Consider the following 144,179-nt stretch of genomic DNA (forward strand, 5'->3'; position numbering starts at 1 on the left):
GTTCATGACTGAAATTTGTGCTCTACACTGGAAATTGACACAACATTGTAAACTGACTATAACTCAATAAAAAAATGTTTAAAAAAACCAACAATAAGCAATGATGAGTAATCAAAAAATTTTGCTAAGTACGTGAGAGTGAGGTCAGTTAAATAATACCAACCTCTTCAAAACGTATAGGGACAGTCACAAATTGGTTTGTTTTTTACTATAATAATTTGAGAGCTACAGATTAAAATATGAATTTTATAAATTTATTATTGGTAGAATTAAAAAATACTTCTATCTTTCAACATGTTATAAAAGCTTAAAGAAAACAAATTATGGTCTATAGCTCTGCTAACCCTAAAAGAGTAGCTACTAGCCACATGTGGCTACTGAACACTTGAAATGTGGCTAGACAAAATAGACTACTGAGGGTGTAAAATATATACTGGATTTCAAAGACTTTGTACAAAAAATAATGTAAAATATCTTACATGCAAGTTGTATATAGATTATTTGTTGAAGTGAATTTTTTATATATTGTGTTAAATAAAATATATTAGTAAGACTTATTTCTCCAGTTTCACAGTCTTACTATATAATCCAACAATCATGCTCCTAAGGCTTTCTCAAAATGAATGGAAAATTTAATTCCACACAAGAACCTGAACACAGATGTTCATAGCAGTGTATTCATAATTGCAAAAAAACTAGAAGCAATCAAGATTATCTTCAGTAGGCACATGGATAAACTGGTATATCCATACAGTAACATAATGTTCAATGATACAAAAAAAAAAAAACCAAACCTATTAATTCATGGGATAATATGGATGAACCTTAAATGAACATTGCTAAGTGAATTAAGACAGTCAGAAAAGGCCTTATACTGTATGATTCCAATTATATGATATTTTGGAAAAGACAAACTATGGAAACAATAAAAAATGTCAATGATAGCTGGGGTATTTATTAAACAAGGGAAGTTTCCTCCCCACCCACCAGAGGTGAAACTATTCTGAATGTTATTATAATGGTCTGTATATGATATTATACATATGTCAAAATCCATAGAACTTTACTGCACAAAGAGTAAGATTTAATGTAAGTAATAAAAGAAACAAACAGAAAACTTCTGGTCAGGGAATCCTAGCATGGACTGCAGACTGACAAAAGTAACTGTATTACAAATACAGGAAACAAGCCAACAAGCTCACTGAAGGGGCTGGGAGAAAGAGGTATGGCCTAAGTAACTTTGGAAATAACTGGGATCTGTCAACTCAAGGAAAAAACGACGACAACAAAAACAACAACAAAAACCCACTGCCAATAAGCATTGTATTCCTGTTTATAAAGCTGTTTTCCTTGGGTTTACAACTTTCTCATTAAACTCTCAACTCAGTGGGAGTTTACAGATAAAGCAAGAGGAGGAAGCTGGATGCAGTAATTGATTAAGTTGGAGACATCAGTATGAACTAATAAATACAGATGATTACATATAGAGATACTTATGGTTATGTGTATATAAGTGTTAATATAGCCATATGTATTTCCTTGATCTATTAGCTGAGAGGGTTCAGAAGGAATAACACCCCGGTAGCAATGAGCACAACTTGTGCTCAGATCTTGGTTTCTAATGTCATTCTCCAATGAAGGGAACCTGAGCTCCTTGGAGAAATGGCTGATTCTAGGACTGGGGCAAGTAATATACAAGATGATTCTAGAGCATATTGTTGTGCCAAAAAATAAGGAAGTCCTCAACAACATAAATAAATCTCTTACAAATTTTGGTGTATTTCAGAAGGACACAGAAGCCGACTGAACGACCACTGAATGGCCAAACCAAGGGTCATGTGAGCAAGAGTACAAGTAAAACAGTATCAGACTATAACCCAATATGTCAAATAAATATTGATGAGTTTACACTAATATAAATGATTGAATAAATAAATAGAAGAGAAAAGACAAACCTCCCCAAAATAATTTATATGAATATTCCACTCTCAAGGAAATGGAGAGTATCTCTCCTTTCTAAGTGTGGGCAGTACATAATGTCTTCCTTTTAAAAAGAACAGTATGAAAGGGGGGGGGGGGGACGAGTGAATTTATAGCGAGAGATCCACCTCAGCCAGGTGAATAAGGTCAGCATAAATAGTAACAAGTAATGTTGATAGTATATATCCTTGATATGATGCTTTTAAAATGGCACTTTACCTCTGTGGTCTTCCTCCCCAAAATATATCAATATAGCCTAATCATGAGAAAATCATGAGAAAAATCCCAATAGAGGGACTTTCTATAAAATATCTGTGTAGTACTTTTCAAAACAATCAAGGTTATCACAAACAAGGACAATATGAGAAACTATCACAGCCAAGAGGGTTCTAAAGAAAAATGACCACTAAGTGTAATGTGGTATCCTGGATGGGATTCTAGAACAGTAAAAGAATATTAGATTAAAACTAAGGAAATATGAATAAAGTAGAGATTTCCATTAATAATATCAGTATTGGTTCATTCATGGTAAAAATTTACCATATTAACTCAAGACATCAATAATAAAGGAAGGTGAGTGCAGGTTTATTGGCACTCTCTGTACAACCTTTGCAATTTTTCTGCAAATGTAAAACTGTCCTTAACAATAAAATTCTTTTTTTTAAAAAGAGTAAGAAATAGCTATATGTTGTATGGAGTCATGTTCAGGAAATATTAATTAAGAAAGCAAGGTATAGAAAAGTGTGCATAATATACTATGTTTGATAAAGAAGATCAGAGAAAATACATGCACATGCATGTGTGTATGTGTTTGTGAATATATAGAATTTTTCATAAAGAAACAATGGGATGTGAAATCAAGAACTAGTAAAAATGGTAACATTCAGAGAAAGGACAGAATGGGAGAGGGTTTGGGGGGCAGTTATTGAAGTTAGACTTCTCTTCATCTCTGTTGTTTTGTACATTTAGCCTTGCAGGTATGCAAATATTTTACATAATTTTAAAATAGCAAAGTAATCCCTAAATTCAAAAACAAGCTGGAACAAAGAAGCCTAACTGTATGTCAAATTGTTGGCATAGCCATACAGAATACTATTTCCAGGGATGAGAAGTATGCAAGAGAAGGAATTTGAAACACACAGTATTTGGGCTGCACCTCCCTCAAGAGGAACTATTCTAAAAACAAAATAAGCACAAAGATACGTAAACTGCATTCATTTATCTAATTATTGATAACAATATTTGTGTTGTTATTTTGAAACAGAGAGAGAGAAAGATGATGTTTTATAAGATTTAAAGATCTTTTCGTTTGTTGGTGGTACACACAAAAACAAAATAGATAAAAGGCAGACCTCTGTTATTTACAGCTCCAAACAAAAGAAGGCCAACACACAGGTCCACACAGGGGTTTGCACTAGGGTCAAGGAAACAGCGAGCTGGAGCTGGAGAAAGCAGCTTATGTATGGCAAGCGGGATGAGGTTAGCTAGGTTTCACAGGATTCCAGTGGATTAGCTAATGTGAACAAATTCCTAGGTTCCTGGGCATAGGGATTCCCTTGTTTGATAGACAGCCCCAGGATGATTAAGGGCGGGTGCACAGCAACCTCAGAAAAGGGAATTGGTTGTGGTATGAACTCTATTAGCTACTCAAGAGGGGCAAATTACTGGCCTCCAAACAGGACCTCAATATTACAGATAGATATAGATAGAAAGAAAGATGATCGATAGATGAGGAGTGAACAAACACTATTAATATTATGAGGATCCAAGATTTTCAGAATAAGAGGAAAGATATACAAATATTATAGAAATTTAAATAGGGTTGAGTAACAATGTTTTCATTTGAATTAGTAAGATGAGCAGAAACTCAATTTATTTATTTTCCCTTTGTAGAAATTACATATTTTCTAGTTTTGTCCACTCAAAATGGGCTAAAAGCAATAGCAACTCAGTAGCAGTTAGTACCCTGAGTATTCATATTATTATCCCTAAATCCCATTTATAATTAAGAGGATCCAGGATTTCTAGGAAAAATAGCTGAATCCATGTTTGGATGCAGGAAATATAAATGTATGACTTGCTTATGATTTGCTTAAAAGCAAAGCATTATCAAAGACTAGGAGGATCATTGTAAAGAGACACAGGAGTCAAATTTAAAGGACCTCAAATAACCAAAGATAAAATAATTTGATTTCCTAATTATGCTAAAAAATTTTATTGCTAACCACTGAAAGTAATCATTTTGAAAATTGATAAAGAAAAAATTCAAGCATCTATCCTGCCTTTCCCATATGGACAAAATTTCAGTGTAAACAAATAGTTGATCAAATATACCTCCTCTGTAGAAGAATCTCAGCTAATACATGCAGAAGAAATACGAAACTAAGAAATCACCATTTTATAAACCTTAATGAAATAATAGATTTAGATATTTACCAACAATAACTGCTTAAACCATCAGTAGAAACATTGTTGGAGAAATTTAAAGGAGGGAATAGACGAATAGGCCTGATCCTATAGGCCAATCTTAGCATAACTAAAAGTGCAACCACAAAATACCATGGGCCTCCATGTAATGCAATAGGAATAGCATTGTCATCATCAAGAACAACCAATTAACCTGAACATCACCAAGCTTCTAGCTCTATTAGCTTACCGGAAATCTGATTATAGGATACAAAGTTATGTGAGAGTATGAGAAAATAACCAATCAAATTCAAAATGGGGGAAATTCTACAAAGTGACTCTATTTTTTAACAGCATAAAGGAGGTGGAATAAAAGTAAGCTGAATTATTATTGATTAAAAGAAACATAACAGATATGCCAATCAAACATAAACTTGTGAACCATTTGATACTAATTCACACAAACCAATTATTTAGGCATTTCTGAAATAATTTGGAAAAAGTCAACATAATTGACAGCTAGATAAGATTAAATAAATTTAAAATGTTAGTGTAATATTAGTATCACAGTTATAACAGTTACGATTTTTAAGTTCATATCTGTTAGAAATACTGAAGAATTTATCTGTTAAACTCAAAAGAGTTTCACATTTTATTTATATATAAAGACTGGTCCATTGTATTAAAACAAAAAGCAAACAAAAAATATCAAAAAACAACCAAAGAAAAACTCTAAAGAAAGAGTGGGAGATGATATAGACAAATAGAAGATGGTAGATAGATGATAAAGAGATAGAGAAATAGAGAGATAGATAGATAGATAGAGTTTAATACCATATAGTGATCTACAGCAAGAATATTCAGATAGTCACTCAGAGCAAAAATGGTAGAATGTTAACTATTCAAGCTGTGTGAAGTTTATATCGAAATTCTTTATGTTGTATTCTCAAGTTTCATAAATGTCCACATACAAACTTCTGAAGAGTTTTTAAGGTTATTTCACTGTCTGCATGAGTGGTTAAAAAAGGAACAATATGGATACACTTACCTTGGAATACCATTTTAGTAAAAAAAATTTCTTAAAATAACAACTTTTCTTATCCAACACTAATCTTATATATGCAAAACAAATAAATGGAATAAACAATAAATATATTTAAAAAAAAAAATCTTCCCATTGCTTGCACATGTCCCAAAAATCTACTCCGTATTCTTCCATATTGCCACAGAGACAAAACTTCCATGTAACAAACTTCTGTGTTAGTCAGTATTGCTAGGTTAGGCTGTGTAAAAAATACCCTCCCCCCTCCCCATTTCAGTGAATTACAACTGAGTTTTACTTCTTTCTCACATTACATTTAGGTTGCTGATCAGCTGCAGTTATGTTCTATGCTAGCATTCAGTTCAGATATGTTTCACAAGTCTTCATTCTAGGGTGTGGCAGAAGCTGCATCTCCTATTTGAACCACATTATTCTCATAGCTGAAGGAGAAACCACAAGGGGCTTAACTGAATCATACAACTTTCTTTAAAACAGCTGCTTGATAATTAGATAGCATATCATCTCAATTCCACTAGTTAAAATAAGTAATGAGGGTGGCACAGCCTGAGAATAGGGTAAGGAAATATATTTCATCCACATTTGAGGATGAGATACAATAGTACAATCTATCACAGAGAATTTTCCACAGAAAACATCCTTTCCTCTATGCTATGATCCACCAAAGTGTTCTTAGCCAACAAAAATCTAGGCTCTTGGATGTTAAAGCAATTTAGATTCACCTGCAGGCTTGGTTCCTCTGGGCAAAAGCTTAATCTGAAGATGGCAGGGCTGGGAAAGTTCTTTTTCCACTGTCTCAGGAATTTAGAAGCACATTTCACCTTTAACAACCAACTTAGTGCTCAAATAAGCCCACTGATCCAGCGTATTTAAGCCTTCATGGTAATGTTATTTCAGGAAGATTAGCTATTCCTGGTCACTAGAATCTGGACAGGTCACTCTTGACCACATTGATACCTTTAAGTAACTTAAATCTTGAGGAAGGAAAGCATTTCTCAATACCAGGGAGTCCCTGGTTTTGTTTTGTTTTATTTTTTAACATAAAATGTTTCACACACTCCTCCCTTCCCCCCACCAACAAGCACCCTTCATGCTGAATACATCTTCTTAAGTCCAAAAATAATTTAACTTTCTCCTTACTAAATTCATTAACCTAATAAAAACAAAGCAAAAACTTCAACATTAACAGTATGAGATATTAAATTCAAATAAAAATTTAAAAAGAACAAATGGGGTTATTTTATATTAATAAAACATAACCTTCAGAATAAAAGAATTACAGAATTTTAGGTGTTGAATGACAGAATAAAATATATAAAGCAAAAATGTTAGAGATACAATAACATTGTGGGATATCTTAATGGAACTACATATTTTTGCTAGATCAATGGAAAAAATGTACTGAAAAAGGTTGACAAGTTGAAAATATTATTATGAAAGTTATTATGACATACATTTGGATTTTTAATCCTATAAACAGATTGTAGACTTTCTTTCCAAGAATCCATGGAACATTTACAATAATTGACAAGGGCCTAAGCCCTCTCATTGAAAACAAGAAGAAAACAAACATTTCTTTCTTTAACTGCTACACAATTGTTAGAAATAATAAATATGTTTAAAATTCAAATTAATGGTATTCTAAAACTCTTCAAAATTACTATTGAATCAAAGAGGAAAACAAAATCATAAACTATTTACGGAATAGTAAAAATGAGAACATCACTTATTACAATAAGGGTATGGCTCCAAAACTGATTTTGCCTATCTTCCTATTGATACAGAATGTCACAGAGTTGGAGACATTTTCCAACCTGTTTTGTAGTACAACTGGTTCCAACCTTCTTTGTAACTACAGTTGGCCATGTAGCAACGGTCTGGCCAATGGGATCTAGAGAAATAACTGGTGCAGCTTCCAGGTCAGCATCTTATAAACAAAGTCACTTATTCTGGACTTTTTCTCTCTTTCTATTATGTAGACTAGATTTGAGAGTTGTGTTGTCTTGGTTCTGAAGATGCAGATGAAGACAGTACGGCAGGAATGACGGAATGAGAAAATGAAAGAAACTTAAGTCCCATGAATGATAGCACTTAACGGCTTACTTATCTGGACTATTGTATTGAAGAGAAACACATTATCACCTGTTTGAGCCACTGTATTTTGGGATCTGTTTGTTACAGCAGCTTGGCCTGCCTCCTCACTGAGAAGGCGTGTGGCTGAAACTATTGTTGCAATTGCATAGCATGAAATTTCTTAACAATTAAGGAATAAGGAAAATGTCATGTATCAAATACAAGTAAGGATTTAATATTTTCAAAAGAATAGCTGAAAGAAGGAAAGATGAAGTCAGAGACTAATGAATTAAAAACAGAGAAGTAACAGAAATGTTAACAAATATAGTAAAAAAAGATAAACATCAAAAGTCAAATTAATATAGAACCTGTTAGGGGAGTTGCATGAGAAAAAAACTGTATTTTTTCAATGAGGAAATGATGAGAAAGATTAGAAGACCTGATGGAGTCAATAAGATGCAAACTAAACCCAAATCAAATGTCATGCCCCTCAAAAAAAAGTGATACCTTCCTTTTTGAAGACTACACAGAACCACAAATTCTGCAATGGATGTTCAAAAAGCTCTACTCGATGCAGCAGCTTGAAGGGCATCATAGTATCTTGATGAAGGCACATTAAACCTGAGATAGCTCTGGAGCTGTGAGCAGTAAACCCATACACACTAAACTCTGATCATTTCAGTGGCCTAATGAGTCACTGTTCAGAGAAGCGAAAACATGCCAGTTCATAGACGGGGCCTCATGGACAACTCATTGCAATGCCAGGCCAAGTTAATCCTTAGGGAGACTGTCTGTTAATGCATAACAAGATCAGCATCAGAAGAATGTTGTTGTTTTCCGACACCATAACCATCTTTTACCATACGTTTAGCCTTAAGGGCCCTTTGCCCCTTCTGAATGACTCACGTTCATGACATACAAAGTAGTGCTTAGAAGAGAGTCACAAGGACACAGTGGGCACTCAAAGAATAAACACCATGTCTTTGCTATCTCCTCCTCCAGCACATTTGAGAATGACCATCACACAACAGAAACAAAGCCTACACTACAATCTTGTAGACCACAACAGAGCTCTATCCTATCACAGGTAGAAAGGAATTTATCAGTCAAATTAAGACTGCAGAAGCTTTGCTAGGCATTCCGCTTGATTATGGAGAAATACCAGCAAAATTCCGATAAAGAATGATCCTGGTAAGCTTCTGAAATTCCATCTCTGTCTGAATTCAAATATGTTGTAAGAAGAATTATTCCAGCCACAAGAAGGCCATAATGAGGATATCAACTACTTGGTGATGAAGCCATAAAGCTTGTGTCAGCATTTTATGAAATTACGAGATTAATCTTCTATGAAGAAATGACAGGATAGGTAGATGAAAGAGAGACAATGGAGCCCCTTTTGACTTTAGCAAAGCTTTACATTCTTTCCTTCATTACACCATTATCAATTTGATGAGAAATTATGGCCCAGACTGCCTAATTGCTAGTTGGAGGGTCATTCAGAATAAATTTCCTCCATAAGAGTAATGTTACCCAGAGGGGACATAGGAAGCAGTGTTCTGCCAGGGTGAATACTGGGACCAATTTTTTTTTTTTTTTTTAAAGTTCATCAGTGTCCTCGGTAATGGGATAAAAACGTAGGTTGGTAGAGATATTTAGCAACATTCCGGTTAAGATGAGAATTCAAAATGACACTGGCAATAAACACAATGGATTTCCACATGTATGAGGCAAGGCTATTCTTTTAAAAGGAAAAATTGCATGGATCTCAAATAGGGAATCAGTGGTTATGGATAAGAGGACTAGAAAATGTTCCCTGACCACAGCAGAGCATGAGCAGAGCAGAAATTAACAAGCTGTGCAGAGGAGGTGAGCTTTAGCACCGTGCCCACCAGCCAGGCAATGGGCTGTGCATGAAAGAACACAGGAGAATCAGGTGTGCCTTTAAAATATATGGCAAAAGGGAAACATAGAAGTGACCATAAAACTAAAAGAGTCCCAAAGAATGTTTCTGTCTAAGAAGTAGTATATTTCACTCACATACAAAATAGTCTGCTCTGCAAATGATTCAGGAACCACCAGTCATCGGAGCCCCCCAGGTGAGCCTCAAGTTGATCTGCTCTGGTATTAATATGTATTACATGATAATAGCTGTTCTTTTGATGTTGACGGAAACAGTAATTTAAAGCTGCACCAGCCTTCCCAGTAATTCAGGTGGGTCAAGAGGGAGAAACTTGGAGTGTTAGCCCACTGAGTTTTGTATTGATATGCTTTCCTGACATCCAGACACAACAAAAGTATGCAAAACAACAGAATATCAAACAAACTATAATTTTGCTTAGAAATATTATAAGGTTCACTTTTCCAAGAAGATTGTTTTAGGGGAAGGTGAGCAATATAATACTATTTGTGTTGTAAAATCACTATGCTGCTACAAATCCTTAGGAGGTTTGAAAAATTCCTCTCAAAATTTATAATTAATAATCCCATGATTATTTTCATTTACCCACTATATCCTCGAGAATCACATAAGCCAAACTTTGCCCCTGGTGCGTGTAGGATCATGGAGTAGACAAAGGAGAGGTTAAGACAGTTCCTGTTTTTAAGGCACATGCAGTTTAGAGACACAAATGCATAAAAAAATTAACAATACTTGTTTATGATAGGATACAAATAAGTAGTTTTCAAAATGAGAACCATAGAAATGTGATATTTGGGCTTGAAATACACTGAGGAATTACAGAAATAATGGGAGTAAAATGGAATAAAGATGACCAAAGGGACAGAAGTCGAGTTACTGCCAGGGTTACCATCCATGGAACAACTGTTCTCGACAAAACACTCATGTAGGCAGCAGTAGAAGTCTTCACAAAGAAGGTGGAACTCAACTGGGAAAGAAGGTGAATGACAAATAAGGCAGTCTGACCTCAATTCTGTAACTAATGTGGAGATAATGAACACTCCTGCCCTCAATATAATCAAAGACATGTTTTAAGAAGATCAATACATTAGTGATGAGAAGGCAGGAGCACCAGGAGAGAAATACTGGGTAAGTCATTGCAGCGTTAGAGGCATGAGATGTTGTAGATCAAAGGGGAAGAAGGCCAGAGTGGAAAAGATGAAAATAGAAGAAATTTTTATGAGAAGGAATCTAAAGTAAACATGGAGAGAGACAGAGGACTACTAAGATCATAGCTCCAAAGTTTGCATTCTAGTTTCAAGGAACAATGTTGACTCTATGAACAAGAATGGAAGAGCAAGAAGAAACTGGTTACAGGAAGATTAATTAATGGCTTTGAGCAAATAAAGTTTTAAAAGGCAGAAAGATATTCATGTGAAATGCCTCCTACTGGATCTTTCTTCCTGCCTTCCTCCTCAGCAATGATTCCAACTTTCTCACCAATGTGATATCCTTGCCTCTCCTCTCATTCTTTATTCTTTCTCTGAGTAACTTCTCCACTCTCAAAGTTTCACTATCACATTCGTGCTGATGTCTCCCAAAGGTCTATCTCCAGCCCGTCTCTCTCCTAAACTCCAGACTAACTGTGCTGGTCTCTACTTAATACTTCCACCTGCATGAACAAGAGCCAACACATACAAAATGGAATCTATCCTTCCATCCAATCCTACCCTTTTTCTTAGTTAACAGCATCACTCTCTGTGATGCCCAAGCTAAAAATTTAAGTAGTTCTTGACATCTTCCATTTCTCAACCACCATCATTTGTCCCTGAATATGTAAAATTCTCCTTGCTTTTCAAAATCATGTGGATACTATTGAAAGGCTCTTAAAACTATTTCCTTTGTTCCAGCCCCCACATTTCACTTGCCTATCTGTTCTATCCTTATTATTTTCCTGGCATTATTGCAACAGATCTAATTTCTAAAATCTACCTTCATTCCAAACTTTTCCCCAAACTGTATTTTTACAATACTACTATCAATGACTTTCTCAGACACTATATGACAGCCCCTAAACCTAGCACTGACTTCTTCAAGCCTGACTCCAGGCTACTTTGTGACCCATTTCCAGCAATGGGTCTGGCCACACTGGATTCTTCACTGACCCTCAAACACACTACAGAATTCAGTGCACAGATGCTCTGTCTATACTGTTCTTCTAGACTATTAAGCTCTTCTTCCACTCCTGTTTACCACTTAAGTCCTATTCATCCCTCAAGACCTGGCAAAAGTCACATTTTTCAAAGCCTCTCTTTGCCCCAGTTGAAAGAACTGAAATTCTCACCATTTTGTAGAAATAATTTTGCCACTCATGGTAGTACACTGTGGCTATTTATGTAGGTATCCGGTTTTGCTACTAAAATTCTTATGAAGAGGATCTAGGTTTTATTCATTTTGTAATCCCCAGCAGCCAGCACAATATGAAACGCGGATGAGGATTTATGTTCCCAGAAGTCAGTTTGAATGGCGCTGACTTGAAGACATCTGTGAGTAGTGAGAAATATTGTAATGAAGTTTATAGAAAGGGTCTGGAATGAAGATACTAGCTAAAGTCATTAGAATATCCATGTTTTCCAAGTTTCTTGTAAAGAGAGTGTTAACTCATAGTGGATGATAACATGGAGGTGAGAGGAAGGGAAGTATGTAAAGGGAACCCAGTGAAGATTACAGAACAGAAGCAGTTAGGGAAGTAAAATGAGCACCAGAAATTTAAAAATGTCACTGAATGCAGTTCACTGGAAAGCAGACTCAGAAAGAAGGTTTAGAATCATTTCTTTTTTGCCAAGTCCTGAAACCCAGATCATCCTGTTCTAAAGGATAATTTTCTCCTCCCTCTCAAATGAAGATATGTAAATGGCACTCAGATGTTTTAGAATTATCATCCTTTTAATTATTTCCTTAATGTAATCTTTAGTAGACTGTAAATAACATAAATTGACTTTCCATTTGCTCACTTGTATACTAAGTTGGCTGTTATCTCAAGTACCTCGTGATGGGTAGCATTGTATTTGTACCATGTTTGCTTGTTGATGGTTGATAAACTTACTCATTTGTTAATAAATGGGTCTTTCACCTAATTGATAATATCTTTATCCCATTAAAATTTGGATCAGAAGACAAATTCCTTTTGAGTTTAAATTTTACTTTCATTGTTTTTGTTATCTACACAATGATATGTGCAGTAAACAGAATACAGGTTGAAAAAATGTTCTAATAATTTTTCTGCAATTTGCCTTCTCTACATCATACTCTCAAATTTTTGTGGGTCCTGTTTAACATTAACAGTTCTTTTATTTTTCAGGTTGGCACTCAAAAATTTTGGTTCTGCTTTTTTTTTTTTTTAATTGAAGTATAGTCAACTATAATGTATCAATTTCTGGCATACAGCACAATGTTCCAGTCATGCAGATACATATATTCGTTTTCATATTCTTTTTCATTATTTCTGATTCCAGTTAATATGTAAAAGTGTCAGAAATTATATTCTAGGACAAACTTAGTGTATTGCCTGACTTTGGCCCTGACATATATTCCAGTCATTCTTCATAAAGTCAACTTTAAAATCCCATGCTCCTTATTTTCTTTAATAACCAAGTAAAGTTTGTAAGCTGAGATGGCTTCTAGAGATTGTTCTGAGGAGATCTTAGTCAGGAAGTGATTTACTTCAGAAGGAGCTCATGGGTTCTTCAGTCTTCAGATCACTTCCCTCTAGTCCCCAAATTGAGAAATAGTGGCCTCTGTTATGACTCACCTGATTGTCCCACAACAGTGATCCATCTGGAAGATAAGATGCCCATTCTAAACCTCTGGGTGAAACCTGCCAGCCAATCTGTCAATGAACCATTCTTGAGAAATTTCTGAACACAGCCCATCCCCAGTCTTATCCCTGCAGAAATTTCTCCTCTTCAAATGTCAGTAATAAGATGTGTGTTGTAGAGTTATGACTGTGCCAGGTTCTTCTGATTTTCCTTCTCTCTAGTTCTCTCTGTTTGAAATACCCTTTCCCCTTTGTTTAACTATTCATCTTTAAAAGCTCTGTTGTAAATCCCCTGTACGTCTTTAAGAGAGAAAGAAAAGATAGAAGAACAAATAGACAAAACAATTGAATGAACTGAAAATAATATCATACATGAGCTGATACCAAACACTCTGGGGTAGAAAATTTCACATTTTTTATAAATATATTTTTAACCATTCTTTACTTACTTCTTACAGACTCCTAAATGATTTTAATATTCAATGAAAAAACTGTTCTGATACAGATATTCATGGTAATGAGCATTACATTTTATATAACTACTTTGGAAGAGCACTCTGTTAAACCAAAGGAACTAAAAATTCAGCAGTTCTCAAATAGTAATAATAACCATATTCTTCTCTCATATTAAATAAAATCTTTCCCACTTATCTTTCATTGAATACCATCAATCCAAATTCTAAATGTCTTAGAGATACTGTCAACTGATTCCAATTCACCCATGCACATATTTTACTCAGATGTCAAGTCATGCTAATGTTTTTCGATTTCATTATTTTTTTAATTGCAATAAATTATGAGTTTGTAGGATGATTTGGTAACAGTGCCTTTTGGCCTCTCACCACTCCTTTTCCACCTCCCTCCTTAAAGAGAAACTTCATTAAAAGCTAACCTGAAATGTTTTCTTCTAGATTAGTTTCAATGAATTTACAAATGTACCTATCTGCATGTACATAGTTCAATAACAGGATCCTATTTATAATTCTGTGACTTTTTCCCATATAGTGTACAACGTGAACAATGCCGGTGTCTCCATGGTAGTGTGAATACATCCATCACCTTTGCAATAGCCACATAGTATTAAATTACCTACATACACCATAAGTAAATTTTACCTTCATGAATGAACATTGTGTGCATGTGTTTTTGTTTTGTTTCGTTTTTTTGCTATTTACAACGACAAACTCAATATCCTTGTATATAAGTTTGTGCCCATATGTGAGTATTTCTCTGGCATAGAGTCAAAACATGAAATTTCTAGGTCAGAGGTTATGTGTGTTTTACATCTGATAAAATCTAGAAAATTGCTTTTCAAAAAAACTTGTGCCAATTTACATTTCCACCAACATTGGAAGATAATCCCTATTTCCTCATAAACACATCAAAACCAAAAATTTTCAATCTTTCACAACATTCTTTCCCATCTGATGTACAAACATTCATGCTGTTTTGCTTTAATTTGCATTTCTGTGATTTTTAGTACAGCTTGTTTTTCCACAAAGTACACTGGTCCTCTGTATTCTTCTATAAATGTATCCATTTAAAAAATTATTTACTTGTCTTTCTTCCTTGCACTATATAAGCGATCCTTATGTATTAAGAATGCATTTTGTCACATATATTGCAAGTATATTGAAAAGTCGGCAAAATACTCTAATACTATCAATAAAAAATAATAATGATGATGATATATAATAATCCAACTCTGTAAAAGGCAGGATTTTTGAGTCCATACACCTAACCTGCCATAGTTTGGGGTCTGCCAGTGCAAATCAGTATGTCCAGATCTGGGCTGCACTTTGTTGCCACTTGGTGCCTGTTTGCTGGTCTGACTCAGATGCTGTGGGGAGTATTCTGGGACCTGTGTGTGATGGTGAATTTTATCTGTCTGTTTGACTGTAGGACAAGGTACCCAAATATTTGACTAAACATTATTTCTGAATGTTGGTGAGAGTGTTTCCTGATGAGATTAGCATTTAAATCAGTAGGCTAACTAAATCAGATTACCCTCCCCAGTCTGTGTGGACATAATCAATCAATCTATTGAGGGCCTGAAGAGAACAAAAACCCGAAGCAGGGAAGAACTAACTGTCTGCCTAAGTGCTTGAGCGAGGACACCTGTCTTCCCCTGAACTCACACTAGGGCCACGGGCTCCTTTGGTTCTTGGGGACTCAGACTAGGGCTCCCCTGGTTTTCAGGTCTTTGGGCTTGGACTGTAATCACACTATGGCTTTCCTGGGCCACTAGCCTGCAGATGGAAGACTATGAGATTTCTCAGCCTTTATAATCACATGTTCTAATTCCTTACAATGAAACTCTCTCTATACATGTATATATCTTATTGGGTCTGTTTTTCTGGAAATCCCTGGCTGATACATTGTGGCTCTCTAAGACTGGCAGGACAAAGACAGCAATTCCAGGGTTCCCCTAGCTGGCTGGCACTAATCACACCATCCTGCTCAGGGGAGATTAAACTGAAAGAATATAAGGGAAACTGAATACTTGGGTACCCATTCCCTGCATTCATTTCCTATAATACAAATTTCTTCTTCCCTGCCTAACTTTACTGTACCCTAATATATAACTCTTTCTTCTTGCAGAAAATAATAAGGATTTTCTTCTGAAACCATTCAAAACTGGATGGAATAGAAGACAGAAGCCAATGTCCAAATGTGTCATACCCCAAATCATGTCATCACAGATATTATAATTATATGATGTTGCTATATTTTTCCCATTTATCCATTCATCTGTTGGACATTTGAGTTGTTCCCAGTTTTTAGCTATTACAAATAAAACTGCAGTAAATATTTGTGTATAATTCTTTATGCTGACATATGTTTTAATGTCTGGGAAAATATCTGTGACAGGAATAGCTGGATCATGTGGTTGAAGTGCATATACCTTATTCAGAGACTGCCAGACTGCTTTTCAAAGTTGTAGCATTTTACATTCCCAACGGCAGTGTATGAGAGTTCCTGTTTGTCCATATGTTTGCAAGCACTTGGTATTTTATTTTTTGGTTTTGTTGGTTTGTTTTAAATGTTAAGCATTCTACTGGTTCTGAAAGGTTATCTCATTGCAGTTTTAGCTGGCATTTCCCTGATGACTAATGATAAGCCTCTTTTCATGTGCTTACTTGACATCTATATCTTCTTTTATTTAAGAGAAATATTTAAAATATTTTAAAAAAATTTTATTTAACAAGATCTTTAATTTTAATAAATTAGGTTGTTGGTTTTCTTATTAAGGTTTAAGATTTCTTTATATATTCTAGAAATAAATTCTATATTGGATATAGGTTTGCAAGTATTTTCTTCTAATTTGTGGAATGTCTTTTCATTCTCTTAGCATTGTCTTTTTTTTTTTTTAATTACTTAAGACCTTTATTAACAGGTGCTTGCAGTTTGTTGACTTTTTTTTTGGAAAAAATCAAGCTGTAAACTTTTATTACAAATTAAAAGTGAGATTCTTAAAAATCTCAACTTGACCAGATATGAAATAATTTAAAAACCTTTAAAGGTGTATTGAGAAAAACCAGGCTTTTTTTTTTTTTTTAAACACGTTTGTCGTTACCAAAAAGAGACGTCTTTAGGTGAAAATAATAAAACCCCATTCTGCATAGGTAATGCAGATAGTTCTAGTTATCTGGTCAACAGGCAAAAAGCAAGCACTTAAGGTCTTCAGCTTCAATCTTTTGTTCATTTCTTATTGCTGGAATTTCATATTCATTTATTCTTGTTGGATGACTAAACCGGATGATGGTAGAGATGGTAAGCCGGCATTTATTCAGCCCCGCCCTGCTCAGCCTCCGGAGCGGACGAATTCTCAGCGGGTGGATCGGCTGCTTTTGCCTCTTTGCCATCTCGTGGTTTAGGGTTTTCTGGGCGTCTGCATCAGTAATTGAAGTTGCAGCGGTACCGACGTTGAGGTGGCTGCTGACCCTGGGTCTCATCTTGATTTTCCTTATCTTCTTCATTGCCATCCTCTCTGGGCTGTCTTTAGCGAGGAGGGCCCCTGTGTAATCGTGGTCTATAACCCCGATACATATTCTGCCTCACTGGTCTACCTTGTTCTCCCGCACCTTGGTTGTCAGCACCCTCATCACTTCTCCCTGCACAGGAGGGTTGGAATATTGTGGTCGACGCCCATAGGGCCTCCGCGTGTAGTAAGGTGGGAACCTCCGCCTGCGGTAGGGCCGGTGCTGCTGGGCCTGGCCTTCAGGAGCGCTCTCTGATCCCTCATTCTTTTTTCCACTCTCACTATTCTGGTAGTTCTGCTGGTAATTGCGTGGAGGACACCTGCGACGTGGAGAGCGTCTATAACGGTTACAGTCCGCTGCGTGTTTACTGCCTTGCACTGGAACTCCACCAGGGCCTGCAACATTTGCTGCCTCCGCACCCTTTTCTCCTTCAACAACATCAAACTCCACAGTCTCTCCCTCTCCTACACTGAGAAGGTACTTCCTGGGGTTATTCTTCTTTATGGCAGTCTGGTGTACAAATACATCTTCCTTGGTGTCATTCCTGTTGATGAAGCCATATCCGTTTCTTACATTGAACCATTTTACTGTTCCCAAAACCTTCATTGCGATGACCTTCTTGCCCCCACTGGCAGGCGCCGCAGATGTAAGGCCGCCCGGGCCGCCGCTCCCTGCGCCGCTGCCCATTGTACAGGGCTTGGTGTCTGCAGCGCTGAGGGCGGGGGCGGGGGCGGCGTGTGGCTGCTGAGTCTCGGCCTCGCTGCTCTTGGTTGCGGTGATGGTGACTGGGGCCGGCCGCAGCAGCTGTGGCTCCTCTTGGGGTGAGATGGTAACTAGGCCAGAAGCGGCGGTGGAGCTGCTCAGGGCTCTCTGGGGTCCGCTCTCCGCTCCTGCTACTGATCGAACTGAGCATTGTCTTTTTAAGAGCAATAATTAATTTTGATAGAATCCAATTTGTCAAGTATTTCTTCTTTTATGGATAGTGATTTTGGTGTCAAATCTAAGATGTCTGCCTAATTTAAAATCACAAAGATTTTCTCCTGTTTTCTTCTACAAGTTTTGTACTTCTAGGTTTTGCACTGTGATTCATTTTGAGTTAACTTTGTCTATGCTATAGGGTATTGATAAAGGCTCATCATTTTATATTTGGATAGCTAACTGTTCCAGAGCCATTTGTTAGGGGGAAAAAAAAACAACCTTTTTTTTCTCTATTGAAGCTCCCTTGTACCTTTATTGATAGTATAAAAATGGATTTTTTTCTTCTGGAGTCTGTATTCTGCCATGTTGTTCTGTCTCTATCTTTGTGTCAATATAACACACTCTTATTTACTGTAGCTTTATAACAAGCTGTTGAAGTCCTCCAATTTCTGTTTTTCAAAGTTTTTGTTTATTTGCTGTATAATTCTAGGTTTTTGCATTTCCATATTCATTTTAAAAGCACCTTGACTGCTAGAATCTTACTGGAATTGCATTGAATGAAAAGGTCAATAGAAAAAAACTATAATAAATACACACAAAAAAGAGAAAGGAATCCAAACAACACAAAAGATAATCACCAAATCACAAAGGAAGAGAACAAAAGAAGAAGGAAGGAACAAAAAGGAACTACAAAAAACCACCTCCAAACAATTAACATAGTGGCAATAAGTACACTCCTATCAATATTACTTTAAGTGTAAATGGACTAAATACTTCAATCAAAAGACATAAGGAGGCTGACTGGATTAAAAAAATAATTCACTTCTATATGCTGCCTACAAGAGACTCACTTCAGAGCTAGATAGACACAAAGACTGAAAGTAGGATATGGAAAAAGATATTTCATGCAAACAGGGACAATCAGAAAGCAGGGGTAACAATACACATATCAGACAAAACAGACTTTCAAACAAAGGCTATAACAAAAGACAAAGAAGGGCATTATATAATGATAAAGGGATCAACACAAGGAGAGGATAGTACACTTGTTAACATATATGCATCTAATACAGCAGCATCTAGCTATATAAAGCAAATACTATCAGTCATAAAGGGAGAAATAGAAAATAATAAAATAATAGTAGGGAACAGTTACACCCCAATGACATCAATGGACAAATCATCCATACAGAAAAGAATAAAGTAACAGTGGTCTTAAATGACATAATAGGCCAGTTGGACTCAATATATATCTACAGGACATTATATCCAAAAACAGCAGAATACACGTTTCTTTCTTGTGCACATAGAATGTTCTCCAGGATAGATCACAGGCTATACCACTAGTTTCAACAAAGTCAAGATGACAGAAATTATATCGTGTATTTTTTTCTGATCAAAATGACATGAAACTGGAAATCAATTACAAGAAAAATGAGAAAAAAAATACAGACACATGGAGACTAAACAATATGCTCCTAAAAACAGTGGGTCAATTAAAAAATAAAAAAGGAAATCAGAAAATACCTTGAGACAAATAAAAATGGAAGCACAACACTCCAAAATCTATGGTCTGCAGCAAAAACCTTTCTAAGAGGAAAGTTTATAATGATACACGCCTTCCTCTAAAAATAAGAAAAATTTTAAATAAACAACCTGCCCTACCACCTAAAGGAATTAGAAAAAGAACAAACAAAACACAAAGTCAGTATAAGAAAGAAATAATAAAGATAAGAGAGGAAATACATAAACTAGAGATTAAATAAGACCAGAAAAGGTCAATAAACCAAATCTGATTTTTTGAAAAGATAAACAAAATTGATAAATCTTCAGCTAGGCTCATCAAGAAGGAAAGAGAGTGGACCCAAATAAATAAAATAAGAAATTAAAGAGGAGAAATAACAATTACTACCACAGAAATAAAAAAAAATCATAAGAGAATACTATGAGCAGTTATATGACAAAAAATTGGACAACCTAGAAGAAATGGATAGTTTTTTAGAAACATACGACCTGCCAAGATTGAATCAGGAAGAAACAGACAATTTGATCAGACCAATCACTAGTACTGAAATTGAATCTGTAATTTAAAAAAATAGTCAGAAAACAAAAGTCCAGGGTCAGAATTCACACAGGAGTTCTATCAAACATAAAGAAGAATTAAAGCCTATTCTCCTCAAATTATTCCAAAATATGGAAGAGGATGGAACACTCCTAAATGTATTCTCTGAGGCCATCATTACCCTGGTACCAAAACCAGAGAAGCAAACCACAAAAAAAGAAAATTACAGGCCAATATCATTGATGAACATAAATGCAAAAATCCTCAACGAAATATTAGCAAACTGAACCCAACAGTACATAAAAAAGATCACACGCCATCATCAAGCTGGATTTTATTCCAGGGATGCAATGATGGTTCAATATTCACAAGTCAATCAACATGATATGTCACATAACAAAAGAAAGAATAAAAATCACATGATCATCTCAATATAGGAAGAAAAAATATTTGACAAAATTCATCATCCATTCATGATAAACATTCTCTTCAACATGGGTACAAAAGGCATATATTTCAACATAATAAAGACCATTTATGACAAACCCACAGCTAATACCATACTCAACAGTGAAAAGCTGAAAGCCTTTCCCCTAAATTCAGGAACAAGACAAGGATGCCCACTCTTGCCACTTCTATTTAACATAATATTGGAAGTTCTAGCCATAGCAATGAGACAAGAGAAATAAATAAAATGCATCTAAATTGGAAGGGAAGAAGTAAAACTACCACTGCAGATGGCATGATACTGTATATAGAAAACTGTAAAGTCTCCACCAAAAAAAGCATTAGAACTAATAAGTGAATTCAGTAAAGTTGCAATATACAAGATTAATATACAGAAATCTGTTGCTTTTCTATAGAGTAATAATGAACTATCAAAAAGAGAAGGTAAGAAAACAATCCTGCTTAGAATTGTATTAAAAAGAACAAAACACTTAGGAATAAACCTAACCAAGGATGTGAAAGACTTATACTTGGAAAACTACAAAACACTGGCGAAGGAATTTGAAAATTACACAAAGAAATAGAAAAATATCCCATGTTCTTGGAATGAAATAGTTAATATTGTTAAAATGGCCATACTACCCAAAGCAATGTACAGATCTAATGCATTCTCTGTCAAAATACCCATGACATTTTTCACAGAACTAGAACAAATAATCCTAAAATTTATATGGAACCATGGAAGACCCCAAATTGCCAAAACAATCTGGAGAAAAAAGAACAAAGCTGGAGGTATCATAACCCTGACTCCAGACTATATTACAAAGCCACCATCATCAAAACAGCATGATACTAGCACAAAAAACATACACATAGATCAATGGAACAGAACAGAGGGTCCAAAAATAAACCCACACACTATGGTTAATTAATCTATGATAAAGGAGGCAAGAATATTCAATGGAGAAAAGAGAGTCTCTTCAATAAATGGTCCTCAGAAAGCTAGACAGCTACATGTAAAAGACTGAGATTAGAACATTTCCTCAAACCATATAAAAAATAAACTCAAAATGGTTAAAACACCTAAATTTAAGACTTGAAACCATAAGACTTCTAGAAGAGGACATAGGCAGAACACTCTTTGACATAAATCATAGCAATATTTCTTTATATGTCTCCTAAGATAAAAGAAATAAAATAAAAAAATAAATAAATGGACCTAATTAATCATTAAAGGTTTTGCACAGCAAAGAAAACCAACAACAAAACGAAAAGACAACCTACAAAGTAAGAGAAAATATTTGCAAATGGTATGATCAAAAGGGGATTAACACCCAAACTATATGAATAGCTAACAGAACCCAGTATCAAAAAAAGCAAACAATCCAGTTAAAAAAAAAAAAACAGGCAGAAGATCTATAATAGACATTTTTCCAAAGAAGACATACAGATGGCTAATAGGCATGAGAAAAGGTACTCAACATTGCTAATTATTACAGAAGTGCAATTCAAAACAACGAGCTATCATCTCACATCTGTCAGAATTGCTATCATCAGAAAGTTTACAAATAACAAAAGTCAGCAAGGATGCAGAGAAAAGGGCACACTTATACACCATTAGTGGGAATGTACATTGGTACAGCCACTATGAAAAACAGTATGGAAGTTCCTCAAAAACTAAAAGTAGAACTACCATATGATCCAGCAATTCCACTCCTGAGTATATATCCAGAAAAAATGAAAATATTAATTCCAAAAGAAACAGGTACCCTAATGTTCACAGAAGCACTATTTACAATAGCTACTTATCTGTAAAAATATTGAATCACACAGCTGTACATCTGAAGCTAATATAACATTGTAAATCAACTATACTTCAATAAAAAATCAATATAGTTGTCTTTGACATTCAGTAATTAAATCAATATAAACTGATTCAAGTTATTTGGCCTCTCTACTGTAATTTCAGTGTTTTTAATAAGACTGTCAAGTCCCCCTCTACACACACAAACATATTGTGGTTTGGGGGGGAAATTTCACTGAATCTTTATTTCAATTTGAAGAGAACTGATATTTTTACAATATTGGATCTTCCAAGCCATGAGTACCATACGGCTTTTCATGTTTTCTGTAATGTGTTTAAGCAATCTTTTGTGATTATCTCAAAGATGCATTTTTTGTTACTATTATAAGTGGGCATTTTTAATTTATAAACTATCTATTTGTTCTTTTATGGAAATGAAGACTGGACTGTGTCAATCTTGTATCAGGCAACCTAGTTATATCAGTCAGAGACTTACAGATAACAGATACCACTCCTGCCCCTACAAAAAAGGATTTAATACAGGGAATTAAGTGCTTACAAAGTTGTAGAAAGGGCCAGATGAGCAAGCTCTAGGCTGAGCTTCCAAGAGTGACACCTGGAATAGCATCTTAGAACTGGCCTGCCAAGGAAATAAATATCTCTGCCAGAGGCTGAATGTTGCGGAATGAAAAAATCACTGTCTACATGCTGACTCCATGACCACAGCTCAGTCACAACCCAGCCATCAAGAAGCATACATAGCTATGGATTACAGAGCCACACTTCCCACCTCCAAGGTGAAAACCTCTTAGCAGCTACAAACTAGGGAGAATGCAAACACTGGGGACACTGTTACTGCCACCCTAGAACACCAAATGATTTTCCAGCTCTCACTGCCGGCAAGAACAACAGAAGCATGTTCTCTGCCTCATTTTTAGTTGTATGTATCTCCTGTGAGTGTCTGCTGTTGGAAGCCAGATCACATGTGGAAAGTGAGCTGAAAGGGAGATTGGTAAATATAATCTTAGGATTTCTAGCTTTTAGTATCCAATAAAGTCATGCTACAAAAGTTTGGAGTAGCATTTAGAAAGCTGCAATTTGCCATCCTGTATAAGTTATTTTTTAATTCATAGTATGTCTAAATATTTGGGAGATTTTCTATATAGAAGACGATACCACCCACAAATAAATATACGTTTGTTTCCTAGCCCTTCTTCCTTTTCCTCCTTTTCTTCTCTTATTCACAGACTAAGACCTCCAATAAGTCCTGACTATAATAAAAATGGCGCTAAGGTAAAACCATAAAATAGCCTATTTGCTACCGGCTTCTTGTAAATTCTTTTAATCAAGTTAAGAATGTTTACTGCTATTCCATTTTTACTAAGAGATTGTTTTTTCTTTGTTTTGAAAATAGGAATATGTATTGAATTTTACATAATAATTGCTAATGTCAATATGATTGCAGATTTTTCCCCTTAATCTATTAATGCAGTGAATTTCATTAATAGTTTTTCTAAGGGTGACCAATCTTTACATTTCTATCTATTCCATTTTTATGATGCCTCCTGTCTGTCCTTCCTGTGTTCTACTTGCCCTTGTGTTAGTGCATTTCCCCATTATCTTTCACCTGCACCACTGTAATGGCCTCCTAATTGGTTTTGCTGTCAAAAATATTTGGCTCCTGCAACACATTGTTCACATTTAAACCAGAATTATCTTCCTCACTGGATAATCTCACTCTGATCCTCAAAACCCTTTAATACCTCTTCATAACCTAGGAAGGAAGATTAAAGTTAGGCCTTTCCCTATGTTCCATCCTATAATTGCATCAATACATTTTTTTTTTTATTACCACCACCATGGACGTTTACCATAAATCGGTTGTAACAAGGTATTGGCGAGTCCAAGAAACATGCCACACATGTTCATGTCTCTGAGTCTTTCATTTAGCTCAGAATTTTCCAAAATGTGTTCTAGGGAACACTAATCCTGGGGGATACTTTTGGAATTAATGGTTTCAAAATCAAATAAATTATAAAAATACTTTTTCTATGCTGGTCGTAAAGATTCATATTACTTGTCAATGTAAGAAATACTATGAAATCTTACAATAAATACAGTAAGACTCTTTCAGCTCAGTATTCTCTCCGTATTTATACATCAAAACCTTTAAGTGACTAATAATATTCATTAAAACTAAATTTCTACTGAAAACACTTTGTAGGAAAAAAAAGCCTAATAAGTATTTCCTCAACATAGAAAGCACCTCCTCCCTTTCCCACCCATCAAATTCTACTCATCTTCCAAGGCCTCCTCTTTCTGGATAACACCCATCCCCAAACTGGTACTCATTCTCTAAATCGCCATAGCATGTTGCTATACCTTTAAATTGTGTGCTGATTCTTTTCCCCAAATAAATTTAAGCTCCTTAAGAGCAGAGTTTTCACTGCATTCCAGAAAAATACTCAGCATATAACAGGTGCTTAATAAACCTGTATTTCAACCTATTTAAGTCCTTTTCCACTTTATAGATTTGAGCAATTCATATTTGCATCTAAAATTATATTAGATACTGTTAAAGGTACAGAATATATTCGGAATATCACTCTAACCATAAAGGATGTGTTATTTTGGGGAATACACTAGCTGAAGGGTCTAGGGAAATAGATAGGAATACACTATCTAGCTGAAGAGTCTAGGGAAACAGATATCAAAAAGACTTCAAAAATATAAACTGTAACTTAAGTTGCATAGTTTTTAGTCCTTTAGAAGGTCAGAAAAGAGACTTCAAACTAGAATAAACAGAACAGACTGCATGAAAAGGTGGGACTTGGGACAGCCCTGACCAGAGGACCGGGGCCCATGACAAACACGTCCTCAATGCCAGGAAACAAACCCAGACACACTGGTGCTCCCAGACATCCTCATTCTGCTCAGTCCTCATTAGCCTCCTCTGAGCTTCACCAAGCACTGTAGCCAACTCACAACCTGCCCTTTGCTCCATCTTCCCTAGGGACTCTTCATCAAGTTAGAAGAAATATGGTTTAACAAGGGAACTAAGCATGCTGGAGAACAACTGGAGATACAAGAACCTGATCTTATTATGGAAACCTCGGTAAGGAGAACTAAATTACAGCTGTGGAAATAGTTAACATGCATCCTATGCCTTTGGTACTCACGGCAAACAAAGAAAGCCCAGAAATAAGGCAAAATCTTTCTGAAGATCAAGGGACCTTCCTGAAAGAAGACTGGAGATGACCTGATAAAAACAAGGTTACCTGGGATAGTAAACCAGATGTCCCGAGACTGCTTAGCCATGCTCAAATCCAGGCAGCAGTGCACTGCAGTGGGGGGTGGGGGAAGAAGTGTTCTTCAGAAATGGGCATGACAAATTAGTGCTTAGGGTAGCGTTGTCCAAAGGATTTATGTTCTTCCAGGACATGAACAGAAGGTGAAAGCAAAATCTACCAAGAAAAATACCAGACATGTTGGTACACAGCTATACGGTGAAAACTGAAAGAACATTAGGATGATTGCAAGGTTTTGTCAAGTCCTGCCTCATATGACATCTTCCAGGTATTTTGATCTCTTCCTCTCATTCCTTATCCATTGCTGCAAAACTTTCAGTCCCTCACTGTGTCTCCCCACAATCCTCTCTTCATTATCTTTTATAGCCCTGGTATCTGCTACTCAAGGGGCAAGGCCAGAAGGATAGAGCAGAGTGTGAGTTTAAACACTAGTTTCCTTCATCATCTCTGCCATTCCTTTTGTATATAGGAAAAAGCATGTGTTTAGTTGCTTTAAAATGTCTGAGATAGAAACTAGGACCCCATAGGAGTAGAGATTTAATTTACAAAGATTTTTCAGCCAGCAAAAATCTTTCCATTTTTTTGTTATTATAGTTAAAGATATTTCAAGGAAGACAGAAACAAATGCAATGTTTACTTTTTAGCATCTCTTATATATCTAAAGCAATTTTGTTAATTTAGAAGCATAAAAATGTATTAGACCTAATTGGTTTGTTCATAAAATGTTCATGTTTTATATATTAAAATTTAAAGCATAGTTTATTCAATTACAAATGTACTAGGAGAGTGCCTTAAAATGTAGTAGATTAAACTATAAGCTGCTAAACTATAAAAAAAATATTCTCCATCCTGCCAGTTTATAAGAAATAGGCAAAATTTTGAGGACAGAAGGAACGTCGATACTACAGTTAGATAAAGAAAAGTATTCCATTTTCTTGAATCAGTATCTTCAGTACATCAAGAACTTACAGAGAGCACTTGTTCTCAGAAGAACTTCGGAATAAAAGAAAAATGTTCACTGAATATTTTTGCCATATGAGAATTTGTCTAATTATTATCAGTCTCTGAGCCATCTCTCAGCAGTTCTTGTACCATCTGATGCTTTGTGTTGTAAGCTGAAGACTTTTTTTTTTTTTTTTTTTTTGTAGAAAAATAACTGGTTTAGGGCTAGGTTTCTGGGCTCTAGAACAGTGTGACCTGGAGCAAGTCACTTCATTTCTATGGGAATACAAGATCTTGGAGGTTCTTTCCAGCATTATGAGGTAATTACGGAGTAGAACCATAAACAGACTTGACCCTGTTTACCTCCCATGAAGCTGTAATACACCCCGTGCTCATGATAAATGAGCTTAGAGCAATAGGAAGAGTAAAAGGTGGTAATCACAGGAGAAAAGAACAAAAGTTCTGCTCAGAAACCTGTAGGCATTGTTTGTTACCTGTATACTTCAGCATTAGAGGGGCTCTGAATACTGTAGAGTGTCCCCATGGGGTCAGAACTGGAGAGTTAGAATAGTGTGATGTGAGAATGATAATGCCCCAGTTAAAAAAATGAAGAAACCAGTGGTATAAAAGTGGGATTTGACATCTTCATAGATCAACTCTTAAATCAATGTTGATATAATTTCAACATATTTAAAAAATATTAATATTATTCTTCAAAGTGCTTGAATAAAACATAGTCAGAAACACCGCCACTTGTTTTGGTGCAATGGTAGCTATTTCCAAAGATAATATAAATCAAATAAACCTGGACAATCACAGGAGTCTTGACCTGACCTCTCTATAAGCAGCTATGAGCAGCACCAGGATTACACACCACTACATCCCCCACTTTATCCTTATTTAATGAGTGCATCTCTACAAAGGAAGTGGTTTCATCCACTGAGCGTAGAAGGGTAAGGAATCTGAGGCAGATGAGGGAGTACAGTTGAGCCTCCAAGGGATTTAAATCTTGCCAAGTTGATACAAAGGCGATGCCCCTGTGTGTGCCCCAAAAGAGGCCTGGCATTTGTCCTCTGCTTCTGGAAGGTAACCTCTAAAATGTCATGTCTGATGGGAATTTGTCTGGAGGTCTTGGGCCAGGATAGTTTAATAATGTGACTAGGATAGAGGCTTTAGGTTATTCCCAGAAGGGCTGGTCAATTAATCAGTCGTTGATTATAATATGGACTAGAGGTTCAATCAAATTCCCCATTTCAGACAAACTTCCATGGTGGGCAATACTCCACGTTTGTAAACCAGCACTGAAGTGCTTCTCCCAACTCCACCCTGTGTGCTTTTCCACATACCTAATTTTAACCTGCATCCTTTTTCTATAGTAAATTGTAACCACAGGTGTAACAGTTTTCAGTGAATTCTGTAAATCCTTCCTTCTAGTGAATTACTGAACCTGAACTTAGAGTTAGTGTTAGAAGTGAGAGTGGTCTTGTGTGGATTGTGTTCTGCCTAACTTCACAGTTGGCAAAACTCCTCATCATCACCAAGGCAAAAATCAGACCTTTTTTCTTTCCTCCTTTCTTTTAGCATCTTTATTCACATGCCATAAAATTCACCCATTTAAAGTATATAATTCAATGAATATTCAGAGTTGTTCAACCCTCATCACAACGTAAGATTACAACACTTTCATCACCCCTCCAAAAACTCCCATTCACATTATCCATCTCAGACCCAGGCAACCACTAATTTACTTTCTGTGTCTACAGATTTGCCTGTTTCAGTTATTTCATAGAAACTGAATTATTGGACTGGCTCCTTCCACTTGGAATAATGTTTTCAAGGTTCATCTATGTTGTGCCATGTATCAGTACTGCATTCCTTTTTATCGCTAAGTAACCTTCCATTGAACAATCATACCACATTCTGTGTATCCATTCATCAGCTGACATACATTTGGGGTGTTTCGAATCCATGGCTATTGTAAGTAATGGTGCTGTGAACACCTGGGTACATGTTTCTACACGAGCATGTTTTCATTCCTCTTGGTTGTATACTTCGGAATAGAATTGCTAGGAGATGTGGTAACTCTATGTTTAACATTTTGAGGATATTCCAAGTGGCTACACAATTTCACATTTCTACCAGCAATGCATAAAGTTCCAATTTCTCTCCATTCTCACCACTTGTTACTGATTGCATTTTTGAGACTAGCCAGCCTAGTGAGTGTGAAGTGGTATCTCATTGTGGCTTAGATTTGCACTTCTCTAAAGATTAATGCTGTGTTTCTTTTCATGTAATTGTCTATCTTTTTTAAAGAAAAATCTTTTCAAAACCACTGCTCATTTTTAAATCAAGTCATTTGTCTTTTTATTATTCTTTTCTAACAGTGCTTTACATATTCTGGGCATAAGACTTTTATCAGAAATATGATTTGCCAAGTTTTCTTTTCACTTTCTTGATGGTACCATTTGCATCACAAACATTTTTAATTTTGACATACTTCAATTTAGCTATTTCTTTCGTCACTTGTAAATGTGATGTCCCATCAAAGACACCACTGCTCAACCAAATGTCACAATGGTTTTCTCCTATTTCCTTGTAAATGTTTTATAGTTTTAGTTCTTACATTTCCAAAAGGTATATAATTCATTTTGAGTTGATTTTTGTGTAAGGTGCATGACAGACATCCAAATTCATTTCTTGTTTGTATATGTGTATATCCAGTTGTCCCAGCATCATTTTTGAAAACTATTCATTTCCCATTCTATTCTTCTCACCTTAGTCAAAAATTAAATGGCTAAATATATGGATTTCTAGAACCTAAATTTGATTCCATTGATTTATATCTCTCATTGTCATACTATAGCACTGTAGTAAGTTTTGAATTTGGAAAGTTATCCAACTTTGTTCTTCTTTTTCAAAACTGTTTTGATTATTCTGTTTCCCTCACATTTCAATATGAATTTTAGGATCAACTCATCAATTTCTGGAAAAAAAAGTCAGTAAGAGCTGTGATATAGACTGCATCAAATCTATAGACCAATTTGGGTAGTATTGCCATCTTAACATTAAATCTTAAGATCCATGAACAAGGGATGTATATCCATTTACTTAGACTTCTTTAATTTCATTCAACAATGCTTTGTAGTTTTCAGTGTACAAGTCTCACACTAGTTTGTTAAATTCACTCTTAAGTATTATAATTTTTGGTGCTATTGTAAATGAAATTGTTTTAATTTCATACTCACATTTTTTCATTACTAATATACAGAAATATAATCAATTTTTGAACATCCATCTTAAATCCTGCAATCTTGCTGAATGTATCTACTAGCTCTGATACTTTAAGCGTATTTCTTAGGATTCTCTATATGTAAGATGATGTTACCAGCAAGTACAGACAATTTACTTCTTCCTTTTCACTTTTGATGCTTTTCATTTCTTTCTCTTGCCTAACTGCCCCAGCTAGAACCAGATGCGATATTCAATGGAGATGGCAAGAGTGGATATCCTTGTTCTGTTCCTAATCCTAAGAAAGGAGGCATTTAATATTTAGCCATTTGGTATGATCTTAGCTGTGTTTTTGTATATATGTTACATCAAGTTGAGGAATTGTCCTTCTATTCCAATGTTGTAAAGTGCTTTTATCATGAAAAGCTGTTGGATTTTGTCAAATGCTTTTTTCTGTGTCTATTGATATGATCATGTATTTTTTGTCCTTTATTCTATTACTATGATATGCTAGTGGGTTAATTTTTAGCAGTTAAAATGATTTTGTATTACTGAGATAAATCCTACTTGGTCAGTGTATACAATTCTTTTTATATGTATCTGGATGTGACTTTTTAAGGATTTTTGTGAGAATATTTGATTCTAATTTTCTTTCCTTGTGGTATCTTTGTCAGATTTTGTTATCTGGCTAATACTGTCCTCATAGAATGAATTTTCTTTTTACTTATTAAAAAAACTTCCTTTTATTTATTTAAAAATTTGTGAAGAACTGGAATTCGTCTTGTATATTTGGTAAAATTCACTAGTGAAGGCTGCATATAGGCTTTTATTAGTGGGAAGTTATTTAAATACTAACTCAGTCTCTGCACTAGTTATAAATCTTTTAGATTCTCTATTTCTTTTTGAGTCAGTTAGCTGCATTTCCTGAGTTTGGGAATGTCATTTCTTTTTTTCAACCATTCAGTAGGGGTATGTTGTTTAATTGCAACATTTTTATGAATTTACAAAAATTCCTTTTGTTGGTTTCTCATTTAATTCCACATTGATTAAAGAACATACTCTGAATGATTTTGATTCTTTTAAATTTATTGTTCCTTTTTTCATGATCTAGCATATAATTTATCCTGTAAATTTTCATAGGTACCTGGAAAAAATGTTTATTTGCTGTTAAGTGGAGTGTTCTTGAGATGTCTGTTAGTCTAGTTGGTTTATACTTTTGTTCAAGTCTTTTATTTCCTGTTAATCATCTACCTAGTTGTTCTATCCATATTGAAAGCAGAGTATTGCAGGCTTCCAATTTTATTGTTGAAATGCCTGTTTCTCCCTTCACTTCTGTCAGTTTTTGCTTCATATATTTTGGAGTTTTATTGTTGGGTGTATGTATATTTTTAATCACTCTATCTTCTTCATGGATTGACCCTGTATCATTTGTAAATGCTCTTCTTTTTCTCTAGTAATTTTGTGGTAAAGCCTATTTTTCTGGTATTAGTATAGACACTCCAACTTTTTTATAATTACCCTTTGTACGATCTGTATTTTTCCCTTCTTTTACTACCAAACTGTTTGCATATTTGAATCTAAAATGTGTTTCCTCTCATCAGGACACAGTTGGAGCTTATTTTTACTTATTATTATTTTCAATCACATGTTCTTTGACTTTTAATTATATCGCTTTATCTATTCACACTTATTACTATTACTGATATGATTAGATTTACTTCTAAGTATTTCCCTTATTGTTTTCTGTATGTCTTATTTATTTTTATTCCTCTGTTCTTTCTTACTGCCTTCTTGGTTCTTTTTAGGGATTTCCTGGTGTAGTATTTTAATTCCGTGAATAATATTTAATCATATTTTCTTAAAATGTTTCATGGTTGCCCTAGAATTTACAATGTACATTCTTAAATTACCAAAATATACTTTAGATTTTCAATAACTTAATTACAGTGAAATACCGAAAGTTTACTTATGTGTGGCACCATTTCCTCTTGCCTTACTTGTGCTACTATTGCTGTATGTTTCCTCAATACATGTTACAAACCCAACAATGCATTATTAAAATCGTCCTATGTAGTTTTATGTTGTTTAAGGCAGCTTAGAGAAGAAAGGAAAGCAGGAATTAACTTATAGAGCTTGTTATGTTAAGTATTTATCATTTCTGATTCCCTTCATTTATTCTTATGGACTTGAGTTACCATCTCATATCATTTCCTTACTCCACTTCTGTTTTGTTTCCATCGTTATTTTTTGTGCTATTATTGTCAAATATATTACATTTACATGTTCCGAGTTCAGCAATACATTATACACATAGTTTTATGCAACTACTTTTTCAATCCATCAAGGGAAAAAAGGAAAACAGTTCAGTCATATCATCTTTTAAAATCACCTGCATAAGTACCCTATTAACATTCTTTATTTACTCATGTGGATTTAAATTACTGTCTGATGCTACTTGTTTCTAGTTTGAAGAACAACTGTTAAGTACTGTAAGGAAGATCTGACAACAACGGATTTTCTTATCGTTTATCTATCTGGGAGTCTGTATTTTAATCTTCATTTTTAAAAGGTAGTTTTGCTGGATATAGGATACTTGGTCAATAGTTTTTTACCCTTAGCACTTTGAGTGTGTGATTCCTTCTGGCTCTGTTGCTTCTGGTCACAAGTCTGCTGTCAATTTACTGAGGTTCTCTTGTACATGAGAAGTCATTTATCTCTTGGTGCTTTTGAGATTGTCCCTCTATCTTTGACTTCAAAAATGCTGATTATAGCCTTTAATGAAGAAAGGATATAAATGTGAATATATGTATGTATATGCATGACTGGGACACTGTGCTCTACACCAGAAACTGACACATCATAACTGACAGTACTTCAATAAAAAATGTTGATTATGATGTATGCAGGTACAGATCTGTTTGTGGGTACAGATCCATTTGTGGGTACAGACCCCTTGTGTCACTGGGGCTTAAACCCTTTACTGATGAATCTATGTCCAGCTTGGTAATGCTTTCAAGTCTGCCCCACATTCTGTTCTGATCATTCCTGAGTGTTCATAGACTAATGAATTTGCCCAGACATCTCAATCCTCAGGGTTGACTCCAATCCTAGGAAGCTCTTTTTGACTGTCTTTTTCCCTTGTCCCCTCCATTAAATTTCTAGCTGCTCTGCCATTCTGCTTGTTTCTACAAGTAGCATGGGGCTATGAGAATCTCCCTAAGATTGCCTTGTTCGCCGTAACACTCGCAGTCATGGAATTCTCCATGCCCTGATCTGAATGAGTCAGCCTCCTCAGACAGAGCTGTGGCGCTCTTCATCCTATACGCTGCCTCTCTCTCAGGTGGGACGTCTTTGCCACTATGTAAGGACTGGAGGCAGGAACAGTGATCCCCTTATCTCAGAGTGACGTCGCTGCTCTACAGATAGACACTGGGAGATGGAGGTACCTCTTGGCCTTTTCAGATTGCCCCTTTGATATGGAAATTCTGCCCTATAAGTGAGCTAGGTCAGGGGCAGTCAGGTTCCCAGTATTCTCACCCTGCTGTTCCTGGAGTGAAGTTGTCCTTCCTACACAAAAGAGGTGGGTATTTTAAGGGACAGTCTTTTAACAACACAATAGAGCTTCTGCAACATACGACTGGGGAAGATGAGAACCCTGATGGCTTGCTCTAAGTAGAATGACAGCCCTGGACTGGGTCTGGGGAGGAAAGAGAACCCTGTATTCTTGGCTGCATCCACTCAGAGTAAAGCACCCCAAGAAGAGTTCCTATAAAGCAAGGCTAGGATGAAGGATAAGGAAGAAGTTGATGGCTCAAATGCCATTGTCTCTCATGCTTACCCAGGTATAGCAGATATCCTTTAATGTTTCTTCACTTGCTGTATGCCCCTAGAACAACTTCAGGAGACTTAAAACATTTAAAAAACATGTATCTACTTAATTGACTATCTTTGAGGGGGAAAGAGCTTACTGCACTCTGCATGTCATCATTTCTGAATCCTCAGGAATGATTTCTCCTGGACCTTATGTCTGGTCCAAACACCCTGTGATGTTCTGAAACCCCAAGATTTGAAAATGTGTTTTCAATTTCAAATCCTGATTGTGCTGCCTGTTGTTTTTCACTTGTTTATTTTTTAAACCTAGTCATATGTAGCACAATGATATTAGAATTTATAGAGCTGCATTTGAATATAAATTCAAGATATTTTATCAGCATGGGTCAGCTTGGAGCACTTTTCTTGCATTTATTAATAAAATCTTTTTTGTGCCCTTGTTAGAAAAGATACACTTTGCTTCTGCAGAACAGTTGGGGTTTTTTTTAGACCATTTGGTATAAAATGTTTGACAAAAGTGTACTGTTGGATGACTGCTGAGAAAACTGACTTTAGAACCTTGGAGAAGTTCTGTGTTTGAATTCAGAAAGGATCCTCAACTAAAATGGTCTTCACATTTCCATTTACTTTAAGATCCTCAACTATTATTTACTGATGAGGCTCTGTGAAATTTAATGTCATAGATGACATTACGATTCTTCATCAGCTTTTACTACAGAACTTCAGTGTTTTTATTGCTCGCATACCTTTCTTCTTAAAAGATCGTGCTTATAAGTTACATTCTATAGCCTATATACTCTAATTTCCTGTATTTTGAGAAATATTCTGATAGCTGTAGTAGAAAAAATATTTATTACTGACATCAAAGGTAGACTATGAGTCTAAACATGCATTAGTTTTCTGAGCGCTGTGGGAATTTTCTGGGTTGGAAAGTGGAGAAAGTAGCCCCTGGAGAAAAGAATAATGCAATAATGCAAAGAGGGAATGTTGCTATGTGAGAAATATGGGAAGAAAATGAGGCCAGAGAAGTAGAGCAGAAGCAGAGCAATGAAGGGACTTGACTTTAATTTTATATATTCAAATTCATTCATCTTTTATTTTATAGCCAATGCTTGTTTCCTTTTAGAAAATAAGAAATATTTTCTATTTGTTTTTTAAATTATGTTTTATATTTAAGTCTCTAATCCAATTGGAGTTGATTACTGAAGTGAGTATTCAGTTTTCTCTTTTCATGTATAACCCTTATTCTACTTCCAGTCGAAGAATATCCCTTTTTCACACTTATCTCACATGCTACCTCTGTCTTATGCCAAACACCATACATCTGTGATTTTGTTTTTTTGCACTTTGTTCCATTGATCAACTGACATATCCTTGCACTAACACCACACGCTGCTAATTACAACAGCTTGATTAGTATTAGATCTGACAAGCGTCTCTTGCCCAAACATCACAGAGGTACCCAGGTAATTCTTTTCAATATAACTTTTAGAATAATCTTTGAAAGTTGTATAAGAAGCTGAATAAAGTCTTTTTTTATAGACTTTTTTTTTTTTTTTTGCAGGGGCAGAGGTATTTAGGTTTATTTATTTATTTGGTTTTTCAATGGAGGCACTGGGGATTGAACTCAGGACCTCGTGCATGCTAAGCATGTGCTTTACTACTTGAGCTATACCATCCCACCTTGAATAAAGTCTTAATTAGAACAGTTCTTTATTTTAAACATTATTTTTAATAGTTAATATTTTCACCATTTTCTTTTTTTATTATACATGTTTAATATCTGCCCTTTCTTACTGTTGAATTCTATTAGGGTAATTTTAAAATTTTGGTGCATCTGTTCTAATATTTCTAATTCTGTCAAACTGCTTATTCCAATGTGTCATTTTTTAAAATTCTTAAATGTCTTGTTATTTTAGTCTGTAAGCTCCCCTTCCTCGGAAATATCGATAGTTCTGACAATGCATATTATTTATCTCCAAAACCCCAGGGAGTATGGAGTGGAAAATGGATGAGTTCTATGGTAGACAACCAAGTCACCAGAAAATCACAACCTTGTCTCACCTACAGAACAACTTCACAAATAAAGGCTTTATCTTTTCTCCCGAAGGAGAAGCAGCATCAGAAGAGACACTTCCTAGATTTTAATTTAATAGGCTGTGGATGTTGGAGCAGGAGGGATGGGAAAGTGGCTGCTTTAGCTACTTTGTCCTTACCAGTTCTGAGCACTTCATAAAATCAGGGCTTCTGTAAGTACTGAATTTACTCCTGAGAACTGTTCCAGAGTTCTGAGTCATCATAGGTTTGGGATGTAGGCACAGCTCATCTCAGGGTAGTGGAAGTGGGGAATAAATAGAAGACCTCTAACATCTACTTTCTTTCTACCTTCACCCACATCATCTCTGGTTGTCTCATTCCCCAGGACAAAGCCTTCAGCTTCAGCTGCCCACCCCCAACACACACACACACACACACACACACACACACACACGCAAATTCAAATCAATCCTATCATCTCGGATTCCTGTGTTTCCTATTCTGCATGGTCTTTGTTTTTTCTTTTTATTCTTTGCTCAATTCTTAATAACTATGTGGCTATTACCATGTATTTATCCCCTCTTCCTACTTTTCACTGCATGGTGCTGCTCACTCCCGTCACTGTTCAATAAGTACCCTCTTGAGCCTGCTGCTCTCAATTTGAGCCTGCAAATCTGGCCAGGCTGTCTTCCTTAACCCCTTTTCCATAAGTTCCAAATGAATAACATATATCTTCTTAATTTAATATTTCTGAAATTAGCTAACTTACCTTTCTCTCTCTTTTTGTTCATTGAGAGATTTCTCTTTGCCATAAATTCAACTGAAACACATTTCCTAGACTGAATTCACTGACAAGCCATCATGCATGAGTTCTACTCAGGCTGAAAACATGTCCGAATTATTACTGTACATTCAATGCTTATATTTGTAAAGTAAAATTTGGGGAAAATACCATCAAAATATATTTTTATCACACTCCTGCCCCTGATTCTTTCTTGTGCCAATTCTAACAAGGATATTTTAATTCTATTACAAAAAACAAACAAAACTAAATAATGGGGAAAATGTATGATAAAATTAGGACTATTGAAACATTTTACTGTTCCACATTTTAATTTACTGATAATTTTGCACACACACAAAAAGTGGGCCAAGGTGGACAGTATGAATCAAATCAGCTTCCTTTCTAGCCTCATTCTAGAATGTCTTATTGTACTGCCAAGAATGGGATTCTGAACATTACATTTCACAGCCATCACAGCAGCTATGATTCTGGATGCAAATAAGGTTCCATAAGTTAAATGTCATTTCAAGATATTAAAGCAGAAGACAGGTATAGGCCATAGTATTAGTTTCCTAGGACTGCTGTAACAGTACCAAAAGCTGAATGCCTTAAAATAACAAAAATGTATCATCTCACGGTCCAAAATCAAGGTATCAGCAGGACCAGGCACCTTCCGAAGTCTACAGGGAAGAATCCTCTCTTGACTCTTCTTACTTTCTGGTGGTGACTGTCATTCTAAGTGTCCTTTGATTTGTGGCGGCATTACTCCAAACTCTGCCTCCATCTTTGCATAGCATCTTCCCTGTGGATTTACCATTGTCTTCCTTCTGTGTCTGTCTGTGTGTGTGTGTGTCTAAATATTCTCTTTTGATAGAGACAACAGTTTTGTTGGATTAGGACCCACCCTAATGACCTCGCTTTAATTTTACTACATCTGTAAAGCCTTTATTTTCAAATAAGTTCGCATTTTTATGTCCCCGGGGTTAGGACTTCAACCTATCTTTTTTGGGAGATACAATTCAACCCATCTTCCTGACAGTTTTGGTTGGTTTTAACTAGCAAGTAAGGTTGTAGAAACATGAGATTTTCCTATATCACATCTCTAGACCCAGCCAGTTTGTTAGTATGGAGAGGAAGTTGCAGTAGTGACTTCCAAATCCTAGAATCATAATTATAGGTAAGTGTTCTTAAAAATCAAAACTTTCAGTTGCAGTTTCAAAGGTAATAGCTCTTATGGCAAGTAAGTTACATAGCATTCTAGAAATCATTTCTATAGGCCTAGAGCTTGCTCATATTTACTTAACTTTTATGTATAGTCAATTTCCTGTATTAAATAGCTTTCTGCTTAAAATACTTTGAACATTGTCTCTTACCACACCAAGTCTTGACTGGTACACACATCAAATTTTTCGTAATCTTAAAATTCATTTTAGGCATGCATTACACCATCAAGAGTGCTTCTGTAGCTCACTGAATGTTGTGTAACATGCTAAGTGGGTAGACTGTATGGTCGGTGCTGTCTGTACTGAAGCAATATAGCAGCAACAGAATTTCTTTCAAAAGTCAAGTTTAAGAAGAACTACCACTTGACTTGTAACATTAAGATCATGCTTGAAACAATTAACAATTTTAAGTAACTACAAGATACATCTTACACACAGAGTACATTTGGTCATCCTACTAGCATTTGCAAATGCATATTTCATTTGACAGCATTTGCAAAACCCTTTTATCACCTCAAAATAACTTGTGGAATGTACAGACTTCCAAGTGTTAAAAGTTAGTCTTACAAATTTTTTGCATGTAAAAGTACAATTTGGCTTATATATAAAAGTAAAGCTGTAGTCCATACTGATGTTGTTGTTGCATCTTCTCAAAATCAGTCATGAAAATTCCTGCTTCTACAGTCTTCACTAAACTTTTGAGGTTGTGAAGGCAGTTTTGCCACAAACCTAGCAATTACAAGAATTCAATTATTATAGTGTATTTTTTAGGTATTATTATGTTTTAATAGTATTATTATGCCAAGAAGTGCTGTGGCACAATTTTTGTGGACTTATGCTTCCTTATTTGATTTTCTATAGTCAAGATTTTTATTTACATATTCAGGAAAAATGTTATTTGGTTAAATAACTCAGAAGAGTAATGAAGGTCTTTGCTCAACTATTTTGTTTCTACTGTTTTCTCTGATTGTGAAACTCTACTGACATATTACTACAGATGTCAAAATGAAAAAATAAAAACATATAACTTAGACAAATGTAAACCCATCTTTCAGACCCTTTGTGAATTTCTCAAGCCTATACTACTGAAATGAATCAAAGCTCTGACTCCCTTCTGATTCCAGGCTGTTATACTTGCTCTTATTTTTCTTTGTCTCATGTCATATAAGAAACCAGAAAAATAAACTTAAATTTCACTGTTGGAATAAATGATCAGGGTTCAATCTTCTTCCCAGCCCATTGAAGCCTTATCAAAAGACATATATGAATCAACCCAAATTTTGATTAGGAAACGTTAAGTGAAAATACACAGGGATAGAACTCTTCTTCCTTCTCTTGTGAAAATCTGAATCCTGTCCTCCAGAGATTCCCAACCTATAGCAGAAATGCCTTTTGCTTTACATCTATTTTTAAGGTGTTACAGAAAGAAAACACATATACTAAAAAATCAAAAATTCTTATAATTATGTTGTATTAAACTACATTGCTAGAAATAAATTTAATTCAGATATAAGTTAGATCCAAAGTCTTATTTTCTAAATAAAAATAAAAGGTATAAATGTATTTTACAAAAATAAAAGATGATAGCTAGCAAAGTGAATTACATAACACCTGGCATATATAAAAGATAAAACAGGATACAGGTAGTTTTGAAGAAATCTGAAAAACAAACAACTGAAAATAGCAAGAAAACTGAAAAACATCATCAGTGTTACAAAACATACATGAAAGTTATTTCAAAGCAAGATGGCAAAATATAATCAGACTAAATATTGTGAAATGTGGATTCCACAGTTCAGTAGGAATTTCTGAGATTTCTCATTTCACACCAGGATCACTCATTCTTTAGTCTCTAGATTTCTGTTGTCTTACTCTGAAGAAAAGCAAGGTACTAAAAAATTATGTGTTGCTTATTCCAAACTCCAATTGTAAGGTATCAATATCTACTCATACAATAAATTATACATAAGTGTAATTAACATATGTTCACAGAAAACATTGAAAAAGTTCTGAGAAAATCTCCTTCATGGTGCAGAACTGGCAACGGGCATAGCAGCTACTGTGAGAGGGGAATGGAAGAGCACAAAAGATTAGCTGCAAGAATTGGGACTATGTTAGTGAAAGGTCATATTACACTCCATGTGAAGCAGTACTTGAAACAATAAGGAAATATTACACTGAATGTGTGTCTGTAAGTTTGACAAAGTCACTAAAATGGACCAGCTCCTTGCAAGATATATACTTACCATACCTCACTTAAGGAAAAAATGATCACCTCAGGAGTACTATATTATTGAAGAAATTTATTTCATAATTTGATAACTTCAAACAAAGTAAACTCCATATCCAGATGGTGTTACTAGCAAATTCTACCAAATATTTAAGAAAGGAAAAAATACCAATTCTATACAAACACTTCAAGATTTGAAAATCAATCATGTGTACCCTATTAACTGACCAAAGTAGAAAAATCACAAAAATATTTCAATAGAGGGAGAAAAAGCATGTGACAAAATTCAACATTCACTCATAATAAAAACTCAGTAAATGATGAATGATAAAAAGATGTCTACATGAAACTTATGACTAATACCATATGTAATGGTGAAGGAATGAATGCTTTTCACATAAGACTGGGAACAAAGCAAAGATGTCCTCTCTCTGTACTACAATTCAAAACTGTAATATAAATCCTAGCCAATATCACAGGGCAAGGAAACCAAATAAAAAAAACATATTGATTGGAAAGAAAGAAATTGAATTGTCCCTACCTACATATATGTCTACACAGAAAAGCCTAAAGAACTTACAAATAAACCCCTAGAAATAATACAGGAACTTAGCAAAGGCACAGGATAGGCAAAAATCCACTATATTTCTATATACTAGCAATGAACATTTGGAATCTTAAATTTTAAAATGCCACTTAAAATACCACCAAAAGTGAAAGACTTTAATTTTAATCTATCAAATCCATGTTCAGGACTTTATGATGAAAACTATAGAACACTAGGAAAAAATTAAAGAAGACTTAAGTAAATGGACAAAGATACTGTGTTCCTCGATTGGGAAACTCAATACTGATAAGATATCAATTCATTCCTTCATTAATAAAATACATATCAACAAGCTGATTTTAAAATGTACATGGAAATGTAAAGGAAATAGAATAGTAAAAATATTTTGGACCAAGGGCAACAAAGTTGGATGTCTCATACTATTGGAAATCAAGACTTAGCATAAAACTACAGTAGTCAGGAAAATGTGGTTTGGCAAAAGAATTAGCACAAAGATCAATGGAACTGAATAGAGCCCAGAGATAGATCCACATAAATACAGTCATATATTTTAACCAAAGTGCAAAACCAATTTATTGAAGAAAGAACAATCATTTCAACAAATGGTACTAGAACAATTACACATCCATATGCATGAAAATAAACCTCAAACATAACTCAAATGTTTTACACAAAATAACTCACAATAGATTACAGACCTAAAAGTAAAAAGTAAAACTATAAAACTTCTAGAAGAAAATATTGGGAAATATTTTCATGAACTTGAATTTGGCAAAAAATTTTAGATGTGACACCAAAAACATAATCCATAAAGTAAAAACTGATAAACTGTATTTCATCAAAATTGTAGTTGCTCCATGAAATGCACCGTTAAGAGAATGAAAGGAAAGCTACAGACTGGCAGAAAATATTTGAAAACCGTGAATCTGATAAAGGACTTGAATTAATAATATGCAAAGAACTGTCAAAACTCAACAATGAGAAAACATCTCAGTAAAAATGGGCAAAAGTTCTGAAAAGACATTTAAACATAGAAATATGCAGATAGTAAATAATTATAGAAAAAGATGCTCAACATCATTAGCCATTAGGGAAATGCAACTTGAAACCCCAATGAGACAATAACTACACACCTATTACAATGACTATATTTAAAAACAAACAAAACAAGTGCCAGTCAGGATGCAGAACAAATGGAACTATCATTCATTGTTTGTAGTACTGCAAAATGATAAAGCCACTTTAGAAAACAGGAAGGCTTTTTTTTCTTTTAATAAATTAAGCATACACTTGCCCTACAAACCAGCAATCCTACTCCTAGTCATTTACTCAAGTCAAATGAAAACTTACGTTAATACAAAAATCTGTACATAAATATTTATAGAAGCTTCATCCATAATTACAAGGCCCTGAAAACAACCCTGATGTACTTCAAGAAGTGAATGATAAGCAAACAATTCCATGCAATGGAATGCAGCACAACAATGAAAAGGAAAAACTGATCCATGAATCTTAAATGAAGTTTAATAAGTCAAAGTGGAAAGACCCCTCCAAATCTACATATTGTATGAGTCTGTTCATGTAAAATTTTAGAAAAGCCAAAACTATTGATACTTAGATAAGTGTTCCCAGGGTTGTATGAAGAATGAGTTGACTAAAAAGAGGTAGCAAAAGAAATCTGGGGGGTGATGGAAATGTTCTCTTTGGTAATCTCTGCATTTTTTAGAAACCACAGAACTGCATACCACAAAAAGTGAATCTTACTGCACTTACATTTTAAAATATCAACCAGACTGTGTGGAGGACTACAGATGGAATGCAGACTGTGACAAATGCAATAAACTGTAATTCAAATGAATGATGTAACCACACTGAAGTTGTTCCGAAGAAATGAGTTGACCTAAGTGACTTTGAAAAATCATTGTTTTGACTGGATATTACAATATTAAATAAAAAAAGAACTGTACACAAGGACTGTGGTAACCTGTTTTTCACAGTGCTATGCATTAATAATCCTGGAACTACTTTGTATGTATACTAGGTTAAACAATAAGTAAACACATTACAGATATTAACAGCCAGGTTTCTCACTGTTGGAGGAAGAAGTTACAAATAAGCAAAGGTGGGCTGCCAGAATGAACCCTGGGTTGCTAGATCGGACTTAGAGGTAAGGGAGTGTCCTCATGGAGTATTGGGAGAGGGGTTTTTTTAAAAATAGCTATTCAGATAGATTGACACATTAATAAATATTTAGGTAGTATGTGTAAAAGTCTCGTAGATATACAGATATTTCTTAGCTCTGTCTGCTGAGAGCAAGGATACCTTAGTAGCAATATGCACACTTAGCACCTGGATCTTGGTTTATAAATAACTATTTTCCTACAAAAGCAATCAGGCTCCTTACAGAAGTGGTTGATTCCAGAGCCAGGGTAAAGAAAATCCAACATAAGCCTGCAAGATCTAGTGGTCTAGAAAGTAAGGAAGTGCTCAAAAAGTGGGGAAGAGAATGAGAATATATAAAAAAGACTCAGGAGCCAACCTACAAGAGCACTTGAGGGCCAGAATTAGAAAGTTCTGAACAAAAATATAAATAATGATAGTATTGGATTGTGAACAAAGAATAAATATCCATGAAACCATATTGACAGAAATAAATGATTGAAGTAATAAATTAAGGGAGGAGCAGGAACAGCTTTTCATTATAGAAGCATTACAATCACTAAATGTAGAAGGAATCACAGAAATCAAATGTTAGCATTAGAACAAGGTTTACTGATGAAAATTTACGAACAAGATACTCGCATAGTCTCAAAGCATTTCCTCCGAATACTTACTAATTATGAAGAAAAAATTAGTAACTTTACAGTGGAGAAACCTGGAAGACACTAACTCAACTAGGTTAACATCACCAGTAGTAAGTCCCATCGACATTATGGAAACCCTAATACACTGCATTAAGAGAGCTACATCACCTCTGTGGAATGCTTGCTAAAGATGCAAACCTAGGCCTAATTAAACAAAAAAAGCAGGCAAATCCAAACCAAGAAACATTTTACAACTGATCACTACTCTCCAAAACTTTTAAGTTCGCCAAAGTGAAGGAAAGACTGAGGAAGCGTCAGTATTAGAGGAAACTAAAGAGATATGACCACTAAGTGCAGTAGAGATTCTAGACTGAATCCTAAAACATAAAAGGGACATTAATTGAAAGACAGGTGAAAATTAACGTATGTAATTTAGAAAATAGTACTGATAATTGTACGGTGATTACACAAGATGTTAACCTACAGAGAAGCCAAGTGAAGTGTAAATAGGAACTCTCTGTACTATTTTTGCAATTCATTCATAAATCTAAATTATTTCAAAATAACAAGTCTTTTTCTTAATTAGGTCAACTAGAATTCCAGGTAGCATCAGGAGGAAAAACTATTATAAGCAAACATCTAAGACACAGGATCTGTCTTCTAGAATAGTCAAGAGGTCCTAAATCCTGAATCCTGAGGTATGTGGACTGGGTTTCATTAATTCTATAACTACTGGATTTTCCATAACAATCTTGGGTTTTCCCTGCCCTAGCTCTGGAATCAAACACTTTTTCAAGGAGCCTAGTTCCTTTTACTGGAGAATGGTACTGATAAACCAAGAACTAGATGCTGGGTAAAGTCATCGCTATCAAGGTATTATTAGTCTCGGCAGACAAAACTAGGAAATACCTCTTTTCAACATTAGCTTCACAACACAAAAGTAACCATAAGCCTGGAGGATATGTTCCCCAAGTCAAGAGTCTGAAGAAACACTAGATGATTTTCTACTGGTGGTCAACCAAGAGGAGTACGGGAATAGAACCACACATATTTGTTAAAAAAAAAAAAAAAAGATTGGAAAAAATAAACATGAAAGAATAATAAAAGATATGTAATTGAACAAAAGAAGAAGGGCAAACCACTACTATTACACCTCAGAAAAGTAGACACAGGAAGAAATGTCACATTCTAGCAATATCTAAGTTTAATATTCACCATCTCCTGTCCCCAAAATTCAGTGAACCTATGTTGCACTCCAACTGAAGACAAAGCTCTTCAGCTGGATATTCAACATATTGCATGATCTGGTCCCAGTGCTTTCACTTTTATTACCCAAGACCTTCTTGTCATACACTGTACCCTAGGCACACCGGACTAAGCCCTGTAGCATCTCTCGCCCCTCTGCCCTTACTTGTATTGTTCCCTCTACATGGAAATTTCTCTACTGGTCAATAAACAACTCAGACTTCAGGTCCACACTAGATGCCCTCTCCTTTCTGAAGTCTATACTGTTTTCTCTAATTTAATGTGGTCTCTCCCTCCTTTGAACCCTCTAGCAGTTTCTTTCAATTCCTTTCATGTTCTAATGTGTGTTGTTGTTTGTATCTCGCCCCGTCCCCGCCCAACAATATTTACTTCTTTAGAGAAAGGCACTCTTACCTACTTATCTTAACATCCCCAGAGGGATCAGTATTATTTCTACCAGGTACGTGTTCCTTCAATAAGGAATTGCAGAATAATTTAATGAACTACCCGAAGCTGGACTCAAGCTTGAAAAAAATCATCAAGTAATGACTATTTCTACCACAGATTCCTTCACTCCGAAACAGTCTTAGATTTTCTTGATCATAATTTTTGGTCAAGGGAAGATCACATTATCATTTCAGTGAGCATGGTTCTATCCCCAGAGAATTCTAGTGGGAGTCACTAATTCTGTTGCTAGGGGAACTGCTGGACCAATTTTAGAATAGAAGGGCCCAGTTTGCCGATGACTTCCAATAGCCACAGCAGGAGTTAGTTTCTTTTTCCTTTGTCGCTGAGGAGAGAGTACTGTGGAATGGAAAAAAAGAAAAGTGGCTCCAGTGTGTGATACAAATCGAAAGAATTTGTCCCTACCACCCCCCAAGCCAAGGGAGGTACATGTATCTTCCTTGATGCGGAAGGAGAGGCTGGGGTACCTTCTTTGATGCAGAAGGGGAGGCTGGGGTCTACGTGATGGGAAGAAGCTTCAGAGTGAGGTCAAGATAGGGATAGAACCATGCTCACATAATGTGATCTTCCTTTGTCCAAAAATTATGGTCAAGAAAATCTATGGGGATTTAACTGAGTCCTGGTCTGTCTGGTCTTTGTGCCAAGAGAACTGGTGGGAGGTGAGCAGAGAGAGCAGGGCCCTTGTGAACGGAGTATACAGTGGACACACACTGCTGTGGGTAGTGTTACCGGGCAGACACCCAGTATGGTTCCTCTGGAAATTAAAAAGAGTATCCAGAAAAGAGCCCATGGTCTTGCTTTCTTCTCAGCAAGAATCACTCTCATCTCTCTTCCCCTCTGAGACCTTGGTCGCCCCAAGGACATTTCACTGGAAGCAGAATCCAGGACTGGACTCAGTCCTGCACAGGGACAAGGAGCAGTAGACTTCTGCTCTTGTCTCCTTCCTTCTTCTGTCCCAGAGACCACACTGCTAATAGTCATTTTTTAAACCTCTTTTATCTGTAATATTACAAATGTACAGAAAAGTACATAAGGCATACATGTGTAATTTAATGAACTGTAAATGAAACACCTGTTTAACTTTTCTCCAAGTCAAGAAATTGAATATTAACAGGATTCCAGAAGCCCTCAGCATGTTCCTTCTCAAACAAAATCCTTTCCTTCCTCCCTAGCAGTACCAATATACCGAATTCTATGGAATTCAATTTCTGTGTATTTATTCAATAGTTTTACTACTGAATTGGACATTCCTGAACAGTGTAGTTTGATTTTACCTGTTTTCAGAGGTTTATATAAGGAGAATAATAAAGTACTTATTATAATATGTTTGGCTTGTTTAATTCAATATTATGTCTCACAGTTCACTCTTGTATGTATCTATAATTCATCATGTTCATTGCAGTATGACATTGATTGCATGTCTCTGTTACAGCTTATTCATTCTGTTCTTAATGGACACTCAGGCATTCCTCTGGTTAGTTTTGTGAAGAGGAGTACATAAGGCTACATATTCATCACCAACTGTTCAAGAGCATTGTAATGTATTTCTGAATCAAGACCTCGAGGGTTACGTATCAGAGCTCTGTATGAAGTGTGTATGCCAAGACCACTAACCTTACAAGTTTTTTGCTGTATTACGTGCACAAGATGAAGCACTACATGTTAGGAGAGCACATATCTGTAGGAGTTCTGTCAGGGCTACACCCAATGTTATACTCCTAAAACAGGTGTTCCTGGCCTGCATGCATGCATAAAGATGGAAACACAGGTTACATCTCTTTTTTAAAAGACCTAAACACCAGAGAGGCATAGATTCTACTTTAGAACCACCACTGACTTTTAACACATTTTATATTAAACATTGTTATTTTAAGCTTCACTTCTGTTTCCCAAATCTGTTTTAGCAAATTTCTTCTCTCATGAGTTACCTTTTAATGAAAAGGGTTGATATAGGAGCGTCTAATGGCAAATCAGATGTATGCAGACTTTCTGGAGCTTTTAATGCAGGAGAGATATAGACTTGGAGATGAAAATAGGAGTGAAATCAGAACCTCATTTGAGGCTTTGAATCAATGTGAGGCCACTTTTGGCTCAGTTGGGGACACCTCTGAATTTCTTCATAGTATATACAATTAAATCTCCTTGTTCACCTCAAATATTTTGAGGTGGAGTTTCTCACTTGTAACAGAGAGGCCTCCGACTAATACAGGGGGTCCAAAGTTATTGCTGGGAAGCAATTAGAACTAGAGAACTCACTAATAATTTAAGCCCTTAGGTTTAGGTGTAGTGATGAACAGGCCATCCCTTTCTATTAAATTCTTATGATCTAATCACATTAATCCCTGGGGTATGAGACACTTTTCCTAGTGAAACTCCTGGTCTTTTGCATTACTTCTCAGCTAAGTCCTATATCCTTCACAAAAGACACTGCCTGTGAATTTACAGAGTTTCTTTAATAAGGCCTTAGTGGAGAGACTGCATCTCCTGAGAAGCAGAGCCATATGTCCAATTCTCAATCAGATATTTCTTTCACTCACTGAATTTTGATGAGACTCCACTATGTCTTACAGGCAAATCAAACCTAACATATCCAAAACTAATGCTCTCTGTATATGTTTTATATAATGTCCAGCCCTCCCTATTTCCTACTCTGAGTAGCATCAGCTTGGCATTAGATAGAATCAAAAAAGTTATCACCATTCCTTCAACGAAGAAACCAAGTATTTCTAAGTCGTCACCTTAAGATATCTCATATGCATCCTACACTCTCAATGTTTTCTTGCTTCCACCTAAGTTAAGGTCCTACTATGGTCTGAATGTGTGTACCCCTAAAACTCACATGCTGAACCCTAATCTCCAGTGTGATAGTATTTGGAAGTGAGGCCTTTGGGAGATGATTAGGTCATGACAATGGAGCTCTCATGACTGGGATTTGTGCCTTTGTAAAAGAGACCCCAGAAAGATCCCTCGCCCCTTCCAGCAGGACACAGAGAAAAGACACTGTCTATAAACCAAGAAGTGGGCTTCAGGCAAACACTAAATATGTGAGCAACTTGATCTTAGACCTCTTAGCTTCCACAACTGTAAAATAAATGTTTATAAGCCACCCAGGTTATGATATTTTGTTATAATAACCCCAAACAGACTAAGAAAAGTCCTAATCATCTCTTATGAGCCACAGAAGTCACATCCTGACTTGTCTCTGATCCTTTACTTACATTAAATTTACTAGAAAACTCTGTGAATTTCACTGCCTCAGTAATTGTCACCACTATACTGTGAACCAGTCAGATTCACCTGTATTAACTCATAAAACTGCCCAAATACAGTCATGACGTAGATATTATTATTCCCAACTTCCAGATGGGAAAAACAAAGGCTCTGTGATGTAAATCATTAATATGTTGAATATTCAGAATTAGAAACCAAATCTTTTCCATCCCAAACCAGACTTTATTAGGCTGCACAGCCTCCTAGCCATGTCACTGTCAAACAACCAGACAAAAAAAAAAAGAGGAAGGGGAGGATAAGACAGATGTTTCTTGTGAGAGCAGGACAAGGGTTTTTAAAAGAGCAGTTTGAAAAGTGGTACAAATACACAGAAAAACGCAATTACTTGGAGGTATAATTTAGTGAGGTCCACAGAATAAGGTGGCAGGAAAGAGATACTGGTGGTACATTTCATTGCACAAGTCTCACGATGTGAAACTGCCCACTGCTGAGACTGCTGAAAGGAATGTCAGGAGGCATGCCTATCACATTAATGGAATGCTTTTTGAATCAGATGCTGGTATTGTTGGTCATGCCTTTAATATATAACAGGGAAGAAAAATATGCTCACAGATTACTTACCTGTTAAATATGATAGACTATTCTTCAATTTCAAGAGAGCCAGCAGGTAGCCTGTCAGAGCACATCACGAGTGTGACAGCTGTGAGTCAGACGAGGAACTGGCAGGGATAAGTGTGGTCAGAGGGAATACAGTTCTCAGATAAAGAGTGGCTTTTTCAAAGTCCACAAATAATAAATGCTGGAGAGACAGGGTGTGGAAAAAAGAGAATCCTCCTACACTGTTGGTGGGAATGTAGTTTGGTGTGGCCACTATGGAAAACAGTATGGAGATTCCTCAAAAAACTAAAGATAGACTTACCATATGATCCAGCAATCCCACTCCTGGGCATACATCCAGAGAAAATTCTAATTTGAAAAGATACAGGCATCCCAATGTTCACAGCAGTAGTATTTACACTAGCCAAGACATGGACGCAACCTAAATGTCCATCAACAGATGACTAGATAAAGAAGATGAAGACACACACATGCACACACACACAATGGAATATTAGTCAGCCATAAAAAAGGAATAACATAACACCATTTGCTACAACATGGATGGACCTAGAAATTATTCTACTAAGTCAGAGAAAGACAAATATATGGTATCACTTATATGTGAAATCTAAAAAATGATACAAATGAACTTATTTACAAAACAGAAACAGACTCACAGACATAGAAAACAAACTTATGGTTACCAGGGGGGAAGGGGGTGAGAAGGAATAAATTAGGAGGTCAAGATTTGCAGCTACTAACTGCTATACATAAAATAGATAAACAAGGTCCTAAAGTATAGTAGCACAGGGAACTACATTCAAAATCTTGCAATATTCTATAATGAAAAAGAATATGAAAAAATGTGTGTACATATATAAATGTATGTGTTTGTGTGTGGAGGTGTTTAACTGAATCACTTTTCTGTATACCAGAATCTAACACATTGTAAATCAATTATACTTCAATGAAAAAAAAAGTGGCCTTTTCAGAGATTAAGAAAAAAACACAGGACTGAGAACAAGTAAAACCACCTACACTGAGTCGGATGAGCATAAACAAGCTGACATATTTACAAAAGACATTATGCCAGAGAATTAAACACAGCAAATAAGAATAAGCAAGTAAATAAGTGATTTAATTGTTAAAAGTTTGTGAAGTTTTGTCTTTGAGTCAGGGAATATTACTAAATTACTTACTAGTGTTGTTCATCTATTATCTAAACATTAATGACAAAACTATTTAAAAATAAACACATCAGAATCCTGACAGGAATAACACTGCAGCCAGCTAACTAATTCGATGACAAGACCGTACAGCCAGTCACCTGATGTCAGGGTCATGCCCTGAGGAACAACTCTTCAGAAGGAAGTTATTAAAAGTATCACCAGGAATGGCCTCCAATACCCTTGAATTTCTGCCACTCCTAGATGCATCATTGTTTATAACTCATTATTCTCTGCAATAAAAAAATTTTAATCCCAGATAATCTAGTTTATTGTTAATATTTGGTCTAGAAATCTATTATATGGTTATCATCACAGTAAGTTTACTCTTCTAATTAACTGTTGGCCCCGTATTACTCAGTTTTAAATGAACGAGATAAAAACTGATACACAAAATGTTATCTGTTTTCTGTTTCCCTAACTTAGAAAAGTTCAGTTGAATACATTCTGTCTGAAAATGCATCTTCATGTTTTAATATCCTCTGAATCTCATCACCGGAGCTGGGAAACTGTAATTTCCTCTAATATGGCTTTGCTCATCTTCTAAGTCACAGGGCCCTCCTATAAAGCATGAGTCTGCACTCGTCCCCATGCCCATCTGGTTAGGCAGCTTGTCCCTGCTCCTGCTCGAAGCGCTTCTTCACCTGCTGTGCTCCCACAGACCAGGCATTTCCACAGACTGGTGCTTCTAGAGGAAGCAGGTTTCTAGAGAAACCTAACTTCTGAACTGAGTGGCTTGGGGATATTTACCACGGTACTATGTAAGTGAAGGCTGTGGCATGAATGAACACAAATCATGGAGCTGGTCCTGGGGGAGACAGACAAACAAGTCTTTAGCAGGATGGGAGTGAGCTTTGCCATTTTTGACATATCTGTGGATAAGAAAAGTCTTAGTGGAAGTTATTGGGGCTTTAACTGTGTCGAAAGATATATTTAACTGATCATTTTGCATTGAGTTGAAACTAACGTAAATCAGCTACACTTCAATAAAAATAAGAATCTTTTAAAAAGAAAAAAAAAGATAGGGAGGCAGTGTTGATGGGTACAACTGATATATATATAAGACAATTACTTTCTGGAGCATAAACGGGGGAATTAAACAATGCCTTACTTCTGTTACGTATTAACAACTCCCTGTACTATGGACTCCTTTTCAACCTCTAACAACCCCTTTTATGTGAATTTGCTCTGGGTAAATGCAGGAACACCAAGCTGTGAAATGTAAGCCGGGTGGTCAGACTGATGTCCACTGGTGGACAAAATGGTCAGAGAACTAACTGCTGCTAAAGGGAGAAGACAAGACAGAGTGGCCAGAGGGCCACAGTGTGTCAGGAAGACTGACTCAGATGAGGGGAGCAGTGAAATCATAGGGCTCTGGAACCCAGGACCACAGTCAGAGAATAGCTTTGCACTTGATCCTATGCACAAAGTATTATGGGAAATGGCAATAACTTAATTGGTCTACAATGGCTGTACCTCGTGATTTGTGAACTACTTCAAAATATTTTTGGATAAGGCACGGGAGAGAGAAATAAATATATGAAGAAAGGGGGAGAGAAAGAAGGTAAAAAGAAATGAAGGGAAAAAGGATAGAAGGGAAGAAGGAAGGAATATAGGAAACACTGAGTAACATGCAGGTGAAAGGAAAGAAGACATAAAGACAGAGAAAGAAGGAAAGATAGTGGGAGGAAGGAAACATGTTGAGGGTTTATTATCATATTTATTATACTTTACATAAATCTACTACATTTTTCCTATACTTAGTCTAGAGGGAGGTACTACTATTATCACTATTTTATATATGGAGAAACTGAGGCTTAAGGAAGTTGAGAAAACTCTTGAAGTTCATGTATCTGGTCAGTAGCAGAGCAGAGGTTCAATCAACAAAAACTAACTCCAGTATAAACAAACCATAATATAGTAAAAGGAAAAGTATATTCTCTAACAGATGTTCTGAAAGCACAGAGGAGGAAACAAGGTTAATAGCATAATCTCATTCTACTCCCTGGGACTCTTGCAATTAGTATGGTTTAGGGTACTTTTCGGTATTTTTGTTTAAATTTATTTGCAAATTAATTTTGTTACTTTACTCCCTTTTTATTCAGAAAGAGCTATAACTACATACTAATTTCTAACAGGAACTGAAAACACTTAACAAGATATGCTCTATTGTGTATAAGGTGTTAACATTGGGGCTTACATAGATTTTCTGTAGTATTCTGTTGCATTTGTTTGATAATTCTTAATAAACACACCTACTGATTCACACTTGTCACTCAGCAGCTACCCATTCTGTATCTTTATAGCTAAATTATGCAACTGAAATAGATGGTATCTAAACAGAGATATGTTGTGCACATTTTTACCTAATTCATTTAAATATATATTATGCACACATGGAAAAAAATGCAAAGGGAACCAAAATGTGTACCATGAAATATATATAGGTGTCTCAGCCATTCAGTCACCTTTCCTAGAGGCAGCTGATATTTCCAATTTTTAGGATACCCTGCTGAAGATATTCAATGCATAGGCAAGCAAGTGTAGATACAAATACAGAAACATACTCATGAATGGTGACTTTCCTATTTGAATTCTTTTTTCACCTACTGATAGAAAATAGAAAAGAGGAATAGTTAGCCAGTTAGATAGATAGATAATAGATATAAAATTATTTCATATTGATAATACAGAGCTGCTTCATTCTTTTTAGTGCCAAAGTATTCCATTTAATAGAATATATATATATATATATATATATATATATATATATATATACACACACATACATGTATATAGTTTAGTATTCCCATTAATTTCTCTATCACTCCTTGTTGATGAATATTTAAGTTGTTCTCATTCTGTGCTATTATAGACCATGTTTTAATGCCTCTTTTTGAATGAATGTCATTTGGGACATGTGTAAGTGTATTTGTAGAATAAATTCCTAGAAATAGAATTGCTGAATCAAAGGATATTTACATAATGCTGCTATGAACATGGGATGCAATATATTTTCAAATTAGTGTTCTTGTTTTCTTTGAATAAATATCCAAGAGCAGAATTATTTTTAATAACCAAGATATGGAAGCAACCTAAGTGCCCATTGACAGGTGAATCAAGGAAGAAAATGTATGCGTGCACACAAACACATATATACAATGGAATATTACTCAATCATAAAAAAGAATGAAACTTGCCATTTGCAACAACATAATGTACCCAGAGGGTATTATACTTAGTGAAATAAGTCAGAGAGAGAAAGACAAATACTGTATATTTTCACTTACATGTGGAATGTAAAAAACGAAACAAACAAATATAACAAAACAGAAACAGACTCAGATACGGAGAACAAACTTGTGGCTACCACAGGGAAGAGAGATGAGGGGAGGGGTGAAATAGGTGACAGGGATTAAGACATACAAACTACCAATTATAAAATACATAAGTCACAGGGATGTAATGTACATATAGGGAACGTAGTAAATATTTTATAATAACTTTGTATGGTATGTAATCTATAAAGATATCAAATCACTATGTTGTACACCTGAAACTGATACAATTTTCTAAGTCAACTATATTTCAACAAATAAAACTTCTAAAAATTCAAAAAAATCAATTTTTAATAAATATTTGTCAAATTGGCTTCATAGACATTGAATCAATTTACATTCCTTCAGCAATATGAGTAACTACTTCATTGTATCAGTTATTTTCATGTATGATTTTGCCAAGACAATAAGTAAAAAATGAAAGCAGTAATCCATTATTAATTCAATTTTTATTTTTTAATGAATAACCTTAAACTTCTTTTCATATATTCAAGAGCCAATACACTCATGCCTTGTGTATGATTTTTTTTTTAATATCCTTTACTCATACTTCCATGGGCTGTTGACTGGGGCTGCCATGAATAGCTGTGTAAGATTCACTTCTGTATGACTGGCTCCCCTAGAATTACACAGGACATAATCTTTGCAGCCTGTCTGGAGCCTTGTTGTTAGTCATTCTCTATTCATTTGTAGGCATTCTTTATATGTTATAAAAATTCATATTTTGTACCTTGATGTGAATGAGAAATAGCTCAGGTGATCAATTATCTTTTGACTCCATTTAAGTTTTAGTTGTTGAGTTTGTTTCTTCTTATGAAATCTAGTTTATCACTCTTTGATTTCAGTGTCTCTGGCATTTTGTGTCATATTTAAGAAAGTCTTTTCTACTCCAATAGAATAAATATAACTCTTTTATATTGTCTTCTATAACTTTCATGATTTCATTTCTTACATTTTAGTGTCTGATATAACAAATTGCTTCAGATGTAAGAAATAAGAAAATGACATTTTTCTGCAAGGTTACTCAGTTATCCAAAAATCATTTACTAAATAACTTGTATTTTCTCCACTGTTAGATGCAATTCATCTCTAACATATACTAAAACTCCATAACATTTGGATCTATTTCTGGAATCCTCATTCTGTTCCATGGATCTGTCTATTCACACATTAGTGCAATCCTGCCTTAATTATAATAGTCTCAAAATTGTTCCCCTATGATTGCTCTTTTTCAGGTTTTTCTTGGATATATTTTTCCATGACCTTCAGATTCACACTGGTTGGTCTTAAGACCTGTTGATATTTGGAGGGGGGACTAACGTTTTATTTATACATTAATTTGAGAGAAAAAACATCTTCATGAGAGTGAGTATTCCTATGCAAACAGAAGGTAAGCCTTCTCATTTGTTTGAATTATCTTTTGCACCTGCCAATAGTGTTCATGTATTTTTTCTTCTTGAACATGTCTTGTTAAATTTATTCCTATAATTTTACTGTTTTTGTTGTGACTGTTATAAATGGGATCTTTTAGACCATCGTTATTTTTCTTACTAGCTTTGTTTATCTATAGGAAGGCAACAGATTTTGGTTCATTAGTTTTATATTATGATACCTTATTGAATTCTTTTCATTTATAGACTTTTTTGGTTAATTATCTTGCATTTTCATGTAGACAGTTTTCAAGTAGACAATTATAACATATGCAGATAATTGTATTCCTGTGTTTTTATTTATACATATTCTGCTTCTTTTTATTGTTTATTCATATTCCTATTACCTGAGGGAAAAACTTTAATAATCTAGGAGTTAACGGGCATCCTTGCTTTATCCCTGATGTTAGTAGAATTTTTTTTCTAGTATTTCATCAATAATAATTATGCTGGTTTTTGGTTTGAGGTAAATATATTTCTATTTTAAAAATTAATTTTTGTCAAGAATAGATTTTATCAAATGTCTTTCCATCATCTAAGACGAGTTCTCCCTTACAATCTATTAATGTGGTGATTAATCAATAGATTTCCTAATATTTACCCATCCTAATATATCTGGAATAAGGTTCCATTTGGTCAAGGAGCATTATTATTTTACCATGCTGTTTGGTTAATACATCTCGCTTGTTAATATTTTCCTAGTAGAATACCACTTGGTTTTTAGTATTCAAACTTTATAAAACATATATATCTCTCAGTATGTTTTCCAGCTGATATTTTTATAGGAAACTATATTGACAGCTCCAAAATTCAATGTATCGTAGCTAACAAAATGATGTGCAGAAAACCCTCAAGTTACATTCCTCATAAAATTGGCACAATGTGTCGAATGTCAAGAAGGAGGATGTGCATAATAGTAATAGAAGAAACATTTAAAAATAGTCTATTGTCAGTTTTCCATTTCCCCCTTTTCTTCTTTCTCCTTTTCTTTCTTCCACTTCTCTTCTCTACCTGAACAACTCGCTCCAAAAGGCATTAGGTGGAACCAAGCAACACAGGTGTCTGCACAGTGGTAAGAAGGGGCAAAAGCGGTGGCCCTGACTGAGGTGTCACAGCCTGAGGAGAATGAAGATGACATCCACGTGGGAGCGGAAAGGAGTGCCCAGCAGGGGTTTCATAAACTGAATGTGTTGAGCAGAGTGTACATGAAGGCTTAGGCAAGTGGCTCAGCATGAGGAGTTCAAACACAGGCAGCATAAGAAGAGCTTCCTCGCAACAAGATGGGCCCATGTAGAGTAGGGAGGGATAAAAGAGGGCAGTCATGTTATGCAGGAGAGGCAGGAGCAGCAATGCAGTATTGGTTATACATGCATAAAAAAGATAAAGTGAGTAAAAATATTAAGAATAAGGAGAGTCTAACTTTTCACTGTCAGAGAAGATAGTTAACAAACATACATAGGGAGAAAACTAAAGTTAATACTGTGGTACTGGGTTAGAATTGGGAGGTGTTAGTAAAAATCTATAGATCTCAAGATACAGAGATAACTACAGATGCAAATATAGATGCAGACATGCACATGTGTATGCATATATTATGTAGCTTTGTTCATCAAGACAGCCTAGGGGCAGTGACGCCCCAAAAGTAATGAGGACACCTAGCCCTCAGACCTTGGTTTATAAATACCATTCCCCACTACAGGAAACCAAGGATCCTTAGAGAAATGGCTGATTCCAAGGTTAGAATGGGAATAGTACAAAAGAATCAGGAATATCTTGTCGTGAGAGGAAGAAAGTACTTAAATTATGACAAGGACATGTCAAAACCAGCTTGATGGAGCTCTCAATAGTTAAAACAGATAATTTGAGCATAGAAATACACACTGGTATTAACAAATTATGACCTATTATTCAAAATAGGAATCCATGAATTCATATTGATATAGGTTAACGAATATGTTGAAAGTTTGATGACGATCACAATATTTACATGGTTCCAAAGTACAACCCTCTCCTTAAATATTTATTAATTGTGAAGGGAAAAGAGTAAGTTACAATGGCAAAGTCTTGCATAAACCAACCTTATCAAGTAATCAAAGATAATACCATCAGTTATGCGATAAATTGAATCATGCATCCACCTAATAGGAGGTAAAGAGAATGCAATGTCATTTCTGTAATATCTAGATGGGAAGAACATGGGAGGGGAAGAAGAGATTACTAGTTATTCCAATATTGCTAATAGTAGGAAATCAATAGAAAATAACTAAGTAAGAAAAAAAAAAAGGAACTTAGAAAATAACATAAAAGTGTTGGTATAAAAGTAAACATTAGTATAAAAATGCAACCTTCCTGAACATCAGAAAGTATACTCAAAATTATTTAAAAAACAAATAATGGAAGAATAGATCATAACTTTTTCAGTGGTTATTTAGAAGAGACAGAATAGTGTGAAAGGAATAGGGAAAGAAGTTTGAGATCTTTGAATATATCTTTTCAAGATATGAGTTAGGAACTATAGCAGTATTTCCTCAAACAACTTTAACAATATTAAAATTATAAATCAATCCCTTTAATTAAAAATAAAATAAATAAACCTAAATATGTATTCAGTCGAATAAACCATTCCAAGAGACTTTAAAACAGTAATTCAATGTTACATGACTAATAGAATATATTCTAGAGAAAAAAAAATACGAACAGGGTCTTCAACTTTTTTTTTACTAATCAAAATTATTTGTATTAGTGTAGTAGCAGATTTTTGCATCTGTGTATTCAGGGATAAAGCAAATGAATAACTGAGGGACATTTTTACCATTTTCAGCACCACCACTGAGAACTGTAATTTCTTCTATGTAAAAAAGGCAAGATAGTAGAAAGAAACAAGTAAAAACCCTCTTATTCTTTCTTTCAAACTCATAGAAGTATCAAAACAAACTCATGATATATTTTATCTTTAAAAAATACATCCTCGTTCTGTTCACTGAATAAATTTAGAAACAATGTCCAAACCAGTAGCAATGTGCACTCCTACTGTCCACACTGTAGTCTCTATCTGCCGTTTTATACTTAATGGAACCAAGACTTCTTAGAGAACTGGCTGATTCATTTCTGTATGAATCTGTAACACTCTGACATACCAGAGAAACTACCAAAGACTATTAAGTTGGGGTCAGAATAACTTACGAGCCAATCTGAAAAGGCTTTGACTATCAAAAATGGGGAGACCTGAGCATCAATTAGAACTAAAACTGTAATGACCTGAAACATACCAAACATATTTCAAACTATTAGTTCAAATAATAGTAAAAAAAAATTTAACCTAATTGTTCAGTATGCAAATAGTCCCAATTTATTATTTGAAAACTGGAAAACAGAAGGAAATAATCAGATATCCATGGAAATTTTCCCACATATCACCACAGGGTAATCATGTCAAGATAAAGGGAAGTGTCTTTTTATACAAATACTCTCAGTAATAAATGAAGAAGAAATGATAAAAGTAAAATATCACCATAACTAAATGGATTAATAACTGATCTAAGTAGTGAGTGTCAGGGACTGCTAGTAACCAGGCATTATATGCCTCCTGGTGGAAGAAGACAGAATCATGAATAAAACAGTCATGCTGACAACTTTGACACGCAATCTGATCAAACTACCAATTTACAGGAAATAAGTGATGTTAAACTCCACCAAGGGGATGCAATTAGCAAAATTTAGAGTGTGGGAAACTCTCCAGAATAAATTGACCCAGGTTCTTCAACACAGAAATTACAAAATTAAATAAATAATACACAGGAGGAAAAAATGATTAAAGAAACAGAAGAGAGAGCCAGGAGATTAAGAAATTCTGGCACGTGAGAGGGTGCTCCCCTTATCTGCTATATCTGGACTACACACGGAGGCTCGTGTATATGATCCTAGATCTGCTGAAGACCACCATGTAGAGACAAGTTGCATCAGAGTCAGGGCACCCCAGAAGAAAGCACTGAAGAGAAAAAGACTGTGTCCTGACGATGTCACATACCTCCCTCTGGAACCATCCAGCTATAATTAAACAGGGTTCTCTGTACTTCAAAAATGGTTTTTAAAAGAATATTTATTGCTAAGTGTCAGTAGATTTTGGTCAATTCTCTCTTAGCATTGTTGGAGACATAGGAACTCGAAGATGGTAGTTACTTGAACAGTTATACAAAGAATACAGATAAATAATAGTTGTAGACCTGAAGGGAGGATTTGTTCTCCAATACTCTTAGTCTGTACTAATCAGCATTTTATCATAATACAAAAGGCATACCTATCAGTTTTCACATGCACAAATCTAGGAGTCATCAATAAATAACATAAATTTAAATGAAGATTTAGAGATATAATATCTAGAAAAAATGAACTACAATGGATGCAATTCTATTTTATATGGATAAATGAATAGCTCTGCATAAAACCTAAAAACATCAATTTCACAGGCACAGAGAAAGAAAAAAAAGAATCTAACAAATCATGAGTAAAGGCCTGGAATTTCAATTGGATGCAAGTTCAACTGATCTGTCTATAATTGTGGCCAAAATAAAAACATACATATATATATAAAATTTTAATAGGAGTAGTATCTCTAAATCAACTAAAATAATAGTCCCACAACGGCATTTTTGCCTTTTGTCCTTGCCAGAGTATCAGTTCTTATTAACATATTTAAGGAAATAATTTTAAAAGTGGAAGACTCTGTAAGAGGGGAAAGGATGATTATCAAGAAAGCCTGTAATGGTTAATGATCTCAGACTGTTTAGCCTAAGGAAAATCAGACCACATGGCAACTCTGTTACTTAATGAAAGAAGTGAAGACATGTGAGAAAGGTACTCAATTTATTCTATGTAGATCCAAGAACTGGAACCCAAGGGTGGAAATTACAGAGCTGTAGGTTTGAGCTTAAGAAACGATTTTCTAACTATCAAAGCTGTCTGAACTCAGAAGTTTCCTTATGGAGGCAGTAAACTCACTCATCACTGCAAATGCTCCCAATGATCCCCCTTTAGGTCTAGGTACCTCCCCACTAAAGGGAGGTGGGAATTTGAGCTAAATGACCGTTATAGGCCCTTTACAAGTTAATATCATATTATTAAATAAACCATACTAATAGTCAAATAGATCAGGTTTATTATCTGGCATTTTATAAACCTTATCTATAATAATAGGGTGATATTATTTTATGTTTGCTATTACCTATTCCTTAAAATTTATTAAGCCTGAAGAACAACAAACAAGAAAAACTCAGTTTCTCATATGTATTTGCTCCTGTTTGACTCCTATTTTTCCCCATCATGTCTCTCAATCTAACCAACTCAGCTAATCCACCAAGCATGCCACTTCATGCAATTAATAACACCTAATGTGCTGGCCAAAGTTTCCATTAAACTCTTACATTTTGTGAATCAGCAGCTACTAATTGATTTAAGTTGCTTCTTCCTTACTTTACTGATTGCCAAGGAAAAGTTCATAACAGATATATGAACATACTCTGCTGAGCATAATCTAAAACCACATAACATTTCACAGCAAAAATCAAGTGAAAACTTGCCTAGATTCAGGGCACCTTATATGTTTAAAACTTACATTTGTAATTTATTGCATAAAATGGAATAAAAAAGCATATTTCTCCTTGTTCCTTTTAATCTAAATATTATAAATTACATCAGAGTATATTTCGCCAAACTTGGGTGTTTATGATGTAACCCCAAATATCTCTAGTCTGTGTCACTCTAGATGGATGATTCATGAATCTGTAACTCAACTTATGCATTAAGTTTTTATTGAGTGGCTATTTGTCACATCTTGTCCTATACTCTGGGAATAAAAGAGGAACAAAACAGTCATGATCCCTGTCTTCATGAAGTTTTATATCTAATAGAATAGACACCACTCATTATCACATCGATATATTATCAAACATAAAACTTGAGTTGTGATAACTGCTACAAATGAGAGCTACAGGGTGCTGTGAAGGCCTATGAATAATAGGATTAGACCTGATGAAGGTCAATGGTTGCTCCCCTAAAGTAGTGACAAGAGAGCTGATCTAAAGAATGAGTGAACGTTCTCCCAGACACATCAAAGCACTGTGCAATTACGACATTGTTAAAGCTTTCTGGTGAACCAACTATCTCATGTATAAATGAATGGAAGAAATCTGTGTGGCTAGAACCAAGAGGGGCATGAAAAAAAGAGCCTAGATCAAGATGAAGATGGAAAAACAGGTAAAGCCAGACCAGACATACCCTTCAAAGGTATGTAAATATGTTTGGGATTGGATAAGCATTTCCAATTGCCACAGATCATTTGGCAAGAGGTGAGAGGTGTGATGAGGGAGAGTAGAAGGCAGTAAACCAGTTAGGAGGCCCTGTTACTTGTCCATTTGAGAGAAGGGTGGCTTGGATCGGATTGACCGTACAAGTAATGAAATTGCATTCAGGAGATATTTGGAAGGTAAATGTGTTAGGATTTACATAAATCTAAATCTATCTTTTGCCTATAAATTAAATTTAAATAAACTGAGTTGTCTAGTGCCTCTTTATCCAAAGAATTCCCCGAATTTGTGAGCTGTATCAGTCAGGGTTCTCCAAAGAAACCAATCGGATACTCAGCAAAAGAGATTTATTCTAAGAAATTGGCTCACACAATTGTGGAGACTGGCAAGTCCAAAACTGGTTAGGCAAACCAGCAGGCTGGAAATTCAGGCAAAATCCCATGTTAGTCTGTGGGCAGAATTCCTTCTTCTCAGGAAAATCTCAGATTTAGTTCATAAGGCCTTCAAGTGACTGAATGAGGCCCACCTACATCATTTATGGTGCTTTACTCAAAGTCAACTGATGGTAAATGTTACTCACACCCACCTTCACAGCAACATCTCAACTAGTGTTTGCCCAAATACCTGGGCACCATAGCTTAGCCACATCGACACATAAAATTAAACCATTTCATGAGCCATGTATAAATTTACCTCTTTTGGTACCTCAGAGGGTCCCTCTGAGTTTGGCACTGAAATCTAGTGAACGAATCTATATGAACATTTCATGAATTTATTAGCTCAATAAATTAACTTTAATAAAATATTATTTCAGGCTTAGGCTTTCCAGGATTAAAAAATATATATTTTGTTTTCAATTTCCCTGATGTTAGGCTGTCTGTTATACTTATCTCCTTCCTCCAGCAACTGTAAGCTTCCCTGGATTGTCTAGAGTAACATAGATATTAAGAATAAGGAAAGATATATTATGTTAACTTTGATGCATGTCTTGGTCTAAGTTCAGTTTAACATGACCAAGGAACCAAGCTACATGACACTACCAATCTGTCCAACTTCTCAGCACATCTGTTAGGAATTTGACCATTGCAAGGTCCTCAGTGGATTAGCAAATCTGGAGGTTTTACAGAAAACTCCTAAGAAATTTATTAAAAGTTTTCATGAGGTCCAGTCATACCAAATACCTGCGGGAACTCATTTTAACAATCCTGGAGTCAAAGAAATGATCAGATTTTTCCTATATTTTGGTATGCTGACTTCCTCATTTCTTCTCCTATACGAATCTCCCAGGTGTAAGTAACATCACCAACATCAGAACGATAACTTCTGTATGTGTATGTGTGTGTGTGTGTACACGCATTTCATGTAAATCTTTGGCAAAATCTTAAGTCAAAATAAAGCATGCTTACTGATTTCTCTTTGCTGGAGTGTTGGTTTATAACTCATGGCCCCCAGCACATCACTGCCCCTCCCCCATCAAGACAGGCATACTGTGGAACTAATAGACACCTTTCCCCTGGTATTTCTGTAGTAAAGGCAGAATATCAATCTGTAGAATGAATGCAGTTCATCTTCCTGAGGGTAAAGAGTAAGCAGAATAATCTTCCTTTTTACTTCAAACTTTGGAGGACAAATGTCAAATAACTAGCTGGAATTTTTAAACATATCTTTTGTCTCTTTCTGGGACTTACTATCTTTACTTACTACTTCTACTCTCTAATTTTTCTATTAATTTTTCTGGCCTTTATTCTTCCCTGCCACTGACTAAAAAATTTCCTCAATCTGAACTCCCCTCACTGTTTCATTTTCAACTGTATCCATTCTACTGTTTATCTCAGCTTCTGTGATCTTGATTCCACTATTTTTTTTAGACCTAACATTTTTGTTTGATCGTTTGTATGAATTTTTCTGCTTCATCGCCTCCTGTAGCTCATTGAGCATGTTATTTTGCTTACTGTAAATTCTTAATTCACCAGTTCCAGTAATTCCATCTTGTATGGTCTGTTGTTTTTCTTTACCGTAGTTCAATGTCTCAATTGCCTGGTTATTTTGGTCAGTGGACTTACGTGCCCCTGAGTCTATCAGCTACCATACCAAGTAATGTGTAAAGGAGAAGGTCCAATATCCAGTCCTTAGTTTTGTCCTTCTTGGTGAGTTGTAGAAGTGAAGCGAAAGCCCTGGGGAAGATTGCATCACAGGCGGCATTTCCTGCTCCCATTTATTGCCACATTTTACTAATTAGCAATCCATTTCTTAACCACCAGAATAAAGCAGCACTGGGAAGGGGCAGCCTCTTTACTAATTACCCAGCTGCCCTGGGAGTTTGGAGAAGCAAATACTTGAGAGCAGCCAGGCAGCCAGTCATTGGGCATCAGCTACTTACCCCAGCAACTCTTTTTATAACTTCATATCACCATCCAACACCCGGCAGCCTGAGCAGTTGTTGAGGTGACGGGGTCAGCAATGATTGCCCAACTGTGGAGGAAAAGCAAGAGCAGGATTTACAAACCGCCATCTTCCACTGCTGTGTCTGGCTGACCTCTACTCTGAGCTACTGTGACCTCCAACTTCAAGGTTTCTCATAGTTTTTGTGTTCATTTCTCAGGTTTAAGCTGCCCTCCAACCTCTACAATTGGTTGGTTTTAGAGAAGGAGCTCATAGCTCATGCTATATCACTTTTTTCAGGAACCAGAACCAAAACATAGTTTAGTTCCTAAAGCAAATATTATTATGTAGTAGAATGCAAGATTCACACAAAAATATCAAATAAAATACAAAAATTAAAATGCACTTTTGTTCTTACAGGAGATTTATTCAAATTATGCCCAGAATGTACCATCGTCAACTCCCAGGGTGTTACGTATTCAATCTACTTGGCCATGTTAAGTCATCTTTGGGAAAGTCTCAGAAGTGCTGACTCCAGTGATCAGTGGAACAATCCTCTGTTACAAATCCCACCAGTCTGCCTAACAAAGAATGAGATCCATTGGTCTGTAACTCTCGGGTCTCCAGGGATCCCTTCTCACTCATGGTTGGGAGTTTCCTTGGCAATCACATAGCAGAGAGGCTTCTTTATGGCAGCATGCATATTTATGCCAGTGACTCCACAATTTCACCCCTGAGTTCCATTAGCAGCAGAGGGCCTAAGAGATCTGAGAGATGCTAGGACCACAAAATAGGGAAAGAGAAAACAGATCCCTTACCAAGTGCTGGAGTGTAGGCAAACAACATCGTAAGCCCGATATGCGGTAGGTCTCAAGTGCATACACTTACAAAGGGCAGACTAAGAGAGATTCTAGAACCCAAAAGGTCAGTGATGGTGCATGCGGGTGGACAGCGTGCTACTAGGAGCCTGGCTGCTACGGAGGAAACAGGAATGGAAGACACAGCAGAGAAGAAAGCAGGGTCTCTACTGAGATGTCTCAGAGGTTGACCAGCTGCCTTCACGCTCCTCTCACCTGGGTGTGAACCAGTCTGTACTGAAGCTGGCCAGTGGGAGACACTTGCAAATATCTACCATGCTAGACAGTGAGTTCAAGAGTAGGTGGAGCAAAGGCATTTTTGTGACAAAAAAAAACTAAGATGGATGATATCAGTCCAAGTTATTTGTCTTCATCTACTTTTTCAATTACATATAGAACAGACATAGCATTTCCTGGCGTTTGATCTAGTATCTCTGATCTGTCTTTGTTAAGATATAATTTGGGAGTGGAGATTCCTTTAACGTCTTCCTCAGAAAACCCCAAAGCAAAGAATTCATTTATTCTCCTTGCTCTCTCTATTCCTTCCCAAGTCCAGCCTTCACAGAACCAATGCCAAGTGCTTGTTTCTCTGGTTTTCTGCATTTGGTGTGCTTAAAGAAATTATTATTGGCATTAGGGAATCTTGCAGATTTTCCTTGAATTGTTTTTTTGACATGCCTAATGTTTATTATGCCCTTGACCTGACACAATTTTGAGGTACCCTGGTCTCATCTTTTAACTGATTTTCCTCTTTCTGCAAAGATAATTTTCCTCATTGTAGGGTTCCTTTTTGAAAACCTGACTTTCAGGCTTACTGTGATTTATGTGCTTTCAATTGTTTTCCCTTTCATGGTATCCTTAACATCTTATTCTGTCTATTTTCAATCTCTAAATCTCAATTTTATGATGAATGTCTTTTTGCTCGCTTATTTTCCTTTCCCCACAAGATCACTGTGTTAAATTTTGGTGCTGCTTCTTATTTATCCTTACAGATAAATAAGGTACAAGTTTTTGTTCCCTAAAAAAGAATCAAGCCGATGGAAAGATTTTCTCTGTGAATTTTAAGATGGCCTGTTGAAGGACGGAGACAGAACTCATCTACATACTTAGCTTCTACTGAGGATTTCATCCTGGCTTGGCCTCTATTGGGTGGATAGTTGAGATCATTCCACCTAATTTGATTGCCTTTTCTCAGTTTCTCTCTCATAGGAGGTGCATGGCGTACTGCTTTAACATTTTGTCACTTTGCTGCATGAGGTTTGCTGGTCAAGCCTTACACACACATTGCCTTCTTTTCTGATCCTAGTTAGCATCCTACCACTGCCAGATCTTTAATCCTGGAAGAGGAATTAACTGGGCAGTCACTATGTGTCAGCACTGTGTCAGGCCCAAGGAGACTCAGCAGTCACAGGAAAGAGAGAATCTCAGCTCTTACGAAACTAGGAAGTCCTCAAGGCTTTCCACCACTGCCAGAGCAAACCCTTACATTTTCAGAGATGCAGTTTTAGGTCACAAAGTAGTTTTATTATTTTAAAATTATCTTTGTCATTTGATGTTGTCTGTTGATTACTTTATCATCTTTACTTTCTTCGAATATGACATTATCTACTGAATCTGAGTAGGAGAGGTGGGAGGTGAAGAGGCTTGGTCAATTCTTATGAGAAATTCTTTTGTGCTATACCATGCATTCCACTTAGGTTTTAGTTTAAAAAAAACAAACAAACAAAAAACTGTCGTGACTTGTGCTTTACAATCTTAATAACAACCCCTAAAGCAGCTTCTCTCCTTAAAAATATCTATGAAAACATGGAAATACTAAAACATCAAAGAAAAAAAACTAGGACTGACAGTTAAAAAGTTATCTGGATCTAAAAAACCTCTGTTAACTATCCAGGCTTTATCTCTCTTTATCTCTAACAGAGCCACCACAGCTACTAAAACAAGAGCACAGTGCACTTCCTTCTCCTCTCACTTCCTTACCTCTGACTCAGAGCACATCAGGCAGTTGACGCCTCTTTAATGGAATATAATTCTCCTTATCTACCCTATAATGTGAATTTCCTATTTTTACTTTATGACCCTCTGAGAAGACAAATCTATCAAAGTCTTAATACTCTTAGAAGAGCTTACATTTATAGGAGATTATTCTGTGCAAAACATGGTTCTCAGCACTTCACATCTATTATTTCATTGACTCTTCATAACTATTCTATGAAGGGTATCATTCTCATTTTACAGATTAAAAAAAAAAAAAAAAAAACCCAAGGAACAGAGTTTCTTTAACTGTCACAAGATTGTTTACAGAGGAAGAATCAAGGCCAGGATTTAAATAAGCATTCCAGCTCTAAGTACCGTGGTGTAAACTACAACCATCCAGGAATTATTTATCTAGAGGCTCTGGGCCCAAGAGGCTCACTGACCCTGTCGCTGAGCATAATTTCTGCCCACATTGTTCAGGAAAGAAAATGTGCTGATGCCATTGTGTAGGATGATGTGTCAGAGTCAAATTTTCAGGAAAACAGAGTGCATGTATATGAAAACGTTCTTAGAAGGTGGAGAGAATAGAGCTGAGCCTTTTTTTCCAATTGATGTAAATGTCCTCTTTTTTCTTCCTTTTTCCAAATCAATTTGACATTACCTTCTGGAACCATCCTTCTTATGAGAATCATGGGTGTTTACTTCTATTGCTATTTTAACTTTATTATTCAGTCTAGGGAAGGTTATTTACCCTATTTAAATCTCAGGTTTTTATTCATATCTCTTCCTAAGTGCTCAAATAATTATAATCTGAATTATTATTTTTGTTAAATATCATAGTCATTAATAGTAGTTTTTTTCACATGTCCCTTAACCAAAAGCTCTTTGGGAACATTAGCAGTGGCTTATTCTTCTTTATACCTTCACCGACTAGCACTGTAATTGTTACATTGCAGGTGCCCAATACATGTTAAAGGAACATTAAACTTAATGACCAAACTATAAATTTGCTAAAACACATCTCACAGACACAGAGTTAGCACCAAGGTTGATTGCCCAAAAGATGATATATCTGATGACACAAGCCTTCTTTCCCTTCCACAAAATCTGTGCTCAAGGGGCCACCACATGATAGCACCATGCCTTTGAATAGAGAGGCAGGTGAGAAAAATTTGCCCAAAGTTGGCGTGAAAAAGTCATCACATATATTAAGCCTATAATGATTTAAACTGTTTAATATTCAATACAGAAAAAAGTTCTTCAGTTTCCATGAAAATTCTGGACTAATTTCTGAGTGCTTCTGGAACCACAGATTATTTAAAGAAAAGCAAAAACATGGATACTCAGCACCCCTGAGAAACAAGAATCTGCAGTGCTCATGGTATCTGAGAGGAAAGACTAGACAAGTCAATTAATTTATCTTTTCTCTTCCAGACAGAAACAATAGCCCAACCCACAAACTTTCACAGCATTATATGTAGTTGTCTTTTGTATTAAGGCAAGAGAAAGATAAGTGTTTTCCTGGAGCCTGGACATTATTATCTGTAAGAACAGATGTTCAGGGTAATAGATCATATTGTGGTAGAACTGAGTGTTTGCTAAAGGGAGAGTCACCCATATTGTTTTCAATAAATGTATGTTTATGTGTATAATAAGTGTATGTAATATGTGGAACCTTAAAAGAAGCAGGGCCCCAAACAGACATTATTTGCCTTGGTTTATGGATGGTACTGGGTACCAGTCCCATCATGGTCCAAATTTCTTGTCACATGAATACATCAGCAGTTTTAGGAAATAAAGTATTAGTCTCCCCAAATAAGGTCTGTCAGAAATAAGCCAAGACATAATATCAATACTTAACGAGAGAAGAGCTGACATAAGGAATATGATGAAAAGAAAATGGGCGGAGGGAGAAATACTGGGTATAAAATGTATGGGATGTTGCAAAAGCAGTACTCTAAAGGAAACTGATAGCTACAAATGCCTGCATTTAAAAAAGAAAAAGATCTCAAATCAATAACCTAATCTCCCATTGTAAGACCCTAGAGAAAGTGTAAATTGAACCTAAAGAAAATGGAAATAATGAAATTGCTAGGACTAGGGAAGACATTAATGAAGTAGAGAATAAAAAATAATAAAGTCAATAAAAAACAAGAGTAGATTCTTGAAAATATCAACAAAATTGACAAGCCTGTAGCTAAAATTACCAAGATAAAACAGAGATAAGACTCAAATTACTAAAATTAGGAATGAAAGAACAGATATAGCTACTGACATTATAGAAATAAGAAGGATAATAAGAGCATACTATAAACAATTGTATACCAACAAACTTAAAAGAGATGGAAAGTTTTCTAAAAAGATAAAAACTACTGAAACGGACTTAAGAAGAAATGGAAGATATGAATAGATATATAATAAGTAAAGAGACTGATTTAGTAAGTTTAAAAAATCCCACCAAGGAAAGAACAATTTAGAAGCTTTACAGGTGAAAACTACCAAATATTTTTTAAAAAATTAACACCAATTTTTTACAAACTCTTGCAAAAATAGAAGACAAAGGGACAGTTTTCACTTGTTTTGTGAGGTGAGTATTGCCTTTATACCAAAACCAGACAAAGAAATTACAAGAAAAGAAAATGACAAAATAATATCCTTATGAATATAGATGTAACTTTCTCAACAAAAGACAAGCAAACAGAATCTAACATTTAAACAGAATTATAAACTGATCATAAATGATTACTATGAATAATTAGCAGAATGAAGAACAAAAACAACACCATAATCTCAACTGATGCAGAAAAAGAATTTCACAAAATTCAACATCCCTTTGTGATTAAACACTCAATAACCTAGGAGTAGAAGAAAATTACCTCAACACAATAAAGGCAATCCATGAAAAGCCCACAACTAATATCATATTCAATAGTGAAAAATTGAAACCTTTCCCTTTCATATCAAAAACAAGGCAAGGATGCCCACTCTTGCCATTTCTATTCAACACAGTACTAGAAGTCCTAGGCAGAAAAATCAAGCAATAGAAAGAGATAAAATGCATCCAAATAGGAAAGAAACAAATACAATTTTTGTTTGCAGATGACATGATCTTACACATAGAAAACCAAAAAAATTCTACAAAATACTGCTAGGACCAATAAACAAATTCAGTAAAGTTGCAGGATACAAAGTCAATACCCCAAAATCAGTTGTGCTTCTATACACTAACAATGAACAATCCAAAAAAGAAATTAAAAGAACAATTCCATTTACAGTGGTATCAAAAAATAAAATATTTAAGAATAAACTTAATCAAGGACACAAAAGACATACACTGAAAACTACATAAACAGATGAAAGAAATTAAAGAAGATACAAAAAAAATGGAAAGACATGCAGTACTCATGAGTTGGAAGACTTAATATTGTTAAAATATCCATCCTACTCAAATTAATCTATAGATTCAATACAATCCCGATCAAAATTCCAACACTTTTTGCAGAAATACAAAAACTCATTCTAAAATTCATATGAACTGCAAATAGCCAAAATTATCTTGAAAAAGAGAAACAAACTTGGTAGTCTCACAGTTTCTGATTTCAAAACTTACTACAGAGCTACAGTAATCAACAAAACAGTGTGGTACTGGCATGAAGACAGACATACAGACTAATGGAACACAATAGAGAGCCCAGAAATAAACTCTCTTGCATATGGTCATATGATCTTTGACAAAAGTGCCAAGGCTTCATAATGGGGAAAAGATACTCTCTTCAACAAATGATACTGAGAAAACAGGGTATCTACATGCCAAAAATGAGTCTGGATCCTTCCCTTATATCAAATACAAAAGTTAACTCAAAATGAACAAGGATCTAATTTGCAATGTGAAACTATAAACCTTCTACAATAAAAAATAGGGGGAAAGTGTCCTGACACTTAATTTGGCAATGGTTTCTTGGGTATGATACTGAAAGCACGCACACAAAAAGCAATAGTAGACATGTAGGACTATATCAAACTTAAAAACTTCTGCACGGCAAACAACCAACAGAGTGAAAAGGCAACCTATGGAATGGGAGAAAATATTTGCAAACTGTATCTGTAATAAGGGGTTAATATTCAGAGTACACAATAAAGCCCATAGCTCAACAACAACAAAAAATCCAATTTAAAAATGAGCAAAGGACTTGAATAGGTATTTCTTCAAAGAAGAGACACAAATGGCCAAGAAACATATGAAAAGATGCTCAATATCATTAATCATCAAGGAAACATATATCAGAATCAGAATAAAATTTCATTTCACACTTGTTACGATAGGCTCTATCAACAACAACCAAAAAAAAAAAAAAAAAAAAAAAGCCAGAAAATAATAAGCATTGGAAGGATGTGGAGAAACTGCAACTCCTATACACTGTTGGTGGGATTGTAAAATATTGAGGATATTAGGGAAAACATTATAGAAGTTGCCCAAAAGTTAAGAGTGGAATTAACATATGGTCCAGCAATCCCATTTCTCGGTATATATAAAAAGAATTGACAACAGAATCTCAAAGAGATGTTTACTCACCACGTTCACTGCAATAATATTCATGATTGCCAAGAGGTAGAACCAACACAAATGGTCATCAACAGATGAATAGATAAATAAAATATGGTATATACAAACAACAGAATAGTGTCCGGCCTTTAAAAAGCTGGAAATGCTGTCCTGTTACATGCTGCAACATGGATGAATATAGAGGACAGTATGCTAAATAAAATAAGCCAGTCACAAGAAAACAATTACTACATGATTTCACTTTTATGAGGTATTTAAATTAGTCAAACTCTTAGAAACAGGAAGTAAAATGTGATTGCCAGGGACTGGGAGGAGGAAGCAAAGGAGAATTGTTGTTCAATGGATATAGATGTTCAGTTTTGCAAGATGAAAAAGTTCTAGAGATCTGTTGGACAACAATGTGTTAACATTACTGGGTACATAACTATATACCTTAAAGATAGTTAACCGTTTTTTGTGGTTTGGGGGGGGTTGTTGTTTTTTAAGTATCACGATCAAACCTGGAGAATAAGTGTCAGAAGAAAATTTTGTAGACCATAATGGAGCATTCTTTTACCCTCAGAAACCAAATAGTTGTAAAGAGAAGTCAGGGGAGGTTTATCATCGGAAATGTTTAGAAATGTTTCAGCAGCAGGGATCAAAAGTCAGTGAGATATACCTAATTACAAAAATAGCTTAAGAGCCCAGGGCTCATGACTTCTATTCCTTTTACGTATTCATTTTGGAAATTCAGCATTACCAGCACTTTAGTTGGGTGGGGATTTGTTTCTTGGAAAAACACAAACATCAGTGACTCTGAGTCAAAAGGATACAGATAAGGCAGAGTTTAAATGTGAAAAAAGTTGGGGAATACTTTAATTAATTTATTTCCCTTTTTTATGCATGCACAAAAGTAATGAATAGTAAAACAAGCAAACAAAAAACTAATCAAGCATTGTAACAGATTAAATTATAATTAAGAAAAAATTTTTAAATATACACTAAAACAAAGTAGAATTTATTCTAGGAATGCAAATTTGGCTTAACAACCCCAAATCAGTCAATGTAGTACACCACATTAACAGAATAAAGGACAAAAAAATCACATTATCATATCAATAGATTCAGAAAAAGCATTTCACAAAATTCAGTATCCTTTGATGATTAAAAACACTCAACAAACTAGGAGTATAAGGAAACATCCTCAATGTGATAAAGAGTATATATGAAAAACCCATTGCTGATAACCAAACGTGATTGTGAAAAAGGAACACTTTCCCTCTATGATCAGGAATAAGGCAAGGATAGCCATTTTTACCACTTTACTTTTACCACTCTACTTCAGTGGAGGTTCAAACAAGGCCAATTAGGTTAGAAAAATGAATTAAAGATATGCAGATTGAAAGAAAAGTAGCAAACCTGTCTTCAAAGATGGCACGATATTGCACACAGAAAACCGTAAGGAACACCCCCCCCCCAAGCTATCACAGTGAATAAATACATTCAATATAGTTGGAGAATATAAGATGAATATACAAAAATCAATTCTCCTTCTATACACTAGTCTTTGTAATAAAGAATTTGGCTGGCTTTGTCCAAGAGGTAAATCCTTGAAATTTCCCCCAGTGATAGAAGACTATCATGTGGTCCCTGATAATTTGTTACTAAAGTGACACAGCAGGGCCCTAAATAGTTTAGCTAACAAGATGGCTTAAGATGACGACTGGCCATGGCAAAAAGAACTAACCATACAACTGGAGAGTTGAGGTTTTGAGTCATTTGATACCAACCCAACCTCAGGAAACAGGAAGAGATTAGTGATTTATTTCAACCATGGCAAATGGTTCAATCAATCACACCCAGGTAATGAAAGCCCAATAAAAAATTCTGGACACCAATCTCAGGTGAGCTTTCCTACTTGGCACTACTCTACATACTGTGACATGTGGATGTGCTGGGAGGTTGACATGTCCTGACTCCATGAGGAGAGCACAACAAAGCTTTGCATTTGGGACCCTCCTGGTCCTTGCTCTATATGTCTCTTGTTGGGTTCTGATTTGCATCCTTTGATTATAAGAAAGTTATAATAAGAAGTATGGCACTTCCCAGAGTTATATGAGTCATTCGAGCAAATTAGCAAACCTGAGGGGGAAGGAGGAATTCTACAATTTGTAGCTAGCTGCTCAAAAGTGAGGGCAGCCTGGGGACCACTGAACTTGTGGCTGGTGTCTGAAGTGAGAGAAGTCTTAGAGAGGACTGTGCCCTTAACCTGAGAAATCTGGTCCAAACTCTGAGTAGCTGCTATCAGAAATCACTGGCATCAGCAAAGAACAATCCAAAAATGAAATTAAAAAAAAAATTCCATTCACAAGAACATCAAACATAATAAAATACTTCAGAATAAATTCATTGAATGAAATTAAAAATCTAAATAAATGGAAGAAAAGCCCATATTCATGAATGGGAAGATGTAATTCACCTCAAATTGATGTACAAATTCAATGCAGTCCCTGTCAACATCCAATGAGCTTTTTTTTTTTTTTGCAGAAATTGACAAACTGATCCTAAAATTTATATGAAAATGCAAGTGATCTAGAATACCTAAAGGCAATTTTGAAAAGAAGAACAGAGTTAAAAGACTCATATATCTCAATAATAAACCTTAATACAAAGCTAAATTAATTAAGACTCAGTCATACTAACAGAAACCTAGATATACAGATGAATGGGAAAAATATCAGAGTCCAGGAATAAACCCTTACATTTACAGTCAATTTCTTTTAACACTGGTGCAAAGACAAAAAAATGGAAACCAGCACTACAAATGGTACTGGGACATCCTGACATGCACATGCAAAAGAGTAGTACTGGACTCCTACCATACACAATATATAAAACTTAACTCAAAAGAGGTAACAGACACAAATGTAAGAACTAAAACTATTAAGATCTTAGGAAAAAAGATAGTAAGTTTTGTGACCTTGGGTTGACAACTGTTTCTTAGATAAAATACCAAAAACACAAGCAACAAAAGAAGAGACAGCACACAGAATGTTAAGTGATTGGTATTCAGAAAATATATTGCGAACTCTTACAAGTCAATGATAAGGCGACAATACAAGTCACAAACAGGGTCAAGCACTGAACAAACATTTCCCCCAAATAAGATATATAAATGGCCAATTAGCACATGAGAAGATGCTCAATATCATTAGTATTTAGGGAAGTCCAAGTGAAAACAGCAAGATATCACACACTCTACGGTAACTAAAATAAAAAATACAGACAATAACAAGTGATGGTAAGAATAAATTAAACACTTTACAATGCAAGTAGGAAAGTAAAATGGTACAGCTGCTTTGGAAAACAATTTGGAAATTCCTCAAAAAGTTACCATGTAAGTTACCATATGACCCAGCAAGTATATTCCTAGTTATGTAGTGAACAGAAATAAAAACATACATTCACAAGAAAACCTTGTGTTAAGATTATAACTTATAATAATCAAAAAGTGTATTCAACTTAAATGTCCATTAACTGGCTATTGGGTGAACAAAACATGGTTTCTCTATACAATGAAATATTATTTGGCAATAAAGAAGAATGAAGTAAGGATTCATGCTACAGCACAGATGAACCTTGAAAACATTATACTAAATGAAAAAAGTGAATTACAAAGACCACATGTTGTATACAAACATATGAAAAGGACAGAACAGGCAAACTTACAGTGAGAATAAATTAATGGTTTCTACAGAATAGAGAGAAGAATTGGGGAGTGACTGTTAATGGATATGGGGTTTCTTTTTGGAATGATGAAAATATCCCAAAACATTTTCTTAGAACATCTAGTCAGGAGTGATGATTGCATAACTCTGTGAATATACTAAAACCAAACTGTATATTATAAAAGGGTAAATTTTAAAGTTTGTGAAGAATATCCTAATAAAACTATTATATAAAAACTGCATTATTAAATAAAAGAGTAGTTAGAAGAGGCCCCACATAGGGAGAAAAAAATACCATTTTTTAAAAGGTAAGAAATAAAGGTGAATTTGGAACTGAATGTCACTGGTTCTTATTTTTCATTCATAATTTAAGATGTGAAGAAAAAAATCTCGTGTGAATATTTAATATATAAGTTGTGAGAAAAATGAAAGGAGACTGGAATTTTGGAGAGTTATTTTAGGTTTTCTGTCTGTTCCAAATACATAGCCTTTGTCTCCTTAAAGTTTCATGGGAGTTTATTATTAATAACCTCTTCTTTCTGAAATTAAAACCATGTTAGAAAATACAGAATAAGATTCCAGCATTGATCACAGTGGATTGGTTTATCATTAATATATACTTTGAGTTGGAATTTAGTAAAAAAAAAAAACCTCACTTTCCTATCTCATAACTTAACAAATAAATGTTTGTGGTGTTCTGTGATTTAAAAATGAAAAAGCCATGTCTCAGTAGATTAGTTTGAAAGAACCCTGCTCTCTTCCTTCCCAGTACTGGCCAGCAACTGCCCATAAGTTTGAGACATCTAAAAATGTGAGGCTGAAGGAAGTCAAAAAGGATGAAGGTGGAGAAAAATAATGATTTTTACTTTCTATTTTCTCCAATCATCTTATCTATCATTTTCAACTTGACTTTCCTTAGAATTCCCAGCTCTGGGTTGGTACAATTCAGAAGGAAGCTACAATGTTAATTATTTTACATACATAAAACAAAAGTGAGTAAGTAAATATTTTCCGTAAAATGGAAGGTATTCCATATAAGTTGCAGTCTGAGGAAGTATAAAAAGTGAAGCCACAATTCCCCCAAAATTACTGGTTTAAATGTTTTCCAAACACTGGCAGGTAAGGAATTAGGAGGCAAATAGTGATAATTACAATTGACTGTCTGACTTTGAGCTTAGTTACTATCTTCCTCGCAAAAGTAAATTAGTCACAGTTATGGTGTCTTTGAGTTTAAATCTTTCTCACAGAAGTAAGTGCTTGCTGGAAAACCAATACATAGAGGCAGGACAAGAGGAAAATGATGATAATGAAATAAATAACAAACAAGTAACAGTAAGTCAAATCAACTGCCACTTTGCTCCAACCTCCTATGAAAAAAAGTCTTAGTGTCTTTTATGTTTGTAGATTTCACAATCTTTATCTTAACAGTAACATGCTATTATCTTTTCAGTAAAAAAAAAAAAAAAAAAAAAGATTTTTAAGTGGTAGGGAAAATGCAATTTGGCAGACAAAGGAAAAACCAGAGGAAAATATCAGACCATTCCCGAACTTTCTACACTCTTGTAAATAATCAGTTCCTTATTAGTTGCCTGTGGGAATTCTGTATCTTTCACAGAGAAGATGATACTAATGTACTATGCACAGACTTTTTTTTTGTATCTATATTGTTTTATATTTACAGGACTAATCAAGCTATTGTGTCAAATCCACATTGGTGATAAAGTTCATATGGCAAAACAAATATGCAAGAATACAAAACACCAAATAGGAAAGCTACAAGGGTTGACCTGCCCTATCAGATATTTAAGAAATACTATAAAATCTGTTCAATCAAAACAACATGTTTCTGATGCATGAATAAACAGATAGACCAGTGAAATAGTATAAAAAGCTCAGAAATAGACCCAAGGACATATGAAAAATTAGGATGTCATACAGGTAGCATTCACAAACCACTGGGACAAAAATAGATCATTTAATAAATTGTTCTGGAACAAATGGTTAGCTATTTGGAAGAAGACAAAATTACATCATACTTTACACCATACATTAAAATAAATTCCAATTAGACCAGGGGCCTACATGAAATAAATTAAACCACAGACATACTAAAAGAAATCATAGCTGAATTCCTCTGCATAGGTAAAGACATCCTAATCAGGATTCAAAATCCAGAGACAATTTTAAAAAAGATAAACTTAACTACATAAAAAATTTTAAATTTGAAGGATAAAATATCAAATATCATAAGCAAAATCAAAGGCAAGTGAAAAACTAGGAGAAAATTTTTATAATATATGACAATAATAACCCCAATGTATAAGAAACTCTAAAAAACTGAGGGACTGAAAAACCAAAAATCTGATGGAAAATGGGGAAAAGACAAGGGAACAATTCACAAATAAAAGGTACAAAGTGTCTCTTAAATGTGCAGAAAGATACTTAAGCTCACATGGGATGAGGGAGGAATGACACCTCTAAGAAGACGAAATTTGCATTTTATCCATTTTGTTTTTGTAGTTTACCTCATTGGAAGAGTTGACCTTTATTACTTACAATTATCAGTGTTCCAGACATGGCAGACAAAGGCTTTGTTTAGCTGATTCTTTTTTTTTTTTTTTTAACATTTTTTATTGATTTATAATCATTTTACAATGTGGTGTCAAATTCCAGTGTAGAGCACAGTTTTTCAATTATACATGAACATATATATATTCATTGTCACATTCCTTTCTCTGTGAGCTACCATAAGATCTTGTATATATTTCCTTGTGCTATACAGTATAATCTTGTTTATCTATTCTACAACTTTGAAATCCCAGTCTATCTCTTCCCACCCCCCACACCCTTGGCAACCACAAGTCTGTATTCTATGTCTCTTCAGCAAATGGTGTTGGGAAAACTGGACAGCAGCATGTAAAGCAATGAAGCTAGAACACTCCCTTACACCATACACAAAAATAAACTCAAAATGGATCAAAGACTTAAACATAAGACAAGATACAATAAACCTCCTAGAGGAAAATATAGGCAAAACATTACCTGACATACATCTCAAAAATTTTCTCTTAGAAGAAATAAAAGCAAGAATAAACAAATGGGACCTAATGAAACTTACAAGCTTCTGCACAGCAAAGGAAACCAGAAGTAAAACAAAGACAACCTACGGAATGGGAGAAAATTTTTGCAAATGAAACCGACAAAGGCTTGATCTCCAGAATATATAAGCAGCTCATACGACTCAATAAGAAGAAAATAAACAGCCCAATCCAAAAATGGGCAGAAGACCTAAACAAGCAGTTCTCCAAGGAAGACATACAAATGATCAAAAGGTACATGAAAAAATGCTCAATATCACTAATTATCAGAGAAATACAAATCAGAACTACAATGAGGTATCACCTCACACCAGTCAGAATGGCCATCATTCAAAAGTCCACAAATAACAAATGCTGGAGAGGCTGTGGAGAAAAGGGAACCCTCCTACACTGCTGGTGGGAATGCAGTTTGGTACAGCCACTGTGGAAAACAGTATGGAGATTCCTCAAAAGACTAGGAATAAATTTACCATACGACCCAGGAATCCTGCTCCTGGGCTTATATCCAGAAGGAACCCTACTTCAGGATGACACCTAGCTGATACTTATCTAGATTTCCACACAGTTCTGTTTTCATCACACCTGCTTCCTCACTTTCCAGGGTATTTGGTGCCCCCATTCCTAAGGCTTTCTGGTGGTCTGGAGTACAGATCATCTGGTTTTTGTGCTTTCGTCTTCTATGACCATCTATTTCCTAGCGTCTGAAATGTATTTCTGTCTTCTCTTCTGTACTTACTGTTCATATGAGTTTCCACTTTTCTTATTCCTTTACCATGACTTTATTGGAGATTCAGAGGGAGTGAAGATAAACCTCAATTTCTTCTTCTTTTTTTTTAATCTGTTCTACAAATATTTATTGACCACACGGTTCTGCCCTCTCCCTCCCATGCCCAGGTTTTGTATCTGGGCTTCTTAACTGTGACTCTAAAGACAGGGGTCCTTAAAGAATCATTTGAGGACTTGCAAAAAGTACAAACTTTCAGAGATTCTGAATTCATAGATCCCTTCGGGGCCCAGGAAACGGCATTTTTAACAACCTTCCACGCGATTCCAAGCTCACTCTGAAGAACTGTTTTGCTTGGGTGGAAAGTGAATTAGTTAAATTTAGGGTTAGAAAAACTCTGGGATAACATACCTACAGAGTTTCACAGTGAACTGGCACACGCACTTCCTGAGGGGAAAAAACATAAAAGAATCAAAATCTCAAAGTGAGTCTCCTCAATTTCTTCTTATTTCTTTTCCCCAACATTATGAAAGAAATAATTGACAAATATAATTGTATATTTTAAAATGTACAATGTGATGATTTGATATACATTATGGAATGATAACTGAGTTATATTTATATCTGATGGCTTCAGAGGCACTGAGAGTACTTCAACCACGTGACCAAAAGAAGGGATTCTGAGCAAAGGGGATTCCATTGGTTTCTTGATTTTCCACAATGGAATGTTCCTACTGTGAAAAATGGAGCTTGGTGTTTCAAAGCATGGACTCTCCAACCTACTGTATAACCTCTGAGCCTGATTTGCCTCAGAATTATAACGGACATAATAATAGGATGTATCTGTTAAGGCTCTTTGGATGACTAAATGACTTAATGCCTGTGAAGGTACTTAGGACAGTGCCAGTCACAAAATAATCATTCAACACATATTAGTTTTTATTACCATTACCACAAAGCCCCAAAATAGCAATTAGGTCTATCTTTAACCAATCCTATGGGAGAAACCCTGTGATAGCATCATGAGGTTCACTGTCATTTGTACTGTGAAGGTTTAAACACTTAGACCACCTCACCTGGTTTTATTTGGTACCTAATTTTCTCATATTGACAGTTCCATTTAATTAACAGCCATGGGGAAAGATATATAGGCAATTTTCTGTTTTTTTAGTTAATTTGTTTCTAATCAGTTCACTATGTATCTACTGTCTATGCCAAGCACTGAATTAGGTATATTGGAGGATAGAGAGGTTTTTATCAATCTCTATTTTATAGTGACTCTTGTTTTATAAATAGTAAACTCTTCTAGGAGTTTATGTGGAATGATAATATAATAGGTGAAAACTATAATTCATAAAAGATTTAAGTAACAGTTCATGGGGAAAAGAGAAAAGATGGTTAAACACAATATGAATTATTGAAATCTAATTGGAAAATTGAGTCATAACGTATCTATTGAAATTGTTTCTGAATTATTTAAATAAATCACTTAACATAAGGGATGGTTTTGCCATGAAAAAAATGCAACTTTAGGATTCAGGGACCCTCATTTACATGGGGCTCTTACCAGTCCCTATGATGGGTTCCAAAAATATAATCACATGGTCACAAGCTTATATAAAATTTGGAAAAGTAAGATAGTTTAAAGAATATATCTTTAAACTTCGACTTCCCTTTGTGACAGATAGCATTGGAGTGACTATGAGGATTTTGGGACTTCTACAAAGGAGAATTTCAATGGAGAATACATTTCATTTGGGTTTAGTAGGGGTTAGTAGGATATATATTATGTGGTTCACAATCAGTCCTGGTGGAAGAACAGCTTCCAGAATACTTGCACCTCTGGCTGCATGAACTCAGTCTGTGCGGTGGCACAAATGGTGTGGTATCAGGGGTCCTGTTTATAGTATGAACATGCCCTACAGCTCTCAGCACTGGAAGTATCAGGATAGTGGGGAGAAAAAGGTCTGAAATGTGTGTAGCCAGGAGGCAGCCTGCGGAAACTCCTTCCAGTTGTCAGTGGTGCATAATTATAAGCAGTGCATTCAACTTGCATGGAGTCTAGTCAAAACAATATCACCTGTCAGGAATATATTCAATAATGCAGCATAGACAATCACCAACATACCACACATTGTTAAAGAAGAACTGTGCACAAATTTGAACTTATCAGAACTATTTTGGTTACAGGGTACATACTTGTCCTAAAAAGAGCCAGGACACCAAAATGTCAAGCTACCTGTTGTATGCATCCCAAGATATTGGGCTGTATCTGAGCATATCTGATGCATCTTGCTCTGATGCAGACTGGCACTAAAGCTACAAAAAAGCCTGAAGAAACATGTGTTCCAGTGACAAAAATCCCCCATCCATGCTGATCAGTAAGCCAATGAAAGCAATTTAAGAGTAATCTGATTGCACCATTATGCGGCCCAGTACATAATATAGTCACAATTTTGAAATGCATTTGATTTGCTTTGGTGTATTGCTTGATTTCAGATTAATTTTACATTTTTATATTTATTGATCTTATCAAAACTGGAAGTATTATAGAGGTGTGTGAGGCAGTTAATTAATGAAGATTTTGTGCTATCTTGTGTATGAGATGTTCGTGGTATTTGTCAGCTTTTTAAACTTTGCAAATTCTTGTCAATTTTTTAAAATGTATATTCACTTTCACACACATTTGTCTATTCATAATTTTGTATTTTTTTAAAAAGGGACTCATGAATAGTACATGTTGGAACCTACAGCATAGAGTCACGGTGAAGTTGGCAAGACTTTGTACAGGCACAGCCCTTGGTGCAACGCCTACCATACAGGAAGCTGTCAATAGCTCCTGGTTCTCAATGCTATTTAATAGTAACCAGCAGGGTTCCTGACACATCATAGGGACAAAAAGCTGTCTTTTTTTTCTTCGCCACTTAGAAAAACTCACTTAACTGCTGTGGACCCGAGTGGCTTCACTAAATTACAATAACTAAACAACTGGGGCTATGTGGCTTTCTGTATTTTTCACCTATAAGATGCTCAGTAATGTGAACATAGTCTGGAACTTATAGCTGGAAAAAGAAAATATCACCCTAAAAAATCAGAATATCAGAATAGGAAATATAGCCTCAATGCTTTATAGGAACTCAGAGGGAACACACACACACACACGACAGGCACATACACTTGAACAGAGTAACTGAGAAAAAAATAAATAAAAGAAGCAATCCATGTCTTACCTATTGGAGTAGGTACTATATTAAATCAGTCCAATTCCAAGAAGCACCATTTTTCTTTTTTCTTTTTTTTTTTTTGAAGTTTTTCCCTTTCTTTTCTCTATCCACACTAGTTCTAATATGTCTTTTACTCTTTCCAAATATTAGTATTATTTTACCTTAGTTATTTTATTTTATATTGTTATAATTTTAATTTTTTAAAAAATTCTGAATTGTGCTTTAATTTCCCCCACATATACCTTTCAGGTCTTCTCCATATTGGGATACTTGGGATATTTTTTGTAGTCCTTTTATCTTTCACTCCAGCTCTTTTCTACCTACGTTTCCATTCCCCCCACTGTCATGTAATGCCCCCACACCCCACACCATGTCTCCTCCACTTTCTAACATCACCAACCACACTATTTCCTAGAAATGCTCTGTAGGAAAAGCTAATTGCTTTGGGAATTACTATTCCCTAAAGCCAATGGGAAACTGTGGACTCTCCTATTAGTCTCAAGACTGAAATCCTACCTCAATCAGAGATAATTATTATACTAAGCAAGAGAATTTCAATAGTCTTCTCAAATTGATCCCAACGATGCCACCTGTAATGCTGCCTCCTCATTCAGCTTTAGACACTTTCAATTAACTGAGCAGCATAGAGCACTCCCATGGGACTAGGAGCAAACAAAATCCAAATTACAAACAAGCAGAGATATCTGAAACAATTAAGCCCTTGGTGGCTTAACTCCAGGGTGCCCAGAAGTCTTGTTCAAAGCCAAGGACCCAACTGGAGAAGGTACTATATTAAATCAGTCCAGTCCCAGGAAACAGCTAATATCTGATAAATTCAGGCTCTGAAGACAAAATATAATTGATAAAAGAAAGAAGGGGGTGGGGGAAACTCATGGCTTGAATAATCTGATTTACTACTCTCTAAGCTCAGTTCCACAAGGTAATGTCTAAATCTGCACTTCACTTTGCAAATTTGACCTCATTTACTTCCTAGCACAACACAATTCTCTACTGTAAAACTGTATTATATAATTCTTTAAGACCCCATCAGATAACCTAGGGCAAGCAGCTCTTTAAACGACTTATGCCACCGGCAGAACTAAGTGGCTCCCATTTGTGGAAACCGGCAAACTTAAAGAAAAGCCAGTGGGGCTAAGGGAGAGGAGAAATCAGAAGAACTAAACAGAAAAGGATGCAAGAAAGTGTGTGTGTGTGAATGGTTCCATTACTGGAGTGACTCTAAAAAAAACAGTCCCCGGAGTGAATCCCCACAGCTGTGCATATCCGGTGACGGGGTCAGGGAAGCTTTTCAAAGGTGCTTATGTTTTGACTCAGCACTGGATTACAGAAGCTTTTGCCAAGCTGCTTCCAGGAGGAGGCAGATGCTAAGTGCCAGTTCCTCTTTCACTGCTTCCCCTCGCTCTCTTCCCTCCCCTCCCAGTGTTATTAGTGGAGCAGCACAGAGGGAGAGTTCTGGGACTGAAGAGGCTTATCTGTAATAGCAGCTTATCTATGACTAGCAATAAACTGCGAAGTTAAAACTAAAGGAATTCTAGTCCTCCCGCCATTTCTCTATTTCGATGCTATTCCAGTTACTTAGGAGTTTCTTTCCCCAACTTATGCACTCCAATCAAGCAAGCAAGCAATAAGCACATATTCAGGCCCTACTGTGCTCCAGATACTATGAAGTCCTAGGGGCACAAAGACAGACAAGATACTCTCCCTGATACCAAAGAACTTGTATCATTGTTGAGGATGTAAAGTATAAACATTAAAGGACCGAAAAAGGCTAGACACCCACTGGTTCATGTTGAATCACAGTACAGATGAGTAGGCTCTGAGTTCAAAGTAGAAAGAACTGAAGGGCTTGGTAGTTAGGCCCTCAAGTTGGACGTAGAAAATGGATATGCTTTAAAAGATGGATTAGGGGAGGACAAGCAACCAGAAAAGCCTCAAAACATGAGCAAAACTACTTAAAAATAAGGCTGACCTTTGGAGGGAGTAAACCATCCTGGTGTGAGGAAATTCCCAAAGTATTGATGAAAAGGAAAATGCAACTCAGACTCTGGAAGCCATTAGACATCAATAAAAAACATTTGGACCTTATTCTGCTAGATGTGGGAAATCAACCAAATGTTTAAGGAAGGACAAACCTGCTCAGTTGTTTGTTCATGAATACATGAAGGTATTATGGACAAAAAATATTGCCTGCCATTTCAGTAAACAGTAAATGTCACCCGTTATTAAGCCGTCAGCCACTGTAGCCACCCCTGATGTGTGCCCTGAGGGGAATTCAGGATGGAGAAAAACAGGAGACTGGCCCTAAGTTAAGACACATATCAAAGGAATCATTTCAATGAGCCCAGGCTCTTGCATCTTCCCATATATAGTAAAGCACTAAAATTATTAAGTTGGGATGTCTTTTTTTGCAATTAGCAGTAATCTTTGGATGTTTGACTACTTTTTTCTCAGAAAAAAAAAAAAAGAAAACTCCTGTATGTCCTGGATCCTCCCTGACCTCTTTGGAACAGTTCCTCAGAGCTATCTGAGAGTCCGTCTCCTGGGCTATAGTCCTCAGAAGGTCCCCAAATAAAACAACTCTCAGCTTTCAGTTTGTACATTTTTTTTCAGTTGACAGTATGCATGTGAAGGTATTTATTAATGCTTCATTTATTCCCTATTTTACTTCTGCAAAAGATTTGAGCCTTATTAAGAAAAAAAATCTACCATCTGTAAAAACAGGTAGGTAAGAATGTCAAAGGTAATTTTGAGGAACAAAACTAAACCTGTTATATAGTAATTTATGTTTTCAAGTCAAAATAGTTTCAAATGTAATGAGGATATGAGTAGATAAATTGGTTAAGGACACAGAGCATAGAAATAGTTCTTAGTATGTGATAACTAAATATACAATAAATAATAATCAATATATATTTTGAATCTATATTATACCTGTATAAATATATTTGTGTTGATATATTTATAATAGCTCAAAAACAAACATAATAAATATATAAGAAGATAATCTCAACATTCATTCCAAAGCTCAATATCCCTGGGTTTATTATCCCCACTCAGCCTACAGGAACCTGAATTACAGAATTATTGGCAAGTGTCTTACAAGCTTTTTATGGACCAGTCCTCTAAGCTATAATATATCATGCATTACAGACTCCCCTTTATTTCAGGCACACTAATGATGTGGGTGGTGAAGGTGTTGCCACAGCTAATAGTGATGCATGCCAAGGTACCATAATTGCCTCCACACAGTTCTATCTGTCTTTAGGCAGCCAGTCAAAGTGATGAGGGTGTGTTGTCTGCATGGAGGGCCCTGGCATGTGTCCTACTAAAGGCATTAGTGCTGTCTCCAGTCACTGCAGATAGTCTTAGCACATCAGTTTCTTGAACATTGTGCAATCAACAAGCTACAGAGACCACAGTGAAAAAGCCCTTGGTTTCCAATCTCTCCATTTATTGCAGCCCAACCAAAAGACAATTACTATGAGTCAACTAAAAGACAATCTGAGCAACAGATTTGTTAGATGTAGAGTTGCCCCTACCTTTTCTTTTAACTATTATGTCTTTGTCCTTGATCCGTTGGGGTCTCTTCTCTCTCTCCCTTTAAAACTTAGTGATTAAGGATATTTACTCTCCCATGTGTTACTGTCTTGGCAGCTCTTCCCACTAGACTTCATGGAAGCCCAGACACAGCTCAGACTTAAGCTGAGACCTTGCTCATTTGCAGCAACATGGATGTACCTGGAGATTGTTAGAGTGAAGTAAACCAGAAAGAGAAAGAAAAATACCATATAATATCACCTATATGTGGAATCTAACAAATGAACTTATTTACAAAACAGAAACAAACTCACAAACATACAAAACAAACTTATGGATACCAGGGGGAAGGAAGGTAGGAAGGGGTAAATTGGGAGTTTGAGATTTGAAGATACTAACTACTATATATAAAATAAATAAACAGCAAGTTTCTACTATATAGCACAGGGAATTATATTCAATATCTTGTAGTAACCTATAATGAAAAAAATATGAAAAGGAATATATGTAGGTATATGTATGACTGAAACATTATGCTGTACACCAAAAATTAATACAACATTGTAAACCAACTATACTTCAATTAACAAAAAAAGGAAAGCTGGACCAAAGTAGAAGTATAGACATTTCAAAATTATGATACTAGAGAAAGGTGACTTTATAAGTTTGAGGAACACAAACAGTCAGGAAGCAAATAATTACAGATGATTTTATCGGAATGTAAAGTTTCTGTTACATTCTCTTCTCTCTCCTAATGTTAAAAACAAAACATGGAGTCGCTTAAGCTAAGCCTATGTCACCAGACCAAGACTTGATTTGATTATAATTTTAGTTCTCTCAGAAATGGAATCTCAAACCAGTCAACTGAGAATCACCAGATCAGCACTAGTTAGGTCCTTTGCCTGAAAGAAACTTGCCATCATCTACAGGAAAGTCACTCTGCAATAATCAACCCACTTTTCACCAGTACAATTTCCTTGTTTCAGCTCCCTTCTGCTTGTAAGTCTTTCACTGTGTACAGCTCCTCCGAGCTCTTTTCTATCTGCTAGATTGGATGCTGCCCAATTCAGATCAAGTTTTGCTCAAGTAAACTCTTAAAATTTTTAATATGTCCTAGTTTATCTTTGAACAGTTCTGGTGTCAGAAAAGGAACTGAAGGAGACCCCTGCAGGCCCCCAGGAGCAACAAGCAACCAGGCCTAGGTACCTGTTGAGCCCTGTGAGGTTGCTGCTTTCTCATTGCCACTGGAGGTCACTCGTAGGTAAGTCCCTCTTGAATTCTAGCACCACAGATTTTGCATCATGAGCTTCTAGACTTTAAGTATTTTTTCCATCCAGATTGGGTCCAGAAACCTGCCAGACTCAGACTGGGTCTGGGTTGGATTGAGTCCAGGGTCAGTCAGAGTCCAACTTAAGCTGGATGGGTCCAGTGTGAGGTCTTCGGTGAATCGAATTTTATTTTAAGAATGAACAAGCAGATTAACTTCACAAAAGGCAGTCTTGAATTACATTGGCCACAGTGAGGAACTTTTAACCTAGATAAGCTTATTCATTTAGTAGGTGCCCTGAAGACAAGGGGGTCTCAGTCAAGCACTCACTATATAGGATAGAGGGAAAATTGTTTATCCTCCTCTACAGTTTCTAGTGACCAGAATGAGACCCACTGGGACACCATACTCATACCAGAGCCTGCAGACAGGATCCTGGGAAAACTGGTAGAAGCCAACAAAGAGTAAGAATTCTTACCAAGTCAGCTCTCCTAGACCTCTATCTGTAGTGCCTCATCTAAACAAGAAGGTAAACTTTCACATCCCTTCTTTTTCAAATTCAGATTGGCAGGAAAAACATTTGTAAGAATTAGATCTTTGAATTATGACTCATGAATTTGCTTTCAGGTACCCACTGGTTGTTGAGACTTTCATTCTCAGAGACAGGAATTGCATTCTTGTTTGTCTTGTCTCATGTTCTGAGAACCTGGCTTCACAACGGTCAAGTTGGGGGACCCAAAAATATGGTTGGACAGAAGCGTGCACTGCACCACATTTATGACTAGATATGGCTGGACAGAAATATGGTTTCCATTCCACTTGTGGCTAGTGTCCCATCAACTGTTGCCAGCTCTCAGGGAAATTGTTGAAGTCCTTCTTTCTTTTGGTTATTTTTGGGAGTAGCCCTAGATCTTGGGAGGGTAGTATCTGTTGCACCCTCTTCAGGGATGCTTCTTGTGTCCAAGGGGTTATTTAATACTGCCAGGGATATTTACTGTTTCTCCCAGCTGAAATCTGACCAGATATTTGAAAGCATTTTTTTAAAAGTATTTCTATACTCAGAAGTTGGCCAAATTGGAAGCCAATATTCAGAGCCTGTTTAGGAATTTGCTTTTTAAGCCTTCTCTACTAAACTGAAATGAAACTATGATGAAACTATGTACCCAGCAAGGGGAGGGAGGGAGGAAACACTGTGAAGCCTTTGCAGAATTTATGAAAACATTTCAAAGGCACACAGCTCTAAATCTAGAACACAGGAATCTTTTGAGCCCCATCTTAGTTGAAGAGCTCCCTGATATAAAAAAGCAAACTGAAGATAATGTAGTTGGATGGTGGGGCAGCCTCCATATCATTCAGATTGCACCCAATTCTTTGAGGAATTAAGTAACAACTATACTTGTCTTACAAATCTAGCATTTACAAAACCAGAAAGAAACAGTTCAAGGCCCATCTATCCTTCCTACCAGAAACAGTTCAAGGCCCATCAATCCTTTCTACCAATCCCAAAACCTCCCCTATTCATCTCTAAAGACCTACAGATATTGTAAAAGAGCTGGACTTAGGAAAGTTGTTCTTGGTAGAACTTGCATTCTTTTGAGATTAAGTATTCTACTTAGTCTTCTCTAGGAACCAAAGGTAACTTTTTTCAGAAAAAGAAAAAAAAAAAAGAAAAGGAAAAAAGAAAAGCTATTTTGTAAAGTAGGCCTATGAAAAATCTTAAAAGTCTCTTCCCCAAATATTGGTAAGAAGCGTTAGCCATCTGAGCAGGTAACCTTAACTTATTCCATATAACAGAAACACAATTATCTTACAAACTAGTGAGTTCTGCATTATTGTACCTGTCTTGTGACTAAAATTTTAAAACAAAAGCTGTAAGGGCTCTGCACTGTATGTTTATGTATGCTCATGTATGTACATTATAAATGTGTGGTTTTTTTCCTACCTCTTGATGGTACTGTAAAAATTAATTTGTAAAGATCTCTATTTAATTGACTTAAACAGGTGTATCTATAAATCAGGTACACTCTTGGAAATATACAGACTAATTCAAAAGTCTTTCAAGTTCATATGATTAGGATAATCTTTGGTAAACAAAAGCTAGTTTAAGTTTGTTGGTTTAATTCAAACAGGCATGTCTTCAGAGTTATCAGCCTTATATATAACACCTTTATTCTACGTAGGTTTACTAAAAGTCAAATACACTCAATGTTATCTCTGTTACAGAATTTATCAGCAAGAAAGGTAATTTAAGATGGTTAACTGTTTAATGTTTCATGAAATTTTTATGAGTAATCTAAGCATAATTATTAAGAACAAGTGAATTAAATAGATGTATGTAATAAAAGTTTATACATGAGTTTTTCAACAATAATCATGCTTTAGGGTATGTCTACTTAAAAATAGTTCCCCAAATATTTTTGGTAATTTGAAATCTTAAAGGTATACTAAAATAAGTTAAATGATGGATATTCCTTGAATATCTAGGAAAATATCTTGAAAATATCTCATTTTCAAAAGAGAAAATACTAGAACATTAATTATTAAACCTATGTTTATCCACTTTTGGCTTTCTATTACAGAGGAAATAAAAATATTTAGATCTAGTAGTAGATTTTTTTGCATTACATTGAAAAATTTACTGTAAGGAAAAATATACTCTTAGAAATTATAAGATGTATTTATAAATTTGCCAATCCACAGAACGCTAGTGTAACAGACAAGCTATAATTGTTTACTTCTTAGTTTTCACTGGGATTTAAGGATTCTAAAGGTTAAGAATGTGAATGTAATTAAAATTGCTTAGACATAATCAAGGTGAAACAAAGCAACTGCACATAAAAAGTAGGTTAGGAAAATAAAATGACTTATTGTTCCAGAATGAGAAAGAAGAAAATCATAGGATAAAATCTAAATGAATATAAAAAAGTTGTAGGTTGGCAGAAAAGAAATATTGGGAAAGGAATTTTATGTATGGTCAAGATGGCTAAGATTGGAGTAGATTTATTTAAGTGTTTAAACAATGAAATTTTAATATCAAAAACACATTACTGCGAAATTCGCATTTGGTTTTCTCTGTTAAAAGGGCAAAGTTTTATTGGATTATTGGTCTTCTCCTGATAAGAGATTGTTTATGCTTGTCTACCTTTTGGGTAATCTACCTAGAAAGCAATGATTTTGTTTCTATAGACATGTACATATCTATCAATAATAACTTTAAATTTTAATGGACTAAATGCTCCAATCAAGAGACACAGAGTAGCTGATTGGATAAAAAAACAAAACCTATCTACATGCTTCAGAACTAAAGACAAATACAGACTGAAAGAGAGGGGATGGAAAAAGATGTTTCATGCAAATGGAAATGACAAGAAAGTGGGGTACCAATACACATATCAGACAAAACAGACTTTTTAAAAAGTCAGTAACCAAAGACAAAGAAAGGTATTATGATAATGGGATCGATATAAGAAGAAGATATTACACTCATTAACATAGACACATCCAATACAGGAGTGACTAAATATATAAAGCAAATATTAACAGATATAAAAGGAGAAATAGACAACAATACAATAATACTAGGAGACTTTGACACCCTACTTACATCAAAAGAAAGATCATCCAGAGAGAAAACCAATTAGGCAACAATGGTATTAAATGACCAATAGATTAGTTGGACTTAATAGATACCTAGAAAACATTCTATCCCAAAACAGCAGAATACATATTCTTTTCATGTACACATGGAACATTCTCCAAGATTGATCATATGCTATGCCACATAAGTCTCAAAAAATTTAAGAAGATAGAACTTATATTAAGCATTTTTTTTCTGACCACTATGGTATGAAACTAGAAATCAATTAGAGAGGAAAGAATAGGAAAAACACATGGAACTAAATAACAGGTTACTAAAAAACTAGTACGTCAATAAAGAAATCAAAAAGGAAGTCAGAAAATACTCTAAGAAAAATAAAATTAAAATGCAAGTTTCCAAAATCTATGGGACTCAGAGAAGGCAGTTCTAAGAGGGTAGTTTATAGCAATACAGACAATACAGCAATACAGCAATACATCAAGAAACAAGAAAAATCTCAGATGAACAGCCTAACTTTGCATCTAAATGGATTAGAAAAAAGAACAAACAAAAACCAAAGTCAGCAGAAGGAAGGAAATAATAAACATCAAAAAGGAAATAAATAATATAGAGATCAAAACATAATAAGAAAGATCAATGAAGCCAAGAGGTGGTTCTTTGACAATATAAACAAAATTGATAAACATTTAGGTAGGCTCATCAAGAAAAGCAGACTGAAATAAACAGAATAAGAAATAAAAGAGAAGAAATAACAACTGATATGACAGAGGTACAAAAAATCATATTACAAACAGGTATATGCCAACAAATTGGAAAACCTAGAAGAAATGGACAAATTTCTAGAAACATACAGCCTTTCATGAGTAAATCAGGAAGAAACAGACAATGTGAACAGACTGATCACTAGTAGTAAAATTAAATTTATAATTTAAAAACTCCCAGCAACCAAAAGTCCACAAACAGATGGCTTCACAGGGAAATTCTACCAAACATATAAAGAACAGCTCATGCTTGCTAAAAAACTGAGACCTCACTACAGGACTATAGAACACTCCTCTCCCCCACACTCACTCAAATTATTAAAATCCTATTTATAGCAGTTCCTTTTATTCAGTACTTATGTACGACTATTGAGAAAAAATACACAAACAATTTCAAGAGAAAGATTAGAAATTACAAAGAACTTCTAAAACTCAACAGTAAGAAAACAAAACACCCAATTACAAAATGAGCAGAAGACCTTCAAAGGCACCTGACCAAAGAAGATATTCACATGGCAAATAAACATATGAAACGATGCTCCACATCACATGTCATCAGGAAAATGAAAATAATGCGAATTAAAACAATGAAATACTACCACACACTATTAGACTGACCAAAACCTGGAAAACTGATGACATGTTGGTAAAAATGTGGAGCAACTTTGGAAGATATTTGGAGATTTCTTACAAAACTAAACATCCTCTTACCATACAATCCAGCAATCACACTGTTTGGTATTTACCCAAAGGGGTTAAATACTTACGTCCACAGAAAAATCAGCATATGTATGTTTATAGCAGCTTTACTCATAATTGTCAAAACTAAGAAAGCACCGATATGTTCTTCAGAAAGTAAATGGATAAATAAACTGTGGTACATCTAGACACTGGAATATTATTTAGCACTTAAAAGAAATTAGCTGTCAAGCCATAAAAAGATATGGAGGAGCCTTACATGCATATTACTAAGTGAAATAAGTCAATCTAAAAAGGCTATATATTGTATATTTCCAACTATATAACATTCTGGAAAAGGCAAAACAGGAGAAAATAAAAAGAGGTGACTGCCAGGGGGAAGAGAGGGAGAGAGATGAATAGGTGGGAGTACAGAGGATTTTTAGGGCAGTGAAAATACTCTGCATAATATAATGATGGATATGTGTCATTATACATTTGTCCAAACCTATGGGCTGTACAACATCAAGAGTAAACCCTAAGGTAAACTGTGGACTTTGGGTGATTATGGTGTGTCAATGTAGGATAAAAAATGTCCCCTCTGGTGAGTGATGTTAATAATTGGGGAGGCTGTGCATATGTGGGGACAGAGACTTTAGGGAAATGCTTACAACAGCAGTCATCACAAGGTATCCTATCAAGTACCAGATTAAGGTACTTCATCTTTTCTTTGTTCAAACTCAGGGTTTTACTTCACTGCTGATTGTTGATTAGCATTTACAACAGCTTATATGTCAACAGAAGCCAAACTGAAACAAACGTTATATTCTATACATACATTCATCATATTCTAAGACTCCCTGTTACTCAGTAACAATCATGACAAAACTTACACCATGATTTTTTGGAAGCCATTGTTTAACATATAATCCTGGTTGGTGGAGAGTTGGGATGTGTGATGTGACTCAAAAATGACTGTCTTTGGAAAAATAAACTTAAAAAATAAGGTTGCTTATGATAACCTATAATGAAAAAGAATATATATATGTATAACTGAATCACCATGGTGTACACCAGAAACTAACACAACATTGTAAATCAACTATACTTCAATTAAAAGGATTATAATGAAATTCATAATTAAAAGAGATGGTCTCTCCCTGCATACATAAGAGTATGATGATAAGAAAAATGAGACTAGTTAATTAATGAATTAACAGATACTCTTGACTCCATGTTAAGATGCAAAGTATGTTCCACCTTGCATTTCCCTTTAAGCTACTTTAATTCTATTAGGGGATACTCACAGATCAATCAATTAAACCAGGTATTTTCTTCTTTCTTCTTTCACTCAGACTGCTATCCCTCTAAGAATGGACCCATAAAGAAATTATCTTGCAATCTAGATCTCCTCATGGTGAAACTTTGTTAGTACTATAGCCAATCCTAGAATCTAGATCTCACAAAATTATGATGTCAAATAGTGTGAGCAGAAACTATAAAGTTCAGGAGATCATCAAATTGAAACTGGAGATATGAAGAATCTACATGTCCCTTAGCATTTCTATAGAAATAAGAACAAAGACAGAAAAGGTCAGCCTTTCTTGGCTGACGTGAAATCAAAAGAAATAAATTTTCAGAAATGTGGCTAGAACACTTTTACCTCTATTCAAATTGCTTCACTGTGTGGCCAAAACAGCAAAGAACTCAAATCTCTGAACATGAGACAATTGATGTTCTACAAATTGGGTCTCTGATTGATAAATTAAGTTCAGAAAGCTGGTTATCAGATCAGGGTCTTTTCATTCAGAACCCATATCTTATCACATTTCAGAAGATTTGTAGTCTTTGGGATAAGAAAAGGGAAAATGCAGATACTTTGTATCCTGGCATTTGTGGTAAATTTGACTCAATAGTGCCTTTTTTGGTAACATCATCAGAGATGGACAGCCTTTGTTACGTGGGTTAAAAGATGACATAATTGGTCCATCTCTTATCTTAAAAGATGACTTTCTAGAACAAGGCATGAGAAGGGTAGTGTTCAATGAGGAATCAGTCTTCTCCAGAAAACAACAGGATTGTGGGCACTTGAAGAAAGGATGATGATGGTGGTGGTGGTGATGGTGGTGATGATGGTGGTGATGATGGTGATGATGGTGATGATGATGATGATGATGATGATGATGATGATGATGATGATGATGGTGGTGGTGGTGGTGGTGGTGATGGTGATCCCAAGGCTTTTTCATTGGGATTCTGTGTGTGTTTCTATTCCCAGTTTATTTTATTCCTCCAGCCATAACCCTTGGGTCAGTCTGCCCTTCTTATTTCTATATCTAGTATAACTTAGCCATCTCCTCAGAATTGTTGGGTCCTCAAGAGTCACCTCTCAGTTCCAGTGATGATGAAGGATAAAAAGTGGTTTTGTCTGAGCTCACTTCCAGGTAAAATATTTCCTCATAATATCCCCTACTCCAAATTGATGGCATTTGTTCATTCCACCCTAATAGTAGTGATCCCAATCAATTAGCCTTTCCTTTTCCTGTACATGCAACTCTCAAGTTGGCACCTGTGAAACTCTCCCTTAATCAGTCTGTCATGGCTGTTGTCCCTCTGATCAATAAGTGCATATTCTGCCTGGTGGTCCTAGCAGATCTCTGCCTATGTCAGTCACTCAGTCATCCTCTTTCTTCTCTAGTTTCTTCGTACTTTTTGCCCAGCTTCTCTACAGCAGCTTCCTTTGTTTTGTACTTTTCTACAGTTTCTTCCTAACGGTCCTTAAATATTTCTGAACTATACTTCTATGTAGTTCTCAAATGTGGCTATGTGAGTATGTCATCCTGGATGACCATAGCATACTCAGGATATCGCTTTGAAAAAGAAGACCCCCTATTTCTTGAATTTCTAGTTTTTCAGGGTACAAAATAGCTTTTTCAGAATTACCTTTGTTTTTTTCACTTTATGTAACTCGTGTATCATATTACCCAGTGAGGAGTCCATTTTGAATATCAAACCTAATCTGATCTTAACTTTTCCCTCAAAAGTTTAAAGAGTTTAAATTTTGCTTCTCCCTGCTCAAGCAGAGATAGAAGAAAAAGGCAGTGGGCACCACATAGAGTCAGCAGGCAAAAGCACCCAGAGAGAGACAGCTTGAGGACCAACAAGCAGGGACAGAAGCTATTCCCGGGTATGAGTGATGGTGTGGCAGTTATTTTGCAGAGCATATTAACAGAAAGCAAAAGATCATTAGAAATCAATTAGCAAGAACATTGCTATTTCATATGCAAACTCAGGCAGTAATAGAGATTCTGACACAATTTATATCAAAGCCCTTGTTACAACGAAGTGGTCATTTCCATATAGAATATTAATGGAGCAGAAGAAGAGGCTAGCTAAGCTTGAGGGCAAGAGAAGAATTCAGAAAGTCCCAAACAGGATGGATTCCCTTGGCATCACTAACAGTTAACTAATCGTATCAAGCCCTAACATGAGAAATTAGGAATTAATTGCCAGAATTTCTCTTTATATTGTTTGGTGATTGGTGCTGTTATTGGTCAGTTACTTGAACAAGTAATTTACAGCAGCAGGCATTAAAATAATGATGCATATTATTTTATACATTTTCTTTTCATTTAGAACATACAAAGGCAAGTATAAATGTAATATTTACACATAGGGCCAGAGCTGATGACATTATGGGTCACAATTCTTTTCATTAATCACAGCCATAGGCATTGTCTATTTTTTTCCCATTTCATTGCCTTTAAAGTGAAACAAGAACTTAATTAAATATACTACTTGTAAAGCAACCTGATGCAAAATTCTTCCAGAGTTTACACGTCTTTTCTATCTTTTGTCTCACTCTCCTTTATCAAGTCTTACCTAAGCATTTAACTTAGCTTTTATAGAATCAAAAATAGTCTCTTTTCACACTTTATACTTCATCAGTTTACATATTACTTAATTAAGTTACTACAATTTAATAAAAGTAAAACAATTGACAAGTTTAGGAGTAAACATAATTGACCCTTGATTGGCACACAAATTGACTGATGGAAGAGGTGTGCTTGAGACACTGTACGAACCGGACAGGACACACTAGCTGTAAACGTCAAGTCAGCCATAGTCACTATTCAGTGTGTTTCACCAAAAGAATAGAGAATTTCATTTAAAGCAGAGCTGAGTGAGTGCAAGTTGGTATCTATTATGTTTGGCATAAAATTTTCTCCATCTAACTTCACAGCAAAGAGTTGACGTCTTCCCTTGTATTTTGATGAAGGTTCAGCCCTATTCATGTAACCCACGTTTTCCTGGGCCACACTACCCACAAAAGGGAAAAAATTCAAGTAACAAAATGGGGTTACTCTGGCTTTGCCTCGCCGACTGAATTATTGGTTGGTTAAGTCCCATTTTATTCCTCTTAACTCTGGAAATTCCTAGCCGATTACCAGTACCTTACCGATAAATACAGCCTTCCTGGAAAGCCCGTGGGAGCCTTCTGCTCTACTGCTCGCAGTGCTAGCCCGGAGGGTCCCAGACTGCCGGAGGAGGCAGTGCGCATGCCCCGGCCACTCTGGCCCCGACTCGGCAGGAGCCATCGCTGCTCCTGCGCTGATCCCTCGCTCGTGAGACTCTCCACCCTCCGCGGTATATCGATCTCAGATCCTTCAACAGACAACTTGAGGGAGGAGGGAAAAGCAAATGCCCTTCAACCTGAATCTTATTTATCACGAAGCCGATGATGCCTGAGTTTATGTCCCCTCATTTGCACTCTCTTTCTGGACCATGTACCTATTTTTGTATGCTTTCCTTCAAGAACTTCCCTCCAGATGTATGTCAGACCCTGCTTCAACTTTTTTTCATTCTAATTTATTTATTAGGCACAAAGCAGTTCTACCTTGATATCTTAGCATCTCGCAGAGATTAGAATAATGTTTAAAAATTTAATATCACCTGCCACAGGTCTCAGGGGAGATAGGTGGGACTGAGAATAATCAGAGCAACCCTCACTGCTGCTCAAAACATCCCTTCCTCTCCCCATCTGTGAAAGCTCCTTAGCTTCACACAGAGTTGGCCAGCCTTGACTTTCTCCCCTCACCTCAGTTTCTTCCCTTAAAGCTACTGGGTCTCTAACTCATATAGAGTCTTTTGGGGAACTTCCCTTCCCTCTTTCATCCATGAACATCACTGAGCATGACATATTGTCACAGTTTTAGCTCAGACGGTGGTGACTCACTCTTCTCCATCAACCCTTTTTTATTCTTGATAAAGGCTTGAGTGAAAGAACTCTTGGAGGCATTGTTAGAGACAAATATAGGACCCTCGCTGGCAATTGCAGCAAGTTTTTGTGCTTGAACAGATACTGGAGAAACCCAGCGTTGGAAGGTGGTTAAAGCAGTCATAACAGATTTTATTCAGAAACGACTGCATTGGAGAAAAGAGACCTCAGTGTAGAACTGGGCTCAATTCCGAATACAACAAGCACAAGTGGGGGATTTATAGCCAAGGAGCAGGTTGGAGGCAGGAAAGGAGGGCCAGTGGATGGAAAATTACTAAGAGGAAACATCGGGGGTAGAGGAATTCTTGCTAAACTAGCAGGAGTCTTGCTGAAGGCAGGTCAGAATGATCAGATATCACCTGGAGGGTGGAGAGGGAGGGAGGGAGGAAATCTGCTGGGATCTTGAGGGTGAGGGATTCTCCCTAAATTGCTTAGCAGGATTCTTGTTACAACTGGGCTCTTAAGGACAAGGCTTAAGGATGTGGCCTCATTGAAAAAGGGCTCAAAGAATTCTCTTTAGAATTTGGTTGTGGGGGGAGAATCTTTGTCACAGGCAAACCTCATGAGTAGCTAATCTCCTCCTAAGACCTGCCTTAGGCCAGGTGTATTCCTATCTAGGTGAGCTACAGGTTTCATTTATAAACAGGCTATAGATAAAACCCACATGTAAATCAATTATTGTTTTATCTGGAAGCTTCACTAATTTAGCAGCAATCAGATCAGAAAAGTCAAAGTAACACTTATAAAGGATCATGAGTCTTCAGTTAATACAAGCCATTACAATCTGTAGGAGGAAGAAAGGAAATCACATATCTGATTCAGATATAGCAACATGAAGACAAGACTTCTAAAAGCCAAGAGCTGGTCAGAACACAGGGACACTGGAGGAAAAATGAGAGGGCTGTGACCTGGAGAGCAGCAACACTGGCTGCTGGTAAACGAGAGACATTTCCACAGAATAAGCAGCTTCTATACCTGGCCAACTTTATCAGACTTCCAATTTCATGAACCCTATTGCTGCTCCCAGATCAGTTAAATGCATACATAAGAGATGAGAAAACCGTCAGAGAACATTGGATTTTGGTAGAATAATCAATAATTCGCAGATCTGGAGGCAATATTTTCAGCCACATGGAAACAAGAGTTATTTTTTAACTGCATAGGAACTTTGCCAGTCACCGAAGATAAACGAGTAAGGCCAAACAGCACAGCACTGAGCTCCCTACAGCTCAGCTGTGAGGCATCATGGGAATATTTGCAAGGAAGCAGGGGCCAGCTTCACTGGAGGCGTGCAGGGGGCCACACAGTGGGAAGGAGGGGGACAGCTGGATCACTGGTGACCCTGTAAGGCCGTGGTTCTTTACTGGCAGCACTTCTGCCCCCAGAAGACCATTTGGCAATTCTGGAGATATTTTTGGTAGTCACAACAGGGGGAAAGTTGCTGATCACACGTAATGAGTAGTGGCTAGGAATCCAGCCAAACATCCTACAACGCAGCCCCACAACAAAGAAATATTTGGCCCAAAATGTCAATAGTGCTGAAGTTGAGACAGCCTGTCATGATGCTACTCAGGAGGGAAAAGCGACCCAGCAACCTCTCTATCTCAGGTCATGACAGCAACCGATGATCTGTGCTAATCAAAGCCATCACTTGAGAGAGAAGAAGTGGATGTTTTCATATATATTATGACTACAAAGGGGGAAGCAAGTGGCTGATAAAAAATGTTTTACGTTTCTAGATTTCCATTGGTTGGCATAATTTTTGTTTCAAAGCATTTACCCTTTATGTTCTCTGTTGTCTTCCCCACTCCTCTCACCCCGTTAACCTTCCAGACCCCAGAAGATCTACCTGAGATATTATTCACAATGTTCTGCAGCGTGGAGATCTGAAGATATCTGAGGTAGTTGTGGCCATTCTAATCAGAGGCAGAAGCGATCCTGTTTGATGTGGAAACTACTGATCAAGCTTTAAGAACTTAAAATCACCCCAAACACAGTGTGAAATATGTAAGTAAAGAAACTAAAATGATGGCAGTGTTACAAGATTTCCCTTTAAATTTGCATTTCCCTCTTCTTTTCTTTGTTCTTTACCTTTTTGAGATTTTTCTCCTGTAATCATAAAATATCTCTTGCCTACAAATCACATGTATATATGACCCATGGTTTCCAAGCCAGGTTATTCTTCAGATTAAACCAAAGCAAACAACAGAGAGGGTCTTGAAAATTACAAACATTTTATTTCCAGGTGCTACTGTGACTGTCAAACTGCTCTGTCTCTCCCAGTGATTGCTGGGCATCTCTTGGAATATCACATGTGCTCCTGTTCATTCTCACCCAACCTCCTGGTGCTCACTGAGCCCTGAGGATGCCCTGCTGACAGCTCCCCTGTGACAACACTGCCACAAAGTAGCGAACACTCCTGCCACTGTGATGGCAGTGACTCAGACCTCTGGGTGGGGGGCAATGCTGAGTGGCCATAATGTTGTTCCCAACCTCTGTTATTTTCCATTAGACCACACTGGTTTTCTCTGAAATGGACTAAGTCTATTACATGTGCCCCACTCTACACCAGCTGACTCGCAAGTCTCTGAGAATATGGTCAAGACTCTGCATTTTCTGGTGCTTCCCAGATGATCCTTGTGCACATTCAAGTGTGACAACACGTGCCCCCGACACCTCACAGAATTGTTAATAGAGTCATTTCACCATCTTTATTTGGGGGACCCTCTCTTTCAGGCACAGATCCAACGATGATGTGATGATGACAACAACAGTCACAACAGGACACTGGGGCACAGAGATTAGGTACATTGCCTGAAGTCACACAGCTAGTAATCGGCAGTACAATGATTAGAACAACTTTTAGGTCAGAGCTCAGGGCAGGAGGTTCAACTTCTACAAAAAATACGAAGCTCCACTCACAACTACTCCTGTCTAATGACAGGGCATTGTAACTGGACCAGACTCTTGTGTCTCTATTAACTCCTGCCTGTGTACGAGTGTCATACCAGACCCCCAAGAGCTCCTATACGCTTTATATACACGCCCTATCTTTTCTGTATCCCAGAGGTGCCATGGCTTGGGTTCAAGCTGGGGCACTCCTATCTTGCTCCACTGTCAGTCTGCACCCCAGTCCACATCCACATCCATCCTCATCACCCAACACCCCCAGCCTACACACATCCGAATCCAGAATAGGTCAGGTTATCTCATCCGTTCAGCCTTCAATGCAAAATATACTTCTTTTGAGGCAAGCCTTGCCTCTTAATATTGCATCTAAGTGCTTCGCTACATAAGCCTGTGGGTGTAATGAAGTAATTAAGAGGCTTGACTCTGATTGTCTGAACTCAGATCCTGTTTCTCCCACCATCGAGCTATGAAACCTAGGGACTTAAACCTCTCTTTAAAAGTTGCCTCAACTTTGTACTTGGAATAATAAAAGTACCTACCGCATAGAGTTGTGGTGAGAATTACATGGTTTTTTCATATAACAGACATAGAACTGTGTTTACCTTATTGATAGTCCGAGATAAATGCTAGCTAATCTGATTAACTTTGCAAACTGTAAATTTCCTCAGGAAAAAAAAAATAGGTTTTGTATGGTTTCTTGTAACTCACAGAAAGCAATACAATACACAAATACATAAGCATACTAATAAAACTGAAATAAAAGACTTGCCAAATAATAGTTACCATTTTTATATGCATTGCTGTCTCATATGCTCTTATCTATTCTGTTTCATTTTTTAAAACAAAGGTCAAAATTCATCAAATTAATTTCATAGCCCACTATTAGGCCCCAATACACACTGTTAAAAACACTGTACTAGACTGTATGTAAGCTTCATGAGGGAAAATCTCTACACCTGTTTTGGTTAACATTGTATCCCTGATTTCCGGGAAAAAGCCTGGCATGCAGTAGGTGCTCATTTATACATAGATAATATATTAATTTGATAAATTAGTTCTCTTTTTCCTAGCATTTAACATAGAAATAAGGAGAATTTGGCCTTCTCTGGTGCTAATATGTGAAGCTGTGAAAGACAAAATCCTTCCTACTCATTGTTGGTAAGATTCTTAGGAAAAGTCCTTTAAAAATCATTAAAATAGAAAGCTTTTCTAGAGGCTTATCCCAACAGAATTGGGCCTCAGTGTAAACATGGCAGCCAAAAATCTTGCCTGGATTGTTAATTTGCAATTTTCTTAGAGTGATGGGATAGTTTTGTAATAATTTTTTGTTGTTATTCTTAATTCAAACTTTTTTTTTAATATAAAACATCGCATGTGGTATCATAGACATTCTTTGTTATCTATAATTGCTCACTTCCCTTAAGATGACGAGGATGGTGAGAATTCCTATTCATACAGATTTTTTACATATTCTTAAATTTCTAGTCACCGCAGTTCAGGTCAACCTTTTACTTTCACTGGGAGCTATATCTAGCAGGTAAACTTGGAGAGATATGGCTAGTGAAAGAAATGCTAGTTTTTACTTTGTTACTATTTGATGGGTTTCCAGTCCCTTGCCTTTTCTCCCATCTCCCTACCCCCCACCCACTGCCACCTGCCACCCAAACACACACACACATACACACACACACACACACACACACAATAAAGCAAACTGTAGGAAATTCAGCACTAGGAGAAATATAAAGACATAATAGGAAAGCTTCTCAGAGTTTATAAATATTGCAGTGGCCAGATTAACTGAACTAGCTACATTACATACTCTGAAATGATATCTGTGTTTGAAAGTAGTGATGTCAGAGAGGTGATAGTGTATAATAGAAAACTAAAATAAATTAATTACTTAAAATTTTAGCCACAAGTATTAGAATCAGGAAGATCAAGTTTCAAACCTCACCCAACACTTTCTAGTTAAATTTCTTATCTGTAGTCTTATCTGCAAGATGGGGCTGATAGTGTCCACAACACAGGGCAGTTGTGAGGAAACAGTGGGTTAATACATGTAAAAAGAGCTACTTTAGGGACTTAGAAAATAGCAATCATTCACCATAAAAATTAGTTTCTTCTCCCCTGTTCCAAATGGGCGTCTCTGGCCTATGGGCCTTTGACCTGGCCTACAGACCAACTTATTCTCAAGTCACTTGTTGCTGAAGCTGAACCTCATTCCTAGAAATACTGATGCAGTTTTTGACATTCAGTTCAATAAACACTAAGCTCCCTCTGCATACAAGTTTCTGGCTAGTTGTTATAGAAAATGGAGGAAAGAAGTAAAATGAATGAAAATTGCTTCTTGTCCTAAAGATGCTTCAAATTTATTGGGGAACAAAGGATGTAATAAATTTACTAACATGATAAATACAAGCCATAGAGATACAAATGAGGAGCAATTAAATCTAATTTTGTTGGGGGAGGGGTGAGCAGGCCACAAAAGGCTACCCAGGTGATGGCATTTGAACTAAGGCTGAAAAATGAGGAAAGTTTTTTTAGGATGAGATGGCAGCAAGAGATTTCCAATCTAAAGCAATAACATTGTTGCCGGAGAACAGGTTCTTGTCTGGCCCAGGAGAGAATTCAAGAGCAAGGCATAGTAGAGGGAAAGCAAGTTTATTTAGAGAGATACATAGTCCATAGACAACAGTGTGGTCCATCTCAGAAGGGAGAGCAGACTCCATAGGAGATACATACTCCATAGGCAGAATGCGGGCCATCTCAGTAGGTGAGGAGAGAGGCCAAGAGGTGTGGGCTGTTTAAAGTAAAAGTAGATACACATTCCATAGAGTGCAAGCCTCTCAGAAGGCAAGAGAGAGAGGCCCGAGGTGTGGTTGTTAGTTTTTATGGGCTTGGTAATTTCATATGCTAACGTGTAAGAGGATTATTCTAATTTTGGGGAGGAATTAGAATAATTGGGCCCCCACCCATCTTTTTGACCTTTTATGGTCATCCTAGTAACTGTCATGGTGCTGTGGGTGTGCCATGAGGCTCAAGGTCTACTGGAAGTCAAATCTTCCGCCATCTTGGTTGTAACCAGTTTGTCCTGTCCTCAGCTGCTGCCTGTGATTCCTTTAAGGGTTGTGCCCTGCCCCCTTCCCTCCTGTCTCAACATGAGCAAAAGCTGGTAAAGCAACTAAGTGGTGATAATCCAGTCAAGAAAGCATGATAGCCTGGACAAGGACAATGGCAGTGGCAATGGCAATGAGCATGGGAAAGGAGGAGAGGGGCCCAATTTCAGAGTTTAAACACATAATTGCAAAAGAGGACATGCCACAGAGAAAAGCGACAGGCTTGGCATTGATGTCTGTGGGGTGCTTAGGTCAATACCTAAACCTATTTGTTTACTAAAGCCTCTTCTACCCAAATAAGTTTTTCTATTATCTAACTAGTTGGCTGGATTATTCAAGTATGTTTTACAGACTAAAGTTGCCCCCCCTCCAAATTTGAAGAATAGAGTTGATTACTGTTCCCCATTTCATTTTCTTCTTTGCTTTTTTAAAATTTTTGCTTTAGGCAGTTCAAATCACATTGGCCTTTTTAAAATCCCAATATTGTATGATAACTTTATTTTTATTTAGTTATCCACTTGCTCTGTATCTTCTAGCATTACCACGTACCAGATTTCTCAGGAGGACTATGAATCTGATTCAATTTCTTCCCAGATGTACTAGTTTACATTCTCCCAGTTTAATCTCATTTTGATTTGAGTCCATATTTGTAACCTTTTCAAGTTCCAGTTAAGTAGTTTCTAAGTCATTACCCATGTTTACAACATTGCCTAATATAGCATCATTTCAAAATATATTAATGTGCTGCTCACTCACGCAGATATTAATTGAAGAGTTGAAAAAAAAGGAATTGGAAGCAGTATCTTGTCCCATTGCATCCATGATGCCCTCTGTCCCCTTTACAACTTATCAAGTTGATCAGTCTACTTTTTGTGGGTAACTTTTACTATTTATGGCTTTTTGTTATCCAATCTCATTTGAACTACTTTCCAAGAATTATGAAATAAAATGTGGTTTATAGTCATTTAAAAATCAGGTTTTTTTTTTTTTCTTTCTTTCTGTGTAATTGGAAATTCTATTAGAAAAGTAGTTTTTCAAATCTTTTTCTGTTTTGGATGTTCTTTACTGATCCCTGTAGATGTTTCAGATCGAGAAGCAGAGGGAGTACCTCCAGGAGGGGAGCAGACTGCTGACCAGGGGAGTCAAACCCGCCTGAATCTGATGACCGCAGCCTGGCCCTGGGTCCCTCTTTCTTACTGTGTTTACTGTGTTCTTATTGTGTCCATCTCTAACTTGGTTGCCCTTTAGATATTTGCATACTTTTATCTTGATTTGTAATCAGTTTTACTAAAAATTTTTTCATGGACAGAAAATATCATTGTATTAATTGAGGAGTTCAGATACACTAATAAGAAAAGAGAATTTAATAGGTATATGAAAAGATAATTCACTAATGAGGAATTGTATCTGGCTGACAAAGGAAAATAAATCAATAGTTTTAAAAACATGAGATGCCACTTTTCAACTAGAAAGGAGAACATTTTTCAGTGACAATATTTGTTACTGGGAAGAATCTATAGATGCTGGTATACTCATGCACTGATGTGACAACAGAACTTAGAACAACTGTGCTGTAAACAATCTGGCACTCTGCCTCATAATTTATGGAAAAATGTCATCACATTTTTCCATAAATTATGGACTGTCTGGGGGGTCGATATGATAACAAGGGTACTTAATAAGTCACAGGGCCAGAGTCACAGGAGATACCATTACATTTTGTCAGTAATTCCCACTTCTCAGTCTAACCTAAGAAAACAATATGGGGGAAGTATGTACGGAGCATATTAATTATGCCTTTATATCAGTGAAAATGCTAAAAGTACCTGAATGTCCCACAATAAGGTAATGATTATTTAAATTATAAAATATCTGCTGAAAGAAATGGTATAAAAGTTATCAAAATTGATATTAATGAAGACTATAAACATGGCAAAATGTTAAATTAAAATATAGTGTAAGGACACAAAACGGCATATTTAGTGCTGCCAGAAAATGATAAAAAGAAAAAAAATCTGCTTAGATAATGAAGTTTTGGACCAAATAAAAAATAAAACATGTTAAAGTAATTTTGCAGCTTTGGGGAAAGGATTTTTGTGGGGGTTTTGCTGATTTTTTTCCTCTTTTAGCTTTCCTCAATCATGCTTATTTTTTATAATAGGAACATTTAAAGTAGGGGAGTGTTTACTGGGCATTCATTCTGTGCTGGGCACTGTGCCAGCTAGGCCTTGCACACAAAGAGGTAAAGAAGACAGATATGGCCCCTGCCCTCACAGAGCACAGGATCATCCAGCTTTGGATTCATTCTTAACTCACCTGTCTCTTTCATCACACCCCAAAGCCAGTCCATTAGGAAATACTGTTTGACTTTAATTTCAAAATGATATCCAAATCCCAGCCATTCCCCACTATCCCCACTGTAACATCCTAGTCCAAGTCACCAACATTTCCACCTGGGTTACAACAGCCTTGTGATGGAGAGAATAAGGCCTCCCTCTCCAACAAGATGTCCATGTCCTCAGCCCAGAGCCTGACTCTGTCACCACATATATGGCAAAAGGGACTTTGCAGATGTGATTAAGTTAAGGAACTTGAGAAGGAAAGATTATCTTGGACTATCCAGGGGCCCGATGTGATAGCAAGGGTACTTAATAAGTCACAGGGCCAGAGGCACAGAGATACAATGAAAAAGCAGAGGTCAAAGTGACAATTTCTGGAAGGAGGCCACCAGTCAAGGAGTGCAGGCACAAGGCAACAGACTTTCCCCTGGGGCCTCCAGATGCAGTCCTGCTGACTCCTTGATACCAGCCCAGTAAGATCCGTTTTAGATTTCTGACCTTTGGAACTGTAAGAGAATATACTTGTGCTGTATTAAGCCACCATACTTATGGGAACTTATTACGGCTACACTAGGAAACCAACACTAGCCTCCTAATGGGTTTCCTTGCCCTTTTCCTGTTGCTCTGCAGTCTGGTCTCGGTCTAACAGTGATCTTGCCAAAATCTAAGTCACATTACTCCACCACCTTCCATTTCACCCACCCAGGGGAAAAACCAAAGTCCTTACAGTGACCCACAAGGTCTCACATAATGGACCTTTTCTCTTTGACCTCATCTCTTAAAATTCTCACTTCCCTGATTCTGTCCTAGTCATACCGGCCTCTCTGGTATTCCTCAAGATCCCCAGGGATACTGCTGCTATAGGTCCTTGCACAGGTAGCTTTCTTGACCTAGAGTATCTAGTCCCCAAACCCTCAACTGGTTATTTCTCCTGTTTTCCTCAGGCCTTTGTTCAAATGTCATTCATAAATAAAAGCTACCCCAACTAGCCTATTTATTGATGCAATCTAAACCCCTATCCGCACAATTCCACTCTTGCTCTATTTCTTTTTTTATAGCACACATATCATATATCATATGATATATAGTATATATATAGTATATATCATATATATATATTTGTTGTTTACTTGCTACCCATTTCCCCACATGAAAACACACACACCAATACACATATACATGCAGAAACACACACACACACACACACACACAAAATACACTGGAATATAAGTTTCACAAGGACAGAGATTTGGTGTTTCATTTTCTGATATATCCTAACTGCCAGAATAGTGCCCACCCAGCACATGACAGGTACTTAATTAATGACTGCTAGTTAAATAAATAATTTTAAAATTAGTTCTTTTGATACATATTTAATTTTCTCAAGTGGAAAATTGTAAGTAATGAAGTAATAACTTCATTAAATAAATAATTTATTCAAATCACTAGGAAAAACACTAAGCCCACAGTAGGAAAATGTCAAATTTATAATTTACAAAAGAAGATATACAACTAAATAACAAACACTTGGGCCATAATTAAAATTCTAAAGTTTGTCAGTAGGGCACTCTTTTTGCTTATTAATGTCCATAGACAATATAAAGTTATTAAGGACATTTTAAAGCCTATGATGATTTTGAGTTTGACAAATGACTTGGATTTTATGTGGAAATACTGAGCCTTGTTCATGCTCTGTGGAGCACTGTTGTGTAAACTTCTTGCTGGATAGTTATTGTATTGTTCTCTCCTCATTTTGTGGTTTTATGGCTTCAGAAAGGGTTCCAGCTTCTTCTTTGATAGACATGGATGGGCTTTTCCCCCCCAGATTTTGCTACCCACCTTTAGATGGGATTTATAGCCCTAGTCAAGCAAACATGTATATGCTGCCTCTGGATAACCAAGCTCAGCTCTGCTTTCCTCTTAGTTTTATATTTTGTTTTATTTTGTTCATTCTCATCTCTGAAGTATCAGCAGTACCAATGGAAGGATAACAAATACCATATAACATAACATTACCAAAAGTGGCCTGAATCTCATGCACTGCAGTGAGCTCCCCAGCATTTAGGGCAGGTCCCAAGGCAGGTGCCTGAGAGATCACACATGATTTAGTTGTAAGCTTGATGACATGGGAAGAGAACCGCTCCTCTCCATTCCAGAAGATAAAAAGAATGGGCTGGCTCTTGGGCATGTGAGGATATATTCCACTTCAATCATCTGATTAGCATGCTGGTGTCTCTATTATTTCTATTTGTATCACTTTATTATTAAGTCTAATTACAACAGAGACTGCTTGGTTCAGAGAAATAAATAAACCCATACACTAAGCCTCTGCTCTGAGGTCAAGTAACCTAGGACTGTTGACTATATCCATTCATTCCCACCATAAGACCAGAACCATCACAACCTCCTCTTTGGGCACAAGGATGACTGCTTGTCTGATTGCTTATTCAACAAACATTTATGGAATGTAATTGAGTGTTCCAAACCTGATGATGCCAAGACGAATAAGAAGCAGTCCCTATGTTTAAGAGTGTAGAGTGCAGCAGATGAGACCAAGAAGCTACCAGGCAATTTACAGACCGGCATTAAACATGGAACAAGAGAAGGTAGATATCATGGAGAAAAAAGAAAGAGCAATTAGTCCAAATGGTGGGACAGAGCAGGGAGATAAGACAGAGGAAGTAGGAATTGAATCAGGGTGAGTGAAAGCTTAGCAATGGGTGAGTGATAAAAGGAAAGAAGATGAAAAGGGGAAGAGATTTAAGGAGCCAGAGCAAAAGCTGGGAATGGGAGAAAACTAGAACCAGACACATTCAGGGAACTGTATGTAATTTGGTCTGGCTGAACTGTAGGGCAAAGGAAAGATGTGGAAGAAGATGGTGCCAGACATCTAGGCAGGTGCCACATTATGGAGGCATGTATACCATACTATGTACATATTTTTAATCAAGAAAGTACTAACTTTTTGCTTTAATTTTTCTACATCTCTGAGTTTTCTTCCTGTTCATGTCATATTAGACACATGGAGCTTGGTACATAATGTTCAATCCAGAGATTTTTATGTCCAAGCAGAATTTAATGTCCTTTCCAACTCTGAAGTATTTACTCAGTTTATTCAATCATCCTTCAAAAATAGCTGCTTTTGCTAATACATATTTGCTAATTACAGGAGCTGCAGATAAATAATGCTTTGATTTGATGATGTACAAATGTTCAAATTTTCTCCATGCTCTTTTGCAATCTTTAGGTCAGTATTTGCTTTATTATTTCCTAATGTTTAGATTTATGGGCTTTAGTTTCTTCTCGAGGATAGATTTTAAAGTGAGTTTACCCTAACAAAGTATTTTAATCGACACTAAATTTTATGTCCTACTCCATTCATTAGCAGATATAGTTTAATGTGGATTTTCTTTTCCTCCAGCTAAACTGTATTTCTATGAGAAACGTGAGGTCTCTTATTAGTTATCATTTCAGTATTGCTTTATTTTTTGCCTAGCATTCACTCATCCAGATTCTTATTGACCATTGACTCTGGCCTGACAAGGCACTGAGCTAGGTTTAGCCTCTTTTTACTCTAATCTTATCTCTGTGAATAACTAGCTATTTGATTCTGAGAAATTTACCTTTCTCCTTGTCTATAAAAGGAGAGGGTTAGACTGGATCACCCCAAAATGCCCTTCTAGCTGAGAGATTCTATTCTCGTGGCCAAGCATTAATGTATGTGATGGACCTCATCGTAGTTCCTCCCCCTCATTATCTCATCTGTACATTTCTTCACTCATAAATTTGTACCCTTTGCTTGTTTACTCTCCTTGGCTATAGACTGGGGCAGTTGAGGGGCAAAACTGAGTCATCTATTTCCTTAGGTTACCATCAGAAGCACCACTGAAGGTTGTCAGCTTGTAGGAGTTACTCAGTGACACTGTCATGACAAAGGCATAGTAGACAACTGCTTATTCTTTTGTGTCCCTTGTGTGCTTTCGATGTTACACCTTTTATTTTTAGTACAAAAGAAACAGTCTGGTGTCTGTGTTACTATAAAGCCTATAAGAGAATGTGCTGTTTCCACTTCATCCAATCCTAGATATTTGAGAAATATCTGCTCTTAAATATCCAGGAAAGTTTGTCCCACCTTGACCCCAGGTGGCCTACTGCTATGACCCAAATGGACTGACTGTAGGAAAAGAAGCCTGTGGTGCTATTGAGCTAAGTCACGTACAGGTGCAAAAACAAACACAGTGTGCACTCCAAATATCAACATTGTGGACTTCAGATGACATCCTCATTAGATGGTCTTCATCTTTGCTTCCTTCAGTCTGCTTCTCTCTCCCCCTGGTCTGCCAAATTTGATCTATTTCAGGAACTCCTGAGATAGCAGCTTCTCCTTGTTGTTGCCTGGGCTGGTTTCACTATTATATAATCAAAGATTATTGTCTTTGTTCCAAAGCATTATTAAATCCCTCTTATTGAGTCTCCCTTTCTAATTATTAAATCCCTCTTCCCCTTACTATATTTCTGATTCACTGCTCAGCAACTGGGCCTCCTTTGGGGACCTGGATATATTTCTAGGAATTGACTTGCCTTAAAGCCAGTTCCTTGCAGAAGACTTGATGGACTGGGGTACAACCACCAGGGAAGAGAGGCAGTTGGGGGCAGCCTCAGAAGACTCATGAGAGAGCAGCATCTTGAAAAGTAGGCCATTTCTATTACAAGAAAAGGAATCATCCCCAAATTGTAGAGTGAGTAGATTTCAGCTTTGAAACAATTTTCTCTGCATCTGGACCTAGAGATCTTTCTTCATAGCTCTACTCAAGTGAGACTAAGAAAATACCTTAGTCAATTTAAAAAATGAACAGTCCCAGGAATCACCTATAGATGGGGTATCCTTGATGTACAGATTAGAGTTTCTGGACCAAAATTAGGAACACATGGCTTGATAATGTAAATATCCTCCTGAGTTCAGTCAGAAGACTGGGAAGGCAAGAAGAGAACTAGCTCACAAACATCCCCCTGGGTGAGAGCTGGAATTAGATATTCATTTTTTAAAGTTCTTTATTCACAGGGCCAGAAGGTGAATGCCGGAACTGTGGCTAATGCAGACTGCTGAGCTTAAGCGAAAGAAGTGTGTCCAGAATGATTCATTAAAATCAGGCTATCCATAAAGATTACTTCCCAAGTTATAGAGAGAGGCTGTGTATCACAATGGCAAATGGAAAGTGGTCTGAATAAAATAAAGAGAGAGGGTGGACACCTGAGGTTGATTTCAATATGCTCATTTCACACATGGACCTGGAAGAGCAGAGTCCATCTACAGCCTCTGCTTCAGGCTGGAGCAGGACAGGTTAGAAACCACGGAGTCAACAAACATCTGGTTAGCAGCGTGCTTTGGAAGTACCTTGATTATTATATCCAAGACCCTCAAATCTTCTAATTCTGACCTGTTGATCAGCATACCCACTACAACCATCATGAGTTTAATAAAGGAGCAGCCAAGGAGAAACCATAGTGTTGCTTTGCCCCAATTCACAGCACTGAACAAAACTGAACTGCAGCACGAGGGCCCCAGGCTTAATCTCGATTTTTATTTTTACCTTACCAGCCTTTGACTTGTCGCACGAAGAAAGACAGAAGAGGAGAGGGAGTAGACTCTAAAGGGCTGATCAACAGAACAGACTCTGGCTCTCTGTACCTGTGTAGCCACATGTGAGCAGCAGACACTTGCTGTGCTGCCCAGAGCCCCTTTCAGGACAGAAAGGCCTGTTCTTCCACCTCCTTAGGGTGCTACCTACTGACTGGCATCCCTTAGCTGTCAGCCCTCTCCAGCTGATGAGAGCTGGCTTGGCCAATGATCATGACTCATTCCCAGGAGAAACCTGCCACCAGTGTCTGGTTCTTGTGAGAATACAAAGTCCCACCCTCTCATCCCAACTCAGGACAACTCTAAGGGCTCTCTGAGCCTCAGAGTTCCTTATGGGGAATGGAAAAGCCAAAAATCGATGGGAGAAAAGATAAGCTGCCCAGGCTTCTCTGAGAGGCCCAGCTTTGCAAGCAGTAAGTTAGCTCTCCACATAACTAGTGGGCTGCACTAGGAATGTCCTAGATGCTCATGACACACCGTATCTCCTGGGCCCACCTAATTTTAGGCCAGCCTGGGGAAGGTCCAGGCCCAAAGCCTGTATCCCATATCAGGTAGGAATCACTCAGCCACATGCAACTGCCACGTAGAAGTACAGGGAGCTTAATGCCCTCAGAAGCAGCCCGCCCCAGTGGTGAATGAGAGTTGGCGGGTAGACGGCTTAGTGTTTCCATCCTCTGGTGGGCAATTCTGAGGCAAGTTCTATCTCTTCCAGTAACAAATAGAACAGCAATCCAGCAGGACTGAGCTGTTGTCCTCAGATATTAGTTTGCTAGGGCTGCTGTAATAAAATACCATAGACTGGGTGGCTGAGACAACAGACATTTTCTTTCTCACTATTCTGGAGGCTGAGTCCAAGATCAAGGCATCCGGAGACTTAACTTCTCCTGAGGACTCTCTCCTTGGCTTATTGATGACCTCCTTGTCTCTGTGTCCTCACAGGGTCTTTCCTCTGTGCATGCGCACACACACATGCACACACGTACACAGCTGTGTCCTAGTTTTCTCTTTTCATAAGGGCACTAGGCATCAGATTAGGGCCCACCCATATGACCTCATTATATCTTAATTGCCTTTTCAAAGGTCCTATCTCCAGTTACAGTCATATTCTGAGGTCCTGAAAGTTAGGACTCTAACATACCAATTTGGGGGTGGGGGTGCAATTCAGCCCCTAACACCCTAGTAAGTAAATACACGCTTTATCAGCATTACCCTTTTCCCTGCCTCATTTTCCCCCCTCCCACATTTCTGCTTCCATGGATCACCTCCCAAATAAACCAAGAAACCTCATCTTGGTCTCAAGGTCAGTATTCAGAGGAACCCAATCAATGGCTGTAAACTCTGACCGACCAAAATTAGCAGTTCCTTGGGGATGATTGGTAAAGGTTATACACAGAGAGTTGTTGCTTGGAAAACATATAAACCTCCTCTGTAAACAGTGTATCATCAGTAGAACATATCCCTTCAAATCAAATTTGACCTGTAGATGAGAAATAGAGACAACCAGATAAGGGAAAGGTACACACACAAATTCACTGGTCAGCCTCAACCCTGTAAGCAAAACAAAGTTTGGTGCAGAATGTAAAGACATGTAAATGCCTAAGCAGGAGCAGAGTCTGTGTGTTTAGCAGCACAAGGTTGTGATGCTCCCATGGGTGGCAGAGCACAGTGCCTGCGACAATACACAGAGCCAATATAGGCACTTACGTGAATTTTCCCAAAAGAAAAAAAACCACATTTATCACCTGTTCGGTCTGGAATATTTTTCTCTTTACTTTGAATTCTTCTCATTTGAATTTTGAAATGACAGATATGTTTTCAGCCAAAATGCTATGGAATTTTTTAATCACCCATTGCCCTGTCATGAATTTCTAGTTTCTCAATTTGGATTCTATAAACTATTAGCCTAAAAGTGGCCACCTTACCTCTGGACAGCTTACCTAAGTTGGCTTCAAGATAATCTACTAATCATATGAATGACCTGTGGGTGCGTATCAGTTAATGAAGATTGAAGCAAACAAACCAAAACCTAAATAATCATAATAGTTGCATTTCAAGGGAGATGAACCTAACATGCCCTATGCTTGCAAAGGACTTAAATAAAAACAGCTATGATTTAATGAGCTTCTCCCCTGTATTAGTCTCTAAATAATTATCACATTTAATGTCTCTAAAAACCTGAAACATGGGTATTACTATTCTTCATGTTCTTAATATGAGGAAAGGGATTTGGAAAATAATGCTCAACTAATAAGTGACATAAATGAGATCTGAACTCAAATCTGACTCTAAATCTTTTTACTTCCAATGATTCTCAGTCAGGAATGGTCATTACAGCTAATTGGAAAGCATTTAACAACTATAGGTGCTACCATACACACAGAAAAATATTTTGAGATAGATCTGAGTCTGAGACCTAAATGTGAAAGCTATAAATAATTAAGCTTCTAAAAGAAAACAATGAAGATTATAATCATGACCAGTAGATAGTCAGATTTCATAAACAAAATTCAAAATATACTGACCAAAAAAGAAAAGACTAACAAACTGAACTTCATTAAAATTAAGATCTTCTGTTCAGCAAAAGCACTATAAGAAAACTGAAGAGGTAAACTATGAATTGGAAAAAGATATCTCCAATACATAGAACCAAAAAAAAAAAAAAAAGCAGGATACAGACAAGGAGACAAGAAGCATGTGGAAATGTGCTCATCTTTAATCATCAGAGAAAAGAAAAATAAAGCCACTGCACACTTGAATGTCTAAAATTGAAAAATCTAACAAATACCAAGGGTTGGCTATACGAGAGAAGAACAAAGACTCTCATACATCGCTGGTGGAAGCATTAAATGCTAAAATAACTTTGAAAGACTTTTTCAGTATCCTTGAAAGTTAAATATGATTATACCCTAATGATATAGCAATTATAATGCCACTTTTGGAAATATACCAACACATGTAAGTGCTATGTCTATCAAAAACATACATAAGAATGCTCATAGCAGCTTTATTCATAGTAACTAAAAACTGTAAATAGCCCATGTTCATCAACAGTAGAATGAATATGATATATTCATGTAATGGAATACTACATAGCAATACAAAAGAAAAAACTACTGATAGATAAAACAATGGGTAAATCTCACAGCTATAATGTTGAGTAAAGGAAGTCAGACACAAGAGAGTACTCATTATATAAGTTAATTTGTAGAAAGTTCAGAAACATGTAAAATAATCTGTGGTGAAAGAGGTAAGTTATCCTTGAAGGAGGGAGGGTTTACTGACAGAGAAGGATCACAAATGAGTTTTCTGGGAACTAGAAATCTTAATTTTATCTTAATTTTAGCAGTGGTTACACAGCTGTGTGTATGTATATGTTTACATATACCTACATGTGTATATAAAGAAGCATTACTTTTACATTTAAGATTTATACACTTTACTGTATATAAATTCTTTGGCAATTATTAAAAAATAAATATAAGTGCTGGATATTTTCTCTAGGCCTACAGAATCAGAAGTTGCGCTGAGGGAGAGAAAGTATGTAAGCATATATACTTTTAAAAAGTTTTCCAGGTTATCCAGGTGATTCTGATACATGTCCTTGTTTACAAGGCACTTTATCTCTAGACTCAGCTAACTCAAGCGCTGTGTGAAGAGTCAGCCCTCGTGGGTATAAGTTCTGGCTCTGCAAATAACAAGCTGAGTAACCTTGGATGATGCAGCCACAGGGAGAAAAAAAAAAAAAAAAAACGAATCTGGACTCGATGAGCTCTCAGGTCTCTTCCCACGCTAATGTTGTAAATCCTATGACATAAATCCATACCACCTGGCCAGTGCACACAAATAAACCCAGTACCAAAACCTAAGGGAAGTAGGTGGTTGAATAACAAAGATACAATTTCTATTATAGCCACCCTAAAGTTCTTTCACTCTAAGTATATTTTACATACTTAAGATCTTAAGAAATTCACTCTTCTATATCATGTTTAGGCGCTAGTTAAATGGCAAATTCTTAAAAGATGGCAACACATTAAGCTATTATCAGTCATTAACATTTCATTATGGATGTGACAATAGATCATTTTCAATTTGACAGTTACCTAAAATTTTACCCTGTAAAAACAGGATGTAGCATTTTAGGCTTAGGTGTATAGTGGAAAGAACACGGATATGAAAAATGGAAATCTGCTTTCTACTCACATCTATGCCACTCATTAACTGTATCTTTGAATAGCTCCTCTCCTGCCTCTAGACCTCACACTGTCCATCAGTAAAGTGTAAGGATTGGAATAGATAACCCCTAAGTGTCCTGAGGACTGTATAATTTTGTGACTCTTCTTAGTTCCTGAAATGGGGGAGCTGAAAGGTAATCTTGAGTTCTGAATAAAGGCTCTGGTTTCCCGTCACTTAGAGAGAGAGAGCCACAAAAACTAAGGATGGCGGCAAGAGGCCAATGAACACTGAGACCAGGTGTTGTGTGGTGTGTGTGTGTGTGTGTTGTGTATGTGTAAGGTCGGTTTGAGCCCTTAGGTGAGGGCAGGGCCCTTTACATGACCTTTGTGTATGTGCTGTCCAGAGTGCCACTCACAGAACACTGGCTGGCTGAGTGGTGGTGGGAGGAGGGAAGAGGAATATCCTGGCTTTGTTCCTTAGGACAATTCACGCAGGAGGTGTTTATAAACTGCTCCGAAAGTGCAGAGGGTAGCACCGGCTGATCAACCTTCAGAAGTATAGGGTCCTGATGGGCAATGCTCCCCTATTCTCTGCCCCTCACCCACCAGGGTTGCTCACCCCCTCAAGGAGGCACCAGGGCTGGGACAGGCAGGAAGAAGCCATTTTCCATGGCTTGGAGAAAGGCTGCAGTACTGAGGAGAGCTTTTAGGCCTTCATGAAGTGGTAAGAGAACAGCTCAGATGAGGGGAATCAAATAGCCTCCTGGAAGTAATGGTGGAGGGGAAATTCAAGAGAGAGAACAAAGAAGGAGGCATGGTTTATAGAGGTCCTACCACATGAGAAAGGGAAAATGAAATCAGTCACATGACAGCCATCCAACCAAGAAGCCATGAACTTCACTTGGAACTTCACTTCATTCCTGGTTTTGTAATGAGACTGGAAAGGACCACATTTATAATAAGGAGGCTCACTCAAAGTTAGGATGTTTGAACTTTGACTTCCGAACTCCAAAGAGACAATCTCAGGACAATGGTTGGGATAACAGGTTTTGATAACTGAAAGAATTACAGATATACTGTCTTTCACACTGTGCCTTTCAGTCTTAGGAAGTCAGTCACTACATCATTTTCACGACCTCTTCTAAGAGGAAATACTGCTAGCTCAGGAGTCTCTGGGCCAGGAAATATAATTAGGTGGACCCATGTTTCCTAGGAACTGAATGGAAACCTACAATTTCAAGTAGTCCAGGAAATAGCCCTTCAGCTAATAGTGATACCAGGTTGCTACAAATCTCAGCCAAACAGGGAGCTCACCTAAAACTAGGGGAGAAAATCTTCCTTTATAGAAACCTGCCTCATCCTCATTTGCTTTTAAGGGGCTCCTTCTCCCCCACCTCCTTTAAGGTTGGGATCTCCCCCCACCCCCTTAAAGAAATATTTAGCTTACACTTGTAATGAGCCTACTGGGGCCCTGCCTGCACACTGATGGTAATTTACGCTGAGTTATGCTTCAATTACCTCTGTGTTATAGCATACTGGTGAGGGCAGGCATTATGTCATGTCAGAGATACAGGCGAGAGAAAATACGGACGCCCCCATTACAGGCAGTGATGGAGCTGTTTTAATAATATTGGGGGAAAATGGAACATAAATGCCTTTCCAGCTGCACCATTACTACACATTAGCAACACCACGTGGCCGAAGTGAGGGGGAGAAGGCCCAAGGGAGGAAGGGGCTACAGGTGTGGTGGTTACTGGAGACTGTTCTCTGCATTTAGGAGGAGGCCAAAAGTCCTATAAAAACCTTCAAAACATTTGTTTTTTTTTTTCCTGTGAATAATGATCTTACCAAAGATATAAAACATTAGCTTTTCAATAATAAAAAAAAATCTCATTTCTAGTGAGTTTTCCTTTTCATGTGAGAAGGATAACTCTTGCCTCTGCTCTCTTCTCCCTCCCGTTCTCTCTCCCTCATTTTCTCAGCCTCTTTATTTTCTTGACACAAATAGCAGTCATTGCTCAGAGAATGTGTGGAATTAGGCTGCTTTGTAATTCAAACCTTTTATTTCGGTTACCCTTCTGTACTAAGGAGAAAAATATGTATTGACTAAGTGGCCTTGTTATGGATGTTTCCAATTGTGAATGGAAGGGTGGTCCCACCCCCACCCCCATACACACAAACCTTTCCAAACCATGACTCTGTTTATCACTTACAATGGAATTTAGCTAATGCTAATTTCTAGCTTTTACTTTTCTCAAATAGTGGGGAAAGACATATACAGATATTTTTCTTGGCACAACTGGTTCCTTTAAAAACCAGAAGTGGCACACATGAGAAGCCACAGGCTGGTGATGATCTGTGCTTTGACGATTGGTGGTTGGCAGGTGGGGAGCTTGAGGAAATACAGAAAGAAAGATGAGGATGCAGACGGCATTGGTGATTGGTCAGGTGTGCATCCAACAGCTGCTTAACTTCGGTCAGTTAAAACAAATACACTCAGTGAGAATGGCCTCTTAATTGACCAAAGAAGAATGGGTTCAGTAACTAAAATAAATAGTATATGTGGTTAGTCTAACTTTCCTCTAATTAAAATGACAGTGTAAACCTAAAATAGAAAGAACAACATGAAACATAGCAACATGCACAGAAAATACACTGGGAAATAGAGTTTTAAACTAGCTGGGGTTGGGGAAGATTCATGCTAAAGAAAGATAACTGTGTATGTTTGTTTAATGAGCTTTTTTCTTCTTGTAGATATAATTCAAAATTGCTGGAGAAAATTTGAAAATTTCATGTAAATATAAGAAAGCACCTCAGTTATCATTTCAGTTATTTCAATCAATTTTTTATGATTATATCTGTCCACTGAAAAAAATGCACAACCTAAAGGTTGAATTATGTTTTATTTGGTGGACACTTCTGAGGAGTTAAGCCTGGAATACAGCCTCCCAGATCACTCTGAGGGACTGCTCTAAAGAGACAGAGGAGGAGCCAGGATATACAGGAGTTTTTGCAACAAAGACCAGGTAGTCAGAACATCAAACTGTTAAAGAAAACCAGATATCTCAAGTTAAGGAATTTAGCACTTTTCTGTGTATGGGAAGGTACAAATGTCTGGACTCACTGAAATCATTCCTTTGATATGCACCGTAGCAAACGAACAAGGGTCAGTATCCTGTTCTTCCACATCCTGAGTTCCCTCAGGGGGCACCACTGGGGGTGGTGGCAGTGGCCGATGGCTGATGGCTACAGCATCCTTTGTTTACTGATATGGCAAGCAGTAATTTCCATTCACATATCTAATGTTTTGACAAAACCATTCATTTATTCATTAAACAAATATCATTGAGCATCTACTCCGCAATGAACACTGTTTCATTCAATATGAAATGAAGACATCTAGTGAACACAACAGACGTGGTGAATATCCTCCCAGAGCCTACATCCTGTTGGCCATCTTAGAAACATGACAACATGGCCAAAATGGAGTCACTAAGCCCCACGTCACCAAACTGAGACTTAATTACATTTTCAGCTCTCCCAGAAATGGAATCTTGAACCACTCAATCAGGAATCACCTGATCAGCGCTAGTTAGGTTTTCTGCCTGATAGACCCCTACCATCCCCTAAAGGAAAGTGCCTTTGCGATAACCAATCCACTTTTTTGCTTATTCCCATTCCCTTTTGCCTACAAAAATCTCTCACTGTGTATAGCTCCTCGGAGCTCCTTTCTATCTGCAAGATTGGATGTTGCCCAGTTCAAACTGAGTTTTGCTCATTATATACTCTTAATTTTTAGTATGCCTCCATTTATCTTTTAATAGCAGAAACCGACAATAAACAAAACAATTATCTGCAGTTTGCGATGTATTCGAGGAAGCAACATGTGTCAGAGCACAATAGAGAAACAACTTTAGAAAGTCTTCAGAGAAATCAGGATTCTATTGTACATGTGATTTTGCATCCTGCCACATTTACTTAACAGAGTGCTGGGAATATTCTTGTCACTAAATACTCTGAAAACATTTTTAATAGCTGGATGGTATGTCTTTTAAACAAACCTTAATTTATCTGTTGCTCTCTTCTTTGTGTTTTTCTTCCATGGCTTTGTGCTGAGAAAAAGTTTTTTGCCTGAATGTTTGTTAAGTAGTCATCTGTGGTTTCCTTTTTAAATTGTTGTTAGATGTATTTAATGTTTTAAATTCATCTGAAATGTATCTGGATATAAATGGCAGAAAAAATAAATTAGGGTTTTCCACATAAACAAAGTTAAAATAACAATTCCTGAGTCATGCAGTTTCCTCATTATTTTATGATGCACTATTTGTCATACATCAAGTATTTAAATATAGTACAGTTTATTCCAGGATTATAAATTCTGTTGATCTATCTGTAGACTGGATCTTTAGATCCACTGAAGGATTTAAAATTCCTTTAGCTGTATGATCAATTTTAGGGTCCAGAAGGACAAATCCCCTGTTTCATTTTTCGATTTTTCTCAGCTGTATTCCTACCAGTTTGTTTTCCAGATGAATTTCAGAATTATTTTTAAGATTAGCTACAAAAAAGAAATATTAATAGACAGACTTACTCCTCACTATCCACAGATTCCATATTTGCAAATTCACCTATTCACTAAAATTTGTTTGTAACCCCCAAATCAATTCTCAGGGCAGTTTCAGGGTTATCTGCAGATTTGAGGGGAGCAGGGAATTCAGAATTCTCTAAATCAACGTTCATAGCAACTCTACATAACTATCATAAATGACAATCAACTGTACTTTTACAGCTCTTGCTTTAAATCAACATATTGAGAAGGAATCACTTCTTTGAAATAAATACCTCTCATGTAGAAATGTGATGTTTCATAATTTCTTTCATAAGACCCTACTCATTTATTCTGCTCTCTCCCAGGCATCGTATTTTTCTTAATTGCTACTGTGAATGGAATTATTTTTCTCTTATATTTTCTAATAAACTATTCCCAGTTTACAGAAGAGCTACTGGATTTCATAAAATTATTTTTCACCTAGTTGTTTTACAAAACTCTTATTAATTATCATAATTTGAAGTTGATTTTTCTTCAAAATAAAATATTGTGCAAACATGTACTAATTATAATTCCTATCCCAATAGTTTCGCCTCTTTTTCCTGGTTTTTCATCTTGTTTTACTGGAAAGAACTTTTAGAGCAGTCAATTTTCTCTTATTCTTGATTAAAATGGGACTATTTCTACTGTTTTGCATTCAGGTATAGAGTTGGATCATGTTTAAATGTTAAGAAATGTTTTCCAAGAGTTGTGAGGGAATGGGTGATGAATGTAATCAGAAGCCTACTCAATATTTCTTGAGATAATCACTTTCCCTTTTGGTCTCAATCTAATTAATTGATCTATTAATATTATAGTCACCATTATATTCTAAATATAAATCTTACAACACATTTATGAATTTTATTTAATGTATATTAGGATTCAATTTACTCATAGGTTACTTAGGTTTTGCCTCTCTGTATAGACGAGTTTTTATTTAAAAATGAAAATACAAATAGCTATGTGGTTTAGGTGTTTATTACTTTTTTTTATTCTTGCTATCACTTAGGTTTTGTTATCCAAATCTGATAATTTTATTACATGAAATCAGTAACTTTATATCTTTTTAAAAATTCTACTCCCTAAATTTTTGGAAAAAAAGACCTGGCATACATATAAACATTGGAATCTATAATTTAAAAAATATGTTTCTATGAAAATTTTTCAATTTTCATAATTTGTAATGGGTCCAGCCTTTCTCCTAGGCAATTGTGGTAATTAGTATTTGGCGGTAAATAGTTTATTTAATTTATATTTTCACATTTATTATCATTGTGCTGTAGTCTGAATGCACACCCCCTCAAATTCACATGTTGAAAACCTAATGCCCGAGGTGACGGTATTAGGAGATGGGGGCTTTTGGGAGGTGATTAGGTCACGTGAGCAGAGCCCTCATGAATGGAATTAGTGTCTTTATAAGAGAGACTCAGAGGGAGATTTCAGCCTTCTACCTGTGGCCTCCAAGCGAGGCCAAAATGAGAAGTTGGTAGTCTGCAGCCCAGAAAGGGGTTTCATCAGAACCCACCCGTGCTGGCACCCTGATCTTGGCCTTCCAGCCTCCAGACCAATAAGAAATAAATTCCTGTTGTTTATAAGCCACATAGTCTGCAGCATTTTGTTTTAGTGACCTGAAAGGACTAAAACATGTAATACATATAGTATCATTTGCTAATTTAAAAAAATTTCTTGTCTTTTTAAAACTCCCTTTCTCATGTCTAGTTTTTGTTTTATTTTATTTTATTTTTTATTATTTTTAATCAGTTTTGCCACAGCATGTCTATTTGTCTGGTTTAAAAATGACTACATTTACTTAGGGAGAATAGCCTCGAGAATCCTTTTGAGAACAGTTGAGAACATTCTTTAATAAAGGAGCAGGCATGAATGGGAAGATAAAAGTCCAAGGGTGGGCGCAGCCCAGTGAAGGGGATGAAGACAGCCCTCTGAGTTGGGGGGAGCCGACACACTCGTTCCTCTGCAGGCACAGAGGCAACGGATGAGGAATTGCAGGCACGGTTATGAAACGCGATCATGAGTGGGCACCTGTAACGGTGATAAATGGTGTGCCACTTGAAAATTTTGAACAAGATGTGGAAGGACCCACATTATGCAGTTTTAAATTACTCTAGGAGGAATTCATGAAACCGCTGAGCAATCCAGGCTGGAAGGCTTTCCAGGAGGCTAATAAAGTCCTGGCTGAAAGAATGAGTAAAAAGAAACATATAAGATCCCACGATTCTAGTGGGATAGAAAGTTACACTGCTTATCCAAAACGGAGATATTCATCTGACAAGTATGAAGGTGCTCATGGGGATGCTTGGACAGCATATTTGGAAGTGTACCTGTCCCCCAAATCAGGGACATTCTTTGGGTTTCTGAAGTATGAAAAGTCAGTGCTACACAACTTCCCAAGCTAGGACTTTGAGAAGTTCTGCCCAATAAAACAGTGTCTGAAACATATGGGACATAGAAGAGAGAAAAATAGAAATTTGCCCCAAAGTTTTATAAAACAATGAAGAAGAAAACTGGGAAAGGCTGAAAGTTTAATGGGGACAAAATGAAGAACTTACTAAGTTTTTGGGAATCTGCATGTAATTCCACACCGAGCTGCCCCGAGGAGGCTACCAAGCAACAGTAGGAGCGGAGGGAGGTGTGAAGTTAAGAATTAGAAAATAAAATAATCATAGCTTTATGAATAATAATAATACCCCCTATTATTATCCTCTGGCTATCATTTTTTGAGCAACATTATTGTGCTGCAGATGAAGTGCTATTTTACATGCCTTATCTAGTGACATTTTCCCAATGACACTAGAAGGTATATTTTACTACCCACACTTTAGAAAAGGAAACTGAGGCTTGATGAGTCAAAATAACTTGATCCAGTCCATACAGACAATGACTGGAAGATGCAGTATCCAAACCCAAGGCTTTCAACTGCAGATCCTAAGTTCTTAATCACCAATTCACCGTCATTCACATCAGGTAGAAGCTTACACCAGAAAAGAGGAAACAAGTAAACTATCTTAGGAAGATAAAAGGCAGTAGGGTTGAGATCTCAAGCAGAATTCATGAGCAGAAGAGAAAGAAGAGCTGCCAAGTAGTCCCTATATAGCTACAAATGAATGAAACACAGAGAAAGCTTAGAAATTAAGTCTTTTCAGTTGTACTATTACAATGGAGTGACACTCAGTATTCATCCTATCAGATTAAAAATAAAAATAAACATGATTATGTTGATATACATCTATGCAATCACATATGACATACAAAAATAATAAAAGAATAGATGTTGAAGATACCAGCTCATAAATACGTTCATTTATTGAGCAAATATTTATTAAGCATTTACCATTGGCCAGACCCAGTTCCAGGAGTTGTGGTTTTAATAGCAACTATGAAGAGATATGTTATCCAGGTGGAGTTCACTGAGTAGTCAAGACTAAGACATCAATCAATAACCACACAAATAAATGTATGATTACAAATGGTCTCATACGTCATGGAAGAGCAGAGCTATATAAACAGGCGCACAGGACTTAGTCTGGCAAGTTAGAGGAGTCTTTCCAGAGGAAATGTCATTTGTGTCAAGAGTGGGAATGACCAGGGAAGTGAAGAGGATGGATGTCCTAAGCAGTGGACCAGTGCGCAGACATCCGGAGGCCGGGGAAGCACTGCAGGTTTGAATAAGAGAAAGGCTGTGTGGCTGGTGCGCAGAGTCAAGGGGAGAGCAGACGGGGCTGGACTGTACTTCCTGCGGGGCCTCGCAGGCCACGTGAAGGGATCTGCCTGTTATTCTAACAGCAGCGAGGGAGGGGCTAGAGGTGACGTGACGGAGAAGTTTTCATCAGGACAACGTGTTCAGACTGAGCATTAAAAAGATCTGAGCTGCTTCAGCGTAGAGACAGGACAGGAGGGCCCGAGTGGGCGTTGGAGTCCCAGGAAAGTGTGTTGTGGCGCGCCAGTGAGACGACAGCCCCTTGGACCGGAGGGGTGGCTGTGCTGGTGGAAAGGGAAGAAATGACAGATTGCAGACACTGAGAAGGGAAAGCCAGCAGAGCCTAGGAGAGTTTAGCTAAAAGGATGAGGTGGAAGGAAAAGGAAACATCCAAGACTAGTTTCATGGTTGGCAAAATCGGATCAATGATGGTACCATTCATCAAGATAAGAATATTTTATTAAATTCTTACTCTGGGCTGAGGACCTTACCTAGCTTTTGTGTTGTTGTTGCTTTCCCTCAGGTGTGCGGGTCAGTACTGACTCCATAAATTATCATGTTAGGCACATTTTACCGTGTAAACCTCACCATTCCACTGCCAGTCCCCTCAGTCCTGCAAGATCACTGTGGGATAGGCAATGCTATTATCACATTTTGTAAATGAACTAAAACTGAAAGGAAAGGTAACTTGCTCAGAGCCACACAACTGTGGCCCACAGAGGTTTGTCTTACTCCAGAAAACACAATATCCCTCTATACCTGCATATGATTAAATGCCAGCAGACCGGTCCAGGTCTCACCTGCACTACAGGCGTCAAGAAAGGGATGAGTAGGGATAGTGCGATCTAGTAGGAGGTAAGAGTGGGACAGACTGGGCTACAAGGAACCTGACTGAAAATTATAGCCCAGAAATAAGGAAATAAATAGATATTTTCAATAAAACAAAATATTTTGGCTTTTACTCTTAAATGAATGTGTAGTCAACTTTTATAGTAATTTTGGAAACTTTTACACAGCTTTTAATAAATATCTCAGAATTCAGGCTTTGGATGATTTATTACTTTCCCAAAGTCTCACTTGAAAGAATCTCTTGATATCAAAATATAGATGTTTTGTGACAAATGGAGGAAAAAAATAGAATGAGAACAGATTCTAAAGCTTCCAGAAGATATTTTTCAAAGCCTGCTTCACATAAAAATCGTGCCTATGTTTTTATGTATTTCTTTCCTCCCCGGATATTCCTTTTCCTTCCTCCTCTCCCTGGTCTCAACCAGAGCTTGTAGTCCCACGAGTCATCCCCAGGAAAAAACATCTGAAAGCCGGTTTATCACTCCCACAATTACCCAGCAAATGAGGAGAGATTTAGGGCCTTTTCCCCACTGCTTCCCCTTCTCTCATGAGGAAATCAAGCCCTGCCAGTGCTGGTTCACTTCTCCCTCATCTCAGGCAGGACACAGCAAGGCAATACATTTTCATCAAGGCTCAAGCTCCATCATGCTCTAGAGAATCGGGGTTTAACGTAATTTATGGGGAGCCACTTCCAAGGGAGATCAGGGAAACTCTAGTTTAATTGGGGTGATCTGGAAGGCTCGGCCTCTGTCAATGAGCAAGGAGAAGGTGCTGCAAGAATAGAAATAGGAATCACTCCACGCGCCCTCCTTATTCTATACACTTTTTCTCAGAAGCTCCCGGATGTGTTTCTTTGTACCGATTCTCTGCTCCTCTTACTTTTGTTCGTAATCTTTATCTGATTCTCTCCTGTTGTTTATCAAATATGTGTATTGAGAGGTATAACTCCTTCCCAGGAGCGGGAGCCATCCCCTTTCTCACCTGTGCCTTCCCATCTTGCCTCACAAACGCCCCAGAGGGAACAGGTGGGGAGGAGCTTGGCGATGTGGTGCTGCTACCCTCACCAAGTGAAAAGCAGCTCTAATTATGTCTATAATACTAATTAAATTAATTCAACAAATATTTATTGAGGACTTACCATATGCTAGACACTCTTCTATGCATTAAGGATAAGTAAAACAGATTATACTCCAGTGAGGGAATAAATAGAAACAAAATTAAAAAGGAAAATATATAGTATGTTCTTTGGTGATAAGCACTATTTAGAAAAGTCAAATAAGAAAGAGGGCAGGGAATAAAGGGAGAGGAAAGTTGATCTTAAATACCATGGTTGAGAACATTCAGAACGTGTTCAGACTGAGCAGGTATCACTTAAGTGAGGAGGTATCATTTAAGCAAAGATCTCAAGCAGGTGAGGGAATGAGTCATGGCTGTGTAAGGGAACAGTGTCCCAGGCAGAGGGAATAGCTCATGCAAAGGTCCTGAAGCAGCAGAATGCCTTAATTGTTTAAGGAACGGCCGGGATCCCAATGTGAATGGAGTCAAAGAGTGAGTGAGGCAGCAGGATATGACGTGTGAAGCCGGGGACAGATCATACTGGGCTGTGTGGGCCACTGTAAGGGACTTTTTGACTTTGACTCTGACATGAAAACCATTCATGTTTTGAGCAGAGAAGTAACATAATCTGACTGAAGTTTGAACAGAGTCAGTCAGTATAAGCTAAGAATATCCTCAGAGTAAACAGTAAAATTTATTCAGGCTGAAGAGTATTTAGATTCTTCACTGTGCCAGATACTGTGTAGGAGACAAAACTGTGTAAGAAAGTACCTGCTTTTTCAAGGAGCTGGAAATCTCTCAGGGGGATAACAGGCCAAATATTTGAAAAGTAGTCAGTGCTGCGGAGAGATGAGAGATCACACTCCCAAGGAAAGTCCTCTGAACCCTTAAGAAGGAGGCTAACAGGAATCTTCCTGAATAGTTTCAGCAGGGAGGAAGGGAAGGAGCCAAGATTTCAAGGAGGGAAGTGAGTGAAGGAGAAGGATTAGCCAAATGTGGTCGTCACACCGACCATTTCTTTGCAATTCCTCCCACAAAAGGTGAATCTTCATATGTTTTCCCTTCCATGTGGAATAGGTTTAGGGACTGGCTTCTAGCGAACAGAAGGATGAAGTGATAGGAGATGGATTCTGAGATTGAGTTATTACAAGACTTCAGCTCCCATCTTGGAGGTGCCTTCTCACTTGCCTGCACACCCTTTCTCTTCTCTCTCTCCCTCTCTCTCATTACTCCCTCTGAGTAAGCCAGTTCAGGAGCCACCCTAAAGAGACACCAATGTGAGGCAGAACCAAAGGTCTCAAGCAGCAGCCATGTGAGTCCCTTCCTGGACTGGCAGACAGCCTGGCTGCAACATTCGAGAGAGATCTGAGCTAGAGCCCCGCAGCCAAGTCATTCCCAGATTCCTGACCTTTAGAAAACCTATGAGCTAATATATGTGTTTTGTTTTAAGCACCCACATTGTGGAGTAATTTGTTACTCAGCAACACTAACTAGCATAAAGTATGTTCATGAATAGAATGAAGCTGGAAGAATACAGAGCATCAATTTGAGAGAGCAGCAGAGGTGATGTGTTTGCATTTTAAAATATGAAAGACTTTGGCCTAGTCATTAATTCAGCTCATTTGTAGGTAACAAATCTATATGGAGGCCCCCAAACATGTCAGGCCTTCTTGTATCAGTTGTGCAGGTGAATCTAAAGTCTTTCAGAACTTTCCATAAACCAAACTCCACATTCCCACTGCACTGAACTGTCTTGTGAGTATCACTTCAGAAACTGGAAGGGGCACATTTTAAGAGCAGAGACAACATTTGTATTATAGATTTGCCTTTCAAAACCAAACTGAGTCTCTTGCTTTTGTCCAAATTCAAGGACTTCTACCAACTGTCCTACCCCTTAAAGAATAACAGTTGGTATTAAAAAGTGAGAACTGTCTTTGAATGTTGTACAAAGATGTCTCCTTTACCTGAGAAAACAGCTGTATCACAACTGAGATATCACTTTCAAAGTTTTTTCTTCCTCTTTTTTCAGATTAATGTTTTTTTCTTAAAATGATACTTACATTTTTAAAGAAGCTAAACAAAGATAGATAAGAAAATTTAAGAATACCCATATCATATCATCTAGTAATAACCATTTAAAAAATTTTTTTATTTAGTTATTTATTTTTGTTGGGGAGATAATTTGATTGATTGATTGATTTATAATGGAGGTACGGGGGATTGAACCCAGGACCTTGTGCATGCTAGGCATGCACTCTACCACTGAGCTATACCATCCTCCAATAATTATTTTTAATATTAGGTAAACATCATTCCAGATACAATAGAAGAGCAGGTGGAAAGATGGGTGAGATGGATAGTTAGATAAATAGAGGCAGAAATAATTCCATAAAAATTGTATCACACTGAAACATGCTACTTTTTAATTTGCATTAAAAATGAAAATAAAGAAAAAGATATAAGTAAAACTGATGAAATTGGGGAATTTGCATAAATATCTAATATTTAAGATAGGAGATATTTTTCCAAAAAGATAAAACCAAATTTCAGAAAGAAATAATGGGAGAAATACTAAGAAGCTGGAGTTATTATGGTTCTTCTGGGCTAAATGTGTCTAATTTAGTCAATATTGATTGATTGCTTGTTCTGAAAAATGAGAAAATTAGCATTCCCACCCACCTCCACTGCCCCATCTCCAGATTTTTATTATGGTATTTTAATAATATCAAGTTACATATCATTTGCCTTCTGTTCTGAAATATTAACAGTTTCCTTTTAGTTCTGTTAACATGGCCTCAGGATTAACACCAATACCTTTACCACAACATTTCTATTCTCAGCTTTAAAAAAATTTTAAGTTTCAGTTGTCTCTATTTCATCAAGTGCTGATTAAAAATAATACAGTCCCTGAATTCTTGCATGGTTAGAGATGGCTACCTACTCCTTACTTACCCAAATGACACTCTGAATTGTTATAAAATATATCACACTTCCCCCTCTCAGAATCTGATAGATATTTTATATTTATTTCTTTCCTTCATTCTTTTCTTCTTTCTTTTCTTTTTTCTTTCCCTTTCTAATAGACAACTTGCTTTTTTCAAATCTTGATGCCTAAAGAAAATTTTTTATCATCACAGACGATCCATTAGAATTGATAGACACTATGTTAGAGCAAATGTAAATTACAGACAGAGCTTCCCATGTCAAGCATGTGCAAGATGAAAATATTTCTGCCTGGAAACTATCCAAAACATCACAGTAACAGAAATGAAAGAAGTGGATGGAAAAGACAGATAGAGAACCCAGTATGGAAGACAGCATAACTCAAAGAGTAAGTGGTAAAGTAAGCCACATCTACAAAACACTTTTTTGTAATTCTTTCCCATATTCTGTCATTTTTGGCAGTTTTGCTATATTTTAGTTGCATGACCCTAAAACCAGGACATGGTTTAAAAATACAGGGTAGAAGTGTAATAAATTTGCTGCTTGCAAATTTGTACAGGTTGCAAAATTTGGCGAAAAAAAAGCTGTCCCCATGCTTTTCTGGGCTCCTATAGCCAAAGATAGAGCTGCCTGCATTCCAATCACCAGCCCTGAGGGGCTTCATGATTTTTGGAATGCATATGTACCAAGCACCTGGAGGCCCTGCCTCACTCTGCTAGAAAAGAGACAGACCATCCTTATGCAAACAGGGCCACAACCAGGCCCGACTTATTCAGAAGCAAAGTGAACACAGTTTGTGAAATGATAGCCTGGCCAAAGCTCTCCACTCTGGTCACTAAAGTCTGTACACCAGGTCCAGGGATAGCAGCCAGCTAGTCCCAGTGGGATATCATCATTGCTTATGGCCAGCATCTGTTCTGATCAGCCAGGGACAATGCTATCCTAATCATTAAGTAATTATTATATTTTGAATAGCTCCTTGTATTAATTTTCTATTGCTGTGTAACAAATTACCACAAACTTAACATCTTAAAATAATATCCGTTTATCACCTGTACTAGTTCTATAGGTAAGAAGTTCAGGTAGGCTCAAAGGCGTTCTCTGCTCAAGGTCTCACAAGGTTTAAATCAAAGTGTCCATCAGGCTGGGCTCTCATCTGAAGCTCTGGGTTCTCTGTTCTCTTCCACGCCTTTCCAGGTTGTTCGCAGAATTCAATTCTTTGGGGTATAGGACAGTGGTTCCCATTTTCTTGCTGGCTGTCTGACAGGGGTTGCCCTCAGCTCCCAGAGGCCACCTTCAGATCCTAGCCATGTGACCCTCTCTAAGCATGGCAGCTTATGTCCTTAAAGACAGCTGGAGGATCTCCAGTAGGAATATATTTCTATCTCTATGACTAGTAGGGAGACCATATAGAAAGTCTCAATATAGCCTTACATAAGGTAATGTACTCACAGGGGTGACTATTCTACCACAATCAGAGATCCATGTTCCAGGGGAGGGGCCTACACCCGGCACACACAACAGTGAGAGGGAACTTAGAGGCCATCTCAGAATTCTACCTACCACGTTCTGTACTATATTATTTGCTCTGATTCCCTGCCTGCCTAGACTGGTAGGATCATTCGAACTACTCATGGTTAGCTGGACACCTATGTCTGACCCTATCCTAACCAGCTCTGTTCTGTGGGCTGGCCACTCACAGGCAAGAGTGCAACATTTATTAACATATTGGAGGAAACAAAATTGTGGGGGTTTTTTTCCCAAAATTGTGTTTAAAAGTAATATAGCACATTTTGGGGAAAGACAAAAGAAAATGAGCTGATAATAAAAAGATGAATATCACTTCACACTCACTATGATGGCTATAGTTTTAAAATAAAGAATGAAAATAATAATAAGTGTTGGGGAGGATGTGGAGAAATTGGAACCCTCAGATATTGCTGATAGGAATGTAAAATGGTTCAGCCACTATGGAAAACAGCTTGGCAGTTCCTCAAAAAGTTGAACAAAGAATTACTGTATGACTCAGGAATTCTACTCCTAGGTATATACTCAAAAGAATAGAAAGCTGATACTCAAGCAAATACACGTATACCCCATGTATAGCAGCGCTATTCACACAAACCAAAAGGTAGAAATACCGCCAATGCCCATCAACGGATAAACGGATAAACAAACCATGATGTTATATGCAATGGGATACTATTCAGCCATCAAAAAGAATGAAGTACTGATAAATGCTACAACATGGATGAACTTCAGAAACATTATGCTAAGTGAAAGAAGCCAGTCACCAAAGACTCCATAATGTATCATTTCATTTATATGAAATATCCAAAGAAGGAAAATCCACAGAAACAAAGCAGATTGGAGATTCCCAGAGGCTGAAGGGAGTGGAGTTTGGGGAGCAACTGCTTAATGGATACAGGATTTCTTTTTTGAGTGATGAGAATACTTTAGAACTAGATAGAGGTAGTGGTTGTACAACATGGTGAATGTACTAAATGTCAAAGAATTGTTCACTTGAAGATAGTTCACTTTATGTTCCGTGAATTTCATCTCATTTTTAAAAATGTAAGACAAAGACAAAATTCAAAAGAGAAATATCTATTGAGGGGTAAAAACATGTCAATGAAGAAATTCTTCACCATTCTTACATTGTTTTTCTCCAGGTGTTTCGGTTTCTAATTGGGCTGAAAAAGAAGCAGAGCCACACAGGAAGCTGCCAAGCAGTTGAGAGGAATGAGAGGATAACATGTTCATTAATACCTTCCCTCTCCATGATGAACCCTAAGAGATATTTTGGTAGTCATCTGAGACTATTTTGTTGCAACGGATAGAAGCAGCAAGTTTTTACACTTCTTTTTTTAGCATAAAGTCCAAGAAGAACCAAGATGAAGAGAACCACAGAAGTTCCCACGTGAGTTTAAAAAATACACTCAAGGAAAGAGCAAAACCAGAAATAAAGAGCAACTAAAACTGGAGAAAAGACAACCAGCTGTGCCTAAGCATGGCATTTCTGTTACTCTCATAACATTTCCTGTTTTATCCAAAAGTAATATGCAAATGGAGGTGATCAGTGCTTACTGACATTTACACTTCTATTTTAATGCCACTTTTTAATGGGGAAAAATGAAATTATGTTGGCGAGAGATACTTCTTTTTATTTATGTTATACCTTTAATCCACTTTTATATGTTAATTTGGATTTCCCTTAATTAAATAAGGAATGAGCATTTTAAGGTATCAGCATGGAAATGATTTCCACCAACAGTCCTGTTTTGGCAATGTCACATCTGTATCTACACAACAAAGTCTGGAAACTACTGCAGTGATATATTCTAGTAATTGCACTTCGTTTCACATAGGCCAAGGAATTCTTTGGGAGCCACCAGAGAGGATCATGAGGTGAAGGATGGAGAAGGTACCCTAGCTTCAGAGCTCCAGACCTGCCTCCATCATCTACCTGTCATAGCAGCTCCGCTGTGTATCTATCTTACGTATCAGACGTAAGATAGATAAGACGTTACTTGAAAGGGGATTTTAAAATTTGACATATAATTTACAAAAATGGGTGGAAAATATAAAAATGTATCTATCGATAACAAGACTCTTTACTCTCATAACATTAACAACATTGAGACAAATGTAGAAATCATGAGATATGCTGAAATAAGTGAATCTGAGTTTCAACTAGATGCTCACTAGACTAAGTTGATCAGCTGGGAGTGAAGCCAATGAAAGAAGATGGTTAAGTTTTCCTTTATTTTCAATGTATACAACACTCAAGATATTTCCATGAAAATTATGCCTGGAAAACAAAGTTAAATTACCAATTTTATAATATTTTGTAATTCTGAGAAGCAAACTCAACCATGAAACATATACATTTGTTGTTCAATTTCAGCTTATCAGACCTTCAAACATATTCTCAGAAATATGCACAAAACTAAGACTAGGTTCACGTTTCAAGTTCTCAACCAGAAAGGGGGGAAGTATAACCACTTGATCCTGCCTCAGTTATCCAGTCTACACAGGCTGACACTACTAGCCTTCTTGTGTCAGTCATGCTAATGACAAGCCTGAGAAAAGTTTTCCCTCATATGTGGGCCTTCACTACTCAGCCCCAATACTTGCACTATCTTAAGCTATTACCTAAATTTAATAGAGCATTTTAATGCAGGGACCATTGCCTGTGTTCGGGTCTCCCGCTCTGTATTAAGCACAAGCTTGGTTCTGAATGAATGAGCAATGACTATGAAACACAATGGACAATGTGCTGATGTCAGTGACCCTGATCACAGCAGCCATCACAATGGAGAGTACCAACACGAAGGGGGACTCTCGCTATTAAATGGAACACAGGGAAAATGCTGAATATGTATGAATGCTCAACCTGACATCAGCAGGAAACCCACAGACTTTCGCAAAAAATAAATCTCTCTGAAAGAACAAACATGTGATGCTACTAGGATTAAAAACTTTATCCCTAAAATTCCCAAAGCAGTCACAAATAATACAATTGACCAAGTACTGAAAGGGCAATTTGCTGCTGAGAGTAAGGATTTAGGACTGCAGAGGAACTCTAGCCAGATTTAAATAATGGCAGAAGGATCAAAAATAAGAGAAGGTAAAGGATCAATCGATCGGCCAGAGTGTTGATCCGTAAAGCAGAGTGGGAAAAACTGCCAACAGCTAACGTTGAGTTCAGTTATTTAAAAAAAAAATTCAGCTCAAGATTCGATGTTTTCAAGGTTATTCTGAGAAATGTGTAAGATTATTTCACGTATACAATTTTTAAAACAGGGAACATGGCTTAAAACGTTGGGGGTGGAGATTCTGGTCTTCATTAATATTTGATTTTTAGTAGATAGGCTCAAATATGGGACTGTTACACATTCCCCTGTGGTTGATCTTTGAATTACAAAATGTACATGTGTTCAAGTATATATTTTAATTTAGAAACCTATTTTGGGAAAAAAAATTTGAGAAGTTGAGAGTTTGGACACAAATTTACATATATTATTCTACGACAAATTTCGTAGAATGTTCCATCAGACAGTTCCACAAAATTTCTAAATATGGAGTCCAAGGAAGTAATTGATGAGAGCTCTATGTTAAGCCAGGACCAGATCAGAATAATAATGATAAAAGTCCCTTTTATCTTTACTTTTAGAGCTCTTACTATGGGCCAAAATGATGCTAGTAGACTATTTTAAATGAATTATTTCATGTAATCATCACATTAACACAGGGATGTACGTAGCTATTATCCTCATGTTACAGAGGAGGTATGTAGGTTTCAAGTAACTTGCTAATTATCAGTTAATTAGAGGGTGAATCTGAATTTGGACCCAGGCTTTTTAACTTTAGAATTTACACTTCTAATCACTAGCCAATCCTGGGAGTTAGAGAGGAATGTCTTCACTGACATCAGAAGAATATATTTGCCTTATGTTTGTCATTTTTATTTTATAAAATATTTTTTTTTTAGTGATAGAATTTTAAAGGTCTGATGTATTAAGTTGAATTTTATAATATCTTGATACTTCACCTTTTCTTTAAGCACAGAATCTTCCCTGTTATCACACAAAAAAAGCCATGGGATATACAGGAATCCCTACATGTAAATCCGTCCTACAAAAGAACTTTTAAGCCTAGTCACTTCCTCAAATCCTCCCCATGCCCTTTCTCCGATATCCTTTATTTCTGGTTTTCCTCCAAAAACCAGGACTCAGTTCCTGCTTCAGGACTATATTCTGAACTTTGGTGCTGAGTTTTCAACCCTCCTAGAGCTTCCAAGAAAGGAGGGCTAGAACGCATTTCCTTGATAATCTTACGTAGCATGGCTTCTACTCGGAGCAGTGCTGTCCCTAACATGCAACCTGGTCATTCCTTCTTCTATAGCCACTGCCTCTCTGGATTTCCCTTTTTACAAGAGTCCTTTTCTCTATTTGCTTTAAAAGCCCTTTCCAATTTCACTTAGAGAGACCTGTCTGCAATTAACTCCCCTCCCAGTTTCCATGGTTCATTTTAATTCATTGACCTCTCCAATTCTTACAGCATATGTCATGTATAACAGAGGATGCTGTGAAGCTCTAACTGGGTTTTGTCTTTTTTATTTCTGGTTCTGGAATTGGGCATTGCGACAGCAGCTGAGACTGGCTGCAGTCCTTTTCTGCCCTGATAAAGCTCCATGGTTAGATGTGAGCCTCTCTCCTCTCCGTTCACTGCTTCTCCTCTAGAGACAGGCTCTCCCATCCAAGTGTCCGGCGTGGTCACTGGAGCCTTCAGGTCTGGACTGCTCCAGTGCTGCCCCACCCTCCAGGCCCGGCTCCCATCCTCTTGCCTATTTGTGACTTTCTCTCAGTTCTTAAAGCCAAAGTTAAGTGCAGCACCTATAGGTGAACTCCAGGGCCTTACACTGAGACGACTGGCACTAAACCACTTTTCTTTTTTCTCTCTTTTCTTATCCTTAGTCTCTTAATTAGATTCATTGTTTCAGATTCTCTTCTTTCCCCTCCTTTCCCTCGGGGTGCAAGTGCCCACATCCCTTCTCCCTCAATATGGCAAAGGTATGGAAAGGCACCCCTCCTCAGCCTTCTCCCCACATCGAACCTCTTCAAAATGTACAAGATTGAGAAGTTCTCTTTGCTATTCATTTGAGTGTGCTTATATCTTGATTCCTTTATGCTTTTACATCTTTCATTCATGTGCACTCTAAATACCCCCTGAAATTCTATAATCATGGGGGATAGGGGCAGCAGCTGTGATTCCTGTTGGAACTTTCTCCCTCCGTGTCTCAGGGCACGGTTCTCTGCATGCTGAGTTCTCCTGGCTTTCTCTGCCCAGCCAAATTTCAGATCCGATGAAATGGGGAGCCTCAACTCCAGGCTATGCATACAACCGAACAGAATGGGGCTGCTCAAATCGCAAGCATCCTCTTTGGGAGGAGGAATGATTTAAGCCATGAGCTCTCTCAGATTTAAGTAACTTACACTGCCACCTACCTTAGAAATGTTCCTCTTCTAGTAATTAAAATGTATATGTAATAATCCATCTGTGGAATCACACTCAGAGACATAGAAGGTGGAGTAATCTAGGCTCTAATCCTGCTTCTGCTCCTTCCTACCCCTATACCTGTGAGCAAACTATTTAACATCTCAGAGCCTCAGTTTACTCATCTGCAAAACGAGAATGATAAGGACGCTACTTCAGAGTTAAATGAGGTAAGGTTAGCTGGTGCAACGTCCCACACGAGGTGCCCTAAAAATGCCAGCAGTTTTTACAACGTATGTATCCTAGAGTTTATGGGTCTTTTTGCCACCCTCCAACGCCTTTACGAGAGTTAAGAAGTCTTCCCAACAGTTGCTTTATGATTATAGGGCTCTCATTACAAACAATCTAGAAATTCACAAAGAGACTCAGGAGTAGAATATGGTCAATTTTACATATTAAGCAGACTTTCTGGCAATTCAGCAATAAAAATGCCCTAAAAAGGGGGAGGTGGGGTATGAAACGGAAAAAAAAAAAAAAAAACCCTTTGAAATAACGATTTCATCTTTTGTTCTGGCCTGATTCAGGGTAAAGAAATGCCAATTCAGAAAGTCCCTGGAGCGAAGCAAATTCTCTGCCATCAGCTTCTGGGCTGCGTCAGCAAAGCCAGGTCTGCTGGCAGGACACAGGACCCACGAGTCTCCCCAGGGCTCTCTGCCCTCTGATGTCACGGCCCTGCTGTACTTCTGAAGGTGAAAGAGGGCATCGGGACCACTGTCAGGTTCTGCCCACCTTGACGTGAAAACCCAAGCAGGCTTTTTGCCCAAAGGGGCAGCCTCTCTCTCCCCTTGTCCTCTCTCTCCCTCTCTCCCTTCCTGAATATTAAACTTACTGTGGTTTCATCCACTTTATCACCTCATTTGCTTTCTGATCTGATCCTGGGCTGCCATGTGGCTGATCAAAGGCAGATGTGAGCTCTCATCTTCACAAAGAAGTCCCTATATTCAGACAAACGTTAATTTATCCATCTTCTTGCCTGCAGTTACCTACCCTTGCTCCCTCCCACCATTTCTCAATATATTCATTACTTCCTACATCTCCTCCCATGATTTACACTTTCTTTCTCCTCTCTTTGTATGTATGACCTTTCTATTCTATTTGTCTTTAAAAATCTCTTCCTTCTCCAGATCACGTTGCATCATGGTTAAGATAATAAAATTGCTTTTGACCCCCATCTCATCCTCCTCATACTTGAAAAAACAATCATGTATTTTTCTTAAACCTCAGAAATACTCTTATTTTGGGCAGCCTAATTTGTCCTTATTGGTGGCAGATGTTAGCGAATTCTAGCTTTGTTTTCTACTTGCCTGCCTTCCCGTCTCCTTCTATGTTTCCTGCCTCTCCCTGTGTCCTCCCTCGTCTGCCCCTTCCTTTCAGTATGTGGCCTTCCACCTTGTCCTTCCTTTCCTCCATCTTTCTCTCTCCTTTTTATGCCCCCTCCCTCTGACAGACAGTCACCCCTTTTGTGTTCTCTCCCAATTCTACCAGGCTGCCACCTCCCTCTAGGCTGTCTGCTGAGTTGCTACTCTCAAGGTTTTGAAATTCAGTAAATCCTTGGTCGTTTGCCCTAATTGAGAGAGAAGGTCACTCAGAAATAATAAGCCAGAGAAACAGAATATTTCACAAAAATCTCTCCATTGCAGGATATTACGTGGACAAAATATGACTGTTGACAAAGAAGGAAGAAAGCAATCCACACAACTACCAATAACAATTTCCTGAGTTCTCAGGGCTATGAGTGAGTCACAGATGAACAAGGCTTGATCCCTGCCCTTGAGGATTTTAAGTACAGCACAGAAAACACAGCGTGCTCGTACAGGACCTTAACAAAGGCAGCACGTGTGAGGAGCTGATGCACGTGGCAGCTGTTAGCCCCTGCACTGTGGTTACAGCGGCGGAAAACTCAAAAGTGAACCCGACTTGTTCTGCACCTCAGGGCACTTAGACTCTAGCACTGGATCAAGCTGTACTGAAATGATTACCATGCAAAACCCAAAACAAATAAACGAAACCCTTCAGGAGAAGGACCCTGAGCAGTTGCTAGGGCAGAGTGATCAATTGAAACCAGAAGATGTGGAAGGTGTTGTGGTAGAGATGCCATTGGATCTGGGTCTTGAGAGATGACTTGGCTTTTGAGAGTCATAAAGAGGTCAAAGTCATGCAAGGGCCACATGGAAAACAGGGTTTGTCCTCAAGTCTGCTTCAGTTCCCCTGTGAGAGACCACAGGAATCCCTGGTTGAGGAATCTGAGTCTAGCCCTGCTCAGAGGCTATGATCTAACCGATCAGCAGCCTCTCCTGTGGACCTAAGCAAAGGAAGTAGAGTCATGGATGCCCACGCATGACTCTGTGCTCAGGAGACAGCACTGCACAGGCAAGGCACTTAGGTAGGAAAGCGGTGGGGACATTAAAGGGGAAAGAGAGTGGCCCCATGTGGCTGCTGGGGAGGTTGTGAAGGGAGGCAGTCAAGATGATACTAGGAAGGCAAGTACCATGTTGTGGAGGGTCCTGAACACCGTGCATAGAAGCTGAACATGCAAGATTTTTGAACAGAGGATGACAGAACCAAATTTGTGCCAGGTATACAGAAGAGGGGAAATACTAGATGAAGAGAAACCCATTTGGAGGCCACTGCAATAAGTCGGCAATATCCATTTTAATGAGTATGATGGCAGTGGAAAGAGGGGTTTGATTCAAGCAATATATCTACAGGAGAATCTCCAGAAGGGAAAGAGATATTAGAAGTGAAACTGATTGGCTAAAACAACAATGATACTGGTAACCAATGAGAGGGAAGACAGGAGGAAGAGTTTTTAGGAGAGAAGTTAAGCGATGTGGTTTTATTCATATTGAATTTGTGATACTGCTGGATACAGAAGCAATAGTGAGAAGAAAGCAGAGAAGATGAGAATCAGGCCACTGTAACACATTTTGGGGGCAAAATTACATAAGCTCAGGAGCTGGAAATCCATACCTTCATTCAGCAAATATTTACTGAGCATCTACTATACACCAATGAGATGAAGCATGACCTAGAAAACATATTCTGGAGAGTAGGATATTGTTGACAAAATTTCAATGGCTGAAAAAGCAAGAGGTGTAGGGCTTGAAGTGAGCAGAGAAAGTTGAAACATACCAGCTATGGGTAAACTGATTCCACCAGAACAGAAATCACCTCAATGTATCCCAGAGGCTGTGAAAGACAAAACTAAATACGGAGAGAGGAAGGAGAAAAAACCCTAGAAGCCACAAAGGTTGTATAGAATCCAGCAATTCACTAACAAGTACATAAGAATCAGTTGTGCTTACTTAACAAATGTATTATTTAAATGCAAATGGTGCTGCTAATTTTCTTCATTCTTATGTAGGCTAAAGATGAGGCATCTAATGCTGAAGAGAGCAAGGAACCACGGGGACCTGATTTTGTAATTACTCTGCCACTTAGCAATATTCCTTGGGCAAGTTACTTAATATATCTGAGCCTCAGCTTCCTTCTCTATGAAACAAGGAAAATAATATTTACTTCACCTTATTTTTGGGAGGATTAAATAAAATTAATGTGCATAGAATGCCTGGAGCAATCAATGGCAGCTATTAGTATCAGATTTTTAAAATCTGTTACTCTCACACTTCTTTCCCTGCTTTGAGTCAAGCTCTGTCACCACGTTTCTGTATGAGTAAACTATCTGCACATCCTAACAAACAGTCTCTAGTAACTGAGCTTCGTTGGTCCGATTATAATCCATCCTCTGTAGTACTAGTCCCTGCCCCTGTCCACTTAGCATAATTCTGTACTACAAATGCATGCTTATGCAGTTTTCATTAGAAGAGTAGATGGGGACCATTGGGCTAGATGGCAGAGCAGAATCGGTCTTTGTTTTCACCTCAAATAGTAATTGTCCATCAAATCTCACCCTGCTCCACCTCTAATCAAATCAGCCTCACATAAAAATATTTCTAAATCCTTATATGAACCATTATCTGTAATGCCCAACCCCACTCTCGCCAACCAAATTCACTCCACTCGCTCCACCACATATTCTCAGTGTCAGTTTGCAGTATCCTAACATTTGTGATGTCCCCTCTTCCTCATGGCCACATCTAAAAGGTCTTGTCTTTTTTTCTTTTTTATTGAAATATAGTCTATTGACAATGTTGCATTAATTTCTGGTGCGCAGCATAGTGATTCAGTTATATATATACATATTCCTTTTTATATTCTTTTTCATTATAGGCCATTACAAGATACTGAATATAGTTCCCTGTGCTGTACAGTAGGACCTATTTTATGTACACTAGTTAGTATCTGCAAATCCTAAACTCCTAATTTATTAAAAGGTCCAGTCTCTTGAATCAGATGCTGTCTCCCCACTCCCATTCTGCTGCCCAGTTCAAGACCCTCATTACCTCTAACTGATTTCCAGGCTATAATCTGTTCTCTATTCCAATCTGCCCTTCACACTACACAAGAGATCTAATTATGTCATTCTTTCCCTGGCTAACTCCTATGAGCTCTGTCCATTGCCACGGGATAAAATCTATACATTTTAGTTAAGCATCATGGCCCTTTCTATCCCCAGCCTTGCTATCCAGCCCGTCCTTGGTTCCAGTCTCCCAGATATGAAGTACAATTCACTAATTCAAGTCATTGCAGGTATTGGTCCCTTCATGTGTAATACCGTCCCACCACTTGTTTGACAGGCAATCTCTTACACTTCCTTTAAAACGCAGTTTAAATGTAACTACTGGTAACAGAGATGGAGGCTAGTTTGCTGAATACTAGAGCTCTGTCCTTAATTAGCCATCTATACCCAGGAGAGGTTCCTAAAGCAATTACCACCATGTAAGCTAAGGCAAGAAAAAGAACAATTTTTAACTTGGCTTTGGTTTCAAACGCCAAGGGGAAGCCCTGGGTTGGCTAACCCAAGCAAGACTGCCTTGAATTCCATTATTTTACTGGGACAAAGAAATTGACTTCTTTTGGTGGGACTTCACGGTAGTTTCCAGATGCCTTTTCTAAGGGTTTGAGAGAAAGGGAAGGGTAGGAGCTCTCTTCTCTTAAGCAGGAATGCCATGGGTCCTGACTTACCCTCATAACCTTGTGGGAGAACAGACATGGAGCTTTTCACCCACTAGGGGTTCATGTTTTATGCCTGACACTAAGACCCATCCTCTAGAAAACCTGATCCAATAAATAAGCCTGAACATGACACATCCACCACAGCTCTCCTTCACTGTGGTATGAAGTCATGTGCCAGAAAGATGCCAACAGGAACTTCCCTGAGGATTTCTTCCCTCTTTCCACTCCCCACTGCCTCTTCCTTCATCTGTGCTCTTTTTGTAATTTGTAATCAATTTTGTAAATTGATCCCTCTCTGATAGTACTTATCTCTTCTATAATTATTTTTAATATCTATCTTTCCCATTTGACTATCATGTTTAAGAAGGTAGGAATTATGTTTGTCCCTTGTGGTGCTATATGTCCACTGCCTAACAGAGGGAAAACACCAGCTTATGTGGTGCCTTAATGCTGCTTCCTCCAGCTGGACCTGGCCTGTGCTTGGTGAGCAGAGCATGGACTGATTTAATCTCCCCTCCCCACTCTCTGGACACCTAGTGTAGGGCACAATTTGAACAGCTGCCTCCAGCAACCCTAGACCAGCACAAAGAGGAACCCTTTAAATATTTTTGAATGAGTGAAGAGAGCATAAAGGAATTGCTCTGGAGTGAGAGGAATATAGTGGCGATGTAAAGGCTGAGAAAGTCTGAGGCATAAAAATTAATAGAATGTGTGACCAGGATCATTAACGATCCATCAATTTTAGAAAGTTCTTCAATATATGAAAGCAATAAGAGGGCCTTAAATCTCAAAGAATTTTATAACTAGGAGTATGGCAGCCATATGTTCCAGATCTTCTAGGATAATCCATATTTCAAATCTCCTGTCTCATTGTCCCCATAAGTGTAATTGAACTTGTCAGAGCTTTTGTCCTAATTTGGGGCTCAGAAAATATAGTCACTGATGAGAAGGTATATTTGATCTTCTTTTGCTCAACATTCTCATTTTACAGATGAGGAAACTGAGATCCACAGAGGCTAAGCAGGTCACCTAACATCACACGGTATATTAATTATAAAACCAGAACTTAAAACTAGGTCTCTTGACTTCTAACCTATTGCTGTTTTTGTATTATCTTATTCTGTGATCTAACATAGCTCCCAAAAGCCTTTTGTTTGCTGTTGAACCAACATTCCGCTCCTACTATTAAACCCATTCCTGGGATAGGATGCACTGCCCTGCCACCTCAACCCACCTGCAATCCTTCCATCTTCGAATTATATGATGTCTCTAATGTCCTATACAGCAGGGTGCTGGGACAAACTCAGCCTACGTTTTTGGATTGAGTGTTTGCAGGGGAAGTTGAGGGAGAAGACAGAGACTGCCTTCATCAAGGCTGATGGTACAGAAGGGACATAATCACTAGGTAATGTTTCTTAATCACTCCATTCTGAACTCTATACCTCAAAACCCCAGGCTTCCCAGTATCAACATCATCCAAGGTGACTTTCTGAGATAAAAGAGGACTGTGAGAACATCTGGTAGGGGATGGCTCAATAATGAAAAAGAACAGGGAATAGCCAGCAGCCAATCTGAAGCTGCCATTCATAAAGAACCTATCACATAGGGAAAGTGCATATGGAGTTATTAAGAAAAAGGACAGAAAGAGTGGGTAAGTTGAGAATAATTAATGTGAGCTTATTATGGGTACTGTGGTGCAGTAATGATAATGAAGTGCTTAAAACCAAGGTGAACACACACTACTGACTGAAGGACTCATGCAGGGTAAAAACTTGAACATGGAGGGAGGGCAGTTGTAAAAAACGAAGGAGTACAGATACAAGGTGATGTGTGGCTGCTTCAAATAGTGAAATGGAAGAACATCAGTCAAGCCTTCGATCTCACTTGAAATGTGACTTTGAGCCAATTATTTACTTTCTCTAAGCCTGTTTCGCTCCTTATAAACACAAGAATCAGGCTCCATGATCTGCAAGCATCTTTTCTGGCTCTAATGTTTCATGCTCCCAACTGAACCATTACCATCTTTTGTTTACTTGCAGAGAATTTTATTTGTAATAAAGTGACTAACAATCTGGAGTGTTGGGTTTACCCGATCAATGGAAAATTACAATTTCTAGTGTATATTCTGGTACAGAGGTGGGCAAACTTTTCCTGTAAAATGCCAGGTAGCAAATATTTTATGTATTGTGGACCATATGGTCTCTGTCATAACTACTCAACTCTGCCCTGTAGCATGAAAGCTGCTAGAGATAATATGTAGACAGCTGAGTGTGGCTGGGTTCCAATAAAACTTTATTTATAAAAACAAGTCTGGCAGGCGGGATTTGGCCCCCAGTTTCTAGTTTGCCAACTCAAGTCTGGAAAATGGATTATATGTTATTTAATGTAATTTTTTAGGCTTATGTATGTATTAGACATGGTAAGAATGGAATAAAAGCTTTTGAAAAGAAAGTTTGCCCACTTGAGAATCCATGTGGACTGCCATATTGCAGAACTCCAAGGACCACCATTCAAGATGACTTTACAGAACACTCTAGGATTCTATCCAATCTAATATGAATGAGGGAGATGTACAACCTCTATGGCCCTGCTGACGGTATTGATACCTCAATAATAACAGCCTAAAAGGGAAAAATTGGGTATGAAGGAAGGAAAGGAAGTATCTGAAAAAGGAGTGGTGATGAAATAAAATTCCTATCTCCTACTCCCATCAGAAACTCTATGCCTGCCCTCTCCATCCCATTTCTTCCCCACTCTCCAAAGAAAAGCTTCTTACCTCAGGAAACAGAGGGCATGTAGTCATTTAAGTTTGAAGTGAATTTAATGATGACTTAACTCCTGGAGGTAGTCCAAGGAACCATGAGGAGGTAGAAGAGGGCTCCTGAAAGTACACACTGTAGCCCCTTGCTGCTTGTGACCCTTTTAAATTGTCTTATGTGTTTAGATCCCTTCTTCCAGAAACAGCATTTATGTACTTTGAGGAGTTACCCACATCAAATCATATGTTCCAGTAGAGGCTACTAATCAGAGTACAGCTACACGCCTAACCATAGCTGATCAATTCAAGGATGGACATAAGACCCAACCCAGGCCAATCAGAGTTCTTCCCTGGGATGTTTCAAACCAGAACTCAGGGAAGAAGGATAGGCACTTTCTCTGGTAGGGAAACCATGAAACAGCTCTCTGTCACTAACACGTGCATGAAGCAAGTCTGAGAGAAAAAAGCTACCACGCAGTGAGACACCAAGAGAAGCGACAGAGTTTGGAGAACATTCTTATCAATATTCTCAGTTGTATTTTAGGCCCTGTTGTGCCGTTCTCTGACTTAGATTGTGGGGATGCCCTCAGCATCCTTATAAGAAGGTCACCTTGTCTGGGCTAATTCAAGTAGTTTTTGCTGCTCTAGATCTGAAAAATGCAGTCCTGTAACTATAAGTTAGTCTTCTTTTCCCCCAGATGGGCACTCTTGTCTCACACCTTTAAGATTCTGTGTCCTTCCCTTCCCTAGGATTATCCCAAATCCTACTGACTGAGGAAAGGTTAAATTGTCTGCCACTGTACATCAAGCATCAACCCGACCTCATACTTATGTCCACATGCTAAAAGGGATTCTGGGTGTGGGCACTTCTGTAGTTTGATGGAAAATTCTTGATCTATAGACTTTGGGTATTACCATAAATAATTCAAACTGCCCCCATCCCCCAATAGCCCTTGGACATGAAAGACAACACAATAGCAACTAAGCACATGACAAGTCACCCATTTCACCAAATGGCAGGGAAGAAGCATTACTATTTCAA

The 144,179-nt window shown here is 37.0% G+C and overlaps 1 pseudogene; it reads right to left on the minus strand.

Moving 5' to 3' along the window:
* Positions 1-16,659: 16,659 nt before the first annotated feature.
* Positions 16,660-97,036, minus strand: LOC105081664 (Y-box-binding protein 1 pseudogene; annotated as a pseudogene).
* Between the last annotated feature and the right edge of the window lie 47,143 nt (positions 97,037-144,179).

This window comes from Camelus bactrianus, chromosome 1 (assembly GCF_048773025.1).
Source record: "Camelus bactrianus isolate YW-2024 breed Bactrian camel chromosome 1, ASM4877302v1, whole genome shotgun sequence".
Classification (NCBI taxonomy): domain Eukaryota; kingdom Metazoa; phylum Chordata; class Mammalia; order Artiodactyla; family Camelidae; genus Camelus; species Camelus bactrianus.